This window comes from Oenanthe melanoleuca, chromosome 14, assembly GCF_029582105.1.
Source record: "Oenanthe melanoleuca isolate GR-GAL-2019-014 chromosome 14, OMel1.0, whole genome shotgun sequence".
In the NCBI taxonomy this organism is placed as follows: domain Eukaryota; kingdom Metazoa; phylum Chordata; class Aves; order Passeriformes; family Muscicapidae; genus Oenanthe; species Oenanthe melanoleuca.
In genome coordinates, this window is record NC_079348.1 from 9,504,003 (window position 1) to 9,625,898 (window position 121,896).

The 121,896-nt window shown below is 38.2% G+C and overlaps 3 protein-coding genes, 3 long non-coding RNA genes and 1 other non-coding gene across 14 annotated transcripts in view; 5 read left to right on the forward strand and 2 right to left on the reverse strand.

Annotated features, from left to right (window-relative positions):
- The window catches only part of ERCC4 (ERCC excision repair 4, endonuclease catalytic subunit), a 17,352-nt gene extending 7,015 nt beyond the window's left edge, over positions 1-10,337 (forward strand). The window contains exons 5-11 of the mRNA XM_056503614.1: positions 356-536; positions 888-1,022; positions 1,585-1,695; positions 2,843-3,425; positions 4,044-4,136; positions 4,336-4,448; positions 5,487-10,337. Coding sequence (XP_056359589.1) covers positions 356-536; positions 888-1,022; positions 1,585-1,695; positions 2,843-3,425; positions 4,044-4,136; positions 4,336-4,448; positions 5,487-6,220 — 1,950 coding nt within the window. The 3' untranslated portion in view covers positions 6,221-10,337. The remainder of the gene's footprint in view (positions 1-355; positions 537-887; positions 1,023-1,584; positions 1,696-2,842; positions 3,426-4,043; positions 4,137-4,335; positions 4,449-5,486) is intronic.
- An 11,807-nt stretch (positions 10,338-22,144) lies between these two features.
- Positions 22,145-88,954, forward strand: MRTFB (myocardin related transcription factor B). Of its 7 annotated transcripts, none has more exons than XM_056503618.1 (18): positions 22,164-22,224; positions 25,263-25,307; positions 26,161-26,253; positions 39,143-39,315; positions 62,851-62,916; positions 63,858-63,913; positions 64,477-64,552; positions 65,044-65,205; positions 65,731-65,915; positions 70,473-70,613; positions 71,107-71,354; positions 72,922-73,075; positions 74,953-75,975; positions 77,316-77,471; positions 79,837-79,995; positions 80,279-80,416; positions 81,815-81,875; positions 83,548-88,954. In XM_056503618.1, the coding sequence occupies exons 4-18, from the start codon at positions 39,162-39,164 to the stop codon at positions 84,084-84,086; spliced, it is 3,318 nt and encodes a 1,105-aa protein (XP_056359593.1). In that variant the 5' UTR covers positions 22,164-22,224; positions 25,263-25,307; positions 26,161-26,253; positions 39,143-39,161; the 3' UTR covers positions 84,087-88,954. The 7 variants fall into 7 exon arrangements, with proteins under 7 accessions (XP_056359594.1, XP_056359593.1, XP_056359596.1 ...); XM_056503621.1 differs by lacking the exon at positions 26,161-26,253 and having other exon boundaries at positions 74,953-75,109; positions 75,194-75,975; XM_056503619.1 differs by lacking the exon at positions 26,161-26,253 and having other exon boundaries at positions 22,145-22,224.
- A 2,057-nt stretch (positions 88,955-91,011) lies between these two features.
- LOC130259377 (uncharacterized) lies at positions 91,012-97,683 on the reverse strand. 2 transcript variants are annotated; one of them, XR_008841623.1, is made up of 3 exons: positions 97,594-97,683; positions 94,423-94,505; positions 91,012-94,288 (listed from the first exon to the last, which is right to left on the reverse strand). It is a non-coding gene; the product is annotated as an uncharacterized LOC130259377 (long non-coding RNA). The 2 variants fall into 2 exon arrangements; XR_008841624.1 differs by having other exon boundaries at positions 91,012-93,621; positions 94,181-94,505.
- On the forward strand, positions 93,245-93,316 carry TRNAT-CGU (transfer RNA threonine (anticodon CGU)). Its single transcript has one exon. It is a non-coding gene; the product is annotated as a tRNA-Thr (tRNA).
- LOC130259376 (translation initiation factor IF-2-like) lies at positions 96,520-104,986 on the forward strand. The gene is made up of 2 exons (XM_056503625.1): positions 96,520-98,820; positions 98,915-104,986. The coding sequence occupies exon 1, from the start codon at positions 97,892-97,894 to the stop codon at positions 98,717-98,719; it is 828 nt and encodes a 275-aa protein (XP_056359600.1). The 5' UTR covers positions 96,520-97,891; the 3' UTR covers positions 98,720-98,820; positions 98,915-104,986.
- An 11-nt stretch (positions 104,987-104,997) lies between these two features.
- On the reverse strand, positions 104,998-118,937 carry LOC130259379 (uncharacterized). Its single transcript, XR_008841626.1, has 3 exons — positions 115,319-118,937; positions 111,099-115,286; positions 104,998-106,077 (listed from the first exon to the last, which is right to left on the reverse strand). It is a non-coding gene; the product is annotated as an uncharacterized LOC130259379 (long non-coding RNA).
- Positions 114,843-119,085, forward strand: LOC130259378 (uncharacterized). Its single transcript, XR_008841625.1, has 2 exons — positions 114,843-114,926; positions 118,930-119,085. It is a non-coding gene; the product is annotated as an uncharacterized LOC130259378 (long non-coding RNA).
- The last annotated feature ends 2,811 nt before the right edge of the window (positions 119,086-121,896 follow it).

The window sequence follows — 121,896 nt, forward strand, 5'->3', positions numbered from 1 at the left end:
ACCTAAGTGAAGTGCACTAATTCCTAAATACTATAGGTTAGTACCAGTAAAATAAGGGGTTTTTTATAATTTTACCAGTATTTCATTATCAGATGGGAATGAAAAACAATATTGAAAGCATTAAATTATATATGTCTGCTAATTGCTGAAATGAAAAGCATCTATATTATATTAACTTTGCTAAAATATGGTAACTTATATCAAAATAAATATCACATCTTTATTTTGATATCCATAATAATTTTGAGAAACCAGAGTGTCCTCTGTAAAATTAAAGTGCATTCTCAGCTTGGTTAGAAGCTATAATGCAATACTGTATGTTTGACACTCCAAACTTTCCCATTTTTATTTCCAGACGATACGTCACTATTTAGATCCTCTCTGGCATCAGCTTGGAGCTAAGACAAAGTCTTTGGTCCAGGATTTGAAGGTCCTACGTACTTTGCTACTGTATCTAACCCAGTATGATTGTGTCACTTTCCTTAATCTTCTGGAGTCACTGAAAGCAAGTGAAAAAGCTTTTGGTGAGAATTCAGGTAAACATGGATTAACTATACAAATTAATGCATGAAACAGTGCAATGTTGATGTTTTCAATTGTCATTCCCAAACATATGAAGGTATCTAATTAAGTTTTACACAACCAGCCATAAGGACGTAGGTTTTTATTGACAGATAATTCTTTCATCTTCCCACTTAACTGCTGTTACTTAACGGTGTGAGATTTGCATCACATTTCTGTCTTTTATTAAGCTGGCGATTACACAGCAAGCAGGTAGGGCAGGTATTCCAGGTATATCTGGGGCTTATTACTGCAGACGGTTGGAACATACATACACACATCGCAGATGTCAAACTACTGCTGCTTCCTTCTCATCTCCTTTCCAGGCTGGCTGTTCCTTGACTCCAGTACTTCAATGTTTGTGAATGCTCGAGCTCGAGTTTATCGCATGGCAGATGAGAAACTGAATCAGAAAGGCAAAGGCTCAGGCTCTGAAAAACGTGATGCAAAGAAGGAAACTGGTACTGATGATTCCTAATTTTAAGTTTGAGAGTGTCACACGATTCCAAGTGCTTTGCATATTATTACTTGTGCTCTGGTTCCCTGCATGAACTTCCACAGCTCAGGATAGCTGGGATAAATTGAGACATAATCTTAGTTCCAAAAGCATATAATAAAAACACAAAAGAGTCACGAAATAGGGGATTCTCCTAAGCTTGCTCAGCTGATCACTGGGAGAGCTTTTGTGGAATTATTCTTGCATTACATTGATGTTTAGTTTCATCTTTATTATCTTATGTGAAAGAGTAGGAAGCCATGGTTGCTTTTATTAAAAAAATATATTCAGGAGATTCAGAATTGAAGAATGAGTGAATATTTCAGGGTTCTGCTTCACAAAAGCACTTATCTCCATTTTTAAATTTGAGCGTTCTCCACCTCATTAGCATAACAAGTTGCATATGTAGGCTGTTGAATATCATATGTGCCAAAAACCATCACACTATTGACATCTAACCACTGATTTAAAGTCTGAAGGACATGTTGGCTGAAAGAACTGCTGTATTCAATCTTACTTTGTTTCAGAACTGAAAAAGGAATTGGTTCTAGAAAGTAACCCAAAATGGGAAGCTTTGAGAGAAGTACTGAAAGAGATTGAAAATGAGAATAAGAGCAGTGACAACCTTGGTGGTCCAGGTGAGAGAATACTAAATAATGTAAGTTTTCTGGTACTTCTACTGATCTGTACTTCTACTTGACCTTGGAGAGAAGGAACTAATTCTTCTATGTAGTTTTATCAAAGAGCTGATTTAAATTTAGTAATTTGTGGCCTTAAGATGAGGAATTTATGTGTATTATGTATATAAACTATGTAAAATTAGGTAGTTTTATATAAACTCTTATTAGCTTGCTCTAAAAGAGAAATGCTGTTCATTCCTCAATGCAATACTTTTTAGGAAAGAACCTGTACTATTCTGAAAAAACATCTTAGGTACATTTTAGTAGTGTACTGATACCTTAGTTCCAAGCCGAATACAACTGATGTGGAAATTTATAATTATCAAGGTACCATTCACTCATTTCTGAAGTTTGAGTTCAAAACAAAAATAGGGGTTCTGTCCTACAGCCTTTCTAACTTGCACATTCTATTCATGCACCTGAAAATTTGCTTCTCATGAGTTGCATATAAATGAGGTAGAGATTAGGAGGCAGGGGAAAGAGTCTAACTGCTTTCCTGCCTTTCCTATTTTAGGGCTTTTCATTCCCTTAAAATTTAGCAAGTTTTATTTTAGGAAATAGTAAGGGTAAAAAAGTGCTCTTTTTTCCCACCCACAGTGTTCTGACTCTGGGTAAGAACTGGCTCTCTCACCTAGTGTTGTAGGAGTTTATCTGAGTCAGCTTGTGGAGAATGGTTATTCACAAATGTCAGTAATACTGTGTGAAACGTGTTTTGTAGACTCTCTAACACAGCTGAAAAATTAGAATGGTCTAAATTAAATTCTATCTTACTCCACATCTTGAAAATGAGTGGTTATTTGAGTATGTTTCAGCACACACTATATCTGCTTCATTTCCAATGATCAGAAGGAAAACTTTATGAATTTAGATGTTGTAAGAATAAGGAATGTTGGACTTCCATTAATCTTCTCTGATTTTATTTGGTACAAAAAGCCATGCAGCCTAGATTCTCTCAAAGTCCAGAGCGACTGTGGCAGCCGAATGTCAAGGCATTTGGCAGGCAAAGTGCTTAAATCAGTGCAAGCCATTGGCTCAGGAGGTGCTTGTAACTGGATAAGAAGCAAGTGTTACAGGCTGTAAACATGGTATTGTTTCTTGACTGCAGGGCAAGTGCTCATTTGTGCCAGTGATGACCGAGCCTGTGCACAGCTCAGGGAGTATATTATTACTGGAGCAGAAGCTTTTTTAACAAGACTATATAACAAAACCTTCGGAAAGGACGAGAAAGCTGGAGAATTGTGGATTAAGGACAGAAAAGCCGAAGGAAATGCCAAACCAGACACAGGGCCTCAGGCCAAAAAAGCCAAACTCACAGCTTCTTCAAAACAAAATAAACACAAGAAGCAGCAAGACCGGACTATAATCCAAATGATAGGGAAAACTGAGGAGGAAAAAAGAGAGGACGTCGAGGTGGAAGACAAACCAGAATTAAGTGGTAGCCAAGAAGGCAACACTGAAGAGACCATTCCTGAAGATTTTGATGTGAACTTGCCCTCAGATTGTTACTATGGGATTTTCAAGGACCCACTGACGATTATCCACCCGCTGCAGGGCTGTGGGGATCCCTACGCACTCACTCGGGTGCTGCATGAAGTGGAACCCAGATATGTTGTGTTGTATGATGCAGAACTCACTTTTGTTCGGCAGCTGGAAATCTACAAGGCAAGCAGACCTGGGAAGCCTTTGAGGCAAGTTGACTTGGCTAGGGTAATTCTAGTCTGAAAAGCAAAAACTAAAACTGTACTGTCAGCAGTCAATGCAGAACATGCTGCAGTTCATTTTCATTAGCTACTTTTCAGTTCCTGTTGAGCCCTTAAGTTTAAACAAAAGCATAATTTTTACTTTGCAGAAAGTATTTAAGTCCCTTAACAGCAGAAATGTATCTGTTTAAAAAAAAAAATCCAGGACCTCTGCTTCAATTATTTTAGTGGCAGGAGATCATTTTGAGGTAGTGCAATCTCATTTTAAACCATCTCTGAAGATATGATTTTTATAAAAAAGGATTAATTTTGGGCTTGATTGATTTTCACATTTCCTGATGTTCATCATGTGGAATACCAGTAATTCAGAAACTGTAACAAAGAAGCAAGTAAAAGAAACACAATAAAGAAAATTAGTATTTGCAGTTTTAGCATTTGCTGATAGAAAGATCACCACATTGGGTATATGTATTTAATACACCTGGGAATTTCACACTTAACTTGTCAGGCACTTACTGCTACTAATCTTAAATTTATTTGTTGTAGTTTTTTTTAACTTAATACAAAGTTTTGTGACCTCTTATTTTTTCTCTTCTATACCTGCAGAGTTTATTTCCTCATATATGGGGGCTCCACAGAAGAGCAGCGCTACCTTACAGCTCTGAGAAAAGAGAAGGAGGCCTTCGAAAAACTCATTCGGTAGCACAATTAGTTTGACTGCCTTTATAATTAATGTTTCATGTAATTCCCCAATATGCTTACAATATGCTGATCAGGTTTGCATTTAGTATTAAACTATATATAATTATAACATCTGGATGAAGGGTATTGAAGTATTTCAATCTTCTTTACTCCTACATTTGCAGTTTTTAGTGTGTGTTTGTTTGCGGTTCCTTAGAGAGAAGGCCAGCATGGTTGTTCCTGAAGAAAGAGAAGGAAGAGATGAAACAAACTTAGACCTCCTCAGAGATGCTAGACCTGCCTCTGTGTCTGCTGACACACGCAAAGCAGGTGAGCAACTCCTAGGTCAGGCTTGAAGCCCAGAGCTTTCCAAAAGTCCCATAACTATTGCACTTTAAATCCCCCTCAAAGCATCTGGGCAGAGAAATGTTGTATGTTGGTTATGCAGTCTTCTTGCTAAGAAGAAACATAATTTCCCAGTGAAAATGAGCTGTGGTTTCCTTTGAAAATACAGGTTAATGAAGTATTTGAGACAGATGCCATTTGGATTGTTTCCAGTCAGATTGTTGGTTGTGAGGCTGTCTAGTGCTGCTTGTCGAAAGAGAAATTTAAACATAGAAACTGAAGTCTTCAGATGGTCAAAGGCAGTGTTGTCCTTCAGCTAGTAAACGTTGGGGACTTCTTTTCATTTTAGCAAAACATGCTGCCTTGGTAAACAACTGCACATCATGGGTTTGATCACTTCCTTTACAATAAAGTATCCTTTTATTGCAATTCTAACCATATTTTTGTTCTTTTCCTCTGATATGTATGCTGTGCCTCTGCCTGTTTTTCTTTGCTGTCTTTTCTGTAATCCTGCTCTCCTTTGTCATATGCTCTGTAATCTTTGCTATTACATCTTTTGTGACCTTGGTGCTGCAGTCTGTTTATGTGTCCTGCAGATCTGTAGAGGCCAGTGCATAATTCCTACAGTAAAGTGCTATATTTCTGTGGGAAACAGCTGGAAATAAAAGGGATCTGCTTCATTATCTTGTTTTGCTGGCAGCCTTTTAAAGATTTCCCTGATTAATTTCAATAATTTTCATCTACAGCTTAATGTATTTCATTGTCACCTATACAAAGCTGACAGCAAGTAGCAAGGTAGTTCTATCGAGCCACTCCATAAACTATAGTATATATTTAGGAATGTAATGTTTTTTCTCTAGCAGTTAAAAATCAAATGAAGTCTGGATTTATTGTACTGCTGAATTTGAGATACAACTTAAGATGAGAAGTCCATCCATTGCAGAAGCCATGGCAGCATACAGGAAAACAAGAGGAGTAGGAAGTGCAAAGTATGGGGATAACAGTGTTTATTTTGCTCTTTAGGCGGACAGGAACAGAAGGGTGTCCAGCAAACCATAATCGTGGATATGCGGGAATTCCGTAGTGAGCTTCCATCACTGATCCATCGCCGTGGGATCGACATTGAGCCTGTGACGTTGGAAGTTGGGGATTATATTCTAACCCCTGACATCTGTGTGGAGCGGAAGAGCATCAGCGATCTAATTGGTTCCTTGAACAATGGCAGGCTGTACGCACAGTGCGTGTCCATGTGCCGCTACTACAAGCGGCCAGTTCTCCTCATTGAATTTGATCCCAACAAATCCTTCTCCTTGATCCCTCGAGGCTCTTTACAGCCAGAAATTTCCAGTAATGATGTTACTTCTAAACTAACCCTTCTCACACTGCACTTCCCAAAGTTACGAATCCTGTGGTGTCCTTCTCCCCATGCTACTGCTGAACTGTTTGAAGAATTGAAACAAAACCATCCCCAACCCGACGCAGAAACAGCGATGGCCATCACTGCAGATTCCGAAATTCTTCCTGAGTCAGACAAGTATAACCCTGGGCCTCAGGACTTCTTGCTAAAAATGCCAGGGGTTAATGCAAAGAACTGTCGTGCCTTAATGACCCATGTTAAAAGCATTGCAGAGCTGGTGACACTGTCCAAGGATGAGCTAGCCAAGATTTTGGGTAATGCTACCAATGCCACACAACTCTTCGATTTTATTCACCTGACCTATGCAGAGGCACTAGCCAAAGGAAAAAGCAAAAGATGACTCATGACATTGTTCAACACACAGCACAGATAAGCTTTTCTGGCAGAGTACTTTGACAAATACATGAAATATTTTCATAAATGTCCTTTCTAAGATAACCAGCTGTTTCTTGCTATTGCTGTTCCATCAGTTTTAGCATGTGAGTTAATTATTACTGAAGGTAAGTTTCAAGAGGAAAAGGTATTTTTAAAAGAGAAAGGTGAATTATCTTTCTTCTTCTTAAAGCACTTTAATCAATTCTATAATACCACTGAATTAGCTAAATGAAGTTTTTCACCAAGACCATAAGAATTAAGTGCTAAGACTAACTTATAAAGGCGTTTTGTGAAAGTTATGATGTCTTGTTCCAGCTAAAAATGTGCTGTTTTGATTAGTCTATGTGACCCGCTGCATGATACAACACTGCTTTTGCCATTTTTAATGTCTTTGGCAATTGCCAGTTTTTGATTGACAGTGATGGAGCTATTTGAAACACATTGTGGTCTTTACTCAAGACTTTGTTTAGAATATATTGGGACTGAATCCTGAATTTTAGAACGTGACCGTAAGCCTTTGTCACAGTAAAATCCATTTGTATCCTATGCCCTATATTTTGCTTGCTTACCTTACTACCAGTTACACTTTTTACCATTCCAAAGCCAGTAAAGCTGTCTTGCTGGATTTTGCAAGCTGCTCTCCTTTAGTCACTGGGTAGAGATTCTATGGTGCTGCAGTGTCACTTAATTTCAAGAGTGCCTTACTTATACTTTTAAGAGGCTTTGTTTTTCACTCAGTTTTGATAGCTCTTTCACCTCCTCTTTCACTTGAAAGTGAAAAATCTGGGTGTACCATTGGCACTGTGCCTTTATACCAAAGAATATTTCCTCTTGTAAAACGCAGTTGTTTTCTAAACAAGGTTTTCCAAAAGTGTTGAAAGTTCGTCCAATATTGGCTTCTTTTGTGTCCTATTGCTCTTGTATTTTTATGTCTCAAATCAACTGTGTAATAAACTCAGTAAAGCTATTGTCATGTACAAGATAATACTTTTAGCATTTTGTATAGCATAAAAGAGGGAAAAGTTTGTGAATGTGTGCATTGTGAAATCATATATTCTACATTGAACTTTGATACAACTATGTAACAAACTGCCGTTGCCAAAAGGAGTTGGTCCAGTATTATTCCATGCTAATGTATTTACATTTGCTATTTAAAAAACCTTTATCTATGACTTGCACATGTATTTATACGATTCTAATGGGAACAACGGGCCAGTATGATCTCCTTCATGAAAGGAGAAAATATTTTTTGTGTTCAGGTTCAGTAAAAACTGTACTGTCACTAAAATGTTTATTGTAAATTTTAAGTGTGAATTATGAATTGTTAACTTTAATCTATGGCTGAGCTATGACAAATTTCCAAGGGAACATTTTTCTGCAGATGCAAATTTTATTATTAAATGCACCCATAATAAGATTAAAATTTGTTCATTATCTTGTTTTTCATTTGGCTGTATTGATATTCAGAACATTTTTATTTTTGTGTGTGGATTACAATCCAGATCTTAGAGTTTCTACTGCCCTAGATTCTGATTTATTTAATATGAGAAGAAGTCTTTCCATGAGACTTTTGTGTATTCAAATTAATATTGTCAGATGTGCAGAGGGTTGATAATGCCTGTAAAGCAGTGCTAAGAGAACTGAAAATCAGAGTAAGATCAAACTGTCCTGAGTGCAGGCCTGTAGAGCCTGATTCAGAAAAGGGCAGCTGACCAGCCTTTGAGAACAAGCATTGCTTGTGCAATGGGCTTTAGGGTGCTCCATGAACTGAAGGTTTGGGGTTTTTCCACAGATGCTGCCTCAGCTCTGTCGGTGAGGTTTGGAGTTTTTGCACTGATGTGTATGGGGTGAAAATGAAGGGTATAATAGCAGGTGATAAAGTTGTAGCTTTGTGTTGTATGCTAGGTAAGAATTACATCATGCAATTAAATAATTATTTGCTAAATATTTTAATGAAATTGCCTTTTGCTTATATGTACGGAATTTTTGTAAAGCTGTTTCTTTTTTCTCTCTCTACGCAAGATTTGCCCTTTTTCTCTGGAATAACCACAAGTAGCATTGTTGCATGCTATTATTGCTGCTGTGATTTGGCATTTCACTGTATTAGGTTCGATTGCCAGTTAGAGCTGTGTCCTCCTGGGACAGGTATGGACTATGCTCCCAGGTGGGAGAGGTCCTGTGTCCTGAAACCACTTATCCCTGACATAATGGATCCAAAGGCTCTGCCTGAATGCAGTCATAACACAAGGTTGGGTAAACAATGAAAATCCTCTCTTTGATGAACAATCATGGAAGTTGTACATCTTGTCACAGCTGATGTTTTTAATTTGTGCTTTTTTTTTAAAACTGCCTTCAGTTTGGGAGTGTCTCCACTTCTTCCTTATCCCCTAACTAAGACTTCATGTTCTCAGGTCCCTCAGTAGGTGAAGCCTTCCTGTGTGGGGTTCACATGCTATAGAATGGCCAAGTTGCTCCTTTATGCAGCTTCTCCTGGGCTTTGGTCACTGACAGTTCATCTAGAATAACCACACAACCTCTTAGGAGCAAATGCAGCTTGTATTAGCAAATCTATTTAGCACAGGATAGATGAAGCTGCAGTCCCTGTGTTTAAGTCATCTGGTTACTGTTCCTGCACATGGGGATACTTGCCGTTTCAAGCTACAGCTGCAAAAGGAAACTTTGCTGGCAGTGTTGTCACTGTGCAGCCCCTAATCAAAGCAAACCTTACCTTCAAAATTTCTTCTGCACAAACAGGTAAAGTAGGGCTTTTCTGGAAGTAGCTAGATTGATTGTTTCAAAACTTAAATGTTAATTATTTGGCCAGAACTCCACACAGTTTATAAAATATGTAGCCGTGCTGTTAAAAACAGTGACTCTTTTGGAAAGTGGAAAAAATTAAGTGTGAGGATTGTTGTGATTGTGATTTCACATTTGCAGAGTGATAGTACAATCACAACTTAATTTTTAAGAATTAAAATATCTGTCTCTAAAGCTTTCCTTACTCAGGATTCCAATTCTGACTATAGAATAGAATCCAAAAGCAAATATCTGCCAAAAAATAATTATTAAATGGCTACCTTACATACCAAACACCATAAAGAAATGTAACTGAGTGTCAATAAAGAAACTTGTCCTGTTTCCGGTATTTCAGGCTCCATAAGCTGGGTTTACAATCCTTTCCTAAGGACCATTTAGGATAAAGTTCTCTTTAGCCCTTACTCCAAGATAACCTAAATTAAATTAATATTCTGTTGATCTGTTTTGTAAAATATGTGATTTCAAGAAATGCAAATAGGATCAGAAACCAGAAAGTTCAGAAACCATTGCTCCAGCATTTTGTAATACCGTGTCATTATAACTTATTTCATGTGTTCTTTCTTCATATAATAGCAAGAATTTTGGATATTTGCAGAATCAAACTAAGAATAAGCCCTTTTATGTGCTTCATATGAAGTCTTTAATATATTGTTAACTGTTACATACCTTCTTGCATTGAAAATACATTACCAATCTAGTATGTGCACTTTCTTAATTTGCATATTTTGATAAGATTGTACAAAGAAGTACTCAAGTGTTTTAAAGTTTCAGTGCCATTTTTATTGAGTACATAATGTTAGGAGCTCATCTCCCAGACTTTTCAATACAGATAGGTTGGCCATTTTTATAACTTGAGTTTTGATGTGTATTTTGGAAGCTTCTTCTCAATAAGTTAAAGGGAAGAAATGTCTTCAGTCACAGTCTTAAAAATGGGAACTGCTTAGTAGTTTGGCTGGCCATGACTTAGCTGAGAGATGAATTCTTACTGAAGTTAGTGAGGGTAACCAGGGCTCCTACACTGCTATGGTGATTTGTTCTCTAAACAGATGTTGCTGCAACTTATCAAAATGGGCCTGTGTATGTACTAATTTTAGTATCTTTTTTTAAAAGCATGACAAAATTACTTTAATCCACAACTGCTATGAAGCAGTCTTCCTAGAATATTTAATCAGGGCTAAATAAGATAACCGTTTTCTCAGCTTGCATTTTACCGTAGTTCTGTCTGTGAGAGTTTCCCTCTATAAATAAAAGCATAGTTTTCATTTCTAGGGTTCTCAGTTCCTCGTTATTTCTTTTTTCTTTCACCTTGATCATCTCCTGTCAAAGAGCCTGGAGTTATTAAACACCTGACATTTTTTCCAAGCTGGCATTATTAGTCAGCAGTGCAATCTTGATCTTGTACTCTCAGCTTCTTGCTCTCAGAATGGCACTTATTTTTATTCTTTTTTTTGTTTAAGAAAACACAGCGCCTATGTGGCAAGAGCTTTTGGAACTGACTTGCATTTTTTAATGCAACTTTTCAACTTTTCTCATGTAAGTTCAGATCACAATCAATAGTCAAAGTAAAACCAGACATAAGTCTTCCTGGTTATGAGATGCTAAGGTTTACCATTAGCTAGGCCCAGAGTTTCAGAAACTATTAAGATGGAACTACTGATTAAAGGATTTTAACCAGGACCCAGAGAGTAAATTTATAATTTTGAGGGTAGAATTTTCAGAATCACTGCTAAATCTATCACACTTGTACAATAAATTTATAAAGATTTAATTTTTAAATCACCATTCATATCTTTAGCTTCACTTTGATAAATAGTTCCAAGAATTCAAATTCCTGAAACTCAGAAAACTTGGAATTTTACATAATTGAATTAGCAAGAATAGAAACAAATTCCCACCTGCAAATTCAGTGCAATAGCTCTGGTTTCTGTCTCCTTAGTGACTGTTACCTGTTGTCCACAGAAACATGCTAACCTTCAAATTTTGAGTGTATACAAAACCATCTCCCAAGTGGTTCAAAGCCCAGGAGTTTTCCCAGTGAAATTGGCACATGAAGCCTAAACTCGACAAGGCTGCATTTGAGTTCCCCTAAAAATAGGCAGCATAGTTCTAATTTGAGCTCTTTACATAGAGCCCTGCAGTTCCATGAGGATACACAGTGGGACATGTGCATTATTCCTTCTCTGAACATCCTCTTAGGTGAATGGAATGTCCCAGCAATGTCTCAGCTGTGCATCTGCAGTAGAGATCTGTGTGTCCTGTACTCACAGCATCATTTAGCACTGAACTAAGAAACATTTTACAGTTTCTTCATCATTTTTCCTTCTGAAAATGTAAAATCTTGTGAATTTACATTGTTCTCAGATTCTCTATTCTTTAATATTTTTTCTATTTTTCCTCTGGAATTTTCTAATTTATTTCTTTTTCACATCCTTTATCCTAACCATGACTGTCTGTATTGTTGTCCTTTTGTTTCCCTTCAAGAATGCTGCTTAAATATTGTGGCAATTTGTGATGTCTGTTGAGCAGAAATAACACTCAATTCTTTGCAAGACTGCCTGCACTGGAGCCTTGTCCAGTACTTATTATCCAGGGGCTTACATAAAAAATGTATTGTACTTTGCTTTCATTTTGGCCCCAGACTTGAGGAAAGCTGACACTCAGAAAAAAGAGAGCAGCAGGTTGGCAGTTCTTGCAACATTAAATTCTCGGTTTTGTCTTAGATTTCTTTTGAAACAGATTAAAAGAAGTCTGAGTAGCAGACACAACAAATCACAATCAGTTGATTTTAATTTTTTTTTTCCCACCCTGGCAAATTTTCAAAGTATCTTTTAAAAAGTACCACAAAATTCTTGGAATCTTATGCATAGATAGCAGAAGCTGCAAATTTTCTTGTGGCATTTATATCCCACAGCCATTTTTACATATTGCAGTACTGCAGCAGGTAAGTTCTCAGATCCTGCAAAAACTCTTATTCCATGCTTATACATTTACATTAGGATGTGGGAGATCTGCAACAGCAAAAATATAAGCTGCATGTCTTCTTTTTCTTTATTGAAATCCCCTTCTCTAACTCTTCCCATTGTCAAAATATGCTTTGCTTCTGCATCATCTTAAATCTCTGAATGTTAAGTGTTGGGAAGAACTACGGTCTTTAAAATCAACATATATTTGTGTTAAACTATCACATGATTGTAACTTCTAAAGTCTCTGTAATAGTCTTGTTTCATTAATTACAGAAGCATTTGGAAATCTATCAATTAACTTTCTTTACAGCTCAAACATCTTTCCAACACTTACAGTGTGACAGCAAGGGAAGCACAGACTCCTAACAAAAGCTGGCCAGGATGTAAATGTTAAGATCACCTGCAGCTAGAGCACAACAGCAAAATCTAGAGATCCTTCAAGAAAAGTCCTGCCCATACTAAATATGAAAAAATACCTACAATCTTCAAGACATGTCCTCTGCAAATCTTGGTGCATGAGGTACTGTCTATACAGAAAGTCTTTTAGATAATGAAGGTGTCTCATCCAAGCCTTGAATTGCAGCAATAAATCTGCTGTACTACAGTTCATATAACTATTACAGTAAGTTGCTGTTTTCTTAAATATTTGCATTATACTGCACATCACTAGCTGACACAAGCTTTTCTTTTTCACTTTAATATTTACTTTGACAGAAGGTCTGAATCACATACTAAGTTTCCTGAGTTCTTTTCCACAAAGTGCTATTGGTATAAAAATGTAGAGATTTGGGGTTTTTCGGTCAGCCCCACCAGCTCCTTAGGGATCTCTGACATATTTCTAGTGGCTTAAATAACTCTTGTGTTATTACTCAAACAGAGGAATTTCAACTGTGTCCACCAGGAATGTCTGGCTTTCCTTGGGCCATTACCAGCCTCAGCCTGTTCTGTCCCACATCAGCACCTGCACATGCACACACACACAGAGTAGCTGCAGGGGGGTAACACTAGCCTGCACATCTGCAGTGGCCGCAATGACCCTGAAAAGCCAGCTAAGCCCATCCCTGGTTCTATTTTTAAAACTGTTTGTTTAATTGGTGGAGTGCACCAAGAATAAATAATGAGCTAATTCTGAAGATCATTCCCAGAACAGCCAGCTCAGATGTTTTCTCTGCAAGTCAGAACTCTCTCCTCTCCTTTGTTTGGGTTTTCTGGATTTTGGTGTTTTTAATGGTTTCATTATCTGAAGGTGAACAGCTTTATCTAAATGCAATTGTAGGAGCAATACAATATTTCAAGCAGGAAGCATTCTCCACGTAAGTGAGGTTTTGCAGTATTTGTTTACTGAATATAAAAATAGTTAAAAGTTCAAATTCTAAAACTGGATCAAGGATTCTAACCAGATTAAAGATGAATTTTCTTCCATGCAAAAAAACCCCAAACATAACAAAAAAAACAAGTAAAAAATCAGTTAAGGAATACTACCACCAGAATTTTTCCAATGTATTGTACAGATCTTTGCATTCCTTGATAATAATTATACGGTAATTAATTTTTCAAGTTTTTCATTAACTTTTTAGCTTTAATGGAATATAAAGGTTTGATAATAATTTTTTTAAAACCCTTCTCTTTTATTTGGCTTTGTTCTAATGCACCACTGCATCTACAGGTCTGTGTGTCTTGGTGAGTGCACAGGTAGAGAGATGAGGTAAAAAGTAGCACACAAAGTTCAGAATTCAATGAAATGATTGTCCAGTAACAGAATAGGCTTGCTCATGGACTTGATGATTCATAATATTAATACAGCAATTGTCCTTTTTTATGACTATGGACATAAGTGGATCTCATTTAACTTGACTTACTGTGGTTGAAAGAGTACAAGCTTCAGTCAGATACCAACCAGGCCCTGTGAGAAGAGTATTGTGTCTCTTTACTACATTATACAATAAAGAACATAACTCTGCCATGCACTCAGTCTTGTATTCACTTTATCTCACAAATAGGGAGCCAGAAAACTAAAGGCAAAGGCTTATGCCCAAGCTGATAAAGCAAGTCCATGATGAAGTGTGAAATTGAAGCTCACCACCGACTCATAGGTCTGTTTAAACCTTGAAATCTTATCTTTCATGTATTTCCATATGCTTTTTCAGCTCTCATATGCTGTTGCTTATTATCAGTTTCAGATTAGATCTTTATTTCCATAGGAGTGTAGTGATACTCTGGGCAACTTACACTGAAGTTTCTCTTGATGCCTAGCACTGATGCACCAATTCATCCTGTCACATGCAAAAACATTCTGCCACCTCCAGTATAGCTTTGGGACCAAATATGACACCTATCCCATGGCACGAGCTCACTAAATACCTTTCTAGAAGCCAGCTGAATCTTACCTTCTGGGCTGTGTCCAACCACCCTGTAAGACAGAAAAGCTGGGGGTTAAGTGTCAGCTTGGAGTCAACAACCAAGAAGTTACTGTTTGCTGCTAGACTTTTTCAGTTCAAATCCTTTTTCTAAGAGTGGGTTTTAAATACTCAGGAACACTGAGAAATTGCAGCTGGCAGGCAGGACCCAGTTAGACCTTAAAAAATCTGGATTTCTGAGCAACTGTAATTAGCTTGACCTTCATTTTTGGGGTCACACTTCTTAAACTGGAAGATATCAAAATAGGCTGAGGGCCAAATCAGTTATGATCTGGTTTTATTTACCTAAAAGTCTCATAAGGACCTAATTTGCTATTTTGTGTTAAGAAATAATGAGTAAGTAGAAAGGATTACGAACACATGTTTGGCATAGAGAGGAAGAGAGAATACAGCCGTAACTTCAATTTTGGAATGTCTTACTTCATCATAAGCTTAAGTTTCCAAGCTGACATGGGCATTTTGGTACATAATGCTTCATTTTCAACTAATTGCATCTCAACTGAACATTGAAACCTTCAATTTGGAAGCTCAAATTAGCAGCCATATGATGGTAGTTTTTTCCCCAGTTGTGTGTAGATGCCAACTAGAGGATAGGCATATGACCAAGTCTTTAAACGTGGTTTTATTAAGTAATGAATATAATCAATATATGGTGACAGCTTTTACAAAACAAAACTTCTTATAGTCTGCTGTCTTATCTAGTCAATATTTTGAATAGTTCACCCTGAAGTTTTCTCAGCACTCTATGTGGAGAAAACCAGTACCCTTCCTTGAAAGTGCCTTGCTTTCAGCTAATAAAAAACAAAACAAAACAAAACAAAAAAACCCACAAAAAACAAAACAAACAAAAAAAGGCAATTCCCATGCTACATTTTGTCAGAACTGCATTTGAAAAGCTAAAGTTCCCCCAGGGAAAAGTAAAAACATCCCTGGTGGCATACATCAGTTAAATATGAATGCAAATCACTGCTTCCTTTACTATTTATGCAAATGATTCTTTCAATTGGGCATGAGAGGTTTCTACTTTAAGCCTACCAAGTTGATTAATGACTTGGTCAATGTAAGCCTTGGTTCACAGGGAAGGCATCTGCAGATAAATAAATTAAACACTACTTGCCAATTTATAATGTTGTATTTATACTTCTACCCTGTGCATGCTGAATGATGGCAGTGGCACATGAATCAAATGGGGTCTTTACAGCTTCCCAAATGCCACAGTCTGCCAATTTCATTAGCAATACCATAAAATAAATTTTTAAAGTATGAAAAAGACATATGAAGTAAAACTGTTTGAGAACAAGGTGTGAGAAGAAGCTGCAGAGGAGGAGTAGCAGCAAGGGTTAGTGGTGAATGGTGCTAATAGAGAAGATGTGTGTGCTTAGTGACACAGACACAGTCTGTGGTGCCCATCCTTCCTTCACTCCCAGACACCTCTGGATCCTATTCCCCAGGGATCATGAGGCATTGTGCACAGCACCAGCACAGTGCTGCAGAGAGCTGGAGAAGCCTGAGCCAGAGCTCTGCAGCTGAATCACCACTGCATCAGCGTGAGAATGGAGGATGACAAAACCCAGTTACATGGCTGAGCCACCTCAGTCCTCATCTCAACGAACAAACAGAACAGGGGCATGAAAAGGATCGGACTTAAAAGGTAGAATGAACATGCATAATTAATTTCCAGGTACTGTAAGTTGATGTGATCACCTTCAGATTTTCCCCATCGGTTGCTAAGCAGCATTCTTAAGTCACAAGCTTTGCCTTACAAGGGAACAGCAGTCTCCTCACATTTTGCTATTTTTCCATTTTATACTATTCTTTTGCCAAGCTTGCATTATAACTATAATGCAAAATGCTTTAAAACAAAGATGAGCACTAAGATAGCTGCAATCTTTGTAAAAGGGTTTCAGTTACTGCCTGGGACAAGTAGCCCATGGACTCGCCAGCCCTCAAAAAGGAATTAGAAAAACCTTCATCTTACATGTACCAAAGAAATTGCTTTCTGCCCCTCAGCCCTGAACTTTACATGAGAAATTGAACTTGCACCATGGAAAAGGCAAGCGTATCATACATTTGGGGTTGTATATTCATTATCAGTCTCAGTCTGTATAAACAAAATCCTAGAATTTTTCCTGTGGTGGTAGTAAATTAATTGTATTAATTAATTTGATGTGTGCTAAGGATGTTGTTCCAATTATCAGATACTCATTCAATGCTCTGGGCATTCTGACAAAAATTAAAATTAAATCAAGGAGCTCTCTCTGATAGAAATTCTCTCTTTCATTTAATTAGAAGTAGAGGGCTGGCTGCCAGTGTTCCAAAACTAATACCAAACATGCCCACTGCAAACACCCTCTCCACAAACGCTTTGATTCTCACAGAAATTTGAGAAATCCTTGTTCTTGAAGACCAAGAGAAGCAAGTGACAAGGAGTTCAGGATCTTTCAGCAACTGTGGAGAATTAATTCCTCACACTTAGATCCCAAATGTCTGCAGTTTAATCATTCTACACTGGTAGCTCAGTTAAACAAAATGAGCAATCATTTTAAAGTGCAAAATTACCATCAGCTCCATTTTCAATATTCATGAAATGAACAAATCATAAAGCTGAATAACAGGTGATCCTGTGGAGTATGTGGCCTGAAGCAGAAGATGCCTTCCAATGAGAGAAGACATACTCAATTTTACAGCAGGTTTTCCCCTACATTTCTACAGAAAACACAGAAGGTTCTTGCTAAACAAGCCCCAAGGTGTTAAATTGTACCTTTTCTAGCTAGTCTCTCTACAGGACAGCAGTAAACTAGACTACTGCTACCATCATTCAGGTTTCTTGTTTGTTAAAGTATTTTAGCCATTAGCAAGAGACTGTTTGGAGATTCTGGAGTCCTCTACCAAACCAAAACATGTACCCTCAGCTCTCTAGAAAAACATTTCCCAAAGGGATAGCCCAGAAGTTTCCCAAGACTCCTTGGCTAACTGCAGCAGCCAAGAGATGCCCCACAGCCAACAAATGCTTCTAACTCAGCCACTGGCCCAAATCCACACACATTAGTCTATGACTTTTCATATCCTTCCAGGTGCCTCATCACTCACCAAAGCAACGATTCTACCTAGCCCCACCCCTAGTTATACACCCTAAACTTGAAGAAGCTGCACTGTTCTGCCACTGATTAAGCCATCACTGTTTTGGCAATGAGTATTGCTTATTGAAGATTTTTGTTTCACATAAATTAAAATATTAACAGAACAGCTTTAATAACCTGGACATTTATATTCACCCACTGCCCAGGAGTAGCTGTGGATCTATACTTTACATCTAGAGAAGGATATATCCAAAGCCAAATTTGTTGCGCTAACTCCAGTTGACAGTGCTTTCCTCACTCTTTTTGGTATAACTGGAGTGTTTGGTTTCCCCCCCCACCCCTATGTTCATACCTTTTTGTCTTCACCAGCTGTTAAGTACAAGGACAAGTAGCAGGTAACAAAACCTGTAGCCTAGAGGTAGGTAGGCAGACTCCTGCTGCCAACTCAATCTCCTCCCTTTCAAGTGTCCAATTTCTGCAAAACTTCAAGACTATGGCTGAGCCATGAAAGAGCAGCAGTCTCTGGCATGTGTCCTGTTGCTTAAAGGAAAAGGCAAATAAGGATAAAAGAGGCATGAGGAGACTGTAGAGATGGAATACACAGATATTCAAAGGTGAGGCTGCACCTACATGAGAGGAAAAGCAGGCAGGAAGGTCTAATGCAGGCAAAATGGACTGATAAGAGGCGATACAGGTACTCCATAGGAAAAAATAACAAAAACAACAGCAACAAGAGGCATTATTAGGAGGATTAGAGGAAATAAACTAATGGAAAGACCAAACACAAATGAAAAAATAGAATGTAAATGCCATTAATAAATATCCATTTCTTGTGACAGACTAGTAAAGTTTCAGTGCAAGACTGATTTTACAATTAGTACAAATAACGGCTGTTTGGCGGTGTTAAAACCTAGTGTAATAACAGCCAATGATGATCAGTTACATTATTTCCTCAAATGTAACCTGAAGTGCGATACTGTGTTCCTTTATGAGAAGCCACTGATGACCTTCAGTGAGCTACACTCAGTAAGGTCAGCACGACTACAGTTGGCAATGGAGACCAAATCTGCAGGATCGCTGCCCTCAGACATCGAGTCCCTTCTGTAGAGTCACTTTCAAATCTTTGCAAGTTCCTCTATAGAATAAAAAGACACTGTAGCAGAGATAAGGTCAGTCTAATGTTTCTGTAACATGGCTGTTTCAATATAATAATGATTTCTATTGCTTATTTAACCTACTAATTTAACCTGTAGGCTGGTGAGTAGTTTTCATATTGTTTCGCTTTTCTTTGTAGCTATAATGCTGATAAATGCTATCTTTTCCTCTTTCAATTTCCTTGTCAAATAAGAACTGGTTCTGTGGTTTACACTAAAAGTCCATCTAGTTCAGCAGGTTCCTTTGAAGAGCAGCCACAATAGGATACTTCACAAAGACATTCCTGCCCTTTGATTTCTATTGAACTCAAGGAGTTATTCCCCCTGAGAGAACCACCCCTTGTTAACTGTGCTGCCATTTTGTAACTAGAGTGTTAATAGCTTATACAAATGCAAATAACACTGTATCAACAACTCATCCACTTCTCCCTCACTTTGAGCTCATTGGGGAAAGCTCTGTGGAGAAAGTAGTTCTTTCTTCCTCGCATAAAGATTTTGCCAATCTTTTGATCTCAGGACTTTAAGGAATATATTGAAACATAATAATTACAAATTATATTACTCTAGGAGAAGCTGTAGTAATTCTTGCCCTAGTTTCAAAGTAGCTTGCTCAACTGCACTACTATTCTGTAATCCTGCAAGCTAGGTGGCAAAATTGTGGTCTTTACTCAATTAATTTTCTCCAGAAATTTAATACCCCCATGAATATGATACTATTACAGAATATATTATTGTATGTTGTAAAGAATGAATTGTCTTTATTTACAAATCTAAACATAGTGTTTACATCTCTAGAATAATCAAATTCTTTATATAAAGCCTGTACTAGAACTGAAAAGCATAGGTAATTTCTGAATAATTCCTAAAAGATGTTTGCATTGTTTCATTAAGCAAACAATCCTTCCCTAAAATATACAGCTTACAATTGCATGATTAAATACAAATTCACTATAAATCACAATAAATAATTTTATTTATGCATTAATTGTAATATTAAAATGCTGATATTGTGTCATTTATCTGCTTTTCTTGTTCAGCAGTTTCTAACAACAGAACACTGGTTTGAAAGTGAGAGAGAGTGTTGGGTCATCCTTTTGCTGCACAGCATTGCATTGCTCTGGCAGCTTCAACCACTGTACCACTGCTTCTTATCCTTCTCCTGTTATAAAAAAGGGAATATAGAATCCATTGTTATTCTTGGAGGCATATGCCAATGGCTCTTGTTGAACTACTCTGTAAGAAGAAGGAAGTGTTGTACGTGTCCATACCCAAGACAGGAAAGGTGGTGCTCAAAAGTCAAGAACAATTGTGTGGAGCTGGACAATTTCCATAGATTGATTTTGTGGAAGAAACTGTTTCTAAGTAGTTATTTGCCACTTTAAATGTGTCTTTTTCATTGACTCCTATCACCACTTGGTTTCATAAAGCGCAAATGCCAGCAAGAAATGAGCACCATCTGTGTTTAATGTCAAACCCTTTAACACACTTTTTTCTCAGACATCTCTTTTCCAAGCTTTGTAAGTTCTAAAGTATTCTTTTGCAAGGAATACTCCATGTGTTCTGCAATATGAACCATGTTTATACCCTCTAACCAATGAATGGGCAATGCCCATTAATGCAGCCATTGGAACAACTAGAATGATCTAGGCTGCATTGTAACATTAAAAAGATTTACACCTCTTGCATAATGCTCTTTTACATTGTTGCTCTTAGTTTGTTTCTGGAATTGGATAAAATCTGATTAGTTAACTGTAATCTAGTGAAATATAAGAGATATTTCCCCTGTATTACAAAGCTAAACAAAAAAAATAACCTTTCAATCCATCTAAAACAATTCGAACAAGTAATTCTTTCAATGTCAAAGCATTCATTTGTAGTGAAGTGTATAGAAATGATGTCTTAAAATCATAAGGAATTAAAAACTGACTTTTTTTGTGTGCCTGTGGAATCACTGCTGAACAAGTGCACTGAAAAACTCTTTTGGAGCAGGGAATCTGCTTGTTTTGCTTGGTCTGCATGTAATGTAAGCTCGATGCAGTCTCTTAGCAAGCTCCTGAACATCAGCAAATTGCAAATAATAAAAAAGCTGTATTAGACCATTGCACCAAGTGGCAGCTTAGTCCAGCTTAATCTGTGAACTAAAAGAAAAAATACAACCCAAAGGCAGGGTTGCATAATAGTGGGCCTGATGCAGTACATACTTACAGAACAGGACTGGCTCAGTATTAGTAAAAGTCAATTTGTTAGATATTTGCTGTGAGCATAGTGTTGCACAATATGTGCAATAAATTACTGGGTGCGTGCATGATCATATTCTGATCACAGAACAAATGCCTGCATTCTCTATTACACATTCTCAAGTGTAAATCATCAGGTTTCCAAAACTTCTTTGAAGAATTTTTTCCCCTCGTGATTAGTTTGATGTTGAATCAAGTTCAGTCACCTCATACTCTAAGCCTGAAGGTGAAATACACGAGGTATGAGTCCCATCTTGTCTGTGAATGTTTGCACAGCCAACATCTGAAGCCATACCCAATCCATTGGCTTCGAATTTCAAATTCTCGTGACTGCAGCAGCCCGAGGAGAGCGCTGAGGGACCGAGCGCTGCCCACCCGCCTCAGGCTCCGCCCGCCCCGGGACAAAGCCCGGGCACGGCGCGGTCCGGCCCTCCGGCCACTGCCCGGGGCCCCCAGGGAGCGTCCGTGAGGGACGGGGCCATTTGCCGGGGCCTGGGGAGCGATCCCAGAGAACTTTCAAAAATACCTGCACCAGCAATAGTGTGGCCAGCAGGACTGGGAAATGATTGTCCTGTGCTTGGCACGGGTGAGGGCACAGTACACCTCCAGTACTGGGTCCAGTTCTGGAGCTCTCAATTTAGGAAGGACATTGAGGTGCTGGAGTGTGTCCAGAGAAAGGCAACGAAGCTTGGGGAGGGTCTGAAGCACAACTTCTATGAGTAGCAGATGAGGGGGCTCAGCCTGGAGAAAAGTAGGCTCAGGGGTGATCTTATTGCCCTACAAGTACCTGAAAGGAGATTGCAGGAGTAGGGGTCGAACTCTTCTCCCACGCAGCCAGCAACAGGAAGTGAGTACACAGTCTTAAACCGCGCCAGTGGAGGCTTAGGTTGGACGCAGGAGGAATTTCATTCCAGAAAGGGCGATTAGACATTGGAATGGGCTGCCCAAGGAGGTGGTGGTTACCGTCCCTGGATGTGTTTAACGACAGGCTGGACGTGGCCCTTAGTCCTATGGTCTGGTTGACACAGTGGTGTTCAGTCCTAGGTTGGACTCGATTATCTCAGAGCTCTTTTCCAACCTCAGCGGTTCAGCGACCCCGTACCGGAGGCCGGCGGGACCGGCTCCCCTCCGCCTCGCTCTCTGAAGGCGAGAGTGCCCGGATGTGCCGCCCCGCCTCCCGCACGTGCGCGGCGCCAGCGCGCGCGGCACCCCCGCCCGCGGGCCAACTGCCGGGGCGCGCGCCCGGGGAGGGCGGTCCCGGCGCAGAGCTCGCGAGAGGAACATGGCCGCGGCGGGCCGGGGTGAGCGGGGCAGTGCGGGCGGGGGGCGCGGGGCGAGCGCGGCCGGGCGCCGCCTCACGGGTCCGCGCCTCACGGGGAGACTGCGCTGCCGCGCGCTGGAACGGGCCGGGCCGGGTCGCTGAGCGGGAGCGGCACTGCCGGCAGCCATCGCCGCCCGGCCCCGGGGTGGGCTGCGAGCCGCCCCGCCCGCAGAACCTTCTGAAGGAGCTTGAGGCGGGCGGGAGTGCCGAGAGCGGCGGCCGCCCCCTCTCTGCCGGGGGCGGGCAGGGCTCCCGCGAGGCCGCAGCCGGGCACACGGGAGGGGCGGCCCTGCAGCCCTGCCGGGCCGCTCCGGGCCCCGGGCAGGTGGAGGTGCCGGGTGCCCGCACCGCGCCCTACAACGCGGCTCGCACCGGCCCGAGCGCTGCCGTGCGACCGCTGGTGGATGTGTCCTGTGTTATTATTTGCTAGTGAGGAACATTCGCTCCCGGGGGAGGTGCGGGGCCGTGGGCTGCAGGGCGGCGCTGCGGGCCCGAGCCGAACCTCGCGGGCGTTGAGATGGGAGCGCCTCGCCCGGCAGCCGCGCAGGGGAGACCTCGGCCCTCCCTGACCCCGATCGTGCAGCTGCAGCGGAGGTCGCTGGGCTGTGAGAAGAGCTGTGACCCTTAGACCGGGGGCTGTTAACGAGTTCGGCTCATTTTCTGCGACACGCGTGGATTTAGATGGTTAATCCATTTTAGCGTGGTCAGGCATTGGAATAGGTTGCCTAAGAAGGAGGAGTCACCATCTGCAAGGCGTTTAAAAGACTGGATTTGGAACTGGTTTAGAGGTTTTAGTGGCAGTGCTTGATTGATGGTTGGACTGAACGATATCAAAGGTCTCTTCAAAGCCTGATGATTCCATGATTCCAGAATCAGCTTTGTTTACAAGTCTATCCACAGCACCTGTATGCACAGATCACATTGCGGGTGCAGGTCGCTCGGCTGACACTTGCGGCAGTGACAGTCTTTGGGACGCGGGGAGCCAGGTGGAGAGCTGTGCTGCCGTGCTGTGCTGTTCTGCCAGCAAATACATTTGACTTTGTTCCATTTATGTAGGTTTTGTATAGGTTGCAAGTGTGCAGAAAACTGCTGTTAGTCAATCTCAGAGCAGTAGAGAGGTAGGCCTGCCGCATGCAATTAGCTGAAATAACTATAGGATTTAAAGTGAATAACTTGTTTAGTTATGAGGTAAATATCAGGAAAATTGTCCTTTTATGAATGTTTTGAAAACACCTCCATGAAATCTGGTGTGTCAATATGTCTAAAATACTTAAAACTTAAGCATCACTCACCTTTTAAGAAAAAAAGCCAAGCTTACACTGTCCTGTGAGAACAGCATGTTCTGAAGTTCTTGTTTATAGGAAAGTGTTCACACTTCTTCCTCATGCTCCATCTTTTCCTTTATGATAAAAAAAAAAAAGCCCAGGTTTTGAATTAATTGAGGTTTTAAAGCTCTCAACAAAGGCACAGCTGGCATTTAATAAAATTATTCTCTTAATGTATGACATTTTATCTTGTTCCTTCCTAAAGTTTTCTTTCCTGTGTAATTGCTTAGGGCAGATGTGACTTTGTGGTATAAGTTGCATTTAAAACTTGACAAGATTGCTCTCTGGTAATGAGACGAATTATTAAGCAAATAAAAACATCTGGAAGCTGAAGATCCTTATGGGAGTGCTGAACATCTTTCAGGATTAGGCAGTATTTGGAGAAGTGTAGAAAACTGAACTTAATGATGCAAATGAGTTTTTAGAAACAGTCATAGAATAAAATGGAAATCACTTAATATTTACCTTTTCTATTTGTCATTTTTGTTGAATGAGGTATTATAAAACAGCTGCAATAGTAAGGGTTAGTACTTAGATATTCAGTCAAATTTAGTGGTTTATATGCATAAAATGCTTTAAAAATTGGAACTTTTACTTGTTAGCCTAGCAATGGAATTAGGTAATTGATGACACAATGGATTAATGTAATAATGGATAGCGAATATACTTAGTTGAGGTTTGGGGTTTTTTAAACAGCATTTAGAATACTGATGAAATGATTATTGGAAGGAAGAGGGAATATATTTTATCATAGGCCATTTATTTTTGTGGGCCTTTTTGGCATTTCCGTCTTGTAACCTCTTCCTCTTGTGTGTTTTGGTTTTTTACATATTCAGCTTTTAACCTCTGTTAGTGATATGTACAGAAACCATAACATCAGCTTCAGCCTATAAAAGAATTAAAACCAGGATTATTCTCTGGGATCAAAAGTAAAATTTTGTGGCTGAACAATATCAGGGATGTTTAAGTCTGATACCTGTGGGTTCAAAGCCAAAACTAGAAAGCCCCATTAGTGTTACTGTATGAAACAACATTTGATAAATGCCAGATTTTAAAATGACTGATATTTTAAACTTTTCTAAATAGTGTGCAGTAGGTTTCTATTAACTTAATCATATGTGTATATGTATATATGTACACATATATTCTGAAATATTCTAATAAATGAAATGTTGATGTTGGACCAAGTCCATTTGAGTTGGTGACATAGCAAAAGGACAAAATGTGGATGTGAAGGGTTTTTATTTATTTTTTTGGTAGGCATTCAGTTGTATTGGAATCTATTGAAAAATATAGTTCCATTGTATAATTGGCACTTTCAAGTTTGAAGACTTGAAGGAACTAGGGCTGGGTTTATGTATTGCAATTGAGTTAAAAGAAGCAGATGATGCATCTCTGGTACTGCTGTTCTTGCCAGAGGTAATGGGAAAGACAAATATCGTCTTAGAATTTGAGTAGGAATATGAAAAGTGCTGAAAGATGTACATAGAGTATACTGAAATCACTTTACTCTCAGGATTTTAACCTAATGGCACACTTTAACATCTGAAAACCGCAGAAACTGAGAAATCTGAACTAGTATTCTTAAGGTTTTAATTTCTCAGGTAGAACAAAATATGTAATTTTTAAAATAAAGAATCCTTGAGACATCTTTGTGATTTTTGTTTTTTCTTTTTACTTTCCAACCAATCAGGAATGTGCTGAAACAGACACTTTAGGAGGGTGCTAGAGATACAAGGTAAGTGCTGTATCTTTAAAAATTGAAACTTTTAAAATAAGTTCTTTTTATAAACCTGCTGTGCTATTTTTTTAGTAAGCAGTGTATCCCTTTAAGTTGTGCTGGTTTTATAATCCTGTTAAAATGGAAGATTTTCCAGGAGATCTGTTCCTATACAAACAGAACTTTGGTTATATGTAGTACTTCTATTACATAAACTTAAGAGCAAGTTACTGTGATTTTATGCTTTGACTTTTGATATGAGTAGGTTTTAATCACCTCTTGAGATTGACTTAAGTACTCATGTGCTGATTAAACAATATTTTCTCTTTTTAAAGGACTGCCATGCTTGCAAACCTTTTCAGATGTTAGATGTTTTCCAAATGTGAATAGTTTTGATATTAAAACTTTGGTCTGTAGAGCATTTTGTTTATTTTTAACAGTTTTTCTGCAGTGACTCAGGCTTGTACCAGCACAGTACCTCCAGAGGGACTCTAGACTCCATGTGGTTTGGTTAAATCAATCCAGTTATAGATGAGGAAAATTCTCTCTCAAAGGGAGTAACCAAGGATGTTTAATGGCTGCTGATAGTGCTGTTTCAGGAGGTGTTAGGAAGGGAAGTAAAGCAGCTTAGTAAAACAAGGAAGTTGTGTTGTATTGACTAACACATTCTCGCTTCTGGTGTTTAGCTGGTCCCTAAATGGTGAAAATTCAGATCCTGCCCTTCACTCCTTATCTTCTGTGTGGGAAAAAGAGGGTGGGACAGGTTGCCTGATTTTCAGGATGACCACGACAGAGCATCAAAGTTAAAGCCTCTTGATAGTTTTCACTGAGGTCTCCTAGATGAACCAGAGCATTGGTTCCACCTCTACAGAAAAAGCAGACACTGCACAGGACTGTCATGGCTAAGAGCTGCTCCAGAGACTGGAAGAACAAGATGTTCAGAACTGGATATACACAGAAGGGGGTATGTATCTAGTATTGATGTATTCAAACAAACCCCAGAACTGTATTAGGCAAGAATTCCCAACTAGAAACACTTAAAGGAAGGGGAGCTTCCCCTAACCTGAAGGCAAGGTGTGTTTAGGGTTGTGTGAAGAGCAGGTTTGATTAGACTTGGCAAACCAGTTCACTTTGTGTCCTCCTTTAGTAAATCTGCAACCATTGATTCTTATTGTGAATAAATCTGCTGCTTTTTTAGCTGCATGTCCAGAAAAAGAGAACTGAAATTAAGGCTGTTTGCACTTGACAGCCATGAATGTTTCATGTTTGCTTCTTCAAATGAAATTTTTCCAAGCTATGCTGAGGACAGGGAACCAATATTCCTGGCATTGTTTTTAAATCTTTTTAGCACCTGAAGTTCAAGACCCAAAATTGCCCATATACAACTTTTTTGAAACTTTCCTTCTGTGGCAAAGATTGATGTCTACCAGAAAAATCTTCCATGTCCTGAGATGCACATAATAGAATTTATTCAAGTGTTCAGATTACTGTTATTAAATCCAGATGTTGATGTAACAGTTTTGCACTTGTGCAATAAACTGGATCTCTATGATTGTTGACTCAGGAGAGAGTATTTTAAGATTTCATATTTGGTACTTGGCTTAAGCCATTAATTAAATGTTTGAAAAGTGGCTTTTACCTAGGCATGGTGCCAAAAGCAACAAAGTGAGAGAGAAGTCCTAGTTACACTCAATTTTGATCTTCGCACCAACTAGTGAAACACAAATTAACAAAACAAAAAATAAAGACAAAAAGGAAACCTACTGGTTTTCTACCCTTCTAAGTGAATTTATGAAATAGGTAGTCCTAGTTACATACCTGAGAAGGACATGCAGTTGTGTTCTTATTTGTACATTTTGTGTCTAATGCTAGAAACCTGCTGGAAGGTTAGGGAACAGATGCTGAAAACTTGTTTACAAATTCTAGAGACATTAAAATTGTTTCTTAGTCATTCTTTAAATGTAAAAGAGGTAGCTCATAAAAATTCAGCAGAGAAACTCATTAAAATGAGTTCAAATTGTTACTGTATTCAGTAAAGTCCAGTTAATACCCAAAAATAGTTCTTACATCTCATGTATATGCAAATTTCTCAGTATTTCCTACGCAGAAAAGGTAGAAGAGACAGGATTCCAGCTACTGAAAATCTGTTTAGCTACATTGCTGCAATGCTTCCCCATATGTTTAAAATTGAAAATGTGTAGCTTGGTAAAGTTGCAATCCAGCAAAGCTTTAAACATGTGTTTCTGACACTAAACGGGTTGCACAAAGTTGAACACATGCTTAAAGCTTTTCATGACTTATAACCACATGTTAGTGGGAAGTAATGGGGAAGTAATGTGACACAGGGCAGTGTGTGTGTGAGTGTGTCTGTGGTGGCTGGCTCCTCCTTACAGTGCTACAGGTGCAGTTCTGTGTGCAGGTGCTATTCTCCTACATTGGCAGGAGTTCAGTGTAAATTGGGAATTAGGGGTTTGTACTTAGGTGTTATCTGAGAGAACACCTAATGTCATCCTTAATCTCATGTTGTGTTTTAAAATGCTCCAGTCTTTTTGTACATTGTTACCAATCTTTTTGTACATTGTTCATTGGCCATCTGGGCACATTCCCTTGTACATGAGTGACTGGAAGTGTGAAAACTCTGAATGAGTTAATTATAGTAATACTTCTTTATGTTAATATCCAATAATACAGCAGTACTCTAATACAAAGTACTGAGCAAATACTCTTGGTTTTTGCAAAATATAAACCATCTTTATGGTTATGGCAATTATAAGTCTTCCAATGTAAATCAAGCCCAAAATAATTCTCTCTATATCTGTAGACAATGTTAACCAACTTTCTTTACTTCTATGAATAACAGAGTGTAATATGTGATTTCTTCTGGAATCAGATCCTCTCTCCGCTGCCAGATGTTCCACCCTTCCTCTATTCTGCCAGTTAAACCATTTGATGACTCTTATACCAGGTCCTACATCAGAAGCCTAATTTTAGAAACTTGTTATGCAGAGTTGGTAAAAGAGAAAAGAGTCTCTTGGAAAGGGTGAAATGCAGATGGTGAGAACCTGCTCTGGCCTCTAGTTCATCTTTGCTGTCCTGGGAACGCTGCAGGCAGGAGCACAGGGAATGTGGAGCCATCGCAGCCATTGAACGTGGGGGATGGGTAAATAAAACACTGAGACTGCTTCCCTTTGCTGCAGAGTAAACCACACTCACAGGAGACCCCTGGACACAGTTCTACACCTACTGTTCCTCAAATACTGGGGGCACTTGAGGCCTGGAGGTGGTGCAGAAGAGAATTCCATAGTGTCTGCCTGTGGGCTCTTGACATCAGCACTAGACTTTGGAAAGCTTAGGCCAAGACTTGTGCTGGCTGGCTGAGGAACATGCTCAAGAGAAGGTTATTGAGGAAGGATGGTATACAGATATTTTTGATGGGTAAAGCTGAGTTGAGGTGATTTAGTGATACATGGAGGATAGAAAAAGTAGAGAATTCAGAAATAGAAATTAGGAAAGTGGATATTGAAGTGATCTGGGGAAAAATTACTTTAATCTGAACCTAGAAAAAAACCAATGAAAATAAACCAAGAGAAAAAACTCCTTGGCTATACAGTATTTACATCTGACCAGATTATATTAATAAATATCTTGTTTTCATCAGATAATCAGTATTTTCCAACAGAGTTTCAAATAATGCTTTGTAGTATCTTTTTTTAAATATTTTGAGTGCTGCTCAAACGACAAGAACTATAGAAAGTAGATGTGTGACAGCTTCTAAGTGCAGAAATTTGTAGCCTACTGTAAACAATTTTATGTTGCCATCTATTTCTTATTTATTTTTAAACAAGCAGCTTTGTATGGAATGAAATATTGGAACACAATAGTTTAACAGATAAGACTTCTTTGAAACTGGCCTTAGGCAACATAAACTCTCCTGACCCAGAGTTTCTGCCCTATTAGTCTTTAGCTAATTTCAGTAGGGAAAATGGAATTCAAGTTCATTTTAGCTTTGGAGATCGTGAGAAATTGATTCTTAAAGCACTGAGGGCATGAACTGTGGATTATAGCATTAAAGTGTTTAGAACATCAGAGTTTTCGGAACCATACTGATAACATACTTCTTCCGATTATTTTAGAATATGGGTGTTGATCTGGAGATTAAGCTACATCACTTATTATCTTGGATCTGTATTTATAAAGAAGCAATAAGTGATATTCCTTCCTGTGATCTTAACCCTGTCCATTGTTGGAAGAAATGTGTTTGATTTGAAAAGTAAAAATTTGGGTTTTGATTAGGGAAGAGTGTCATTTTATCTTTAACAATTTATTTATTATGCTGTTAGTCATAATACTGTGTGTGTTGTATATCTTCATGCTTAATTTCCAGTGTTTAGGAGTGTCAGGGCTGGGGTTTTGTTGTGGGATTTTTCTTCCTGGAAGTCTGCTGAACTGCATGGAGTTCAGCATTCTTTCAATCTGCATCCTTGTTTCTGTTTAAAAAAAAGAACCACTTTAATTCTTGGGAAGATGCTGTAAGGTGTAAATCTAGTACAAGTGATATAATTGCATTCAGATTGTGACCTTTTGTCACTGCTGTATAAAAAATGAGGCCATGTAACACACTGTGGAATTAGAGGTAAGAAACAAAAAAAAAAGAGTATTGTAAATGAACTCTAAGCACTTGGTGTAAATCAGTTAAAGAATGTACAGTAGATAGCAGCTCCTTAAGATATACTGCAAGTTGATTTTTATTTTTTTTAAAATTAAACATTGACCTGTCACCTTCTAAGTTTTCCTTTTGTCCATTAGCAGATTAAATATTAGAAGTTTCATTTTCAGAAGTTGGGAGCAACAAGTTGACTGGTCTCCATGGGAGCTAATTCAATTTACTGTTTGCATTGTTAATACTTCAAAGTAGCTGTGTTGGTCCAAGTCAATATGCAGCAAAAAGTTTGTGAGAGAGATTTTCTTAACAGTCCTAATGTTGTGAGTAGGGACTGCTTAACTGAGCACCTTCTGCACATCACTAAATTTCAGCTCAGACATAATCATTCTGATTTTTGCAAGATTGCCTAAACTGAAGTTGCTCATAATCTCTAATTATGCTTACATTATTTTGAATTAATGTCTAATTAGCACTTAGTTTCTTGCTGAATGTAAATAGTATGTTAAATTCTGTCCAATAGAAGTTGATTGTATTTTTTAAGAGAACACTAAATACTTTAATACAAAAACTGCTAATCTCTGTAAAGTGTGTAGATATAAAAAGAAGCAAAGATTTTTCAAGTATAGATTTTTCAAGAGTATAGATTTTTCAAGAAATCTCATCTACTAGAAATAATTGTGCAATGTTCAGTCCCACTTCTGATAGGAGGTAGAAGCAGCACGTTCAACAGGAAGCAGTCCTGCAGTTCCTTCCTCTTTAGTTTGAATCCTTGTGCTTTCCTTGCTTTGTTCAATTCAAGGGCTTGGTTTACAGGCAGTAAAATAAACAGAATAGCACCTGCAGCTTAGTCATAAAGGGGAACATCTCACAGTATCCAAGCAAACAAATGAAATCGTGGAGTCATCTAACCTTTCCTGAAATGCCTTCATAGCTTTACCAACATTCATTTTTATGTTGGACCACTATTTTGGCTATCAAAGGTCTCTGAACACATAGAGGAATTAGAAAAGATTATGATCCAATTAATTGGTAAAAGTTACTAATTATTGTCTGAGCTATCAAGTGCATTTATAGTACCAAAATGAACACTTGAGTTTTGATTTTTTCCTATGTTGGCAAACTTCAATTACAAAAATAGATTCTTCTGGCTACACCTTATGTTTGCTGGCCACAGAAAATCATGGGGCACACAGGATCTTACAAATTCCTTCCACAAAGTTCCATCATAGACCAGAAGAAGTGAACTTGCTTTTGGGCAGCTTAATGAGTTGATCTTACAATTATTCAAACACTACTGCAAAGCACTTCATATTAAAATTGAAATTAAGAACTTTGGAATTTTTGTTAATTAGAATTCAAGTACGTTACTTTTAAAGTCACATGTCACTGTTTCATTGTTAAAAAAAAAAAAAGTAAATTTAAATATGTAGATATTTATGAGGGTGAGAAACTAGAAGCATCATTTGTTTGCACACCACACTAGTGCGGATAGCTTTTTTTTCTTGGTTGGTTGGTTTCTTTGCCTTGCTAAATTTATGTGTAAAATTGACCTTGTGTTGCTTTGTAAACTCAGCCTAGAAGTATTTGTTGCCAATGTTAATGTCAGCTTTTAAAATTTAATTATTAAAGCAAATGTAGAATACTGACAATCAACGTCATCTTCACAGACTAAAAAATAGGAATATCATGTTTAGATATTTCTGACCATTTGCACACAACATATTTACATATACAGTAACATTTAAAGAAGATACTACTTCCTGCTTTGCCTATCTAGTTTTAAGTATTTTTATGAAGTTCTTTATTTTAATAGAACTAGTGAGGATATGTGCTATGACAGCTTTGTATTTATTTAATCGAGTGGAACCAGCTGAACCACTTAACAATGCCTTAAGAGGAGCATTGTTTATTAAGAATATTCACAGAAAAGATAAGATAAATCAAATTATGTCTGCTTATATGATAATTAAAAGTAAAAAATTGTTGAGGACTGTGCCTGAAGTCCTTAATTTACAAGTCATGGAACAACGTTTTCTACACTTCAGGTATTGTGGTCAGAATTATGGTTGCTGCTGAGTGCTCAGGCAGCAGCTGGTAGGGAAGATGGATTTACTTGTAGGTGAGGTAAATGATCATCCTCTCATGATTCAGAGTTTTCAGCACAAATCTTTATCAACTTTGTGCAATCACTGCAAGTTAACACAGCCTAGCTTCTGCTTATAAAGCATTGCATCATTAGAAGGTAATTGAAAGGTAGATTGAGAGCTGTCCTGGGTTATCAGGATGGGTTAATAGATTTTTGTTTCCATGCATGCTCTTCAACAGCTCTCTAGAGGTGAGCATCTCTCTCACAGGGTGGAATAGCAGAGCAGTTCAGACTTCTCCCTAAAGATGGAGGTTGTTGACTGTGTGTTACCTTTAAGAGGCAGCTAATTTTAGACTTTTTGTTTGGTCCCTCACTCAGACTGATTTAATGATTTTGGTGCACACTGCAGAGTTTCACAATTGTTTCTTAAAAGAAGATGACGTATTTGAACAGTTTATATAATCAGCAAACAATTTAAACATCATCCAAAGGTATGGGTTTTATTTCAGTGATGAATATTGTGCATATCAAGCCTTTGCTTGCTTTACTTAAAGTATTTGTAAGAAGTTTAGCATTTTGAATAAATTCTATTATTATATTTTTAAAGCACTTGAAGTGTGAATACAGAAGATAGTTGTAATATTTACAACTACTTAAAATATTTGTATGAGACCTAAAGGTAGTTAAACACTAAGCTTCACAACATTGCTATGAGGTAGATTCTTTCCAATGAAGGTTTATGTGTAACCCAGATTTCACTAACTCTTGTTTGAACAGGTTAGTTTGAGAAGGCAGTAATGTGAGAAAGGAATAGATAAATCATCTCTATGACCCTACACAGTGACAGGGTAGGCTTTAGTTTCCCCACACTTTAATGGAGCTGTGGGAGGCTGCCTTTATTACCCAGCCCCACACTGCTGGGTAATTAATTTGCACTTAGCAGGGCACAGCTCCTGTTACCAATTACTATGATTTTTTTTTTTTTTTCCTGCCTGGAGGTAGCAGTGGAGGGAATGTATCATCAAGGATTCTCCTGACTCATCCCCAGCCTCTGTCCAGATACAAGTAATTCTCTATACATTACCTCATTGACAATGTGCATTTTCCATGTAGCTTATTCATTTTTAATTTTTTGATCAGAAAAAGACTTAAGATTTAAAGATTTCCTGTGAAGAATTAGTAAAGAAAACCTCAATGTAGCATTTTTATCAAAATATGTAGAAGTGTTAAATGAGTTTCTGGAGGTCTTTTGGTGTCTATTCAGTGGTATTAATTTAGCTAGAGCAGACAGTTACAAAAATTTAATCTCAGTTATTTATAAAAGTGGACATTTTTCTGCAGTATCGACCAGTCCAGTCCAGGAGGACTCTGCTCCTGGAACAAACACATTATTCCAAGTACTGGAACAGTGAGAAGTGTGACAGGACCTCAGTTTTATTCAGATACTTCTGCACACTGTTTTTATAAAACGTGAATAGTAATAGTGAGTTTTAAATAATGCATAATCTAAGGTGATTACTCATGGTTAGTCAGCTGCTGATATTTCTCATCCTTTTCTGCTTTTGTATAATTGCCTTCATAAAAATAGCTGTATGATTTAAGTCCATGTTGCCCTGTATTTGACCATAAAACTTAATTAATTAAGTTTATCCACACTGTGTTTTAACTGTAAGATTGCAGTTTCAATATGGTAATTAAATGCCAGTTTTCATGTCAGAGTTCACCTGCTGCAGTAGGATGGTGTCTGTATGAAAGGTGTCAGCATGGCAGAGGTGAGGCTGTACCTGTCCCATTGGGCTTGTGCCCTCACAGCCCCTGCTGCGTTTCTGAGCTCCAGCATCTGCTGTGGCTGGGCTGAGGAACATCACCCCCTTTGCAGCACATCCTCTCTTTGGTGTTGCTCCAGGAGCTGATGGAGATGGAGACTGCAGCCAAGCCCATGATTTGTTTCTGTATTTTCTCTTTGCTCCTTGCTGATAGGCCGCATGCTGAGAGGAGCCATCCTTTAAACCCTGTGTCTCTTCCTCTCCTCAGAGTGGGTGTTCCAGCTCTTGTCTCCGGGAAGTGACTCCTGTAGCTTCCAGTTCCCGGACTGTTCAGTGAGCTGAATGTTCCCAACTACTTTGCTTATGTTCAAGCCTGACGTGTGTTGATCCTTGGAAGAAAGGACAGACTGAGCATTCCAAGGGTCTGACCACTGGACTGGATAAATGTGTAGCCTAGGAGGGAAGTTTGCTGTAGGCCTGTCTAGGCACCAGTAGGATCTGCTGCATTCTGAAAGCAGTTCTTGCTCTTCTTCATGAAAGGGGAAGGGAAATTGCCAAGTCAGTCTCACATTGTGACTTCTCACATTCTCTCAGGTACAAATCATTGATGCCTACTGCTCAAATAGAAGGAATATTAAAAACTGTAACAGCCCCCAAAGGGCTTATTGGCCTCAGTGTCAGAAATCACTGTTCCCACTGCCCAGATCTCCAAGTCTTGCCAGGCACTGAGAGGGAGACTAAAAAGCTTAATGCAACAGCCTGCCTTGGCAACTGTTAGTTAACCTGCTGGATCTCACACTGTTTAGGATCATTTTTAGTGTTTACTGACACCTTGAAGAAAAAGGTAAGAAAACCAAAACAAAGTCAACATTTTACATTTTGAGTATTCTCCCCACTAAAGATTCTGGTGTATTACAAACTGCCAGTTTTAAATTTTACTGAGTTTTATAAAAGGACAAATTGAGTGCTCATGTTCACACTATGATTCTGTAAATCCTGGAGATAGTGCTAATATCTGATGACTGTTAATTCAATTCAGTACTGTACTGGGTACAGTGACCCAGGTTCGTTGCAGGTGTGAGCGAGTGAGCAGTGTTCATGTCAGCCAGTTAACTTGGCCAAAGCATGAATGCATTGTGATTCTTGAACTGTTATTTTCCAGCAGATCGCTAAAATAAAAGCTGATTTACTACCGAAGTGTCATCCAGATTTCAGAGCTTGTGCCAAATAAAATACCAGTTCTGGTGTCTCAAGTAGCAGGGAAGTATAAGATTATAATATTTTTTCAAGGAAATACATTTTGTCTTTTGAAGATAAAATGTTTAAAAATAAAGGGAACGTTTGTCTTCAGCAGTTAAGAAGATAGCAACCACCTACAATCTGTGAGAACACTTACATAAGGCTCATACATTGTACAGGATTCTGGTTTGCCTGTGCTGGAACACTGTTCCTATGTACTTGTCAGGGAAATGTGAACTGAAGCCTCGTAGCAGTGCTGGTGCAGATTCTATTTTGATAATGTATTCTAAAGATTAAGTAGGAAAATTATTTTTTTCTAGTTTTCACTTTACTACTCTTAAACATTTTGCTGAATTCTCTGTTCAAACAACAACAAAAAAACCAACAAAAACCAGCCAACTGGAATAATTTAGGACTAAATTTTATTTTTAGTTTCTGGAAATAAATTGGTGTTATGCTTTCCAACAGTTCGTAAGCAGAAATTGTTTTCATACCTAGCAGAGTGATGGCTCACACAGCTTTAACTTCAGGTGTCTTAGTTTCATGGAAGGGAGCAGAAACTCCTGGAGTGAAAACTGCTTTTTGTCAGATCAGCGTGGTATAAAAGGTGCTTTCTTGGATTGTGCTAAGTAGAATATTGAAACTTTAATAGAATGGATTTTTTAAAACTGTGTTTTAAAAAAAATTGTGTATAGGTCTGCTTCAGGGGTTACACAGATAAAGGTTACCATCTGTAAATGCAGATGGCAAATCTGAAATTAATTCTTCAGGATTGAGGAGACTTCGAACAAATGAGAAAGGAGGCAAATTGTTGTCTTTAATATAAAATAGGAGAGTATCATGGGCTTTACATTCTAAATGAGAGGCTTCTCAGTTTTGCACATGGTTGTTGGATAAAGTGTTTATTGTACAGGGTTTGATTTTAAACAAAGTGAACAAATGTCTTCTACTACGCATTTGCATGTTTGAATTGTTGATGTACAAACAATTTGTTATATTAGAAACATCAGAATGAAGTAGACATTCTGCATATCTTTAGTTGAGCTTTATGTGCAGTAAATGCTGCTGGCTGTAGTCTGCATCTGATGCTAAAGCAATTGTATTCATCTGGAGTAGTTAAAATGAGAGTGCTAGAAAATGGTAATTGTTATCATACATGCAGCAGTGTAAAAAGATGTTTACAGATGACTTTTTTCTAATTTATTTCCTTTGTTTGTTTGTTTGGAAAGATATTTTTAGAAGTTATTTTTAAGTTTCTAAATTAGTTTGTCAATCGATAAGGAAAACCTTATACTAAAGACAAAGTAGTAACTTAATGGATGCCAAGTTCAGGAGTTGTCTTCAGAAAGTTGAACAGCTGAATGAATTCTTTGTTAGATTATAATAGAACAGGAGATAAAAAAAATCAAATTAATTGTTTATATTTTATTATTGCAAATCTTCAATTTGTCATCTTTATAGTATTTTTAAGAAGTTCTGTTCGTTGATTCAATAAGGAGCTGTAAGGATGTTAGTGTATCTAAACCAGATGTTCATTATGTAGGTCACTGACTTTTTTTCTCCCTACAAAAAAGCCCCTGTAAATGGGTGGGGATATATATTTTCCTTTTTGGGGAAGGTTAAGAGAATTTGTTGTTCTTAGCTCAGAAGTATTACTGTAGTCTGATACAGCAGCAGTTCATAAGTAATAATGAAAAGAAATGAGAATAAAATGTGATACAAGATATGAGTAAAGAATTTGAGGAATTTAGACTTTCTGGGAATTCTAGAGTGTCTTTTGTTCAAAGATTATGTAGCAACCTAACAATAGGGTTGTTCTAGTGTTAAAGGATCATTTGAGAATATACCTGGATTTTTAGCAGCCTATCTAAAAGATTTAGGAAAAGCGAAGTGCAATATCTGGGATTTTACTGTGAACTGGAAAGTTTAAAATTAAGGTTAGAGTTCTGGACTAGAGAACTTTGGATTTAGAGGTTTCCTGATGGTGACATTCATTAAATGTATTGAATGAAACCACAATGAAAATGGGGACCTGAGAGTCAAGATCAGCAGGAAAAGAAATTCTGTGTAAAAAGGGTGGGCAAAGCATTCATAGTGAGGTTACCCAGAGGTGGTGAAATCACCTGCTTCGGAGATTTTCAGAAGCTGACAAGGCAAATTCCTGAGAGCTGGTAATCCCACGGGACAGGGGGATGGACTAGATGATCTCCAGAAGATCCCTTTAAGCCTGATCTATTTATTAACGTTCAAACCACAGATCAGGCACGTTTTATGTGGGAAGTCAAACTTGTTTTGAGTTGTGCTGCTGTACTGCAATCAACATCATTTAATTGCATGCTGTGTTCTCAGTTGGATCTGGATAAGAAACCCACATTTCTGTACATTCCTGAAACAAAAATTAAGAGATGGACATGTTACCAATTCCGCAGTGCATTGTAGAAGTGGTGAAAGTCAAGCTGTTTTCATTCAAAGCATGATGTTTACTTATCATGGGGAAAAATTAGTCAAAGCTAACCTGCATCATAACAAATGCTAAACCTTTAGTACAAGAAGGTGTTTCTATTAATTTTGTCTGGTTTGAAAGCATGAATACAGCTCACGTGGCTTAATCTCTTTGAAAAGTGACTCCAAGGCAACTCATAACTAGTAAATTCTGGATAAAATGCTGTGAACATGAACAGATAAGCAGCAACATTTTCACTTAAATTCTGCTCTGAAGAGACCTGCTTGGTTAATAATGTACTTAATTTGTATGAGTGAGTGGGAGTTTGAGGAGAGTGTAATGTCAGGAAATCGAGTGAGAGCTGAGTAAATTATGCTTCTAAAAGCTAAGAACAAAGAAAAAAAATCTTGCATAACAGTAAGTTAATGTGTCTTCATTTAATGTGAAAGCACCAGTTGGTAACTAGGGAAAATAATGAAAAATATGCACTTAACCATGATAATTGTTCTATTTATTTGTATATCAAGCAGTAGTTGCTTAAATTTCTTATTTTTCAATTCACACTTTCAGAACATGATTTTACCCTTTTGTAGTGTAGGCCATTCTTTGGTGGTCATGATAATTTTTTGTCTTCTTGGTTTTTTAAGTAGCATGTTAGCACTTGAAATATTTTGATGTTGATCATTGAGACAAATATTGCATTTTAAAATTCTGAATACAAATCCCAACACATGTGGTGTTTATATTCAGAATATTTGAAGTCTGAAGTCTGAGTATGGCAAGCAGCTGTGTTTCTTAAGAAAAATAATTAAAAATTTACAAAAAATCTCACAATAATAAGGCATTTCTTCATTTTTGTGGATCTTTCTGAGTCGTTAATATTTCATACCATTCAAGTTTCCAAGAATCCAGTGATAGGACTTACTGAAGTCCATATTGATTTATTGAGATTTTAATGACTTGATAGTGCTGTGAGGTATAAAAAGCCTATGCCAGTAATTCATACTTCTCTCTCTCCTTACTATAGTTTAAGTACTACAGTAACGATAGAAAGGAAGGAAATAGTAAATGGGATTTTTATTCAACTATTCAATAAGTAGCTAGTGTGAGTAAAACTAATTTTAAAATATTCATGGCCAGAAGTCTTCCTTGGTGGAGCAATCTGAGGATTAACTAGTTCTAATACACTCCTTTGGTGGTGCTAAGTCCTGTATCAATAATGACGTTGATTTGGGATCTGAAAGAGAGTTGATCTTCAAAATATTAAAAGCCATTTGTATGTTAGCACAATATATTAATTCAGCACTCTCTAATAGAAGCTGTTGGAAAAAGGGGATGTTGGGTTGATACGCGGGTGGGGGCCTGGGGTGGGGCACGGGAGCTTCTGGACATCCACAGTGAGGGCTGACACTGGGTGATGTTTCTGTCAGTGAGCGGAGAAACCGTGCTGCTTCTGTTCAATTGCCTCTGAATCCAGTCATTCCCTGAGTGCATTTTTGCCAACCCGTAACATTTGTGGGAAGTCAGCAGGTAATGTCCATAGTTCGAAAGGTGAGTTTTGCGTGCGAAGGAAGTGCCCCCAGCGCAGAGCAGTGTCCGAGGCGGCTGTGGGTGCTGGCGGAGCAGAGAGTGACCAGAGGCGCGTTGTTTCCGCAGAGCGCCAGACGTGCCCAGGATGGAGCCCGCGGGGCCGGCGGACGGCGAGGACGAGCTCGGGCCCCCGGCGCGGCTGGCGCCCAGCCCGCACAGCGAGGCCGTGGCGCACGAACTGCGGGGCCTGTCGCTGCAGCCCAGCCCCTGCCTGCCGCCCCTCACCGAGCGCAAGAATGGTGAGTGCGGGCCGGGGGCGCGGGGAGGGGCCGGGCAGTGGCCGCCAGGGCATCTCCTGGCTCGGCCGCGCCTTGCCCGGGAGCTGCGGGATTTTGGCGGGGCTGTGCCGGGAGCTTCACCCGCCGGGGCAGCTCCTGGAGCAGCGCGGCCACTCTGCGACCCACCGTGGAGTTGAGACTTTTAAAACTCCAGCTGGTGTGTACTACAAGTAGTGATGAAATATTCTTGAGAGTTGTATTATTATCAGACAAAAAGGGATAGTTTTCAAGAATGGTGGGAGAGTTTATTGCATAAATAATATGTAATTAATGTTTTGCATTCTATCCCACAAAGTTTAATTCAATATTAGTGTATTTCTGGAAATTTTGTTTTTTCTTAATTTCCTGTAAAACCAAAATGGATGAGGTGGGTATCTGTGTCCTGTCAAACCTCCACAGCAGCCAAACTATTGTTAATCTATAAGTTCAGATTTAGTAATTTTGGTTAATTTGGTTAAAAACAATTTTTTGTGGAAATGATGAAAGTCAGAAGAAAATTTGTAAAAGTGAACTTTGAACTTGATTAATTCAAACTAAAAGTAGTTTTAATAATTGGATATTTGCAAGGGCATTTTAATATGTCACTACTTTATATTAAGTCTATAAGTGTAAGAGATTGCAGTTCACAGAAATACAGTGGCACTTAAAAAATTCTGAAATATTTAAGGGTATTTTTTGGTAGGATATTTTTATGCAGGAAGCATTATGCTTACTGTGAGCTTTGGTAGTGATCCTTTAAACCTTTTGTTTACTTCAATGAGTCCTTTGGCAGTAGTCCAGAAGGAGGCTGAACTGTTCTAGTGTTTTTCTGCCGCGTTGTTAAGCTGACTTGCACAAGTTAGTACAGAAACTGTGTTTCCAGCTTTTCCAATGTCACTGCAAGGGTAGGAGGCTTCTGCTCCGGTTTGGTTTTTTTTTTTACCATGGAGGTAATCACAGCATGCCTGGTGAGCCAACAGTCACTGGAGCTGTTACTCCCTTCTCCTTTTTCACATTTTCCTCCTCTCCCCTGCCCTCTGTCCCAGAGATGCCAGTCACAGAGCAAAGCAGGCATAAGAGTTCGGGTGGGCAGAGCTCAGTGGGTTTGCTGCAAATTCCCATGGTTAGCTTAAGCTCCAGTGGAATTATTGTCCCTTGATTTTATAAAGGAACATTTATATGCTGTGCCAACTATGTCAAAGAGGTTTTAACTTCCAGCAGAGGATCAATAACAAAACAGTTGGAGTGCATTAGGAGCTTAAGATTTTCTAGTCACTAATTACATGCAGGTATTTACTCCCTGAACAAAGACAAATGGATAATTTTGGGAGGTGGATGTTGCATGTTGGTCTCCTGGACTGTCACAATTTTAAGGTTCTCTCCTATTTCATTTGAGCTGTTTTCAAGTTCATGCCTGTGGGCAATACTGTATTGCTAATGAAACTAGTTTTGGGTTCTCATTAATCTGCCTCTTTCTAGATAATTAGGCAGTACATATAGTGCATTGATCATGTAAGCCTGTGCCCTGTGTATTGCAATGGTTTATCGTGCCTGTTCTCTGGATGCCAACTCTTGTTCCACTTGCTGAAAAGCAGCACAAGTTTCTATTTCATTGCTTCTGCTCTTCACACTTGCCACTCCTGAATGCTTACAGAGATGTCTGTGATTCTGGCAGTCTCATGACAGCCATGGGTGTACAGTCCCTCTCATGAGCAGTGGGGCTGCTCACACACATGGAGTTTGGGAAGCAGGCTCTGCATTTGCATCCCTGCCTGACATCCCTACAACCAACTCCCAGGCTGGGTCCAGTGTGCTTTGTAGGCAAGATGCTGTGTCCTTAGCAGGGCCAGCCTGCGGGGAAAGTGACATGGATGAGGCTCTTGGGAAGCAGGAGGGAGAAGACTGACACATGGGTGTTGAGTTGGGCTGCTGTGGAGGAAGGCTGACAGCAGTAGCAGCAGCATGGCACAGCCCAAGTACCAGTCAGAACAATGTGCTGCCCACACGCTGTACCACAGTTTCACGAGCTTCTGTCTGAGAGGTAGGAAGGGAGGGAAGGATAGGCTGTCTGCTGCTGACAGCAGGAGGGTGGATGGGAATGATGCTGCCTGCAGCTTTCCAACCTGCTGTTTCAGAACCAAATGACGGGAAGGGATAGCACATGTAGATACCATCAAAAAAAGGAACCAGTGCATGACCAGAGCTTTTTGCATGCTGATTTACTACTTTTCCAGAACTGGTGAGCATGCCACTTTGGCTGGAAGAGGGAGCTGTGAAGGGCTGAGTGTGAGGAGCCATGCAATCATTATTTCAAGGTACATGTTAAATAGGAAGCTCCTAGCTTGTGTTTTACAGCAACCTCTCTTGGCTGTGCAGTGCCTTCCTTGACTATCTCATTGTGCCAAACTCTTCTTGTGATGAGTTTAGTTTCTACTAATTTCTGAAAAAGAGACATGTGAGTTGCTCTTGTGCAGTTGTCATCCACAGGTGGGAGCCTGATTATATTCTTGTAAAATGGGTGGATAAGTGGCTGGTACCTGTCCAGGCCATTGTCTGCCCTTCAGCTCTGCATTTTGGCCATAAATCCTGTCAGAAGCGGAGTGTGCCTGTTCCCTACCCTTTGTGTGGTATGGTGAAGCAGTTCTGTTCCAGGCAGTGGGGGCTGTGAGGTGTCTGCTCCTCCAGACTCACAGCCAGCATAGGAATGAGATTGCTTCTGCTTCTCTTTGGGTTTGTGCATCATGAACTGGAGGAGGGTAGAGAAGGTGGTGCTGTGCCTCCCATGGCTGACAGCAACTGTTCTCCAGCAGAATTGGGCTAATTGAGAGAAGAACCAAGAGTCTTGGACGTTTTGCACCAAAAAAAGCCTTGGGACTTTTGGGTAAATATCTTAAAGTAAAAGCAAGACTGGTAAAATCTCAATCAGGAGAAAGCAGCCCAAAGAAAGCAGCCCTGGCTGTGTGAGAACAGGGACACTCAGAAACAGAGACCCTGAGGCACTGAAGGTCAGGTGAGAATTGCAGCTTCCTGTGGGGCTGGAGAGCCTGTGGGGAGCTGTGGGGAATTCAGGGGAAGATGGAACACACACACAACCCAACACAAACCCAAACAAAAACAAATACTCCAAATGGTGTATATTGAGTCCTCCTAAGGGACCAGTCGAGTCATCTGGGAGACACAGTTCTTAAAATAACTGAATGAAATCCACATCCCGCTTAACCTAATGGTATTACTTAAATAAATTTGATGATCCAAGGGATTTTTTTCTGGCATCTAAAAAAGTTGTGGTATATTAGTTTGCCTGTTATCTCTTATCTTCCACTCCCTCAGTATGTAGCACTGGTAACGTGCATTCTTGGCATAGTTTTATGGCTTCTGAACAAATTCTCAATCCTCTGTGCAATTAATAGATTTGAACTGCAAATTTGATATTAGGGAATCGGGGGAGATTTGGGACATTGTCCTTGCATCTCTGTATGACAGGTTTCCCCCACTCCTCTAAGATCAGTGATTAGATGTGGTTTTTCTTCTTGTAATGATATATAGATAGGTCACTGTGCTTAGAATTTATTTTCTTGAGAGAGTTGGGAGAAACACAGTGTAGAAAAGATGGCTAGTAGAAAGACTAGAAAACTTAGTTCTGATTAAGGTAATAGCTTGGCAGGGAATATAATTGAAAATGTAATCTTAAATTCAGCAATTTACTAATCACTAAGCCGCAAGCATCTGGAAAACAGCATGCAGGTATTCTGATTAAAAGCACCACCAACTATAACATCAGCAAACCAAACCTAAAAATCCCCCACAAACCAGATCTCAAAGGAAGTATATCCTGAAAGACCTATTTAGATAAAGAAGTGCACAATTTTTCTACGTTTACAGTAGAAATGTGTGTGTGCATAAATATATTTTTATTTTATATATTTATAGTGTAGTGCATAAATAATGTGTGTGTGTACACTGGTGACCCAGAGAGGCCATGGAATCTCCACCCGTGGAAATACTAAAAATCAGTCTGGGCACTGTCCCAGGCAAGCCTATTCCAGCTGACCCTGCTCCAGCAGGGCTTGGGCCACAGGATCTCAAGAGGCCGCCAGCCTCAGTGATTCTGGGGTTTGTCTTTTAGATTTTAATAGTCCATGGAACATCCAGTGCAAATATTCTACTAAATAATCTTTGCTAAGAACACACAGCATGTTGTAATTGATATATATTTGTCTCTATACTTTGGTTTTTTTGGGAGTGCTCTGTTTTTTGGGGGAGTTTGTTTTTGGGATTTTGTTTGGTTTTTTAACATGTCAGTAGAATAAACAAATGTCTCTTGGTCTCCCTGTAAATATTTGAATGTCATCTTATCTCTTCCGAGAGGAGAGCACAAACTGAGTAGGTACTGATTTCCCAGTAAGTCTGTCTTTGTCATTGGTACTGCCAGTTCCCACAATCCTAGCATTCCCAGGCCATCAGTCAGTGTCTACAAGGAACAATTTTCAAATATTAAAGCATGTGAAAAGACATACAAGCCAAAACTCAGAGACCTCTAGGGACTGTGACCTCTTAAATGGAATATATTCTGACATTTTCACAGGCTACATGAAAGAATTCCAGCAGGGTCATTCCATTTGGTAAACTTCTAAACAAACATTCCATCATTTTAGTTTGATTTATAGATATTATTTTTTTAATTATCTGCTTATTGTGAAGAGATTAACACAGGAGACATGACCTGTGACTGACTCAATTCGAGGCATCTGGTACATATGAAATCCTGTTTGAGGGCCTGGCATTTGAGTGATTATAGGAGATACTCTTTTTTTTTTTTTTAAAGAGATCACTTGATCAAACTGTCTTATTCTGACCTTTTTTCTTGAACTTCCTTATGCATAACTAAATGCATAGCTGGAAAAGAATGTTGAGTTAATTTTAAATTCCATTGTGTAATTGTTATAAGTTGTTAGAAGTAAGTCCTAACTGCAGATGTTGTCATTGAAGTGTCAGTTTGTGACAGAGCCACTCCAAGAAGGTAATACGGAGCAAACAGAACTGGTCATTGGGGTGCAGCACTTACTACAGGCACCTTTTCCAAATCAGAGGTAGCACAGTGGATTACTAAATGTTATCCTCTACAGGATATATATATATGCAGTTAAGCATAGATCTGTATAGTTAAACATATACAAAAATATATATTTTTATGTACTTTAGATACACATTTTAAAATATTTATTAATTTAGATACGTATATGGGCAAGACCAAATGGAAGGTAGTTTTCATTTAAGCAGTGAACACTGCTAACATATGTCCTTCCTTAAAAGGAATTTGTGTGGGTTTTAGTGGGAGAAGAGAAGTAGAACATGCAGACTTATAAATTTGACATCACCGTAAGTATTTGGTATTTTTCTGGGAAGGGTGACTGAGGTAGATGTTGGCCATTATTTGTGTTGTTTGGGTCTTTGTTGCCACGATGGTGGAGAACATAGGCAGAACAGAACTCCAAAACAAATCCCCTAAATTAATAATTTGGAGGAATGTCCTTAATGTTTATAGAAGTAATAGAATAAATTATAATAGGGGTTATATAATGGTGCTTTAGTTTGTGTAGTCAGAGCACTATTTTCCTATGTGAAGAAATTATTGCACCACGATCAAGAACTAGATTATCCTAACACAATATAAAGCACCAAGATATTCATCAAGGTGTATGTAAAGCCAAGGTGAAATAGATACTTGAGTAATTAGGCTTTTTTCCCATTTGAAAATGTTTTTGTGGTAGTAGGGAGTTTAAACACCCGAGGGCGTTTGGTTTTGTTTTTGATGGGATTGCAAAGGAATGAGTTCCATATGATGTGAAGAGTTGGAATGTACTATTAAAGCAATTGTTGCTTAGCTACTTGATGTTTAATAAGGTTGTGAAGCGGCTCCCAGTCAGTGATGTCACTCAGTAGATCTCTGATCTTCACCCAGATAAGGGCTCTGCTGAGAGGGGCAGACAGGCACGCACTGGGGAGGTAGCGTGGGGCTGCAGTGCTTCCTCCTGCACTTTGGAATTTTGGTTAGACACTTTACTAGACACTTCCACTTTTTAAATAACACTTCTGCTGTAGGCTGAAGGTTGGCAGAACACTTGGAAGTCTGCAGTTGCAGAATGGGAGGAACAAGCGCTGATGACCTTAGATGTAAAGCGAATGTTTATGAAAAGCTTCTGCAATACACTGCTATTAAATGAGATTCTACTGGATTCTGGTTTATGGAACTGACAGAGATGTTCCATTCTGAGGCCCTTTTTCTTCATTTCACCCACTGTTATGTCATATATTCAACTTAAATTGAAATTCAAATGAGAGGTACTTCTGCCCACTGAAAATAATGCAAATTCTAACAGATTCAATTTCCACAAAAACCAAGAACTTGTGTGTCTTTTACTTCAGCCTCTGGTTTGGATACAGTGATGCAATTTGTAATGGGGTTTAAATCTGTAATTGAAAAATGCAACATTCAGGACTCAAGATTTTCTTTCAGCTGAAAGAGATACTTTGCTTTTATTGTTTGATAGAAACTGGTCTCTCAGCCACAGTTTTGTTTCTAGGTCATTATAGGTTTCTCTGTGATCCTCAGTGTCATTTTGCTATTTGTAATGTTAAAAACAGCTCTTCTGAAACAGGTACATGCTCAAATTGCAGAGGTTTTATGTCCAATGTTTTGTTTGGAAATGAGTAGAAATAAGTTGGAAATGAGTCTCTATTACAAAACATTCTCTGTTTAAATAGTTAGCACCAGAAAGAGAAGATGAAAAATTTGCAATTTGAAAAAAAATTTTGTTTGTTTTTAACAATGCCATCAATTTCAAGTGACAATCCAAATTCCAGCTGCTTTTAGACACTGAATACAAGAAAGGGGAATTGAAAGATCCAAAGCTTTTTCTGCACCTAATTTCTGTTGCGTAATTCATGGGTTCTACTAATTGTATTACTGCTAAAATAAGGAGTAATCAAAGAACAAACAAGTTGCTATTCTTTCACTAATACTTACTCTAGAGGATTTTTTGTGGTAGACCAAAAAGGGTGATTTGGATGGGAAAGTGCTAAGTTCCCACCTGTAAAGTCACCACTTCTTTTAAGATAAATGTAGAATTTATCTGAACTGCTCCCACCCAGCTGCTGTTATTGTGATCAGCTTTCACCTGAGCACTGGGCACTCTCGATTTATAAAAAGCACTATCAACGGATAGGAATGGATAGAACTTCCTTTAGAAATATGGTGTTTGAAGGAAAATGTCTTCCTCTGGGTTCTTTAATTACACACTTCCTCTTAGAGCACTGAATTTTTTAAATTTCAAAATACTCTGTTTTCTGAATCATTGGGAAATCAGTTCAAAGTGTGTGAAGTGCACTGTACCCTTTTCATAAAACAATTTCTGCTGTTGTATTTTGTTGTACTGTTAGAATATAATTCATCCATCCAAACAATTGGTACTCTTGGTACAAGAAAAATGTGGAGTTATAAACTGTTACATTAGTAAGTGTGTAAGATTCTGCTTATTAACTGTGTCAGAGTTTAATGTGTTTAAGCAGAATGTGTTTGTATTCTGCTTGTCTGAGTTTTTATTTTCTGAATGTGTGGAGTTTCTTAACAGTAATTTTGTTTCTTATGCACTGTAAATGTTCAGCTGCAGGCAGTGAGGAAGCAATTTGATTTATGAAGGAGCTTTTCCACAGTATTTTTTTTCTTGTGTTGAGTAAAAATCACTGCAAAAGCAAATGTATTGGAATAGTCTGTAACTTGTATTTAAGCAGAACATAATTTAAGCTGATAATTTTTATATAAATTATGTGCAGACAACTGATTTTTAGGCTGGGAGAGTGGCCTCAAATCATTCATGCTGCAAAGAGTTTTTTGCCTGTATTGTCAGCGCCTTACATGTCAAGACGTTGCTAAAGCCTGGTGAGCTCAAGCCTCCTTCGAGTGTGCAGTTCTGAGCAGATCTCCCTTCTCCTAGCAGCTGGCAAACAGGGAGAAGCTTCCAAATCCTGCTGGCTGGCTCAGGCAGCTTCACACCCTGTGCTGTCACTTGCCCCAGGAGTGCACTGGCAAGGTGAAGAGTCAGTACTCAGTGACTCTTGTAGAAAGATCCAAGGAGGAAAATATGTGTTGCTTTTTTTCTAGTTTCCACTTTTAAAAACTCTGTATCTGAATATATATAGATATTTTCAAATATGATTCTATGGAATGAAACATTTTATCTGAATGGAGATGTCCTTTATAATTTCAGGTTGAAAGCAGAGGTGTGGAAAATGCAATGATAGCATTTTTAGGCAAAAGAGAAAGGAAAATACACCTGCTAGAGTTCCTAGTTGACATATAGAGAGACTGTTTAGCATTATATATAGTTTATTTTCTCTAAGTACAGGAAATTAAACGCAGACTTGTCTGCTGCTCCCTCATGGCCAATGCCAGGTAATTAGAGGGGATCCATTTCCCTGAAATGTTCCAGGTTGACACTGAAGTTGATGACTCATGTAAAATAAATGGGATATACTGCAGAGAATGGCAGATCAGAAGCTGTGGGAGGAAATACTCCTGAAACTGCTGGGAATAATGAGATGTGTAACTAATGCGAAAAGAAAATAATAAAATACTCAGGGCTTAGATATTTACAAGGAACAGAGTCTCTCATACTGCAGGGAAAGGCATGGAAATAATCACTGGTTTTCCCAGCTACTTCTGCTAGATAAATGTCTCTGGAACCAGACCTGGGCTTGGGTGGGTGGGAAGGTTCCTTAACATAACTTTTTCAAATGCCACGGTGCAGCTTTGTTTAATGGTGAAACTTAATGGGTAATGAATGTGCCGGTCAGGCAAAGATGAAGGATTTCTGCTGCCTGCAGCAATGTTCCGGGGCAGGGACAAGGAAGGGGGGAAGGCCCTCAGCAGTAGTTTGTCTTAGGTATCAGCGAATGCTGCTCCAGCAACTGCTGGATTTATTTTTAACCGCTTGACTCATTCTTTGTCAGATGATTGACCACCGAGCTGCATATCGAAACACCAATGTGCGGAGGAAGCGAGCGTAACTAAAGGAACAGGGGGAGTGTCTGTCTGGGAGAGAGGCGGGCTTTGGGAGTTGTGCTTCACATGCTCGGTACCCGCCGGGAGAGCGGGCTGCGGGCTCGGAGCGGGCACAGCGAGCGGAGCTGAGCCAGGCCGGGCTGAGCCGGGCCGGGCTGAACCGGGCCGGGCCGATCCGAGCCGCAGCGGCAGCGCCATGGGCGGCGCGGCGGCGCCGGGGCTGCTGCCGTAGGACCCCGCGCCGGGCCCCGTGCGGAGCGCGCTGCACCGCTGCCCACCGCGGCCTGCGTTTTTTCGGTGCTGGATGTTGCCATTCTAAAGGATTCCCACCATGATCGACAGCTCCAAGAAACAGCAGCAGGACTTTTCCGAGATCTTACCTGCAGGAGATATTAAGCCGCTGAAGGAGAAGGAATGCCTTGAGGTGAACAGCCAGAAAAGTCTCAAGGAAGGTCAGTCATTTGCTGGTTGGGGGACAGAGAATGCAGAAGTGGCCCATTCCATTCACCAGCATGTCTCATGTAATGCTGTGGGTCAGGAAGAGATTTTGTACATTAAATGTCGTATTGTTTTCCCTCTGAAAAAAACCCCAAAAAAACCCACCAAACCAAAAAACCTCTAAAAGCTGAATTTAAATTTCACCTGAGACTAGAAAAATAACAATGATGTTACATACTTGATAGGAATTCTATGAAGAAAAATGAGCTATCAAGTAGTCTTTTCAGAGTATCATTTAGTGCTGAATTAATAAAGAGCTCTGAAATTGTCCTGTAAATATTGCACAAAGTGCTTATGCCACTGTTGAAATAAATACAATGAAATAAACATCGCTAAATATGGTATGTCAAAATAAAACCCCACAAACCTTTAGTATTAGACATATTGCTACCTCGTTTTCAACATTGCTTTTCTCAGCTCTTTTCTTTCTTTGGAATTTACTTCTCCCTTCATACTTTAAATTTAGATTTGAATCTGGTTTTGAGATGTATGCTTTACAAACCACATTATATCTTTTTAAATTATTGGATTTCGACTGGGCATTAAATTGATAAGATGCACAGGTATTCGTTTCTACAACAGCAATAGTCTGAGAATATTTGGAACATCATTTAAAGCTGACAAATAGAACTCTACGAGATGCATTTAAAGTAATCCTTGTTAGGCTGAGGCAACGATGCTGCTGAGACAGGGAAATGGTTTCACTCCTGGCAGGCAGGATTCTTCAGCTGGCCTGGGTGGAAGAGGAGAAGGAAGAGACCTCTGGAGATCTGCTGCAGGCCCTGCTCAGAGCCTCTGACCAGTACTGGTGGGAGTTAACACCAGGCTCTTGCAGCTCTGGGCTCAACTCCAGCTTCTTAATCAATAGGACACAAACTGTGTTTGTAGTAGACAAAATTCCTGCTTTCCTGTTACAGCACTCTGCCTTGGCTTTTCCTCCAGATATCTCTGGTTTGTCTGATGATTCAGAGATTTATCCCTTGGTGTGGTGGAAAGAGTTCTACATGAGATCCTGCCTTTCTCAGAATTTAAATGCTGGGTTTCTTTGGAGGTTTTGTTAATCTATTTTTAAAATTTGGACCTTAGAAATATTTAAAATAATAAAAAGCCCGTATTCAGTACCTGACAGGTTAGTTTAAAAACCCCATTACTTAGCTTTAAGTTAGAGCTAGAGGAAACACTGATTTTTATGCAGTGTACTGATACCAAGGGTCTGCTATTGATAGGTAGTAAGAGGTTGAGTATTGCTGCATTGGCAACATGAGAGCAGGGCAGTTCTGCGTCCTTTGTGGCAGGAAAGTACTGACTGGCAGACAGTGACTGGAAGAAAGGGCCAGCAGTGGCCTCTTGCTCGGGCTGCTTTTGCCTCACAGCTCGGAACAGGCCCAGTTAAAGCCCTGCTGAGGCTCTGGGGACAGCAGCGGAGAGAAGGAGGTGAGGAGGGTCAGAGGAGTGGGCAGTTCTGTAGGAAACAAAAGAAACAAAACCCATCTGGGGTAAGTTACCAAGAAATAAAGGGCAGAAAAACATGGCAAAACCCAGCACGGTGGGTAGTGTAGGTGGGCTAATGAGTAACCATGGTAATGATTATCCTCAGGCTTCTTCAAGCATGTCAGTTATGGAGAAAGTGGATGAAAGAATATAATGATGGTCTGTCAGAGTAGTAAAAAACCTGCAATTATGGGACCCTCTGCCAGTCTAAATTCGTGAATATTTTAGAGCTTAAATTATTCAGTGCATAAAAGAAGATATAATTGTTTTCCATAATCACTATCTTTGCTTCCTTTTCTGTGTTTTAGTACCTGTTTTCCATTTTCACTTTCCTCAGTGAATATTGCTTATCCTTTTATCTCTCCCAGGTTTGGCAATGTAATGATTAAAATAATGAACCTTTTCTTGAGAGTTTGATTGACTACAGGATCTCCTCTTCCAGCCGTTCCTCCTTCTAAAGCTTAGGAAAACAATAATTTTCTTTCTTGTGGTGTATATAGAATGAATTACTGAAAACACTCCAAATCTGCTTGATTTACATCCAGAGAGACTAAAACAGACCTTCACATTTCCAGTTTATAATGTTACGAAATATGTAGTTCACATGTTCTATAGATTTTTAAAAATTCAGTTGCAGTTGTTAGTTTAATCCTATTTAAATAATACTACAGGCGACATTTTACTTTGTTAAAAACATAAATTGTAAGACAACTTATTTTACAGAACAGTATCTTCTAAATTAACCTATGGCATTCTGTCTCTCTTTTTTTTGCCCTCCTCTTTTCTTCTCCTTTTTTTTCCTTAAAATGATGTGGCTGGTTTTACCATGTGAATTCTCAAGCGTTTCTTCCTTAGGACACAAAAATACTTAAGAATATGATATATGAATTGTAAATCCCGCAAAAATTAAAAATGTAATTGTATTGGCAAACCCAGATGAAGTATGTAGAGATCCAGCAATTCAAAAGGTGCCTTTGTTTCATAAGCTACTTGGCACAGGTTTGATAAATCTAAAAATCCTGAGATAGTACAGTGCTTATTTCAGCAGTGAGTACCTCAAGAGAACTGTGAGGTGCGATTCTTTTTTTACTTAGTATTTCTTTAAAAGGAAAGAGATTTTTGATGGAAACAAAAACCCCAACCCTATCTTCAGCAAATTAGTATTTATTAAGGACATTAGCAGTTTAGATTGCAAAGCTGAATTTTTTTCTTTGCTTAGGCTATTGATGCTCATTATAGCATCCTGTAGCATGGGGGGAAAATCCTCTTAATTACCCTACTTTCTTGTGAACAGCTCAGATACTATTGTGCATATTGCCGTTTTTGTGAAAGCAGTTCTTACTTTTATCTGTCTGATCAAAATTACCTTTTGTATGAGCAAGGAACAAAGATATTTTCTGTCTCTGAGGTCAACCACACCGTGCTAACTAAACAGCTTTTTCAGAAATTCCTGTACCATTAACTGTACCTCCTGCAGCATCTTGTAGCACTGTCAAGTAAGCAACCAAAACATTTGGAAAATTCAAGTGAAAAGTCTTAAGTGTGCATGCTGTTACTAAGGAATATTCAGTGTCATCAAACAGTGCATGTATTAGGAACTGGGAATATACGTGACTGCAGATTGAAAGGTTTCTAACAGCACTGGAGAGAGTTTAGGAAGCCTTGTTTTATACCCTAAATTGTTTCAATATAAAGATGGATGAGCTGTATGACCATGCAGAACTCTTGAAGACACAGTATTAAATTGGTGAAACAGATCAATCTGGTGCATAGGTAGGATTTAAAAGGAAGTTGGATCCCAGTTATTTGCACCATATTTTTCATATGATAATTGGAGTTTCAAAGTTACCAATTGCCTGCAGGCTACTCTTAATAATAATAATAATTTAAAAAACCTCAAAAAACTAGCCAGGAAGGAAATTTCATTTCCTCCTTGAAACATAATTTCTTTCCGGGATTTGTTTTGCATTTTAAATTTACTGGTTTGTGAGGAACTGGAGACTAGCAAATGCTGGAAACAGGATACATGGTGCAATGAGTGGATTTCTCAGGTGTGCACTGGAATTGTCTTCGTGCTGCCTGAGTAACAGATTACCAGGTGCAGTCAGGAAGGATTTCTTCCTCTCATCCCTTTGCAATCAAATCCATGTTGCATGAGAATTGTTTATTGAACAGACTTCCTGCTATTGCTGGCATGTTGAATATTGATGATACTCTTGACCTCTTCTGTTCTCCTGCCCTGGCATGATAAAGATTCTGCTCTTGGTTTCTTGGGGTTGGTTGGCTGGGTTGAGGTTTTTTATAAAGAAAAAGCTCTAAGTTGTATTATCTGGTTTTTAGAGGTGTTTTTATGACCCCTCATCAGTGGTAGTCCATCAGGTATGTTTCTTGAGACACATAATGAGAAAAATACTGTTGAAAAAAGTGTTATTCCTTCGTTAATAAAGGAAGCACTGTAAATTCTGTGTACTGATCCTGTGGGCCTGTGCTAAACTCTACCATAAACACTCTTTAATGTCAGTGGGATAATTGTATGTCGTAAAAGTAAATCAGCACTTACTCCACAGAATTTTCTTCTTCAGTGTAGCACTTAAATGAATAATAAATATGTTGTAATACCATTATAATAAACACATGCTTAACTACTTCAATAAACCAAGACTACGATGTACTAATTTAATTTTGTATGTAATCTGTATATAATTAGAAGATGATGGTGGCTAACCAAGAGCTTTTAAAAATCTTGCTATGGCAATTATAAGATTTCTTGAAGTTTTTGTAAAAGGTTATGATTAAGCTGCCAAGAGCCAAGTGTATTCCCATGCAGCCCCACCCTGCTTACTGCCAGCCTCTTTCTCGTGTTGGCATTAGGAGTTATGCAGCCCCAGGTGAGTGGGGTCAGTGACCAGGTACTGCTGAAGAGCACTTATTTCATGGTGCTGCCAGGCCAGAGCACAGACCTGGCAGGAGGCACCTCAGCCACTGTGAAAGCAGCAGAAGCAGCTGGGGTTGGAGGGAGGCACGGACCATTGGCTTTTCATTGGTAATCCTGGGTTAGATCATATTGTTATGAAACCACAATATGAAATCACTGTCTGCTTTGCTGCTCTGCTGGGGGATTCATCTCTCCTGTCACATCCAACACAACACATGTGAGCCTCAGCCTCTAGTGCAGGGTCCTCCCTAATGCAGCAACTTCCATCCCTGTGATCAGCTGCACTCACCCACTGAGCATCTGCAGAGTCTGGAGCTGTCTGTAGCAGAGTTGACTCAGTACCATTGCTCACATCCCTGTTTGCAGTCAGGCAGCTCAGTGGCAATCCACCTTCCTCAGTTTTGAATTAATGTGTAGTCTCCTGAGTTGGAGAATCTACTTGGGTGTGCATTTTGTTTGCTGTGCTTAGGAATAGCATGGACAATGGAGGGGGCTTGGCTGGAAATCATCTGTCATCATTCAATGTAATACACTCCAAACTGTCACAAAGGAAGTTGTAATAGATGTAGAGTTTAAACTGAAGTTTCATGAGTCCCTTGACAGTACACTTTTTGTCTAATAGTGGTATTTGAGGAAATGCACATTATTTTTTTTTGAAAAATCAGAGGTCTGCACTAAGCAGAGTAATACTTGCAGATTTAGAAAATGTTATTGTTAATATAGTTAAGTTATGCAGTTTTATAGAAAATGGAAATATAAGCTTTAGTTTATTGAGACTTCTCACCCAAGATGGTCATGATTTTTCTCATTTTAAAGATGTAAACAAAATCATGAAAAGTATAGATTTTGCTTTTTACATATCCATACATATATATTTTTATATATATTCATCCCAGCAGACATCCCAGTAATTAATTTGGAGGCTTGTGTATGTTCTGGCTTGTTTCTAAGCAACATGTTCCATAGCAGTAGGATACAATACAGATTGTTCTATATCCTAGTCATTTAAGCCTCTCAGCTAATGATATTGTTATAGTTCATATGTTTGTTTGAAATGTTGAGTTTCCATGTAGCTCTCTTTGACATCTAGGTTTTCATTTTCTGCTTTCAGTAGATGCTGTTACTGCTGGAAGCACTGAGCATCAGCACTGACTATAGAGAAAAGCTTTAAATCACAGTGGTATCATTTAAGACATTTGGATGTCCTGCAGGGCTTCCCTCCAGAAATCTGGAGAGATTATCTGAAATGGCCCTCAGTAGTCTCCTCTCACATACTTTACACTTATACAGTATGTTTCTAAGCTGAAATGGAAGTATGACTGAATAATTGCTTAAAATGAATATGCAAAAGAGCTACTTCAACTTTTCTTAATTATTGTGGATGTAAAAATTGCTTCTACAGTAATGGAAAAAAGAACATTAAAATTATATACAAGTAAGTAAGGTTTGTGTTTTGGTTTTTTTTTTAACAATAGCAAGTTTAAGTAAAATAGTTCCTTTTTTTAAATGATATCCTGGCATAAATGGAAGTTTTGAAGGCATTCACCCATGATTAGATGATGTCTGATATTTTTTGCAAGATGAATTGGTGATGAATTATTTTTCTTTTAAAACTGAGAGTGTTTAACATGCTGTATTGCCATCTTCAGGCTGATGGAGAGTGAGTACCACAACTTTAAATGCAATTTATCTTTAAAATTCTGGACAACTTAGAATCATTTCTAGCTAATTAAAGGTAGCTATTTTCATGGTTTTCCTTCCTCTCCTTCTTTGACATGCCATATAAATGAAGTGAACATTATATTAACATATTTCTGACTTTGGACTGGTGGTATGTGTAACACCATGTGCAAACTACCATATTCCATAACCTTCCTGAATTATGTACCTTGCATATCACCTTCTCTTACTATAAAAAATATACTTTCTACTGTTTTTTTTATTTTTTATTCACAGAACAAATATTAGTGGGAAAAAATTACCTGTTTTTTAATAAATAGAGTACAATATCTCATCATAGAGTTGAGGGAGAAACAATCTCAACTCAAGAGAAAGCAAAACCTATCTCTGGAAGATGAACATAGCAAAAAGTTACAATGTTTAGAAAATACAAACTTCTAGGTGCGAGCAGACGGGGTTTGGGGTGTAGGGTGGCAATGCAGAATGCACAGAGAGCACTCAGTGCTCAGTTCTGCAGTTCTGGACCTGCTGCTGTGTAGGGTTGGCCACAATTCCAGGACAACGCAGATGCTCGGATCACTGCTGGAGTTCACCTGCACCTGATGGAACTGTGTGCTGTGTTTAGTGCCAGGTGCTGTGACACACTCGTTAAAGGTGCAGCTGCTTCAGCTGCGGGCACAGGGACAGTGCCCAGTGCTGCTGCTCTGTGCCTGTCCTCAGTGCCTGGTGCCACTTCTCTGTGCCCATCGCAGTGCCCAGTGCCGCTGCTCTGTGCCCATCGCAGTGCCCAGTGCCGCTGCTCTGTGCCTGTCCTCAGTGCCCAGTGCCGCTGCTCTGTGCCTGTCCTCAGTGCCCAGTGCTGCTGCTCTGTGCCTGTCCTCAGTGCCCGGTGCTGCTGCTCTGTGCCTGTCCTCAGTGCCCAGTGCCGCTGCTCTGTGCCTGTCCTCAGTGCCCAGTGCCGCTGCTCTGTGCCTGTCCTCAGTGCCTGGTGCTGCTGCTCTGTGCCTGTCCTCAGTGCCCAGTGCCGCTGCTCTGTGCCTGTCCTCAGTGCCTGGTGCTGCTGCTCTGTGCCTGTCCTCAGTGCCCGGTGCTGCTGCTCTGTGCCCATCGCAGTGCCCAGTGCCGCTGCTCTGTGCCTGTCCTCAGTGCCCGGTGCCGCTGCTCTGTGCCTGTCCTCAGTGCCCGGTGCTGCTGCTCTGTGCCTGTACTCAGTGCCCGGTGCCGCTGCTCTGTGCCTGTCCTCAGTGCCCAGTGCCGCTGCTCTGTGCCTGTCCTCAGTGCCCGGTGCTGCTGCTCTGTGCCTGTCCTCAGTGCCCGGTGCCGCTGCTCTGTGCCTGTCCTCAGTGCCCAGTGCTGCTGCTCTGTGCCTGTCCTCAGTGCCCAGTGCCACTGTGGCCCTGCTGGCAGCCTCAGCGCCCAAGGGGCACCGGCTGCAGCAAAGCTGTTGGCAACTGGCAGAAAGCAAAGGAGCCTTCCAGTGGAACAGCTTTTCATTTAAAGGAAACGGCCCTGTTTCCAGCACTGTCTGTTTCCATGGCAGCCAGCCTAGCAGCCTGCGCTGAAGTTTCTGCTGCTCTTGGAAATTTCCAAGGGGCTATGCAGGAATGTTGGACATCACATTTTCTCATTTTTCTTTGCACTTTTAAGGGTTTAAATAGGTAATGCCCACTGGATTTTAACTTTGAGAGAATAATGAGATGATTACATATAGAATATTTAAAAAAATCTTGGTTTTTTTGATGCATTGTTTTTCTTCTTGCTGCCATTTGAAAGGACTGTGTGATGTCTGCTGGCCCCCTTGTCCATAGTGAAATGTTTGTTTCAGCTGTGTAACTGGGACATGGCAACAACTATTTGCTATTTTGTAGTACCTTCTATAAAAAATATTCAAATTTGATCTTAAATTAATGGGCTGTGTCATGAACTATGTTAGATGTGGAATTATGAGTGCTGGAACTGTGCACAGGATGTGTTCTGTTTCTTTTTCAAGGCAAGAAGCAGTGGTGAAAGCTTGTCAATCAGTGTAGATAGCATTGTTCCTGCAGGACAACTATCAATTTATTTTTGGCCTCTTTACATTCCAGTGCTTGTGATTATGTAGTACTACTTTGAGACTGCTCTTCTATAGGATACATGTTAGAGAGTCATAACAGGAATCGCTTGCTCAGCTCTGATAAAAGCTGTTTGTTGTAGATGATTTAATAATGCACTTTATTTCACTCCTTCTGCCACTCACAGCAAATAAGATGTGCCCAGACCGCTCTGTTTTCTGCCTTTCCAAGGGTTGATACAGAACGTGCTGTGTCTCCTCAAGTGCCTGTTTGTGGCACTTCTCCTGCTCTCACCCCTGAAGCGCTTCAGCAGGAGATGGAGGAACTGCTGGTTCTGGTTATCCTCAATCTCTGCCCCTTTGGGGCACAGTGTGTGTGAACCTGAGCAGGACTCCTGGTGTGAGAACAGGGCATTGGCTTTATAAAGGTTACTGCTTTACAGAAATACACTTCCACATAACCAAGTGCATTGGTTAAATGATGAGCTCCCCTTTCTGTACCGTCATCTCCATTCCCTGGCTCAGAGAAGTGTTGATTCCCTGGTGTGCTAACACTGGAAGGAGCTGCAATAATGGGAGCACCAGCCTCTGGCACTCAGCTTTTGTGCTGGCGAAAAGCTCTACCTCCAGTGCAGTCACAAGACTTCTGCTGACTCTGAGAGTCAGATAACCAGATGTTCTTACTACGAGGAGGGATTATGCTTTTTTGTTTTGTCAGTAAGTATTAAGTAAGCTATCCAAGCTTTAATGATCATTTTATTGACTTAAGAAAACACATGGAAATTTTGGAATCTCTCCACCTGGTGTTCAAGTGTTAAAATGGTATGCTTAGTTGAAAACAAAAAAGAATATCCTTCTTTCTCCCTCAGTCAAAGCAGGAATTTGAATGACCTCTCGGTGCTTATTCAGAAACACTTCACAGACAATTTTTAGAGTTGCAGTGGTGTGAAGGAGGATTCCTGCCAGATAATGTGAAGTGCAAAATATTTGTACTGTCTTTTAGCAACTACATTTGCTCAGTGGTGTTAACACTGCCCTTTTGTACATGTACTTTAAATAAGAGGAACAGTATTAACAACATTAATATCAACATATGTAAATATTACATATTAATTTTTTGCCTTCATTTTGGAGATCACTTACAATTTTGGATGTTATATAGGTAAATGCCTGATTTTAAAAGTGTAAAAGTGAAAGGCAACTATCTGGCAACATGCTGAATGGATTTACCCTGATAGGAACCATCTGTAAAACATGATGTTTGAGTACTATTCCAAGGAGAATTTTGTTTTGTAGTACCTCCACCTCCTGCCTTTCAAATTCTCCCTTCCCCATGTTCCATGATGCTTGTCTGTAAATTATTCTTTAAAATAAAGAGGAGGGGGAAAAACAAAAGAAGGAAAAAAGGTCTAAACCCCAACCCACAACAGAACAAGTAGTAATATATATGTTGTATTTGGGTAATGCTTCAGTGGTTATTAGAATTTTTTTAGGATTTTTTTTTTTTTAGGTTTATCTTATTCAGCTTTACTAGATTTACTACTTTGTCTGTTCTAGAAATCTTGCTCTATGGATTTCCATATATATGATAAGCAAAGTCTGTATTAACTTTAATTACATTAGATTTCAACCAATCTGCATTCTATTCTAGATAGTTTCTCACAGAAATAAATGAGCAATTCTTTGCTATAAGTGCAATTCTCAGATGGCTCATCCTTGTCTTCGAAGATAATTTCATCATATTTTCCTTATTGAAAACATGTGGTTTAGTTTCCATGACTCCCATCCTCCTGTTGGGCTGGCTGCTCTTTGAGCTGCATCTCGTGAGTCCCCATTTCCCTCTGAGCTTTTCACAGACCTCACTGCTCTTCTTTTCCTTCTTACCCCCTTCAGGTTCCTCTCCTGTAACTGTAACTACAGAGGCCAGGGAAGGGTCACTCCTGATTTTAGTATGGCCACCTGCTCTGACACCCTGACCCGTAATCCAGGTGTGCTGTGACTGTGAAATTATGCAACTCACAGACAGGTCTTACTATTTCTTCCTTAGGGAACAGCTCTGCTTTTTACTTTGTGTCACTGTAGGGGCTGAAAGTATTTAGATTCTCTAGATCCTTCTATCTCTTTTATTAGAGATATCAATATTGACTTTTTTCCTGATGGATTTGCTTTGGAATAGCAAAACCTTTTTAGCTTTCCAACTTTAAAAAATTAATATATTTAGTGATTTTTTTTCACTATTTCTTTCTATGTGAAAATTACCTCTTCTTTAATAATGCATTCAACTATTCAATATTTATCTTTTTAAAAAGTGTAGATATGAAAAACTTTTTCAAGTTTTAGTTTTGGAGTTGATTGCAAAAGCAAACATTTGGTTTTCATCCAGATTGGTTTCTGTTTAACCTCCTTGCTCTGGTCAAGTAAAAATCTTCAGCTATTATCTTATATCATCTTTCTAACTATGAGTCATCTCTTCTTTAGCATTCCCCCTGCAGTGCTTCCCTATTAGTCATGCTACAGGCTGTCCTTTCCTTATTATGTAATATATAAGTTCATGATATTTATTTAGTAAGTGAATAACTATATGTTCTTTGTCTTCTATATCTCTCATTTTCTCAATTTTCTCACTGTTTTTATGACTTGTCCAGATACAGATGGGACAATTTAAAATACTTCCCTTATTGCTTTGTAATGCCCAGTGTAGATGAACAGGTAGATGATGGGCAGACAAGTAATCTAATGAGAGACAAGAACAGTTTATTACATGTTTTTCTTAAAAAATGCTAACGCTTCACACCTGAGCACATAAGGTTTATGTGCAGGTACATTCTTAGTGTTCTTCTCTTCCTTTTACTCTAGTCCACTGCATATTCTCATTACACTGTACATTGTTTAAGACATGGCTCAGTTTTAAATCTTTCTGCAAAGCTTAAGCCAAATATCGGACCATAATTGAAGCCACAAATCATAAATACATTCCTAAACTACACAGCAGGTCTTCCCATCATTTATATTTAGAAATAATGTTCAGTATAATATATTCAGTAATAATATTCTTTCCCACTTGTGATTACTGCTATTGAAAGCACAACCCTAGCAATGCTTAGGTAGTTACAGCTGAACCAGCTAAACCTACAAAATGGGTTTTATGAGTAAGCTTAGTGAAAAAGAAAGTCTGAATAAAACACGTATTAGAAATCTTGAATATCACCATAAATGCATTGTTTCTTAATAGATTACCTACCTATGATATGTTGGTATATGAGTCACAGCAGTACTTACATTCCTGCACCTGCTGTGGTATTTCCAGCATTCACTTGTTGACCCATTGTGTTTCAGGTAATGGAACTGAAAAAGAAATACTAACTCTGGTTTATTTACTTTGTCTGATGTATATCAGCTCTACTGTGGACATCTTGGAGCAGATCATTTTCCTTGAAGACCTTGGGCCTGAAATAAAGTTGAAAACTGACCTGTAACTAGGTGAAGATTTGGTAGGAACATCTGTAATTTGCTTAGTGTTCCAAGAAAGGCAGATTTAAGTGTGGTGTCAATTTGGATCAAATAGAGCTGTAAGCATGGATAAGATTGCTGCCCAGAGCAGGATATGATTTCCTAGCCTTGTGACAGTATCCTAGTGATGTAAAATAAAGCACAGTTCAAGCAAAGAACAGAAGAAAGATAAGTTTTATCTACTCAGGACTAAAAACAGTGGAATATGGTAGTCTTGCCATCCTGCTTATCAATTGTCTGTCACATCATTTGGATGGGTAAAACTTAGTTAAGATTTTGTAAAAGGTTTGTATATAGAGTTTTAAGGCTGACTCTGAGCATTCTTACCTTAGTAATTGTAAACAAGGAACCTCAAACCAAGAACATATCAGTTCTCTTGCTTTCTGTAAACACTGCAGTCAGTGAGCTTCTTTGTGCTTTGTGCTCGTGACCTACCCCAGGGTTAGAAGCTTTAACATCACAACATTATACTGTGTGCTTGAAATGCATTTCCATTGAATTTTTTTTTTTAATGAACACTTGTCTGTGTGAAAACTGGTGCAGGACTCCAGGCAGCACAAGTTTGCACCTATTGGTGAGAGATACCATAAGAAGAGGTCATGGCTTACCTGGAGCTACAGGAAATTAAGGAACACAAAAACAAACTATTATAAAGTTATTCTTCTGTTAACTTGTCACAGTTAATATTACTTGAAAATACAATGCCCTATTTAAAGCAGGTATTTTCAAGTTGCCAGAGGAACTCAATACCTTTTGAATGACTTTTCATGAGTGTACATGTTAGTGTTGTTCTTTTACATTCTCGTATCTCTGTCCTTTGTGGTTCTTATGTCAAAATATTGTAAATTCTGAACAGATCTGCAGTGCCACAGCCCTGAAGTGTTTGTATTTGAACTCTCAGTGTTTGTGTGACACAAGAAAATAATGTCCTTGTTTTCAGGACTTGCTATTCCCGGTCTTAATGCTTTAGCCAGAGGAATATCCTTCCTGTACTGCAGAACAGGAAATAAGCTGGTTCCTTTTAAATTCTGGAAACAATGAACTTTGTCCTTAGCTTAATTTTTTAGAAATTACATTCATTTTGATGTTTTGGACAATGCATTAGCTTGTTTTGCTGCCTTGTGAAATACAATAGGAACAGCATACCATAATCATACACCCATAATAAGCTCTCAAGTCTTAATTTCAGCATGTAAATATTACATCTTTAATATATTTTGTCTCTTGACTGTCCCTTGTTCAGAAGATGAAATTTCTCTTTGGGGTAATAACTATATATGTCAAAGAGATAATGAAGCACCATGATAAATTGATATAGAAACAAGAGGAAGGGAGGAGTAGAAGAAAAAACCAATCTTTTCTCTTTTCCTTCTCCCCACACCCCCGGCAACAAAAAGCCATAGTATTTGAAAGTATAAAATTTTTATGTCTACATCTTCCCCCAGGCTTTGTGGTTTCTGGTGTAGTATTTAATATGTGTCACATGGGTTACTTACACAAGAACGATGAGAAACTTTTTATTTCATGTAGTGAAATGTAAGAAGTTACCTCTGAAGCTTTATAAACTATTTTTGCACATTTGACAGTATTGGATTTATTTTGTCCTTTAAATAACTATGATAACACATATTTCAATTACAAAACCAACATTTTCTAATGTTCAGAGAGAGAATAAGGTGTCTTCCTGATTGTAACACTTTTTTGTTTTTAAATAAGGCAGATAAAATTCCACTTCTCTTCAGTTTCTTGTGTTTCATTCAGCAAGGTTTATTTAAATGTACAATCAGGCTTTATATAAAAAAAAGCCTTCAGAAAAAACAATCAACAAGACACACAGAGCTTTTCTTCTAAAATGCTCTGCAAACATGATTTCTATTTCAGCTCAGTGAAGTCATGTAAGATCGGCTTAGAACATGCAATAAGGGTCTGTAATCATTATGGGCTCCAGTTTATGGTTTAAACTCTTTTTACCTCACTGTTTTCTTGATGTAAGCTCAACATTCCTCATGAAGCCTGGCTGATAGGAAAAGTAGATGCACGTGGGAAATAGAGTGCTGGCATCAAATTAGATTGAGAAGCAGCAAAGACCAATGAAAGTGGGGATAGAAGTAGTCCCTGGGAACTGTGTTAATGGCAGCTGTTCCTAGGATGGCTCTTGGGGGGTTACTGTTGGATCTGAATGCACAGCAAAAAGTATTTCTAACGTTGCAGTACTTGGTATCATTGGAATGGGGGTTTTGCACTTTATGAGGAGACTGTGCTTACACAGGAATGAATGTTTTGTTTTGTCAGTACTTCAGCTGAGGCTGCAACAGAGACGGACACGAGAACAGCTGGTGGACCAGGGCATCATGCCACGTAAGGCTTGCTTCTAGTAATTTGTATTTCTATAGTGTTAATTATGAATTGACTATATAAAATAATGAAGATAAGCATTTCTGTGAGATCATTAAAAATAACTTTAGCATTTGAAAATACTTGTGGGATCCTTTTGATAATGTAAGGGAGCGTAGTAAATTCATCATGCTTACATCATGCTTCAGTTAAAATGGCCATTGTGATGAAAATGCAAGGATTTGTAGACATAGTCTGACTCTGCTTTTACTTTCTCTATTTAAATAATTATGACTAATTTACTAAATAAACTGAATTCCTTAAGTGAGTGGGCATGAATAACAAAAAAGCAGTTTTTAAAGAGTAGAATGGCAAAGGTTGCCAAACAAATGAGGGGTGCAGAGAAAACATGGATCTACATTTTATGTTATTTCAAGGTGAACAGTGATTTTTTAAACTCTTTTTAGTTATTTAGTAGCTAACCATCATTCTGTTTTATAAGATTAAATTTAAGGCCTCTACATTTTTCTGTTTTGTTTTTAAATCAACACATAGTTCTTAATGGAAGGTCCAGTTCTCTCTAATAACAGCAAGTATGAGGTATGGACAGCCAGAAAATTCAGTGGAATACATTAAATTATATTGGCATTTTGGCATTCTAAACCTTACCTCATGAAATTTCCACTGTGGGACAGTTTTGATAAATAAGCATCTTTGTACATAGCAGAAAAGTTAACCATTACATGGTAGTAGTCTGTTAATAGCAGATATTCCAATATTCCTATATAGGAGTATTGCTTATCTCTGCTAAATATAGGTGGATACAACTAGCATGAATCCAGTGTAAGCCTGTCAGATGCAAATACAACTGTGAGGTGGTGTTAAACTCCCATACACACATTCTGGTTAGCATATTTCTTTGAAAATCACTTCCTGTCAGTTTAACTCTTACTCTCCCTTCACAGCTTTGAAAAGTCCAGCTGCATTCCATGAGCAGATAAAGAGCCTGGAGCGAGCCAGGGTAAACCACTTTGTGTAAACTTTTGATTAACATCTGGAAAAGGAGTCAGTTTTTTGTGATACAAAATTCTCTGAGTACATGGAAAGAGTCTTACCATTACAGTAATAATGTGTGCTTTTATTTTGGGAGAATTCATTAAAACAAAATATGTGTATCAAATCTGAGAAGAACCTCTCTGAGCCTTTCCAGATCAGTGTGGGGGATTAAACTTAAAGGAGTTAACACATAGCTACCTCCAGTTAAGGGTTGGATACTTGGGGAAATTATGCTTGTACAGCTTTTCTATAGCAAATCTATACAATTGTGATTGTGTGGTGGTGTGGGATTAAATCCAGAACCATTCCCATCTTGCTTGGGGAAGCTGAAAATCCATCAGCTCTACTTAACTGCTACGAAAACAGAAAAAAGCAATAGGATCCCCTCTACTGCCTGTGTTCTGATGGTGCTACCCACCCATCTGAATGAAACTGCAACTATTCATTGACTGGATGCAGGTGATTTATCAAACTGCTTTGAGTTTTTAAGTGAACAGTAGTTAATGGTGTTCTCTCCTTTCTTTTAAGACTGAAAATTTCTTGAAGCACAAGATCCGGAGCAGGCCGGACCGCTCGGAGCTGGTCAGAATGCACATCCTGGAAGGTACATGCCAGCTCTGGGCTCTGGGAGCTGCTCACAGCAGGGACTTGGTTGTGCTCTCAGTTGTCTCACTGAATTATACTTTGATTTGAATTTTTTCTAAAGGTTTATCTGCAGTATTTCTCTACTTCTGCAGTGTCTGTGGTAGTCTGTATTGTAAATCTGTATAGTAATACATATATCTATGGCAGTGAAAGTATTCTCAGCAGTGTATTTGTTTGCTATTGCATATTGTTCTTAATCTATAATGGTAATTATATCATGGGGTGTTTCTATTGCTTCAGTTTCTACTTATGCCCTAAAATGACCTGACAAAGCCTTGTGCTCTCCCCTGGCCCTAAGGAACCTTTAAATGTGACTGTTACCCCGTTACCTGTTATACTTGACTGCTTTTGATCTAAGTGGAATGGTTATTGCAAAGACAAGACAATGTTGTTTGTCGTGAAATTGGGGAATAATTGGAACAGAATATTTAAATCAATATATCCTTTTAGAGACCTTTGCAGAGCCTTCACTACAGGCCACTCAGATGAAACTGAAGAGAGCTCGGTTGGCAGATGATCTGAATGAGAAGATTGCTCAGAGACCTGGCCCTATGGAACTGGTAGAAAAAAATATTCTTCCTGTAGACTCCAGCGTTAAAGAAGCCATTATAGGCAAGTAGAAGTCCCACAGCTTCTGTTTGTGATCTACATGACATTGTGGAAAATAAATAATTTAACTCTTGAGAATAAAGTTCACTAGAAGATAGCATATGCTAAGTTTATTACTACTTATTTGTTCAGCTTCTGAGACCTAAACTTTGTTATCACTTAAATAAAGTAATCCTGTTTTTAAATGAAAACATTTGTTTTTTTAATAAAAACTATTACAAAGTAATCTAACATCTGTGGCCATTCCTCAGCCTGTCGTAGGTGTCTTTGTGTACTCCACATCTGTTGAATGTACTTTTTAATCTCTTACTAAAATCACTTCTGCTCCACACTTGGCTTTATTGATTCCTTGAACATAATTTAATATGGCTCTCATTAAAAACTCGGTAAATACTTAGGTACCATATGTTTAGACTATTGCTGAAAACTGATCATTTTCCAGCAATAAGCTAATTCTGCCATAAATGTCTAAATTCAATTTGTGCAATTTAAAAAAAACACATTGTTTCTTTCTATGTAAACATTTAGCGGTTGGACAAGAGAATTACCCTCAAGCTTTGGATGATTTCTCATTTGATGAAGACAGCAGTGATGCTTTATCACCTGATCAACCAGCCAGCCAAGAATCACAGGGTTCAGCAGCTTCCCCTGGTGAACCAAAACCAAGTGACTCACCCTCACCTGTAACCCCAAATGCTGCTACATCAACACAGGTACAGTTTTTAAACGTTAAAATCTTCACAGTATGGTTTTTGGTCTGCCACTGTAGAAATAGGGCATGGTTTCACATGGAATGAAAACATCTGCTGCTACAAAGGGGTATCTGAGACTATTTTCTGGTTGGGAGTGCACAGAGTAGAACCCTGGCTTAGGTGGTGGCAGTGATGAAATTCCCATAGGCTGCAGTGAAGCCATAAATTCCCTGAAATTCATTATGACCCACAGAAGATCTGTAGCTTTCCCAGAAGTTGTTTAAAAGTTCATGGCCATGGTTTACTCCAGCTGTTATTGATTACTTAATGTCTGTCTTCCTTCTGAGCAAGGTCTTGAACTCATTTAGAATTAAACTTAGCTGAAACAACAACAGTTGATGTCAGTTCCATTATCTTCAGAAAAGTCCATTAAAAAAAAGGTTTCCCACATAATATAAATATTCTTTCCTATAGTTCTAAAATGCTGCCTAAGGAATTTACTATTTAAGAAATCAAAATAACAGTTATGTTGATTTTTCTATGAGATTTTTAGTTTTTTCTCAAGGTACTTACAAAGAAAGGAAAGTAACTGTGTCACAGCAGATGAAATGCTATCTTTATAGCAGCACATTTAAATATGTGAGGATTTAAGAGCTGTAGGTTTGCTCCTTACTGCCGAAAGTAATATAAAAGTCAACTGTTAAATAGTAAAAAAAAGATAGCTCTTGTTAATGCTCTAAAGACTATATTGTCTTTAGGACCATGGACACTTGACAGCTGAGTGGTTCAGGATCTGGTATTACTCTCCTTGGTTTTATTACCACAGTAGATAGAAAAAGTATTGCAAAGTTCATATTCAAAAACAATGCTGGACACAAAGTACAGCACATCCATTTTATTTCATTGTTCCCTAACATACAGATTGATGTGCGTTGGGTTTCACGTTGAGAGAACATAATTTGTGTTGAATAAATTGAAAACAAACCACGTGAAATTAAGATTCCTGAGTAAGGAATTAGGTTCCTAATGGAGAGTTCAATAAAAATACTCAAAGCAATACATGCCAAAAGCTTTCCAAGTAGGAAGCAGAAGAGAGATATGTGATTGCAGAAACAAAAAGTAAGGCACTTGAACTTGATTGAAAAACTGCTTCAGATCTTCAAGCCTTTGCTTATGGATTTCATATTATATTACAGCCACTTCTGTGCACACATCTAAAACAAGAAGTTGCTCTTCTGCAGAATAAAACAGATACTCACCTTGTTGTTCCTTTTGAATTAAAGAATAACAGCACAGCAGGTCTCTACAGGAGACGTGTCTGGGAATGGCTCCTTTATTATTTTAATTTCCTCTGTTAAATTTTAAATTTTATTACAACGAAAAAATACAAAGAATGTTTTGAATAAAGCAGAGTGCAGCCAGAGTTCTTTTCAAGGCTTCCTCCTCCGCACATTTCCAGACTTCAGAGGATGTAACATAATTTTGAGAACCTTCAGCTCTTGTTGACTGATGACCTAAAACTTGCTTTAACCCAGTGTACTTGCATCTGGTAAGGATTAGGCATTTTAGTCATACTCTAAACACATAAAATTGGGGTATTCACAGTTTAGAATATATAAAACAGTACTTTCAAAACAGCTGAAGAATTTTGCTTGATGGCACAAGAAAGACTTTTCTTACTATATTCTCTGTAGCTTGTTGACCTGCTAGATTTTTGTTGGTATCTAGCAGAAAAAGTGCAGAATTTATATTATTTGGAAATAGAGATCTGTTAAAATTAAATAATTACTAGTGTATGAAGTAATCAAGTTAAGAAGTCAAGACCTGTTAAATCTATTTTTTTTTTAATTTAAAAAAATATAAATTAAAAGATGTGCAGGCTTTATTGCCTCATCTAACACTTGCAGGTAAAATTGGGAAGTCTGTAAAAAGCTTTGTATGTGGGTTGGGATAATGACTACTGTAAGGAAAAATAATTTATACTCTGGCAAGAGGAAAATGTTTAACACCAAAATTTTCACACAATGTGAAAAGAGGCAATTTGGGATTTTGGTGGCACTTTTTTGTTGTTGTTTTGGTTTTGTTTGGGCTTTTTAAAAAATTTATTGACTTTCCTCTTTTGAAGAGTTTTTCTATGCTGTCATCATGGATTTATTTTCCTAGCCTATAATGGGTAACTAAATAGTATGTTTGAAGTCAAGTTGTTTGGGTTCAAAAAGGATAAGAATAGTACAAGATGGTTCAATGAGTGAGTGAAGTACCAAACATTTCAAATGGTGTTTAGTTAAGAAATAGTGAAAATCATGAGGTCATTTTAATTCCACTGTGCCTTATGGTAACATGGTACTTGACACTTTGAGTCTAAGACAAACTAAGTGCTTTTTAAAGTTTTACGTGTGTAACTCAAATAAGCCTTTTAAACTCGATAGCAACAGGGATGCAATATGTTGGAATACAGCATCCAGAACTCTTTCCGAAAAGTCCCTCTAACCTCCTCTCTCAATTCTTTTGCAAGTCCAGCAAATAACAGACACTGTGTAGATACCAGATGCTTTCCAGAGCAAAAACTCTGAAATTTTGATGTAAAAACAGAGGCATTTATATCTTTAGCCTGTAGCCATAAACTGTCAGGAGCCCAGGACAGGCATGTGCAGCGTTTCAGTGACTAGGGAGGGCATGGTAAATCTGCCATCATCAGGAGCTCTTCCTGTTCAGTTGCAAGACAGAGGGATCAAACCCGCTATTCAGTTCTGCTGGGTTATGGGAAGGCAGCTGTAGCTGCCTCTTGGCAGCTGATGGTTGGGAACACAGCGGGATGTCTAAATGAAACACCAAGATAAAATGGAAACTTATTACAGATTAATTAAGCAAAAGTCAGAGAGCTTTGTTCATGCAGACTGGCAGCTTGGGAACTGCTATCCCAGAAATAAAAAAGAAGAAGGACACAGAGTTGCAAAATGTGTACCAAGTCAAGTCCTTTGTGGTACAATCTCATAGAAAAACACAGGAAAGGTACGGGAAGAAATGAAACAGAAAGTACCTGTCGAACTTAATTAGAATGCAAGTCTGGGAATTAATTTGGAAGAAAAAGGATGTTTACTGATAGGAATATAAAGAAGGGACTTTTATAAAAGGAACATTGTACTAGGTTATCTAATTGCTTTCTTGAACAGTGGAAGTGCAACTGATGTCATCTGGCTAGATTTATTACTGAATGATATTAAACACTAGGAAAATGAGGATGGAGATTACCAGAAATGAGACAGAAAGAGGGAAGTCCTGGGCTAAAAGGAAGTTGGTACCAGTGTTCTGTGGGAGTTGATTTGGGACATTCTGGTTTCATGTTGCCATTAACAACCTTGATGTAAGAATGGGTCACCTAACAAAAGTAGGAAGCATAGTCAGCACACAGTTGGATTGTTATTATGCAAAAAGAACTGGTTGACTTGGCTTTTAGGAGAGAAATGTAATTCTAATAGAATGAATAGTTCTTGTAAAGAATAATGCATAATGCCCCTCCTTCCCATGACAAAGAAATATGGAAACCTGGGGACTATTGACTCAAGATAAAACTGAGGAGAAAGAGAACTGGGGTGCAGTGTTCAGCACTGAAGTCAGGAGCTACTGTGGACATCCTCTGTAAAACTGCAAGTCTGTCAGAAGAGATGATTCCAGTAGAAGTGCTAATGCCACTGTAAGGATGGCATTAGCCATTAGCAAGTGAGACCCTGCATGGAACGTCCTGTACTTTTTCAGTTTCTTATATCCAAGAAAGACTAATGAAAACTGTTAGCACAGTTACCTGTAACAGGTAAAGATAATCAGAGAATGAAAAATCTGTTTGTGAGAAAAGAGTAAAAATTTCTTTGGGTATCTAGGAACACAAGGACTGAGATCTCTTTATGTAGAGTCTATAGTCCATCAGAGGGATATTCACCACAGAAGGAAATCATAAGGTTTCTTTAAGACTTAAAGTCACAACCAATTTCAGCACAATAAAAACTGGTATGACAAATTCAAGATGAGCAAAGCTTGGGTTTACACTTCTCCTAGCATAAGATACAGAAGAAATGCACCTCCTGGCAGAGTCAGAGGTGGGTTCTGTGAAAATACCATAGGAAGGGTGAAAATACACCTGCTGTCCTGCTGTGTTGTGTGATCATTCTGAAACAAGAAGTTTTTTTGCCTGTGTTGAAGTTTGACTTTTATGAAAGCAATGTTTTTCTTGTGCTTGTTTGGGTGGCAAGATTCTCCTTGTATACACAAAAATCTGACTCCACAGACAAAAAATACTGAAGGCCTCAATTTTATTGTAATAAAGCAGTGTCTTCTTAGCTAACTAAGAAGTCAAAGTAAGGAACTATTTTATTTTATTTGCTATATTTAAAGTGTGCCAAAATGTGCCCTTACAGAATACTTGTACACTGTACAGGAGTTCTGCTTTCACCATTCCTCCGAAAAATATTTTGTGAATTTGACATGATAGTAAATTATCTTAACTTTTTCACATTTTTTCCAGCTACTCAGGTGGTCGATGTTTTTAATGTTTCTTTTTTCCTTATCTTTTTTTAATACTAGTATCCACCTTTGACCTCTCCAGTTCCTGAATTCCTCAAAACTCCTTCTACAATCGAACAGCATGTGACTCGTTCCACTGCTGCAACCACCTTGACCACAACCACTGTATCAGCAGCAAAGCCTGGGCCAACGTTAGTGAAGGTGGGTACCTGGAACTGTGGCCCCTGAGGACAACATTCTTCATCTGTGGCCTACACACAGTTCTGTGTTTAATGGAAAACTACACAAGTAACCTTACAAGTGCCTGTAGCTAAGAACAACTTCTGCTGGTGTTGAGGAGAGCATTCTAGGCTGGTGACTCAAAGCTTTTGGTCAGGCAGAAACCCTTGTAGGGACCACCTCATTGTTCTAAGAGGTGCTTACGGTACAGTTGACAAAAGTTTTCAGGCAGAATTGTGCATTACATATGCTATGGAAGCTTTTAAGAAATAAGGACAATAGGTTTTTGCAATAAAGAGTTTCTACTTTCTATATGCCTTCTAATATAGAATATAATTTGGGGATGGATCAAGTGCAATTGTTTTCAGCAGCTCTCTACAGTAAAAGTGCTCTGGTATGCTGCGTCTCTAAGCCATGCGTAACTTTAAATGACATCTGTTGTGGTTTTGTTTCTGTCTTTTCCATCCATAAACAGCAAAGCCACCCAAAGAACCCAAATGATAAACATCGGAGCAAGAAATGTAAAGAACCTAAGCCAAGGGTGAAAAAATTGAAGTATCATCAATATATTCCACCTGATCAGAAAGGTGAGAAAAATGAGCCACAGATGGACTCCAACTATGCTCGTCTGCTACAACAGCAGCAACTGTTTTTGCAGCTGCAGATCCTGAGCCAACAGCAACAACACTACAACTACCAGACAATTCTTCCTGCACCACTGAAGTATGTGAAGCATTGTTTGTGTCCTTTAAAGAAAAAACATATACATTAGTGATAGGCTTAGGGCTTTGGAAGTAAACATGGTTTGCAAATGTTAAAGAGACAGTTGGAACCCAGGAAAACCTGAAATGGTGTTGTGCATGACTATGGGTATGATTTGCCTTATTTAACAAGGTGGTGAGGTTGTTCTCTTGTTAAAATAATCCTGAAGTCTGATAAGCCTTGAAGTGGTCCTAGTTATTTTTTTGACGTGGAAACAGAACATCTTATCTGTCAGATGCTTTTTTTTGACCAAATGCATATTTGAAACTCAAAAGCGTTTGTGCAAAATCAAGAAAGTTTTGACGCCATTTTCATTGAAATGTGACATAGGGAGACAGAGCAGGAGAGAAGCTTGCAGACCATGTCTTTAACAAAGACATACACTATTCTTGTGGGTTTATTTTTTTACATTAAATTCACAAACCACATTTTTGCAGTTTACAAATAAGACATAACAGTCATTTAAAATTTGGTAAGATCTGTCGTTTATAGCTTCATCTCTGTTGCTTATATGAGTTACTCATTAGTACTGATCTTTAGCACTTTTAACAGTGAGAAGTATACTCGCTGATATATAGGTAGAAGCAGTCAAAAAATAAATGCTTAAAGAATTGCCAGCAGTCTATAACAAAACAAGAAGTTGACTATCTGCAGAGTTTCATTCTCATCATCTAAGACCAGTCTTTTCCTAGAAGTGCTAAAGTGTAACATGCCAGTCACACAACCCTAAATTCAAATTGACTTTCAGCTTTTTCTTTAAAATAAGTTTTCACTGAGTTCTTTTTCTTCAGCAAGTGAGGCTAGAAAAGTTAGAGCTACCATCTGTGGTTGTATTTATAATTACCATGTATCCTAACATTTGGACTGGTGGTGTTTCTGCCTGCTTGCCCACGCTTCTTATGTTCCATTTACTGACATTTCAGAAACATTTCTTCATAAATGAGCTGAACGAAATAAAAGAGCTGATTTATGGTACTTAGTGTAAATGGTGGCATTTTTAATTTTTTATGATTACTTAGAATTCTTACATGAGATTTTTGAGTACAGCTGATAAAAGTGTATCATCTTCAAAGTGAACTGCTTTATGTCAGTCCATGCTGTGGACATTGTACATCTATGGAAGGGTTGATACACAGAGTTCAGTACTGGGAGGGGGGGGTTTGATTGATGCCAGACAAAAGAAACTAACTAGTTGCCCTGGCTGGTGATTAATTTGTATAAACTGAGTTTGCAGTCCATAGTGTTCTTCAGGGATACCATGACAATAATCAAAACTATGAAGCATATATTGGTATGCTTAATTGCAAAACTAAACCAAAATAGCAACATACTACTCTTTGTTTTGTTGTCTGTTTTGTTTTACTGAAAATATTTAACAGTAATGTTTTAGGTTAAGCATGGACTTGTAAAAAAGTTAATTTGTTCATTAGCTTCATAGACATGATATTCAGAATCACAGCCTTTTGACTGGAAAACATAATATATTTAGCACTGACATTCTTGTCCCTCTTTTTCCTATTATTTGAAGGCCACTGAATGACAAACAGAGCAACAATGGGAATTCACCACTGAATACTTTGAACAACAGTACACCAACATCAGCTGCCAGCTCACCAAGACAGAACAGTAATGTTCCTAGCAGGAAGCCAGGTCCTCTACCTTCAAGCTTGGATGACTTGAAGGTAAAAAATAAGAGGAATTTGTCTATTCCTGTGCATTACTTAATTCATAACTTGTTAACTGTTACTGTTGGAAATATATGACTGGTAATTTGTACCAATGAAAACTTTCCTCCTAATTGGTTAGAATAAGATTATCAAAGTTTTCATACACAGCCCTCCTGGATTGAAATATATGATTCCTCATATGCATATATTCCAGAAATGACATTTCTTTCCCAAAGAATTAGAAGAGGAGGAATTTCAGTTACATTGTTTAGGTCCCTCACTATGACTGGGTAGACTGTTCAGGTTGCACTATGAGGGCATTGCATAGGATCTTCTTCCTTCTGAAATACATTAGCAGGAATAAAGACTGTGAGGGACAAATCTGAAGCAGCTTGTGGGAATTTAGGATTCAGCAGCTGCAGGAATGTGCCAAACCTCAGCGGCAGGGTAGGGACATCTAGTGGGCAATTAATTTCTTTCTCTCTGCATTTACCAAGGTTTGTGAGGGGTGGGAGGGAGGATTTTTTTAGATTTGAAGGGATAAAAAGAAGAAATTTTGGAAGATCGGATTCTCAAGACAGTAATGTATTGTCCTAAGTTAAAGCCAGTCTTTTAATATGAAATAAATCTATAAAATGCAATTCAAACAACAACAGTGTTTGAAATAAGATTTCCAGTCTTTAAATTTTTAACTAAAAACTGGTAAAGATAGTTAAGTTAGTGCCTGAAATTATGCTTTACAGTGATTAAAGCTGTTCACTTACTATTTCTGCACAATTTATTGGAATTCCTGCTGATGTGGTAACACTAATATAAGCCTTCCTTGTGGACCTGCTGGTGGTCGTTTTACCACTGAATCAGCTATATCAGTTCTGATTAAAAGTTCAGAAATTAATTGCTGATAAAGAGAAAAATTAGAATGCACTCTGAAGAGTAGAGGGTACCAGACTGGGGGAAACAGCTCATAGTCATTGGCTAGGGAGTTATTTAATGTAAAAGCGCTGTGGGTTTTGGAGATGTAAAATGTATTGCTGTGACTTTTCATCATTTCCAAATCAAAAATACCTCCAAAGTAAATTCCAGGCTGGTTGAATACTGAAATACTACCTTTTGTTCTATTAGAGGTAGCTCTAACATGCAGAGAGCCCCAACTCTGCAGTTAGCTGTGGTGCATGTTTATAATAAACAGAAGCCATTCTTTGTGACTGCTTTTCTTTAACTGATATTTTGAAGCACAGAATTAATTTACACTCAACACATTTGCACTTTACTTTGTCTGTAAGCTTACTGGAAACAACTGAGAACATTTTTCTGTCAGAAAGTAATTCTGACTGCTTATACTGTCTGTGTAAAAGAAACCTAGATGGCACATAGGGTAACTGTTAGGTTGCTAATTAGTAAGAGAGCCTTTTGTGTTTGATGGGTCTATCGAATCATCAACTGACCTGATAAAGTTTCTCAGAAACAGATCTGTCTGTCCTGATGGTGTAACAAAGAGGCTCAGCATGCTGCTGTTCACTGCTTTTATCTGTACTGCTGCCATTGTCTGCTGGTTTGCTTCAGAGATTTTTAGCTCAGAATTGGAGCTGTAGGTGCATTTTTTCCATGTTGATTATTTATGAAAAAACATGATCAGTTTGCTACTATTCACTGTACAACTGAACACTGCTAAGATTTTGGCCACTTAAAAACTGAAGTCATGGAAAAAAACTGGACGTCATGGAAATGCATTCATAGATAATGCATACTGTCAGAACCCAGAGGTGTAATAACTGGCAAATACACTAATGAAAATAATATTTATTATTAAGATGGAGTAGGAATGCATATCAGTAAGTTTTAATAGTTTCTTTTTTTATTATAGTGTTTTATTTTATTTTATTTTATTTCAGGTAGCAGAGCTTAAAATGGAATTGAAACTGAGGGGATTACCAGTGTCTGGAACAAAAACAGATCTTATTGAGCGTCTGAAAACCTATCAAGATCTTAACAACAATGGGGTTGCTACAAGTACCTCTGTAACAGTGACCACTTCTAGTGGGGCCACAGGTAACACTGGGGAAGTGACTGTGGCATTTCCTGTTGCAGCACTAAACAAACCAGTGGCTAATACGATATCCACCTTCCCTCCAGAAAAAACACCTACTGGACCTGGCAGCAAAGCAGTAAATACTGAAAGCATCAGTTCTCCCTTGCCCATATCTCCCTCTCCTTCCGAACAGTCAAGTCTAAGCACAGATGATACGAGTATGACAGACACTTTCCCAGAAATGACCATGATGTCACCGTCCCAGTTCCTAAGCACTTCACCTCTGAGAGCAAGTACAAACGAGGATAATCAGAATCGCAGCAGTGGAAGCATCTCAACCATGGAGTTTGATGTAGCAGAAAAAGATCGCAAGCTTCAAGAAAAAGAAAAACAGATTGAAGAGCTCAAAAGAAAACTGGAACAAGAACAAAAACTTGTGGAAGTGTTGAAAATGCAACTTGAAGTTGAAAAAAGGGGACAACAGCAACAGTCTCAGACTTTTGGTAACTCAGCTGCTTTGGAACAGAAGCAGTTCAGTGCTGCTGTCAAAGAGGAAACTGCTCCTGCTGACTGCTCAAGTACAAGTCAATCTGTACCTGTAGCCAGCCATTCCTTAGGACAGTCAGTGTACACTGCTGGCCAGAATCCAGTTGCCAAAAAGGCGGTTGTTATCAAGCAGGAGATACCTGTGGCCAAAGCAGAATCTCAGAATGCCATTTCTCAGTTTTATGTTAGTCCACAGAGGCAGCCACAAACTGCAGTTGTTGCCCAGCCTCAAGCTTTATTAACTACCCAAGGAACTGCCCAGCTGCTGCTCCCATTGTCCATCCAGGCACCGAATGCTGCTACTGCAGTGCAGTTACCAGTTGGAAATATCAAGCTGCAGGTGAGGGTGTTTCTATTTATTTATCATGTAACCAGCATGGCAGTATTTCATAACTCAGTGTAAATAGGTAAATGTGCTGCTTGTAAGATTAACTTAAAAATCAGGCTTAACCTGTTCCTACTTAAGGGAAATGGTAGAAAAGCTTGAGCCAATCTTATAATACCTGCTTCTAATACTTGTTTCTTTGCAACTTTTGTTCTCAGATACTCTTTCCTGAAAAGTAATTGTCTTGGCATGTACTGCCTCCATGCACAATTTGATTTATAGTAGCAGTATCATTTTGTTAACTGCAAATTGTAATAGAGAGCTACAGTCTCAGTACTTTGAGATAGCCCTATTTAGCAAAACATAGGTGAACTACCTTGTGTGGTGGTGCTTCAATATATTTAAAAATGTGAATGCCAGGTTGTAGAACTCTCCTGTGGACTTAGAAAAAGAAACCATGGTTATGCAAATATTATTTCTAGGCTGATTATAGGTAGTGAATAAATACACCATAAACCAAGACAGGCTATAAATTCAGAGGTATAAGAGTCATCTGACCAAGCTGAATCAGTGTAACCTGTTGGTCTGAGGTAGAATTAAGCAGTAATGCATTTCCCAGTGGCATTGTTGGCATCAACAACCCATCATGGCAGCAAACTATTCTTCCAGCTGCAGTGTGTCCCTGGCTGTTTTGCATGCTGTGGGCCCAGGCTTGCTGCAAGCCTGTGCAGCAGCACATCCAGCAATCTTTATGAGGAATGGAAAATTTTGGTGAGGATGGGCCCCAGTCTACAGTGCAAGAACTGTAGGAGCTGTACACCCAGATCTCCACCTGAATTGTTCTAAAACCCTGCTAGAATTCTGTAACAACCTTAAGCAGCTTGTCCTGGTATTACACTTCACCGACACTCCAGAAAGTTTTCCACTGCCAATTAAAATTGTTTTCCATGAGGTTGGACACACTTCTTGCCTTTCATTGGCCATTAAAAATTACCATGGTCTTAAAAGCAACCTTTTCCTTGCATCATCAGTTTTATCTTCTGGTTACCCATGGCAATTCTTACAGTCCTTTCTTACTGATTTATGCTCTCTGTCCCTTGTTATTTTCATCAGTGTCTGCTAGGCTATCTCCAATTTGTCTTTGTCTTAAACTCTGCTGGCAGAATAAACTTTACCTTTTAGCTGGGAACTCCCCAGTACCAACAAAGTAACAGTTTGGTTTCCTGTACAGTTCACACTTATCCCTCCCAGAATACATGTTCCTGCTATTTTGCATAAGGTGTGCAATAGATTTCTACATGATGCAATTTACCGTGAGATACAAATAATTCAATTATTTTATCTTCATCCTTTAGGCTCAATCACAAGCTGGAATACAGACCCCATCACAAATACCTGCTCCTATTTCTTCTTCTGGCCTGGTGCAGACAGCACCTCAGATGCATACTCCACAATCAAAACAAAATACCATCACGCAGCATGCACTTGGTCAGACTCAACAAATCAGAAAGGTTTGTGGATAGCAATAAAAATTAAGATAAATAGTTCTATAGTCTAGTTCTAGACAGTGCTTTTAGAATCTTTTATGTGTCATCTGTGTTATATACAAATGATCAAGTCACCTAACATCTGTACCATGTTTTTCTGTGTGATACAACAGACTTCTAACTCCTTCTCTTTCCAAAATTTTAGTCCATGCAGGACTTTATTTTTCAGTTCCAAATAAATACACTGTCTAAAGACTTTTTATCTTAATGGTACACTTAGGGCATGACTCTTACTACATCCTTCCTCACGCTTGGCACAAATGGCGTGTACCAGGTATATTCCAGTCAATTTCTCTTATTTGCCACTGGCTCTAAATGGGAGATTCTCATAGGCAGTACTTTAAGAGAAAGCTTTTACCTATGACTTCAGAGATTCATTCTTTTATAGAAGTTAATTTTGGTTTTCTTATTTTCCTTGTTGACTTCATCCCTCCTTATGAAGAAAGCTATGGACTCAGATCCTGGATAGTAATTCCAGTGAGTCAAAATCCTACCATACCTCTTCCTAAAGAATGCAGGGTATGATTCAGAGGGATCCTTCTCTTCCTCTCTACCAAAAACAATCAGCTCTGTAATGTCCCATTCCAACAGATGTTCCTCAGCACTGGATGTACAGTTGTGACTGCCACTCCAGTCATATTCATATGGGAACTGATATCAACCCATCAGCACCAGTCATCACAAAAGAAAAGGTTTTCTTTTCTGGGCCTCTTCCAGACTTACCTCTATTATTAAGAATGTGGAGATTAGTTTTGGACCTTTATTGCATCCTTATCAGTATTGCTATTGCTATTGACTGTAGGGCTTCTATTATTTAGGACAACAAGGTTTTTCAGCCTGCTCCTAGGGACAGATAATTCAGAAACAACTTAAAGTCTAAGATGAAGAGAGTAATTTTTATAGTATATTAAGTAACTGTTATATCTCAGCCTTCAAAGTTCTTATTTCAGTTTACAAAAGTGTGCATCATGAACCCCATGTTCTGCTGTGATTTGGGGATTGTACCTGAGCAGTGTCACCTTATCTGCCTCTGTTTGGGCTCTGTTCCAGATAAGAACTTACATTAGAAGTTGTATGACTGTGCTTTGCCATTCTCTAGAGAGCTGGCTAATAAAGGGGAACACTGCTAAAGGAATATCAATACTCTTCAGACTGCTTGTTAATTTGTTTTAATTTCATGGACATTGAGGTTATCCTCCAGAAGTCAAAACTGACATGTATCCTAAAAGTAGATTTCATGCAGGTTCTCTGTGATTTGGTGAGGGACTGATCTTACCTTGTTAATTCAACAGGTCCTCTAGAGAAAATTTCCAGTCATTCTGAGGCATGTACTTGTGCCACAGACTGGCAGCTTGCTGCCATTGCTGCCTCCAAGTTCATTGAAATGTTTGCAGGACATAACCAAGATCTGTACCTGACCTTCTGGTCCTCCCCACTATTTAGATCAGTTGTCATGAAGGCCACACTTCCCAGCAGAGTTTGCAGCCTGCTATTGCACTGGTTTTTACATCAGAAAGAAAATATTGATGTGATACAACAGATCAGGACACCCCTCACGTATTCAGCATTAGACCTCTCTCCATACATGATCTAAGATCTGTCACCTTTGTCATAAAAGTATTTGGAAGTAATACTGAATTTAAAACAGCCTTATGTGCTGATGCACTCATAGCTTCTCTTCATCTCCTTTAACTCAAAAGCATGAGAAGCAAAATACTGCTGGGAATCATTTGCAATGATTATGTGGACTACCAGTTGAAGAAATAAAAAGTTTAATACACTAGTAACCAAACTTATAGTTGATACCTGTGTTCATCAGTTTTTTCTTTTGCCTCTCCCTCAGTCCTCATAGATACCTGTAGTTACTTTCCAAAACAATTAGAATTATATGGCACAGACAAACCATTCTGTCTTAAATCCAGCAAGAGAGCACAAGTGTGGATATGTGTACAGTTTGTATCAGGTCAGAAATAAGCTCATATTATTGACTGTCCACTAGGTGGGGAAATAATGGATATGCTATTGAACAGGTCCATACACTTTCTTCATGCTTCCTGGAAAATTGCAGGAAAATGTTTTTAGTAATTAGTGATGAATGAAAGTATGTCAGAGCACAGAGTTTCTTTCAGAAACTTAACTATTCTGTATTTGGAAATTATTCCACTGAAATGAAAAATCAGTATAAATAACAGTCACTTAGTAGGGAATTTAAGCAAGGAAATACTTTAGGAAAAAAGGTCTTATATTTCATTAATGTAATTTATCCAGTGCAACCTTTTTTAAAAGTAAAAACCCCACAATCTAAGACTGATCTGTTAATCCTTTTCAGGTTTTTCCACCTGCCACATCAAATGCAGTATTTTCCTATCAGACTGCACCAGTTTCAACACCTTCACAATCTTTTATTAATAAAACATCAAATTCTAACATTCACCCTGGTGGTAATCAGGTCCCCTCTGTCCAGAATGGACCTGCTGCTCTCAACAAGGTAAGGATATGCCAACAATCTTCCATAAAGTTCAGGTTTGTATTATTATTCTTATAAAATGTGACTATTTACATATGGCAGTACACTTCAGGAAGAATGTTTTGTAGATTTTAATAATGCTTATATGTGCATATGTGTGAGAAAGGGAGAAAGAAACTTTTTATCCCTCTGATTACACTAATACATAGATTGATGTGACAAAAATAGAATCATCTGTAGAGCTTGATACATCCTGAATTCACTAAATCACATTGTCAAGTCATTATTTTGTTATTTCATGCAGCCTGGGTCCCCGTCTCAAGCCCAGCCTTACATTGTTCAGCAACCTCTCTTCAACAGCACAATGTCCAAGACAAAAGATCCTCCTCGCTACGAAGAGGCCATAAAACAGACCCGCAATATTCAGCCATCACAGCGTGAGGTACTTGCTTTCTTTAGTCTGTTAAAAACAGAGCTTTTCTCTATAATTACCAAAACTATTGCTTGTTTTAGGTTTTTTGTTTCATTTTGTGTCAAGTTTTTCTAACATACCCTGCTACTAGTTTCATAACTGTGTTTAACTACAGGACTCCTGTTTCATTATTCCTTTATTAAAGCAGCATATATGTAAATAAGTCTTACAGTTCCCAGTTGGTGATACATCTAATTGGGATAATGCTGCTATTGCTACTAACAGTAACTAGCCTTCAAATTACTTGTTTTGAGAATGTGTGATACCAAAAGCACACACTTAAGAGGGGAAAGGTGTTTGTATTTTCCAAAGTGAGTACACTTGAGGAGAATGTGTGTGAATGTGTTTGCACACAGGCAAACATGACCATAGGTGCTTGCTTGAAAAGTCTGTATTGAGTGATCTTGGTGAATAATCCTGTGCAGTGCTTTGCCAGTTTACCTTGATAAGGGTAAAAGTTCCTTTGTATCCAGAGGAAACAAAAACCAATGAGTATTCCTAATTTCGTGCGTTGCAGAACTATCCCAAAAGATAAAACCTTGTAGCCCCGAGTGCTGGTTGAGTTTTTGTGGTGACACATCTCAGGCACAGCTACTGGTGTCTAAAGCCCTTTCCTGTGTCCTTGGCATGTGCAGGACATCCCCACAGTGAGGGCACACAGGTTGTCTTAGGTCACTCCATCACTACCAGTCAGCCAAGGCCTCCCCATTAGACCTCCTGAGGACAAATCACTTCCCATCCCTGGAGTATAAGCAATGGTTTAAAACACTTCTTCAGACCTTCATGAAAGTCTCCACTTTTTCTAAAATTGTTTTTGAATGAGTGGGTTTGTGAGGATTTTGTTACCTTTTGCTTAAGGTTCAGTTATTTAGGGGATGGCTGTTTGAAACGGAGATAAACAGCTCCTGAAAGCTCACCCCCTCTTTAAGAAATAAAAACATAAATCTACAAATTGGGAAGAAAACCCAAAGATACCTGATAAAATGCATCTTACACAATGGCCATTCACAGGTGATCTCTGAGAGACAGTAGAGCAGGGTTTGCAACCCCAAAGTGCTGCAGTTATTATTACCCTGGTATAAAATGGGGTCAGTAACTCTCCTGATCCCTGGTTTCCTGCACCTCTCTCCTAGGTTGCCTTCATGAAGTCTTTGTCATGCTTTTTCCCTATTCCTTTGTACTGAAACCAACCACAGAGACTGCAAATGTCTCTCCAAAGCATCTGTTTTCTAGACAGACAATTTCATAGGAAGCTTTTAAGTCTTTATCATAGGTTAGTACTTGCATACTCTTGAGAGAAACTAGGAACAATAAGCATAGGAAGAAATACCACATGAAAGAGAATGACCCCGTTTTCCTGCATTACAGATTTCCAGTGCACACAGTCAGCAGATGGACGATCTTTTTGATATTCTCATCAAGAGTGGAGGTAAGCTCATTGACAGCTCTGTCATGTAGAAATTTAAAACTTGGTAATAAAAACTCATTGCTGTAATCAAATGAGAATTCTTTTAGGAACAGAAGTTAGAAGCTATCCAGCCTGAATGAAGGTAAATTTCTGAAAGTTTGCTTAATTCCTTATTAAAGAAAACATTCACCAAAACACATACAGTCAGCCTGCTGCAGAACTGCAATGCTTGCAGATTAGGTCAGGGAGACCTTTACAATAATCTCTATAGCATTCGAATGATTAAAATAACACCTTAGGTTAGCACAGACAAACTTTATCAAAATTGGAAGAGTTGAGCAAGTCCATAACATGTTTATTGAAATTACACAAAGAATAGAATAAGGTAAGAGTTAAAGCATGTTGATAGTAAAATTTCATTATATATAAGCATGTGTTACCAACTATAAACATCAAGATACATACTGGGAAATGTGTGCATGAACTACATAGAGACATTAATGAATAATAACTTTTTGTCAGTTAAAATAATGGAGCTATCAGAAAGGCACTGAAATAACTAAAGTAATAAACAGAGTAGCTGAGCAATAAAAGAAAGGCTTTCAGCCATAATTAGGCTTAGTAGACTAAGAAGCTGTTACAATATTGGGAAATGTTGTGGTGCCAAGTAATTAATGGAATAGTTTGTAACTGTTGTCGTGTAAGGATCTTGACAGGAGTGAACGCCAGGGCAGAGGGACTGGTTCTAGGCTGATGAAATACTTCAGCCATACTCCAAACATTGGAGTACTTTTTTTTCTTTTTCAAAGCAAATTGCAAGGTTACCTGCAGAAAATGTGAGTAGACTGAGATAAGCAAATTGTGTAATCAACAGCTCAAGCTACATTAATAATCATCTTTATGAAAAAAACAAAGCATTCAGGGCTGTTGCACTTAATGTAAGTAAGCTCTGCACTGAAAAATGTTTAGTTTAGTAATGTACTTCAGGAGGGTGAGAAGGATGTGGGTTTTTGCTTGGAAAACCAGCACAAAATATATTTTCAGATATAATTTTGCTTCTAGGAACATCACTTATGCTAGAGGATTTATTTGCATATTTTTTTGTCTTATTTTTGGACTTCATTCATGTCTAAGAATAAATTGGAACTTATGCTTTGTTTCCCTTTATTGTTACTGCCACTATCTTACATGGAATTTCTTGACAGAAGTGTAGTTTTAGATTCTAGAATTGGGAATAAATGCTTCTTAATCACATCAGTTCATCTCATGGACTCTTAATTGACCAATGTGGACAGTACTAAATGGATGAAATGGAAAACTGGTTTGGGTATTCTTCTGTAGACAAGGAAATGTGTTGGTTTCATTATTATTCCAGTTAATGAGAAGAACTGTAAACATGAAGGAGGTTAATCTAGAAATAGGTTCTTTTTTTCATCAAGACTCATACTAACTAATTGGCTGAGCTATCACTGAAAGCAGAATTCTGGGACTTTTTAAAAATACTCTGTTATTTATGGAGGCCTTGCCAGAGTCTGATGTATGTTAGTGTGAGTGGAGCAGCAAAGTAACTGTTACTGCACTTAATTCACTGTGGATACATCCTGAAGTGGGCAAAAAACAGTTGGAAGTTATAAGCATGAGGATATTACGTCATTATCTTTTTTAATTCAATAGTGGGGTTTTTTTATTACAGAGATTTCCCTTCCAATAAAAGAAGAACCATCTCCCATATCTAAAATGAGACCAGTAACAGCCAACATCACTACAATGCCAGTGAACACAGTGATATCCCGTCCACCTCCGCAGATCCAAATGGCCCCTCCTCCTGTGTCTTTAGAACCAACAACCAGCTTGTCTATAAGTTTGGAAAACCAACTTGAAGCCCTCTTGGATGGAACTTTACCATCAGGTAATGAAATTCCTCAACTGACAAGCAGTAATGAGGACAGAGAGTCATTTTCTTTAATTGAAGACCTCCAGAATGATCTGCTTAATCACTCCAGCATTTTAGATCACTCTCATTCACCCATGGAAACATCTGATCCACAGTTTACTACTAATAATTCTTGTCTGTCTCTTGACCTTCCCGATACAAATTTGGACAATATGGAATGGCTGGACATTACAATGCCCAGCTCCTCATCTGGACTCACCCCTCTCAGTTCTGCTGCCCCCAGCGTGTTTTCCACTGACTTTCTAGATCCACAGGATCTACAGTTGCACTGGGATTAAACTATAGCCAATAAGAACACAACTTGCAAGTCTCATTACAGCAGAGGTCCATTATTATACCATTCTGATTGCAGTTAACATAAATTAAGACAGTAATGTTTGGAAGAACATATGCTTGAAGCTAATTCCTTATAGATTTTCAAGTTTACAAGAGTGAATCACTTTATGCATCTATCAGTAATGCAGATCAGGGCCCTCTGAAAGCTGTATTTCACAAGTCAAGAAAGGATGATTGTACTTCGTGATTAAAAGTACCCCAAGGAAAATGTATCACAGATATTTAAGAAAGAAGTTATGTCTTTGACTTTGTAATGCTAAACGAGCAACACAACATGACTAAACTTAGAGTGAAATGTCAGTTCTCTGTATTGACCCAGTGAGCAAATGTCTGGGGGAGGGGAGGTATCACTGCACTTCATTGTTCCTGTGGAAAGCCTGAGCCAGGTTCAGAACTAAATTGTGAGGGCAAAGGCAAGTAGAAGCACTGGCTGGTTCAGTGAAATTTCATATATCTAGTTTCTTAATTTGTTCAAGTTGTTTTTATATTTTGCTTTTGTGAATTTTAAAACACTTCCCCCATTATTTAATCATGAGGGAGGAATTTAACTGCATCCAAAGGGATATTAAGTGTAACTGCAAGAAATCCACTGTAGCTATGCCAGGTAATATTGAGAACACTGAATTTTCTATAGCAATGCTCTGGATTTAATAGCTAAGTTTTAATGTGTATATGAGACAGTTATTTGTATACTCTTTTAACTTTATATAGCTTATTTTTGTGAACAGAGGGGAACACAGTGGTCTTCAAACAAGAGATTACTATAATGGAAGTAAATATCCTATTTTACTTTGTGTTTGAGGATATTTGTTAGATCATTGAATCCAGTATCTCAGCATATTAAAGTTCGAGGAAGTAGAAAAGTTTAATTAATAGTGTTGTACACTACAATCCTGCAAGCATCTATGCAAGAATAGTCCCAATGCCCTCAATAAAAGATGTTTGTAGGATGAGATAAAGTTGCAGAGGACAGTGCTGACAGGACAAGCATCATTTCTTAATGAATACTTAGTCTGTTGAACAGCTTTGTCTGCCACTACATAACATCAGGAAAGCTGCTCAGTGAGAATCCTAAACACCAGATCAGAATGTACTGTTTGTGATAAGAAGGCATATTGCATATCTGAAACAGAGAATAGCAAAAATTAAGCTCTTACCTCACAGCACAGCACGTGAATATTATTTTTTGTTTTAAAGCCCTTGGTTTTGTTTTCAGAGTCTATTATGAAAGCAGTTAGAAAAAAATTCAAGTAGAACTAATATACTTTTACATTCTATGGTTGTCTCTCAGGTAATAGCTGTTAAATGTTAAAGAGATGACAGAGGCTGATGATTAAACACAAAATTGGAATTTCCTATTAGGGAGTTCCTAAATTAAGATAAAAGGAAACACTCCCTGTTTCCTGAACTAGCAAAATATTGTACGTTTTCTAATCTGAAAACGGATCTCATTTCATGGTTCTTTCCTCACCAACAAGTTTCGAAAATAAAGTTTTGTTAGATTGAATGAAAAAATGCCCCGAAGCTTTGACCTTCTTAGAATAATTGTATGTATCAAAGAAATACTGAAAACAGTAAGTAGCTGTTATCCACTTGGCAACCTTAATCACATTTTTCAAGAAGAAAAAACAACACAATCATGTTAACATCAAACAAATACTTTTGTCAGACAATGTTATGGAATTAACTAAAAATTTGCATCTCCAGATATAATGCAAATGTTTACTGATACAACAGAATTCCATTCACTTCAAATAAAATAATGGATTATATCATTGATTCAGGGTTTGAACTGATACCATATGTTTGCATCATATCAATTACAGCACTTTAAATCATTACATATCTTCACTGGTTTTACTGGCCAAGAATTACTGTAATATGAAACAAAGTGCAAGAAAACAATCTTTGGAGATTTTTACTACACACAGTTGAAAAGACATAATTCCTTATTCCTTCTTGCTGTGCCTACAATACTTGAGTACAATATTATATGTGGACTGTCTGCCTTAAGCTTTGATGGTATAGGATTTTTCAGTAACAGTGAACACTTATCATTCAACTTTTTGCATTCCTGTTTATCATCCTGTTTTGGGAGCTAATACTCAGATATGAAGTGCCCTCGGCTGTTAGGAGAATAAGAATTAAGGACTCTTGGTCTGATAGGAACAACTCTGAATGAAATTTAGTGTTCTGCAGTACTGTCAGTTTATTATGTGTGATACACCAGACATCATACAATATATGTGTGGTTAGAGTTATCCCTTTTTGACCCTGCCTCCTGATTAAATGAGAGGCAAGTAAATTAATTTTTAGAGGACAAATTAACCTAGAGCAACTGTACTGTCATTTTTTGATGTGCATGTAAATAGAGCTTGAAACTAGCAACGTCATCTTGCTACAAAATTACCCTTATTGGCAGTGTAGAATGTTAATTGATCCATAGGAATCTTTGTGCAGAAATAAACCCAAACAGTTGAGATGTCTTATTATCAGTACGGTATAGCTTTCTGCTCTGAACGTCTGTTTGAAAAAAAAAATAAATTAAGGGATCATTTTAGTTTCTGAAGTACAAATATTCTAGTGTAGGGAATGTGTGATTACTTTTCTGTACATTTCAGAATTGTGTATTAAACCTTATATAAAATGGTTTGCTTTAGACTTTGTTCTGAAATGTGATATGTTTGCCATAGTTGTATATGCCTGTTTATGGCAGAAATAGGTTTTGCTTAGATTTTTGTGTGTGCATGTTTTACACGAAAATTTTTGTAGCACAAATACAATACATCTTAGAAATTGAATCATGACTGCAGTTTGACTGCATGGAACTGAATCTTTCTCATTTAAGAGAACAGTTGCAAAGGAATGCACTGGCACTAAATTTGCCTTTTAAATGGCTGCAGTATACTAAGAGAATGCATCCTATCAAATGTGGTGTTAGTGGGTCCTTCAAAGTAATTAAGAATACGTTTTAATCAGTGTGAAAATCAAAAGTTGCTTGTTTACACATCTAGACAGAGAGAGCTCAGACTAGTTTTACAAGGCTCAAGTTACTCAAGAGGAGTCATATCCTGTGTTCAGTAGAGAAATGGAATTTGTTAGGCATTTTTAGTGCCACTCAGCATCAGTAACAGCAAGGAGGTTTACAGGCAAAATTTTGTTTAATATTAGAAATAGTTAAAAAGCATTGTCATACTCTCTGTGACAATAAAATTAATTTATGGCAGTTGTTCTCTACAGAAATTTGAAGTGTAATTCGGAAATGTGGGCTTGCAGATCTCCAAAATCAGGTCAGCTTTAAAAAGCTGAGGCCACAGCATTTAGAAATAATTACTACTTAATACTGACATTTATTTCCCAGGTATTTCTAAATTCCACCAACAGGAGTCGTGTTCAGAGAAGAAGGTGATCCAAACAGAAGTGTCAATATTAAACTTTTCTGTAACATAATCTCAAACATTCAGGTGCCTCAAAAGTGTAGGCACTAGAACCAGAACCCAAGTACAAGCTGCTGAACTATTTTCAAGGCAGAGAAACTGCAATTACAGGATACATTGAACTGGAAGGGCATTATGTAATCAAAACACAGGAAAGCTCACCGATGTAAACAATTATTATTTGGATGGCATCTTAAGTGTATTATAAACTTAAAGCAAACTATTAAAACTGGAAAAAAAAATCTTCCACTTATCTCTAGTAAATGTTCTGTTGAAACTCTTCGTATTGTGGTCTATTAAATCAATTTTCAGTGACTTCTAGACCATACCCCAGAAGGTATTTCATGTGAGATCCGTGGAATTGAGTTACATGAAGTATATACATGGCCAATAAAGAGTATCCATTAAAACCTGAAATAATCTCAAATATTCCTTTTATACTAGTTTGTTAGGAATAAAGTGCAAAAAAGAGACACCTACATCATTTTGTAGTGTCCAATACTGAATATAAAGTGTTTTTAAGTTAAAAGTTCATAAATGTATTTGTAGAAATCTAGCCAAAAAAAAGCCATTCTAGCTATGAGAGCAAATTCTCAAAGAAAAAAGCAGGGAATGGTTAATAACTATATAATCATACTATTTTTATAAAAATATACAGCTCAGATATTCAAAAGACAGCCTAAAATAAATTATAATAATATAAAAGTTTAAATAGGAACCAAAGCATTGCCATTTATATTGCCAAAGGAGGCACTTTGTATTTTAAAACATAGGAAAGTAAGTCCCCCAAAATGTTCCCCATACTTTTTTAAAATTACGGATGTAGATATTTTCAAAGCTGTTTTTGATGTTTAACAGTACAGATTTGTTTTTGTTGTTTGAGAAGTTTGTAGTAAGTAATAGCACAGGCTTTTTTTCCAGCTAGGATTTTCTTCACAGTACTGCTTGCAGTAGAAATAACGCTAACCCTAGTAGGTGTTTCTCTTCTTACTTTCCTAGTCATAATTATGTCTTAGCATCTCATTTTGTGAAAATAAGAAGATGAACACCTGTCTCTGGGGCCCTCTTCATTTAAGCACTACTTTACTAAATGCAAATTATGGCAATCAGGGCGTCAGTTTATGTATTTGCCTTTCTAGAAGAAACCATGATGCCTTTGTATTTGCTGTTTGCACCCCTGAAATCAATTCCATATGTTTGAATGCCATATGTTTTGCACATTGTACTGTATATATGTAATGCATACTGTATTTTTATATGTGTACTACATTTATCAAATATTTTGTACATAGTGGCAATATTGTAGCTACTGAGGAAATGTTTGATATTTCAGCATTTTTGCTAAGTGTCTCAAATAAAAAAGGAAAACTGTTCATTTGTCCATGGTTACTACTTAAAAGTGAAAATATTATTCTGACTTCTATGAGTCTGAAACATGTGCCTTATGTTCCAAGTACCTTTCTGACAAAAAGGAGTAAGAATGAACTCTGCATTTAGACAAACTCCAAAAGAACTACGTTTTGTCTTCAAAATCAGAGCCAAAATCTGTAAGAACAGAGACTTCCTGAACCCTCAGAGTTTAGGTTTGGACTTTCGGGTTTTTTAACAATTTTTTTTTATAGAGTCATTTACTCACAGAATGGCCTGGGTGGAAGGGATCTTAAAGCTCATCTTGTTCCTTGCCATGGGCAGACACCTTCCACTGTCCCAGGCTGCTCCAAGCCCTGTCCAACCTAGCCTTGGACACTGCCAGGGATGGGGCAGCCAGAGCTTCTCTGGGTTACTCATTACAGTATCTCAGCACCCTCACAGTAAAGAACTTCTAATACTCTACATAAACCTACTCTCTTCCAGTTTGCAGCTAATCCCCTTTGTCCTCTCACTATAAACCTCTTGTAATGCATTTTAATACATGACTTTCCCAAATTCCTCCAAGGCTTTCAAGATGTGTTGGGTTGTGAGATTTTGTATTTTCAGTTTGCATTCTGCTCTGCTTCTAGAACACCTGAATGCATTTCTTCAGGAGAATAAGCTATAAGCTGTTTTTGCAAGCTTCTTACATCTGTTTCATTTAAGTATTTACTGTTATACTTCCCCCTGTGAAGGCAGTCCTGTACTAACCCATCCTTTCCTCATTAAAGTCTGTTCTACATTGATGACATCAGAACTTGGCCAAATATTAAAAACCCTATAAAGTACTAATTAAGTAAAACTGAACAAAATACAAAATTACTAATTAACACTGTAAATTTAATGAAATACCTTTTCTCTGTGAACTTTAACCATTGTAAAATTTTGTAGGCTCTATGTGTCACAAACTTACCTTAGATATCACGCAACAAACACAAGGATTGCAAAACAAGTGCAGCACTTTTTGACCATGTATTTGTGCATTATAGCTAGAGTATACCAGAGATAAAGCACTTGTTTTGATGCCAGCTGATAGTCTGGGGGTTTGATTGTTTTGCAGTGACAAAGAATATGAACACATAACCTTCCTTCACAAGCTGTGTTCATATTACTATTTGATGTAAACACAAAACAAGGCTTGATAAAACTTAGGATTATGCTGAGTGAACTTTTTCCGCAGGCTAAACCTTGATTTTCAATATTCACTCAATTTATTCATACATGCTCTACAGATGGCCATCAGCACATTTGTCTTTACCACATTCAATGCCATTTTCTCCTGCCTATTAGCTTGTTTTTTATTGCACAGATGTTGCTACAGGGACATATTTCTTAGAGTTCTTACTGTCTCAAGTAGGAGATGTTTCTTTGGTGGCAAAGAAGTCACACGGATTTCCCCACACCTTCAAAGTATAGTCTGCAACCTAACCAAGACATTCCTAACACAAAATCAAAGTAATAAATTAGAGCTTCTGAGAGCCAGCAGCCAGGACTTGGGTTTTTTTCATTCAAATGTTTATCCATATATGTTATGAGAAACTCTAAGATAAATACTTCTCTTCATGTAAAAAAATTACCTGAAGTTGAGTCTCCAGTCTTCTCTGCAGAAAAAGGACAGCAAGGCCACTTCCATCTACTGCGCCATTCTAGAACCTCTCCAAGACAAGTGCCGTGGATTAGAAGCTAAAATAGTGAAGAGAAACATTCTTTCATACAGCTAAGACAAAGTCAAAGCTCAAGTAACTGCAACTGAGGAGCATTCCAGCTCCTCAGCATCCCATAGCAAGTCTTTATAAAACGCTATTGCACCAAATCTACAGAAATAGGATTGTTCCCCTGTATCTTAGAAGAGTTGGGGAATGTGTTGAAAGGCCTGATTTTGCACATGAAAACAGACATCAAAGCCTCTCCTAAAGCAACACCTCCATCTCATATGTGTGAGGCTAAGGAAAGAAAGAAAAAAAACAACTGGTGATTATTTCTCCATCCAACAAAATCTCTGACAGTATCTTTTCAGCAATAGAGTCCTCTCAGACTTCCCTTTTGAGAAGCCATGTTGTGTTTAAAAGAAGCTCGTGTGTCAGAAGAGAACAGCCCTTAAAGCACGAGGAGGATTCAGCATGGAGGAAGGGCTTTCACATTCACACTGAGCTCAAACAAGGGTGAGGGCCAGCATAAAAGACATTTCCAAACAAAAGTATCCGGACATTGAATGGGCAATTACACTTCTTAAAATGAAGTTAACTTCTTTAATTATAAAAACTATTGCAATAAATCAGCTCACCATTAAACAGCACTTTGTTTAGACAGAAACAGTTTCTCCAGACACACTAAGGAAGTTAGGCTCAGAGAGTTGACAAATTTTTTAAACCAAATCAAGTATTTCCTCTTAATCTAGTTAGAAGATCTTTATGAATTAAAACTGAAGTTTCCGTTTCTCCATAAGGAAGAACTTGATAAATAGAAGTTGATTTACCATTAAATACTATTCCCATTGTCAAGCAAATACATTTATTAAATTAATGTATTTGAAGACATAAAATCTATAAGAATTCCACCAACAAATCAAACAGCCGTCGCACTCACCTCAGAATTGCCTCTCAGCTCACAAGGATCCAAAAACATCAGTAAACACAGATGTGAGCTGCACAGAAACTGTGATGGCAAATTACAATTAGCAAGTATGGCACATAAAAGAGCGTATTTTGTAATAAGCAAGTAGGCCAGAAATGGCATATCATCAATCAAACATGATTGATTAAAACTGAACTTCTTCCTGCTGCCAGCTTGGTAATACTAAGAGTAACTCCTTCAGCCAGGGGCTCGCTGAGGTCAACCTGCTCACAAACATTACAGGTATGAGAGCTGAGGGAGGCAGCATCCACTCCTACACACCATCACACTTGGAAATGCTGCAGTGATTATACTGACAAGACAAAAGCAGAACACAACAGTGCTATTCTCACTTCCTTGCTTTCCATAGTGCTGAAGAGGGCATTTGATGAACAAGACTAGCAGATAAATTCCAGTAAGCATTAGGATTGGCCAGGCCATCAGTTATGCCCCTAGGGACTGGAAAATTATGTCACTTTTGGGGCAGCTTTTCCAAGGTAGAGGCGAACACGCTTAACAAGGGCTGACTATCCAGTAAGGTAATTTAAATTAAAAACTTTTCACTGCAGGTCAAGGTAATTCCAATCACTCTGTTTAAATACGAGCAGGCATAGAGTTTTACAGACAAATTAACAAATTATGAACTTTTAAAGAACTAATTTTTTTTCACACATTCAAGGCATCAAGCATGACTTTCCATGACGAGAGTTCAAAGAACATCCCAAAAGGATATGTAATTATTTCCCTGCTCACTGCAGGGTGGTTCAACTAGAGGACCTTTGGAGGTCTCTTCCAAGCCAAACTATTTTGGTTCTGTATCAACCTTTTAATGCACCTGCATTACAGCACTACCGAATCAGTAACTCTGATCTTAAACTTTACAAAGTTTTTACTTTCACATGCTTCTTCCACAAGGAAACCAAAACCACACCAAAAGGAAAATAAAACTTGGACGTCAAGTAACAGTTTCATGGAGAATTGAAACAGACCTCCACAATGAAGATTAAATTAAAACTAAAAGCTTTGTTTTCAGGTCCCACTTGTTTTCAGGACAAAAAATCTAGGAGACCCAGTCTCAAAAATACCTAGAAAGTATCTTTTCTGCGTTTCACAACACTGAGTTTTTTCAGGGAACAGCTACCAGGCAGCAAGTGTGTTTAATTTAGTATTTACCATTTAATTATCCCAACGTTTTGCACTCCTGCTTCTCTTCTCGGAGGAGGAAAGTTTTAATCCCGCTTTTTTCCCCCCTCTCTAAACTGTTGTGGCCCCTCGAGTGCCATCTCCGGGCACCGCATCCTCACAGCCCCGGGGCCCACACGGGCAGAGGGCACTGCCCTCAGAACGCCTCCGCAGCCGGAGGGGAGGCTCCTGTCAGCTCCGAGAGCAGGAGGGTGCGTGAGAGACAGGGAGATAAAAGGAAAGCCGGGTCCCGGAGCGGAGCCAGAAGAAGCCCGGGAGCAGCGGCAGTTCCGGTCCCTCCCTCCCGCTCCTCCCCTCAGCCCCCGCCGCGCCCTCAACGCCTCAGGGCCGCGCGCCCCCGGCAGGTGGCGGCGCAGGCGCGCGCGAGGGCGGGCTGTGGGCGGGTGCGCGGGAGTGGCGCCAGCGATAGAAAGGCGTTGGGAGGACTCCTTAACGCAGGCGCGGTGGCCAAGTGGTAAGGCGTCGGTCTCGTAAACCGAAGATCACGGGTTCGAACCCCGTCCGTGCCTGGGTTGGAACCGCGCTGGGGGAAGCTCTCCCCTTAATTTTTAGGGGAAGGCGGAGCCCCGGCCCGGCGGCTGCAGCCGGGTCCCTCTGCGGAGCGCCGGGTCCTGTACCCCCGCTCCGCAGGGCTCCGGCCGCCTAGCGCACCCCGTAACGGCGGAGCCGCTGGCCCCAGGCAGGTACCCGGCCGAGGGTGTCTCAACGGCGGCGGCGTCTTCTCTGCCGCAGCAAACGGTTCTGGCCGATACCGTGCTTTCACCTCGGTTACCTGCTCCGTGCCTCAGCAGCTGCACCACCGCCCTCCTCGCATCTGCAGCAACAGAAACGATTTTCTTCGTTTTTTTGGATCCTAATCCTGTTTTCAAGAGACCCTCAGCTCAGCCTGAAGAAACAAAAAGTAGTTTGAAACGTGAAAGGCCAAGGTGACTGCTGAGGTCGATTTGAAGTCGTGTCACACACCTTTTCTACACAGCACCCTTTAAGCAAGTGCTGGTGTTCACTTTAACATGGAGTCATTCCAGGGAGGAGCACGAGGAGCCTCTGCAGGGTCTTGTTTAAAGAGATTCTCCAGTTCCTTCAAACTCTTGTTTGAAGAGAGCCTTCTACAGAGACTGCAGCCATCAAGATCATTCCCCACATCCCTTTCACTGGATCACCCCCACCCTGCCACCACGTAATTAAGTATTTATTAATTTGGTTCTGTCTTTTGATTAGTAAACCATGAGGTTTCTTCATCTGTATCACTAAGCGCTTAAAAGGATTATTTGCAATCTGATTAGTGTGTAATTTACATTTTCTAATTTTTAATAGAAAAAAACTCCCTGTAACACCGGAAATGGGTAAGGAAAGGGTGCAGTGGTTATGCTCACATCAGCCCAGCAGTGCTGCTCTTCTCCAGGTGAAACAAAGGCACTGTGTGCCTCAGACACAGCTGATCCAGCAGGACTGCATTGGCCAGGAGCTCCAACTCGATGACACTGATGGGATCAGGCACCAGACACACACACACAGTTAAGGGTTGATAGCACTTAAACCCATCCTAACAGTGTAAATAGGAACAGAATTACTAACTGAAGAAATCTTTATTGATTCATGTTTGATATTTACTTACCATTTGAAATTTTACTGACCACTGTGTCCACACAATCGATTTTGTTCTCTTCCTGTCACATCTTCCTCTCATATTCTGCACCACTGTTGTCAGGAATATAAACTGTACATTTGTTGTATGAACAGAAATAAATGTCCTTAACTATTTACACTGGATTTTGTAAATATTCTTAGATATTTTTACTATGGATACAAAGGACAGTGAGGCACATCCATGTCCCTGAAACTACTTTCATAGGAGGATTGTAAAAACTAAATGCAAAAATCAAACTCGAGGACAAAACACATATCTGATGGATACTGCTTTCTATTTACTCAGACTCAGGGATAAGCCTCTCAGGGAGGGTGGAAATAAGGCACCTTGCCACTGATGAGTAAAGTTTTCATAAATTTTTGCCTGTTTTTTAGAAATAGTATATTTATAGGACAAAGCCAGGTATGCACAAGAGCTATGGCTGTGTCTCACCCACTTAAAGATGGTTTGAGGCCTGTGAGTCTGTGTTAGATGACACAGAAATCAGGTAACTCAGAGTCTGGTTTTCCACAGTTTGCAGACAGAACTTACATTTTGTTGGATAATATTGCTAAACTATTAGTGTGATAACAATGTTCCTAAGTAATATTTTAAGACATGTCTTGCGGCTATTTACTTGAAATTAATTTTGTAATTAGAAAACTATCTGTGCAGTCACAGCCTAGGAGAAACTTGTATAGCCCAGAAACAGTAAGTCCAGCAGCAGTTAATAGGTAGAAATAACTGACATATCACATGGGTCTACTGCCACAGTGGATTCATTTATCTGATGTTAAACTTTTTTTGAAAATGTTGCTCTATTTGCCTTCAGCTTTCTTCTTTTTAGACAACACAATGCCCAAATTTAAAAATCTCCCCTTTCAGGCCAGGTTTTCTACACCTCTAATTATCCTTGCTACAATTGCCCCAAACCTCTGCAGATGCTACATATTCTTCTAGAACTGAGCAGCTGGTGAGGCTTAGCAGCAGTGCTCAGAGCAGGGCATTTCCACACAGCAGGGCTCACGGGGACCTGGCAGAGGCCAAGCAGGAATGTGCATCACACACCCAAGCAAAGGCCAGGCTGCCATTGCCACTGTGCCCCGAGAGGCTGCCCAGCTGCCATGGCACCACACCACACAGGTCACCACACTGAGCACGGACTGGCACACACGGCCCTGCACCCAGAGCAGCCCATGGGATGTGAAATTGAAACCCCAAACTGGCTCTCTCGCCCCGCACCTGGCAGTGCTGCAGCCGCTGCAGCCCTGGCGCCTGCAGCTCCCTGCGGCACCCACACACCGGGCACAGAGGGTGAACCAGAAGCTGGGGGCCAGGGAATCCCAGGGCAGAATCTGTACTACAGTCACATGAAATGAGTTCTCTCCATATAATCCGTTTCTATCACTGCATAATTAAAAACAAAATAAAAAAATCCCTTACACTGTGCAGTGTTATTGGCGAAGCAGAAGGTGAAGCAAATTTAATTTAGTTTTGTATTCTTTTTTTGTCACTCTAACAGCGTCTTGCTGCCTTTTTAATTGAATTTTACTTGTGACAACCAGTATGACCAACAGAGGACAGCACATCCATTTATTTTCATCATTAAAAGATCGTAAGCTTGAAGCTGCCATTCACTTTTTCACTCAGGAAATGAGAGTGACAGGCAGAGTGGAGCAGTGTGCCGTAAGTAAGCCAGCCAGATTAAAAAGGCCTTTTGCAATTAACTAGAGCTGTTTTGAATTCCTGGAGATTACTTAAAGTAAATCTATGTCTAACCAGGCACTGTGGGTGCATGCTGGTGAAACCTGGGTCTGTATTTTGACACAATTGTTTACTGAGCACTGCAATAACAGTTAGAACATACTCAGGAGTCAAAGCACACTCTGGAGCGTCAGGAGAACTCTGCTAATTCCCCTTCAAAACTGCAGACTGACAAGGTGTCTGTAACCAAGTTTTGATTAAATGTGAGTGTTCATAAAACACTGAAGTGAAGCCAACTCCAATGTTTTTATTGCATCTGATTTGGGGGCAGAGAAGACTCTGCAAGTCATAATGAAATTCAAAGAACAAACCCAAGGCTGACAGGAATTTCATTAAGGAAATCCAATTAACCTGCAAGAGTTGCATACATTGAAATCTAATATCTTCCACCAAAAGCTGGCTTTGTGGTTTTTATAGCAACCTTTGCTATTCCTGGATAAATAATGCTTCTTTATAACATATGCACTGACATCTTTATATAATTAACAGCATATAATAACATCTTCATTCATCTCTGCTTTGCAAACATTCAATTCTGCTTCCCATGAAACGTATCAAATGGTGTTTTTGAAGAAGATATGAGTCAGGACGGATTGGATGTTAGACACTAGCACAAAGCAAACACAGATATAGGAGACACATGATGAAAAATGTGGCTCCTGACAGCGTGCGAGTCTGCGTGCGTTGGTTAGGGCCTGATCCTGTGAATTGCTGAACTGAATTAATTAAGAGCCTAAGATACCATTAAGTCCATGGGGACTGATAGTGCTCAGCAGTACTCAGTGTTGAAGCCCTTAAATAAAAGCCAACCTACAATCCCAATTCATGCGAGTAACAATATTGCACACATCTACTGTGGGGCCATGAATTATTCACATCAGTGTAGCATGAAAGAGGCAAACAGCAAAGCCTGTTTAAAATAACACACAAACACTCAGTGTTTCTGTGATGTGGGAGGGTCATCATTTGGCCCATTTTTCACTCGTATGCATATTCCTTTTATTTGCTGCGTGCATAGGTCTGATATGAGGATGTGGAGAAAATAAATACAGGAGATAGACATCTAATAAACATTAGTAGAAAATGAGGAAAGGAGGTTACTGATTAGCATTCTTCCCATATGAAACTACTAGATTTTATCAGAGAAATGTGAGTTAAGTGTTTTACCATTCTTTTTTTTTTAACCATTATCTGATCAGAGAAGCATAAAAAGCACTTTATTGCCTTTTTTTTTTTTTATCCCTGTGCTAGGAGCCCTCTGCAGGAAGTGAAGCTGAATTTCACAAATCTTCCCTTTCTGACGTCTCCCGAATTTCTAGGAATACCCCTTCCCTGTTACTATATTTGGTGGTAGTTTCTAGGAAAAAAATAATTTTCGGACGGTCTTGGACTCACCACACCTCCTCTCCGAGGACTGTGCGCCCCGAGTCTCCTGGCACGGCCCCCGCGGAGTTGAGGAGCTCACAGCTCGGGCTCACAACTCCCGGAGCAGACTGCACGTCTTTGTAGCACTGTTGGAGGAATGAGCATGGAGAAGGAGTGGGAAGGGGAGAGGTGTCTTTGTGGCAACGAGTGAATCTTCTCTAGTTGTTTTTTTTTCTTGACGGCTGCTCTTTTTTTTTTTTTTTTTTTTTTTTCCTTTTTGCCGCCCTGCACTTTTCTTCCCCCCCTTTTTTCAAGGAAGAAGATCTAAATGAAAGAGAAAAAAAAAACCCTCTGGATTTTTTTTTCCCCCTCCGCTTCCCCCTCTCCCCCTCCCCTTGATGTGGCCTCTTGTTTAGCTTGTGGCGTGACCGTGATGAAGAAATGTTTCAGGGCGCCTGGCAGGGTGATCTTTTTATGTAATGAGTCAGGATTTTGCCAACGGAAGGAGCCGGCTCGGAGCGAGGACCGGAGGGCTGTCTCCTTTCAAGAACGGGGACCTGCCCGGCGAGAAGCTCCCTGTGCTCGGGATCCCCGCTCCCTGCGGGCGCTGATCCGTTCGCATTCCCGGCTCGCGGGGGCACCGCCGCGGGCACTGACAAGTGGTGAGTTGCGCTCTCCCTCCGCGCCCCCGCTCCGCGCCGCCCGCCCGCGGGGAGCAGCGCGGCCCCGCGACGTCCCCGCCGAGGCCGCAGGTGCGGCCGCCGCCCCGCGCCCCCTTCCGCGGGCAGCCGGGGCCGCGCCCTGCGCGGGGATGGGGCGGCTGCGCGGCGGGCGGGCACCGGGGCGTGCGGGCGCGGCCGCGGAAAGGCGCCCCGGGAGCGGCGGCGCCGCGGGGCCGCGCATCGCCGGGAGCGCGGCCCCGGGCAGCTCCCGGCGCGGCCCCGCGCCCACCTGCCGCAGGCCGCGGAGGGGGCGCGCCGGGCGGGGCGCGGGGCCCGCCGCGCCCCGTTGGGAAGGGGCGGTTCGCGGCCGTGCCGGCACCCTCGGGAGCCACAGGTGCCGCTCCCCGCGGAGCCGCTCCCCGCGATGCCCGCCACAGCTCCCGTCCCGCTGCCTCCGCGTGCCTTCTGCGGCGACTTTCGCCAGGCACAAATAACTACAAATGCGCGTGCGGAGGGGTGTCGATGCGCACCGTCTGATCAGCTCGTGTGAAAGCATGGCCAGAAAAATCTCCTAAATCATCACAGCCATAAATAAGTCAGTTAAATTGTACGGTCTGTAGAAAGAGAAATTATTTAAACATTTCTACTCAGCGAGAATTTCCATCAGCTTCTCTACGTTTTCCTTTCAGGATGTATTTGGTGATTATAAAGCAGTTCAGCTAGGACAGCATTCTTCGGCTCCGCGTTTTGATTATCAAAAGCAGAATGAATGTAATAGTGGCTTTTCAAGGACAATAATTAGTTTCTTTTAAAGTAACTGACAGCATTAACCTACTTCAGCCATCCAAGTGTAAACTATAATTATTTTAACATGGATATTATTTAGAAGCTCTATTGGAATTATAAAGTGAAGATTTAAAATATATGTTCCTTTTGTCCGTGAATTTATGATTTTCCTCTCATCTTTGAAACAAGATCTTATGAAACATAATATTGAAGGTAGTAAGATGATGATGTAGATCTGAATACTTGAAACTATCATTGTTAGTATGAAGAGACCTGTTTTCAAATGAAAGTAATTTCTAGTTAATTGTACAAATAACAAATTTAGAATAATGACAGATATTCGTCTATAATGTGTCAACTTTAGTCTGAAATACAGCGAAACAGATAAATAATAACTTACATACTTTGAGAAGAAATCTTAATAGATATTTTGGGTGCTGGGTCTAATAACTGTTACTCTGTGTCATTTTATAGGCACTTAGAAAAGGTACTTCTTACCTGCTTGATAAATAGATCATAAAGTTTTAGTAAAGTCAACCTGTAAGCAATTCCTGCTGTCGAGAAAGTGAAGGAGGGTGTATTGCAACTGGGCTACAACGTTCTCTTTTGATTAGTCTGAAAGTTACCCACTCTAGAAGCAATGACTGTTGATTTGGCATATCTTACAAAGATACTTTACTTACAAATTGAATCTTGGAAGGCTGTGGTTCCAGAGTCGGGGTTTTGGGGGCGAGATGAGCTTATGTTTTATCCAACTGGCCCACAAAGTCCCGCTTTTGGTGGTCACTTTGTTCTGCAAAAGAAAACAGCACATTATGGCTCTTACACTGGACAGTAAACTTAGTAGTAAACTACTGTTGCACTTAGTAAAGGGCTATTATACACTTTAAATAAATAGTTACGCTCTAACTTTAATGTTGTCTTCAGCAATAAAAAGTGGATAAAAAATATAATAATTCTGAAAGTTAAACATAAAAGCTTTTTAACTGTTGGTGGTGTTTTTCTCATAAAAAGCCAGCAAAAGCTGAAGAAAAAGTCACCTTTCAAAGGGTGGTCATGCAATACAGGTGAATTGGGAGAAAAGACCGTCCTTAAAAAAGAGAGTTTTTTTAAACATTGATAAAATCTTTTAAACACTGGTAGCATTTGTCTTGTCAATCTCCGCCTCATTAATTTTTTGCTCACAAAGCATTCAGTGGTAATGTATCTCTTGAACGAGCTGTTTCTTTATGTGTGTCTGTGTGTGTCTCCATGTGTATGGTCTTTATCTATGATTCAGTTTAAAGACTGCTAATTTTTGTACTGGTAAAAGCTGTGGAATATATTATTGTAAGGCAGTGTAAACCTGAGCTTGGTAGAGCTGTTTAAGTTCACGTTACTATTTACATTTTGGTATCAATATCCTAAAGAATTGAAGTATTATTTTTACTTAAAAGTTACATAGCTGTACTTTCCTCATGGAATTATAGAAAGTGTTCCAAATAATATACTGCACAGATATTTAACACTGAATGAACACATGACACTCACAAAATATAATTTATACATTGTTTCACATATATAGCATATTCACAAAACATACATGCAGGAGCATCCTTTCAGTTGGTGTAAACATGTCTGTCATAGTTTTGACGTTTAAGGCCAGCTAATCTACTTAAGCTACTCATAAACATCCAGACATTTGCATTGTGGTCACATTGTCATTGCAGTCAAGTTAATTTTAAGTGTTGACCTACACAGACTGAATCAATTTGAGTATTTCAAAAAGGCCTGGAAATTCAGCTGAAGTGAGACAGTGACACACTCTTAAAGCAAAGTTGTTGGCATGTGATTTATCATATGACTGTATGCAGGATCTGTACATTTATGCAAATTAATTTCAGGATGAATTATCAAGATTTTTCTATAGAATTCTCACATTTTATATTTTATAGCAATATAATTGCAACACAAGTGAAATAGGATGCATCTAAACCTCAGTGCAACAAATTCATCACTTATTTAAGACAGAAATCTGATTTGGAGGAGCTTAGGTCAGAACTCTGGTGCAAATATGCTCTTTTAGCTACTATTTTTCATTAAATAATACTGTTCAGAAGCAGCATTTATGAAAAGTTAAATTTTCATAAGCCCATTAATTGAAAAATTAACTATAGAAATATTTTATTTTTGACTATAATACAGTATATTAGTACTTTGTTTGTGAATATGTTCCAGACCTGTCCAGTCTTCCTAGCTGTCAGATTTGGATTGGTTTATTTCCTGTCATTTCTTCTCTAGTATTCTGAGAATGTAAGAGCAGTGAATCAGACATGAGAAAGTGGATCAGTGTGACGATCTTGCTTTAAGGGAAAAGAGAAACACTTCTATCCAAACATCAGCAAAGATCAGCTCTGCTCTGCTGAAATACCACAGTTGCTTCTTAGCAGCTGTTACTTTAAAGCTCTTAAATTAAAATATAATTTTGTACAGCTACTTCCAGTAAGATGTGCTTTATGTATCACACTTTGTTAATCAGCTATTTTTAGATTATTTTTTAAAATAGTATCTAGCTGGCTCTCTACTGAGGATATATAAAATTCACTTGCATTCCTTCTAGCACCAATAACCTAGCTATATAATTAATACACTATTTAAATTATTAATGAGCAGTGTTAAAGAACACAGTTATGCTTCTGTAGGCCTTCCTCATCCAATATTTTTATTCACATTTTTCCCATCAATAAGCTTAGAGAAAGAGCTCCTGTTTGCCTTTGGAGTGCAGTAGAATAGACAATTTTCTGCTGCTATAGGTATCATGCATATATTTTAAACTTTAAATGTATGTTCATTTTGTATGTATTATTTAAATTAATGATGATTAGACAAAACAGTGATATATTTCCTAAACATCTGTGTTATAAAAATTTGGTTTCTTTCCCTCACACTGATTTTCCCAGCAGTTTTGCGTGCAGCTTGGGGTGCTGGCCTCAGAGCTGAGGCTCCTGAAGTGCACTGTGTATCCAGAGCATTAATAATTAAATACCTGGGATCAGTCTGTCTTGCTATTTGAGATGAAAAAAGAAATTTACAGAAGATAAAAAGTAGGTGGTATGTTTGTAATAAAAATTAATTTTTTTCAGATAAAGAGTGTCATTAATTATAGAAAGAATAATATTTAGAAACATCAACCCCAACTATATATTGCATTTATAATTGATAAAATTGAAAGTGCTACTAGCTATCTTTCTATTTAGAATAAATTTAAAACTACATTTTAGAAATATTTTTCTGCGTTTTTAACCAAACCTTTAAAAAACCAGCTTATGAACACAGCGAATCAGCAGAGGATTACCAAATGGCCTAATCTGTTTATTTTTGAAATTTTATTGAAAGCAATGAAAAGATCAGGATCTCCCCCAGAATCCTGTGGCATGGTTTGGAGACTGGTCTGGGGCCTGCATTTTCTGAAGCAAGGCCTCAACCTTTGACACCTCCTGACCCTGTGTTTTGCAACAGAAAAGTTTTGTGACTCCCCTCTGATCCAGCCACAGAAAAAGAGAGAGAGAGGTAACCACCCCGAGTTTGGAAACTCATGACCTGGAACAGCTAAACATTTTGCCTTATTAAAGGCTGCAGAATCAGTTGTCCTTTCTTAGGAAGTTATCCAGAGTTTTTCCAGGGCACACAGACACCCGTGGTCTGATTTTTAAACTCTGCCTTGTTCTTTGCTCCCTACTGCAGTGTCACACACCAGCACTGCTTCCCTGTGGCAAACCTGGACCTCATGCCACAAGGAAAGTCTATGCAAACACAAACCAGTATGTTCAGGCATATTTTCCAAAGACATCACTCTAAAGATCGTTTTACCTGCCTTGGAAATTGTATTTAGAAGCCTATGAAGCAAAAACAAAACAAAGAAGTTCATTTTTTAAAATATGTTTAAAAGATTAGGGGAGAAACCCTGCTATCACCTGGAAGCTGCACCTGTAGTCCAAGATGTGGTAGAAAAGTGGTTCAGACCATGTGGCTTGAGACTATGAAGCTTCTGGTGAAATCGAAGAATTTAAAGCATCATTTGCTCAGTTCACAGTGCACATCAGTTAATAACTGCAGTAATCCCTTACTGCAATGCCATGTGCTATTCTCAGTCAAACAGTGCAAACGTGTAAAATTTGGTAAAGGTATAAACATGGGAAAAAGATACAAAGAATCAGGGGGTTTTGCCTGTTGTCAAAATGCCCAAATAGTTCCTTTTTACAATGTTTGGGGGCAAGGGCAACAATTCTGTATTCAGGTATGAATGGATAGGCCTTAATCAGCTTGGGAAATTTTTTCAGGACTTTTCTTACAACACCTATGGAGTAAATAAAGATAACACCAAGAGAAATAAAAGCTCACACATTACTGAGATAACTGGCTTAGTGAGGTAGCTGATGGGACTACACATTAGCAGTTGGTTCCAGAAAGTTACCCCTGATCTCTGATTCCCTGTTGGATATAAGGCTCTTTAATTACCAACTTTTTTTTTAATATTGGAATCATAATTCTCTACAGACAGACTCCAGAGGTTTTTTTTTTCTTCTCTTGTTTGAAGCATATCTGCTTCTAGCTGAGCTTAAAAGAAGTCTTAAAAATTGAATCCTATGTGATTTTCTAGTATGCTGAATATTTGTATAGTTGATATATATGAAAAACTTTTAAACAAAACTATTTTGATCTTTTCAGTTAATACTGTTAGTTCTAATTTAGCTGTTAATGAGGGAGACTACAATTCAACAGTATAAAGTAGTATTGATGCGTTTTTGCTATTTGAAGTTTCTCAGCTTCAGTCAGAGAGTCCAAATCCTTTTACTGCAATCATGGCCTTTCTATATGAACCAATATAAAATAGTATCTAGAGAATAATTTTTTAAGTAAAGCTTTTAATTTGTAGGTCAGGGCAAGAATTAAAACAGAACAGACACACTCCTCCAAAAATATAAAATGCGTTCTATCATCTACAACAAGGCATGTATAAAGGGTTGCAGGACAAGGTGAGAAAAATAACTTCAGGATGTTTCAGGACTGGCCCACATGCATCAGGAAAAATAATGCAGTAATTGTACTGAAAGAGCATTTCTATTTGTTACACATTGCTGCTGTTAAAAATTTCTGGTTTATGGTCAGCAAAATCTTGATTTTTGCTTTGATGCTGCTGCTGTTTATATTAAAGCTTTCTTTTGTAATTAAAGGCCTATTTCAAATCACACAAAGCACACACACCACTGTCAGTAGGTGCCTGGATGCTGTTGTAAGCCAGAAGTATCTCCACTGAATTCACTGCATCTACATCCATAAAAAATGCAGGGGAGATCATGTTAAAATTTCTGGAACCTGGGAAAATAATTTAGTTAATTTTTCAAATTTTAGCATGAAGAAAGGGCAAAAGTATTACACAGAACATCATATTAATTAATGTGAGGAATTGAGCATTGCTTTTTTCAACAATATTGTTATATTTTATGCTTTGTGCTACAAGAATCTGTGAAGAATATGCCTGTTAGGTGCTATTCAGTGTGGATTGTTTTAAAATAGTTTCTTTTCATTTGGCATGCCAATTGAATGGGCATAACTTAAAGTTCAAATGTGCTACCTGTTTTACTAAGGATATTTATAAATATGGATATACATATTTAGCCTACTAAATTGGAATTCCGCTTTGTATTTTTACTCTGAATGGTCCTTCTTTATGTATGGAAAACTGCCCAGACAGTTCACTGGAAAATATTTTTAATTTCTTTAAAATGAAAGATGTTCTATTCTAATTCTATTATGTATAATTTTCTTCTATAAACTAATGTTCATTCTGTCACTGAAGAATCCTTAAAAATAAGAAATGCAAGTCAACAGTTGATGCTGATTATCTTGGTTTTTTTTTTTTTTTTTTTTTTTTTTTTGATGAGTTGAAAGAAGAAAAACTGTCCTGTTTTGTCTGGGCTTCATGCAAAATGTTTTTCACTAGTATTTCTAATGTAGCTGCCTCAAAATTCACTTAATTGCATGGACAGAACTATTTTATACATCCAGAGCTAATAAATTAGAGGATTCTTGAAAAACTACAGTTTTTCTATCCAGTGGACTAACAGAAAATTATGAAATCCTGAGATGTTGTTGGAAGGTTGTTCTAACTTAAAAATCTTTTCTTTATAGTTTCATTCTTGATGTTCCACAGCATTCACCACTTCCTGCATGGCTTTTAACCGCAGGGAAAATGAGGGACTTTTGGGGGCAGATGTGTTTCCATTACACTATCATAATGCCCCTAAAAATCCTTATTGCTCTTGCAGTATTCTTCTGTATTGCTGGGCCTGGTGAGAACTACTTGAAGACCTAGCTTATAAATACAGCTTTTCTCTAAAAACACTTTAAAAAACACCACTGAGTTTTATTTTGTTTGTCTTATATTATTTTTAGTTGTGTTTACTGTTGCTTAAAATATAAATGGCAAGATACGCAACCACCTGTTGGTAAATAAATGTCATAAGTCATAAATCCAAGGGACATGCTGATAACTGCATTGGATTAAGAAGAGAGATCTGTTTTGGCTTAAGAATGAGAGCTTCATTTTTTTGGTACAACTAACTTGTTTTTTACATAAGAATTTAGCATTTATGTCTCTGAAAATATGACAGATGTTTTGCAAGCTAACTTGAATGACTTCTGTAAGTGCTGTAAGTGACCCTCACTTAGAATATTTACTGCTTTTGGAAACACACATCAGGCCATTTATCAAATGCATAGATCTATTTATTTAAATTAAATGCACCAAAATATTCAAATCATGTTTTTATACAGTCTCAAAACGAAATTATGTTAAAACCTGAAGAAGACATTGTGGGTTGCCAAGTATTCTATGCTTTCTCAACTCAAAAGGTCTTTGTGTGGCTGTACCTCTTACAGAGGCTTCTGAGGAAGGCACAGTCCATTGGGAATGCAGTCATGGCCTATGGCTCCTCCTATGAAGGGAGACATGGCCAGGGATCTCCCAGGCTGAGTTTATTCCTGCTAGGTGGCAGGTTCTCCTGGAGCCTGCAGTCTTCCAGATCTGGAAGGAGAAGGCAGAACGTACACATGTAAACATGGTTTGTTGTTGTCTTGGTCTTTCAGAGCCATACACCATCAGTTTGTGCAGTGCTGGTAACATTTATTTCAGTAGCTGAGTATGGGGCACACACAGTACTATCACTGCTTTGTGTTAAATGTACTCTTGACTTCACTGACTTGCTTTACAGAAATTATAGATGATGTCACATGGTCCCTCTGACAGTATCTGCTAATATCCTTAAATACCCTTCAAAATATTTGGTGACATAGGAAAGAAACTAACTGGGTGGATTTACCAGACCACTTTTACATTAAAATTTAATCTCCAGGGAGATGCTCTTCATTGTCCTGTAGGAATGTGTCTCATTTTTCATGCAGCAAAATCTTACAGGTCAAGTCACATCCTACAGGCCACAAAGCAGGCTTGCTGACATGACTGAGGCTCAAAACTTTTGCTGCCCAGAGAAATAATACAGTAACAAGAAAATTCCTTTCTAGAAGGATGGAATGAGCACTGTTGAACAATTTTGTATTCACAGGTCAAAACACGCTGGAATATATCCTTCAACATTAAACACTGCAAGATGCAACAGCATTTCAATTTAATGTATAACAGAGAATAGAATACACAGTCATTACATTAATTTGAAATTTTTGTATCAATATTGCAGAGTTCCTATTTGGATTACTGATCACAAGATGATCCCTAGTACCTTCTGACATGAATGGAAGGTATAACACAGATTGGCTTGAGGCTTACTCAGCCTTTATAATTACAGCTACTTACAAAGTTTGAAACGAATTGAACTATTAATATTAGTTATAGAGGTTTTTTGCTATTCTAAACGTGCCAAAGTGTATGTTCAGCATTCTTTTTATTTCCATGTGACACTCGTAGGTAGACTCTGCATCTAATTGAAAATGTCTTTTAAGAAAAGCATGCAGCACCAAATATTCTGTGGTGTTCTCCAGTATTAAGGATCAGTGAAGGGAGCACTCCCTGAACTACAAATGGTATCACCTTTATACAGAAGACTTAATATGAACAGAGTGGAGATTTTTGTAAAAGTCTCTTGGAGGCTATGCTAGTCACAACCCTATGTAAAGAATTCTGTTATAGATTTGAGCATTAAAACTGATCTAATTTTATATTTTTCCTATGTTATCACCTTATCTTTACATGTAATCTTTCAAGGATATCCAAATTACTTTTTTCCAAGCATATGCAATCATTCGTATAATTTATTGCATGAATAACTTGTTGATTGAACAGATGATTCTTGCATATATACCTATTTATATATATAGGTTGTAGGAAAAGTTATATTCCTTCTGAATGTGTGCTCTGTAAATTTGTAAAAATATATTTCTCATATGACACTAATTTCAAGAAAAATAAATGCTTAGACCAAGCAATCCTGAGATTAAATTCAAGGAATAGGATCAAAACAAGTAAGATGATATTCCAGTCCCTTTTACATCAATTAGGAATCACCTGGCATATAACGATAATTTTGTTTTACCCATTTTTATCACTGAAGAATAAGCATTAGAAAATGAGAGTCAAGCACATAGTTTGAGATGTATACTTAAAGTTCTGAATTTAAATACTTGTTTCATTCTTTTTAAGTATTTAAATCATTTTGGTATGAAATAGTATGTCACAAAAATCTTTGGATCTGATATAGCCTCAGAGGAAGGACTGCAAAACTCATCTGTAAAACTGTCCACTCAGCTAACAGCACATTGGGAATAGGCTGCAAGTAGGTTTCAGTATCATACATTTTGTAAAAGATATTATTCTCTGCTTGCTTTCTTAAATATTTGCAAAGCACAGATTTCTATTAGCCTCTTCTTAGGGCTAACTTATAATTATAGGGCCAAGAGACATTAACAGGAACAAACAAATTGCTCAAAAAGTTAGAACAGTAGCAAGTAGGTAATTTTTCAAGTAGGATTTCCACAGTGGAAAAGATATTAAGTATTTGTTATGTGCCAAGAAATGAGTAATATGAGAATACTTTGATTCTTTTACAAAATGGAAGAGCATTAACAGCATTTTGGTTTTTTTTTATTATATATAAAATTCTTGATTACCAATAGTGTCATAATAGATAAACAAAAATAGAACAAATAGCATGCTGTTATTAAATAGGCTGAATAAGAGACACATTTATATATTGAATAAGCCCATTTTTATCTCAAGTTTTGAACACTTTCTCAACTGTATGCACAGTATTTAAAACACGATTCAGAATACAGAACTTTGCTGATCCATTTTAATAGTGTTTCTTTATTTCTTTATTTGCTATATTATTTCACATCCAGTGTGTTAGATCCAGTTTGTTACCAAATTTAGAGAGTGTCAGTTCCACTCCAGGCCATGCTGAGGGGTCCCTGTGCAGCTCCTGTGCTGTCACCTGTTGGAGCTGACTCCAGAGCCCGGCTTTGAGCACAGGCAGCAGCTCCAGGTTGTGGCACAAGGAGGCTGCTCAGAAAAGCTCAGATAAAGCCTAATTCCACAGTGGGCTAGAGAAAGAGGTGGGAAAGGGAAGAGCTATAGCAAAGGAAGTAGAAACTCCAAGAGAGAAACCACTAATCAGGTGCTGTAAATAAGTCTATAGAATAAAGCAGCAGAATGTGGCCAGAAGTAAAGAGGAAGGAAGGATTCATCACACCCTGCAATAGAGCTTTTCACTGAATGCTTAGTTATGGGAGCAGAAGTGCATACAGAAATAAATTCCATCAATAAATGGTCACTACTACATTTCTCAATTATATTAAACTGTTTCAGACTTTGTTAATTTGTTGCCATTTATGGTTCATTAAAGATGTGTAAATGGTTTTATTTTCCCTTAACTTTTGAATGTATACAAACAATTTTATTCCCATATTTAAATCATTGGTATTCTAACTAAAGTGGACCTTTATCACTGTATTACCATCAAGTGCAAATATCAGTTATGAAGTCCATGGCTGACGTAATTTCAACTATACCTGGAAGAAAACTGTGTACATACACTGTAGCAACACAAGAAATCAATGAAAGGGAATAAAAATCATTAAAAGAAACCACATGCTTTATAATCAGACTTTTACCAAAATATGACCTATTTTATACTTAAGAAATTAAAATAGAAGCTGAAATGTTTGGAGATGATTAATTTATCCAGTAGTTAGACTTAACAAGTGAGATTACCCAATAAATAATCGACCGAGAAACTGGAATTCTTAACCAAAATTACTTTTTTGTTGACTACTGGGGCTTGGGTTGTTTTTGTTTTTTTTAAGGAAAAGCCATTTCAAAGTTTTCATTACTTTTCCAATGACAGATTGTTTTTTGTATATTCCTTTAAAAAGAAAATCTACAGTCTTGCAATGACTGCTGTCTGAGGCTTTTGGACAGCTCGGCTGTGAGAAAAGTGTAAGTACCAAACAAGATTGCAGCAGGTTAATTTTTAATTCAGAGGAGGCAATAAGATATTCCTATATGAAGCCAGGGAATTTGTGCTAGTCATTTTTGGAGTATTGAACTAATCCATAACAAAATTATCCTATGACTGCAGTTGGCAATATGAAGAACTGAGTGAGCCCACAAGATCCCAGACTGTAGTCTGAATCAAACATAGACTTTGTGATACAATCTGGGCTCATATTCAAATAATCTAGATTTAGTATTTTGATAATTCATCTGATTTTGATAAATCATCTTAAATCATCTTATCTTATAGATTTATTCTAACTTGTACCAGAATGTCACAATTTTATTCTTTAAAGACTCTTAGTGTGTCTAAAGCAAAAAAGGAAACAAATCCCTTCTTAGAACATATCTGAAATGAAAACTCTAGAATTTTGGTTCCAGTCTGAGCAACAGGAGGTTCTGGATTCAAGGTCTAGGCCCTGATTTGCCCTCTGGCCAGTTACAGGGAGGTGCCAAATACCCTGACTGGAAGCCAGGTGAGGTCAGGTGGTGCATGTGCCAGCACTTCACCTGTCAGAGGGAGCAATACAGCAATATCTGATTCCAGAATGTGTTTTGATCTGGAATAGTCAGCTCTGGCCTTAAACACCCTATCTTTCTGTACCAGCTCCATTCCTATCTCCTCCTTTCCAGATTATCCAGTTAATAAACAGAAAGTTCCAAGAAGTCAAAAAACCCACCCAAAACCAGAGGTAACTCCTCCTGCCAGGAAATAAAGACCGAGCCACAGCTGTAATTTCCTGATAACACCCCTTGCAATCATACCGGAGGGGGCTATCTACCCCATTAGGTAGCTCAAGCCTCTGGATTTTCCTGTAAAGCAGGACCCGGCCCTGCCTGGCAGGGTCCCCAAGGCCACCTTTGCCGGGCTGTCACACCACATCCCGAGGGACGGCAGCAGGGCCTGGGGACCCTGGTCCCTCCCTGTGCCTCTGTCCTTTGTGCTGCAGCTGCCACTGCTCAGCAGGCACAGCACACTGCACTTTCCTTATTGCTATTTTATGTTTTCACTGACTTTTTCTCAGATGTCACCCACAAGATAGCAAGACATGGTGAACTGCTGCATCTTGAGTTTCATCACACCCAACTCCCAAAGAGTATTTTCTTTATCACTGTTAATAATGGAATTCAAAAACTGCCTACAACTCTGGTTGGCAAACAGAAGTCATGCTTTAATGGCACAGTTTTAACTGATTTCATTAGGAATTAATACAAGCAGAGTATTAGATATTATATATACCCTTGAACAGGAAATCTGCAGAATATATTGCAATTCCTGTAAGAGCAAGCTTATCTTATTGCACAAAAAAAGTAACATTTTTAATGAAGTACAGTATCAGGTGGTATTACATTATTATATATTTTCATCTTTTTATGGAGAACAGAAAAATATATTTTCCTATTCTGCCTACAGAACACTTGAAAATAATTAAGCATTTTATGCTAAGGCACCAGAATATAGCAGTATTACAGCAGAAACATGGAGTTTTAAACGTATTTGGGAGACAAGGTACTGTAAAGGTAAATTCAAGGTACCGTACCTGATTTTGAAGTAACTTTTAGGCTGTAAATAATTATTGCCAATCTTTATAATGAGAAATACAGAAAAATTTAGGCTGAGAAAAGGCATGGGAACAAAAAACTAGAGGAGTAAAGCTAAGTTCTAGACTTCAGGGCACTTGCCAGCTGCTTCTTACATCAACTTTCAGTTCTGCTGCTTGCTTTGACTGTAGCAAAAAGATAAACATTTTCTTGTTGTAAGTTAGCAAACACTGCCGTGCGTGACAAGTTGATAAGGGGTATTAAGAGTTGTATCAGGAGTTTATTAGTTCATTTGAGCAAGAGATAAACATGGTAGAAAGTTCTGATGTGCTGCTGAAAAATGAAAAATAACTGGTCAATGCCAAAAACAGTTCTGCTGAATAAAAGGTTTCTATTTTTAGTGACTGAAGCTTTCATTGCTACAGACAATTTTTCTCTCTGTCTGTAGTAAATTACTCAATATGTCTGCCTCCTTTGTAGACTTACACCACTGCTCTGTGGGTCTGTATTTTCAGGTGGTACAGATTGTAGCAGTCTGAATTCTACACTCATAAGGAACTTGTTAAAGTCGTGGCACAACAGGCAGATTTTGGTTTAGTGACTTAGTCACTTCTGCTTAGTTCTTTTCACACTAACTGTAGATGTTGAGATCTTGTCTCCATGTTTTTGTCTGTTGTAGTTATTGAAAACTACATACAGTGTATTTAAGTGTCATTTGATTTAGCACTTGCCTAATTAAATTCTTGCCTGATTATTTTTCTGAAGTAGGCCTACATGCCTTACAACAAATTGATAATGTTTGACTCTTGATATTGTCACCAAATCTGTATTTGAACTAAGATTTCAAACAAATATTAAAAATCCTACCATACATCCCAAATGTCACTTTTAGTTTCCTTCATGTAAGGTAATGCAGTATAATATAAACAAGGAGAAACAAAGAGACAAAGCAGCGATGTAGGATCAGAGTTTACTGACAAAACCTGGATGTGGGTATATTAATCACAGATTATAAAAACATAAGCAAAAATGCCTTCCTAGTTCGCAGGAAGAGATCTATATCCTACACTATATTGACTTTTTTGTATAATTTATTTTATTGAAGAATTATTTTAGAAAATTTTTAATTTTTTTCCCCCTAAAAAAGTAACCATACTATTCTATAGTCCCTTTCCCCTACTCAGACTTTAAGGCACCATTGACATTTCTGATATGACAATTTTTATAGTTCTAGAGAAATAATAATAACACATTTAGAAGAAAATTCTGACATTTTGTCTAGCAATTGTTCTTGCACTATGTCAAAGGCATAAGAAGTTATTTTAATATCCTGCCTCACAATATGGGGTAAAAGGGACAAGAAAATTAGGATAAGATCAAATGTACACTTTAGGAAGATGTGATCAGTGATCAGTCAGGTAATATCTTCAGTTATTTGTAAGATTTCAATGATTCCCAGATGCCTGAAGTAGGGCAAGGGTAAGGACTAGGAACTTCTGGATTTTATGGTTGTTTGGCACTGTGGAATGTAGGTACCTTTGCCCACTGTATAAGAATTTTGTCCTTTGCCTTGGCTTCCCACTGGGAGCTTACGACTGAACACACTGACAGCCTTTCAAGACTTCCTGCTTTACTGAGGGCACAGTCACAGGAGATGCATGTGCAGGATGTTTATGGAAAAGAATAAAAAGTTTTACAGCAACTGAATGCTCCACAAGATTGTCACACATGTGGATATTTGGTGAAAGTAAACACACTCCTGTCTGTTTTGAAGAAGAAAGAGCTTTTTTTCCTCTGTATTCTTAGACACTGAATCACATTCTGCTACAGGGCAGAAATTGTTTATGTGCAGATGCTTAGCTTTCTTGAAAATATTTTCTTGGTAACATATTTATTCACCTATTAATATTAATCAACTATTTTTGAAATTGAACTACTCTGAGGCTGATAACAGTGAAATATTGCTATTGGCATGTTAGATATTATCAATTAACTAATAAGTTTAATAATTTTATAAATTATTTTTCACTCAGTTATTTATGAAATTCACATGTTTAATTGCTTACTCTGGCTTCTTCTGATTCTCCAATCTAGAATATTAAAATTTAGACAACAGACCAGACAGTGACATGTACATGTATATTCAGGTGAGGGATATGGCCTTCATAAAACAGGACACTAAAATTAAAGGTCTCTTGATACAGGAGACAGTTCCACTATTAAGCAACTGGTGCTAAGAGCTGTTCTGAGATTCAGAATGTGAGCAGTCTGGGAAGATGGTCTGTAAGATGCACATTTCAATTTATCTTTTGTGACGTTAAAAGCTTCTTGCAGTACCATGAAATTCCTCCAAAGTGTGTGTTATTTAACAGCAGCAGACCTTTGTGTTGTGACAATCAGCAAATATCTGTTTTGTCAATGTCTGTATTGTGATAATCAGCATGTAAAACCTTACGAAATTACTGTACCCTGACTGTGGTATGAAGCAAGCAGGATACCAATGGATCATTATGGGAATTTATGCAGGCCTGTATCATAAGTAGTAACCTGTGAGAATGCAGGAACAAGAAGAGATGTCCCAAATGAACTGACTGGCTTCTTACAGGAGCATCACACTGCTTAAAGAATCAACTGTCTTTCAATTTTGCACCAACAACTCAGCTGAGGGTATTTCCTAAGATGAATAGATCACATATGTCAAGCACAGAAAACAGACAGATAGCATTTGTCTTCTGAGGTTTAAGAGTATTTTGCTTAGTCTGTGCTGCCAGGAGCTAATAAAATGAAGATTAAATGGAAGAGAATATTATTTGGTAACATTTGTCTTATATTGGGTCTGACAGATTTAATGTTTAGGGTAGGATAAAGCTCATATATCATAAAAGATCACTTATATAGCACTTTAGACTCATTTTCCTGCCTAAAGCAGATTTTTTCTTACTTTTTAAATCAGGTTCTATTAGGTTAGATTGGGTCTCACACATCATTGCAAAATTAATCTACAAATGCACTTCAAGGACCATTTCAAACAATAGGTCAGTGGTAACTTTTTTTTTTTGGAGGATGGATATTGGGAGCAGGCCCTGATTCTGAAACTCCTCATTTCAGAATGTGTTGTAGGGAATTATGTTTATTTGGAGGTGGAGAAACTGTTCTGAAGTAATGGCTCTGAGGTGGTATACCAGGAGCACTGCACAGGAATTCATCCCAACAAACTCTGTGTTTATCTCTGCTCAGATAATGCACCTAGTACAGATATAAATCTTGCAATATATAAATTGCAAGAAATAAATAGCGCCTTTGATGCAAAGGTGCTGTTTAGTTGTACTTGTAGCCTTAATCACCTTGTACAACCCCAAATATAATTTGATCCTCTACATTCAAAACTGTACATTTCCATATTGAAATTGTTTTGGTAAGAGATGTGTTAGTTAGGCATTGCTAAATGCATATTATGTTCCTGAGTAATAATTCAGTCTTTATTACTGGAGTAAGAGCTCCAAGACACAAGAATGGGGTAGGAAAGAGAGGATCTTCCCAAATCCATGCAACCCAAGTACTGTCAGAATAATTCTCTAAGTATGTGCTGCCTCAGTATGTGGTTTTTAATCATTAAAAGTGCAGTCTTTTGTAACTTGCAGATAAGGACTTTAATGAGAATTTTTGTGAATGTATTACTTTCCTTTTACAATACTTGGAACGCTTTGTTAATCCTATGTGCTCTAAACCAGGACATCCTAGTAAAGCAGCAAATGGAATGTTAAGATGAATGGAACTGAAAGAACATAGTCCTCCTCTGTGGAAAAAAGTTCCTACAGAGATGAATGGTAAGTTCTTTACAGAGGAATATAAACCGAGGAGAGTATTAGAAAGAATTCCTAAGAGCATGACTAGTTTAGTTCTTAGTGAAATAACAAATTTTTAAAAATTTAATAAATCTTTATTAAGTGATTTTTGATAATATGGAAAGTACATTATTTGTACTCCTATAAATGAAATATCTGTTTCTACTTAATTTTTAGATTTACAACCATTTAGATTGTTAGCCAAAGTCTAAAGGTAAGTGATTAAAATAATAAACAAACATTTCAGAATGCAGGTAATGTATTGTACCTGGTTCTTCCTCATGGCAACAAATGATCATTTAAGGAGCAAGACCTAACCAGTACCTATTTAGTTATATATACCTATGTATATATATGTGTATCGTTATATATACCTATGTGTATACCTACACTTATGGTTTGCTTTAGTAGATGCAAAGGAAATACCCTTTTTCTATAAAACCCACATTTTAATGTTTGTAGGGTGACTTAACAGCTTAACCCTCTTAAAGATGGTGTCTGGTTTTGTAGGTAAATCCAGATTCAGAGTAAAATCCCTCAAAACTCAGCAAATTCCTCTCTGAGTCCTACCTACCTTAGATGCTTGTCATATGAGAGGGTGAATAACTCTTTGACAGAACCTCTTGTTCATCATGGTGCCTAGATTTTAGACACCCAAAATAAAGAGGGATTAATTATCCTTAAAGCCACTATGTTCTTTAGAGGATTAAAAAATGAAAAGTCAGCATATTATTTTTCTTACATACAAGATCAGAAGAAATCCTGAAAAAAAGGAGTATTCTAATATTGTATCATTGTGGCTGCCTATTCTATTTATGACACCACTTTATAAACTGCAAAATCTATTCCTGCAGCCTACAGATACTCTAAATGATAAAATAAAATTGAGCATGAATATAGAAAACATAATGCATTTATCATTAGAAATAATTTTCTCATATAAATACATTTTAAATTGAACCAGACAAGGCTAATATCACATAAAAAATAAAGCAAATAGACATTTAACTCACAGGAAGTAACATGATCAAAGATAAAGTCTAAATGACTAAACAGTCAGTAATTGTCTCTAAAATTACTGGCATTAAGATTTTTATGTCATTATTATCATATTGGTAAAACTTTATACAGTATAAAAGTATATACTAAATACTGTGTTGTAAAAATTCCTGTGGTATAAGTAATAAAAAACCCATCAGAAACATGTGTTTCTATTACCTGACATCTCTACAAGGCTTTGAAATCAGAAACTGATCTACACAATCATAAATTTAGCATGCCTTCAAATAAGTAGATTTGTGAGACCATTTTGCATCTAATCAAATATGGGAAAATATTCTTTTGACAGAACATTTTATTCTTAGTCCCTATTTCTATATTTCACCCTAAAAATCACTTTTATAAATTACAAGTGTCACATAGATCAGTGGGAATAAAAAACCAAATCTCAATCTATGAAAAGAGTCTTGATTTGAATAGGTTGTTTTGCTTTTAAATCAACTGGAAATCCAGACCAAATTCCCTTTAACACATTCAGTGTGCCTAAGCTGATTTTGGTTGCATTTAAACACAGCAAATAGTACTGGTGACAGGCAAAAACATGAAACTCGAGAGATTTTGGCTGTGATTCTTGCAGAATCTGGAGAATTAGTAAGTCTAAAGTATGTGAAACCAGTACAAAAGTGAAGGAATTATCCATGCCAACCTTTTCATGCCTAATTATTTACCAAAGTGAAACATTTTTCCTATATTCATAAAACTAAAATCCAAATTCGTACAACTGTGCAGAACATGAAGGGCCTCTCTCCTATTAAATGCAGAGTGATTAAACATTGGAGACTGTAAATGCTAGTTGATGAAAATGGCTGGTGCCTGTCTCAGAGGAGGCTCTCTCTGGAACACAGACTCTGATAGCTGGATTAACACACTGAATAAATAAGGATGATGACCTTCTAGGTATTACTACTGGCAATTTCTTTGTACTCATTACTCTGGAATACTCCTGTTGGTTTAGGAGGAGAGGACACAACAAATTAACCATAAATCCTACACTTAATTCCTCATTGAAGCAGGCTCCTTTGCTGCAGCGGGAGCTGGCACTGTAATGAGACTGCGTGTGAGAGCGGCGTCCCAAGGCTGGGTGTCTGTACATCCCTCCACACCAACACTGCCTGTGCTGGGCTGTGCTCTCAGGAAAGGAGATTGCTTGACTTTCTTATAAAAAAACACGTTGCCTGATAACTGGAAAATTATTTTTGCATTATTCCAGTAGCTGGACCAAATAAACAGTTGTTGTGATGTAATCCCAGAGACACATCTCAGGTGCTTGCTTTGAACTGCAGAACATTGTCAAATGAGTAGCATAATGCAGAAATCCTCTAGGAAAACTATATTTTGTCCTTAAAACTTATGTTCAGCAGTATTGCTTGTAGGTGTTATTTCATACTTTGCACAACAAATAATTGATTTCATATTTCAATTATACAAAGATACTTTTTCACTCAATATTTACACTCTTCATACACACCATTATTAATGTCACTCTTACTCCCTATCGTAGAATGGATTTTTACCTGTAGCATAAGATTTATCCATGAGCAACTGCTTGACTAGAATGAATAATGTAAAAAGCACATTTTCAGTGCAGCCACCTTAAACAATGACCTACATGAATCACTAGTGGTTACTGACAGAAAACAATGTGGTTATAGTTTTCTGTAAGGCCTTTCAATTATTGGATTTAAATTTTCTGGCAAAATCTTCACTAGCTTGAATTAATTGTGATAACCACTTATTCAGCAAAACAAAGAAGTACACATACACAATTCCATCAGAAGTCTTTACTAGTAGGCACAAATGGAAAAAAATCTTTTAAGGATATACTTGAAAATGCAAACTCAGTTGTTAGCCTAAGAGTCTGTCCTAAAATGCAATAGTTAATAATTTTAAACTACTAAAATACATAGGTGCTCCCTGCACTCGACTTGACTGCAGCCAATACTATTAATCCTCTAATGTCATAAATACTGTAGGAAAGACATGCTAATAAAAAAGACAGCACTGACACCATTTATCATGTATAGGAGTATATAAATACTGCAGAAATCTCTATCACTTCTACAAGAAAATCAGCTTGACAACAATTTTCTGAGATAATTGATTATAATTTCACTGAAAAAAATATTTATACTCTGAAAATAAAAGTATTTTTAAATAACCACATGACTTTAGTTATAATTGTTACGTCAGCTTTTAATGAAAGGCTTATGAATGTGTTATTAGTGTTCCTGCTATCTGTTCTGTTTGTGGGAATGTTTGATTTAGTAATGAAATCTGCTTCATTTGAAAAATGCATTTCAGCCTAATGTCAGAGCTCTGTAAACCTGGATTGTTCAATATCTAAAATGGCTTATAGTTGGGAAAAAATGGGTGTCTCCTAATTAAGACACATTACAATGAGATTTTTCAAATTAACTACTGCTAACAGAAAATGCTCAAGTTACTTATATTTAGAAAAGATTTAGCAAATAGCGGTTCTCTGATACAAGTCTGCTGCAAAGCACTCTGTAGGGAACCCCACTCTGTGGAATTTATGGGCGCTGGTGGAATTTACAGAGTCCATACACCACATTCCTAAAATGTTGATAAAGACTGAGTTTCAGTTACTTACATCAGATTTTTAAAGGTTGTCAAAATACATACTGCAAGGTAAAACTCAGCAAAATGCAGCATTGTTTTTACCATAATCTCTGTTTTTCAGGAATTTGTAAAATTGAGTTGTTCTGCCCATTTCCTATTATGAAGAAATCCTTTATTATTTTGAGTTATGGATAGTGGCAATACTCATAAAGAAGCAGACAATAAGTATAGCAGTGGCTTTGGCTCTAAAATCTAAATCCTATACCTGTATAAAATTGTAGAAGTAGTTTTTATTTATGATATATAAATATGTTATTATTCTCTGTGCAAACTGTCCTTTTGCAAGAAGCCCTGCAATCTTCATGGAACATAATTCAGTGATGGAACTCCACAGAGGAACAGGACTGCCTGGATACAATGCCATGTGGAACAGAGGAATTTTTATTCTTTTTACTCAACAGAAAATAAATAAAAGTATATTTTGCTATTGTTTTACAATGCATATGGGAAAACTGAAATATCTAAATTTTGTCATAATTTTCATTTTGCTTATTCCTTTCTTATGGGTAAAATATTATATTCTGTTATTTAAAGCTGTTTTGAAAAGTGAGGTAATTCGTGTCCGTACAAGTGTCAGGATTATGTATATTCTGTATATTTTGATATTCACAATGAGCATAACTTTGGAATAAGAGTCAAATATGAACAAAATACTTTTCCCAATACAAACTGTACAGAGAGATTTTTGAAATAATATATATAATCCTCTTTAAACCTTCTAGGGCCCACTTTTGTCTGGGGCAGACACATACACAGATAAAAGAAATAGATGCTAGTAAATAAAACATCTCTAGATAATAGTACCAAAGATATAATTAATAGTAGTAATTGAATTTGCTGTATGTACTGATATGGATTATCTTTTCCATTGCATGACTTTTTTATTTTAACCACAACTCAACAGGATCACAAAGGAATATGTGAATACACATAAATGCGAGATGTTGTGACTAACTACGGGAGTATAATGACGGGAAATTTTTCCTACAAATCATCTCTTTAAATGTATTTCCTCCCCAGAACTCAAACCAACCCCCTGATGTAATATTTAAGTGAGCCTGTCTGTGTATGTCCCTTGCATCACCATTCCTTATAACTGCTTTGTACAATACAAGACTGCACAGAAAAGAGTTTGCTGTGACCCCACCTCTGCAGATCCCACAAAAGCTACCACTCAAGCCCTCAAATGCCTCCCAGAATCTCAGCATTGGGAAGGCTAAGGAATTTGCCAGCATGGTTTTTAAAGAAGCAAAGAGCACCATCAGTTACATACAATGACTAATTTTTGCCAACTGATATTCATCCATTCTTTAAAAGAAATGAAAGTAATACATGTTTTACTTTTCTCATGCTTATAACTGCAGATTCCAGTTAAAAAGTGATGATGGTCACAGCTTTTGTTCTTTCATTTTTCCCTTCAGTTTGTCAAATGCAGTGAGATGGAGCACTAAAAAAAGGAAAGAAGAATAGAGGTGGCAAGTCATCTAAATATAACCAAGAGTGTTTATGTCAATGAGCTCTGCAAAAGGATAGTGTGTTTATGTGACTGCCTCAGGGAGGTGGTTTGCAATGCTCACTTATACTGTGCATCCCTTATTGTTCATAGTTTGAAGGCCTTTTTTTTTTCAAGGCTCTAAATATACAGATCAAAAGTTAAATTATTAACTCAGTTGTGGAAATTGAAGTATTGAAGCTGACTAACTCTGTCAAGTCAATATTTACTATTAGAGGAAGGATTAGATTTCATGTCATCCCTCCAAATCTTACATCCAGAATTGTCCACCTACCACACTGTGACAAATGTTCATGTGTTTGGGTTTAAGCACTTAGTATCCAGGGAAGAGCAATCAGGCAAATGACTAAAAATTTCATAAGGATAACTCAGACGTTGAACATAAAAACTCCTCACATTTCATGTTACAATTCTCCTCACTACCATTTCTCAGGAATGTTCTGATTCATCCCTGTGGAAGACTTTGTGTGCTGCAGTCTCAGTCTGTATTTCTATCATGGCATCAGCAATGTGCCAAAGCAGCGATTTCCCCACCACCCGTGTGCTGCTCACTCCTAAACAAAACGTGTCCTGTCTGCTCCCATCTCTGCTGTCTGTCACAATTATGATTTTTTCTAAGATAAGAAAATCCCATTTTTACCACTGGAGAGCCAGGCTGCTTAGGTCACAAGATTTTCTTGGCTTAATCCTTATGTATGAATCATGAACTTTCCCTAATAAGTACCGGCATTCTTCAGATGATCAAGCTAGCTTATGAAGGTTTCCAGAGATTTCCACATTAATTATCACCATGTTTAAAGCATCCAAAGCAGCAGCTAATTAAGAATTATTACAATTATAAGTTGTTTATTCTTACTTTTCCTTTCTGTCCTCTATTACCCAGTCTTATGTGGATTGATATTGTGAATGGCAATAATACAACTCAGTTAAAAGAAAACAACATATGAAAAGGATAATGAAAAATATAAATTGAACTGAAAACTAGCTACGTGAAAAATTTGCTTGCTTTCTACAATAGAATGGGTCAAAAGTAAGCTATACATGACCATAATTTCAGTTCAGAAAAAGCTTTTCTCTCACATTAATTATCAGAAAATTATAAGATAACCAGACTAATAGTAAGCCTCTACTCTGCAAATAATGACTTACAACATCTGCAGAAGTTGCAGAAGCACACACACTATTGAGAAGTCATAATAAGTACCATGTAATTAAGCAAATATTGTTAGAAATAAATAAGATAAATACTTTTAAAAGAAAAAATAACCTATTTCCTAACATTTGAAAGTGGAAACAGAATATTCACTCTAGATTCAGAGTACAGAAAATTACTGAAATAAGTCTGGACTTCTAAATACTTTCAATATGGAAATGTGATGATCCTGGGCACTTCAGGAAAAAATTTATATTCTTGCTCCAAATTCAGATACTAAGTCTAGTAAGAGTAGAACAATTAAAAGCCTATTACATTTAGCTACCAAAAATATTTTTTTCTGTCTTTTACCAGTATGAGCATATCTAAATAAAGATTGGGTAAATTCCTCAAACAGTATTTTAAGTGTGGCACAGCATGATAGGAAAAAAGTGTATTTTATATTTTGAAAAAAAAAAAAAGAGATTTGGACTTAACTGGCAGTTAATTAACTTAACAAAGGGTATAGGTGAATAAATAATATATGTATGAATAACAGGACATGCCCAAATCATAGTCAAAAATCCTTTGGGAGCTTCTGTGAAGAC

What these genes read in the sequence shown, in the direction of transcription:
- LOC130259376 (XM_056503625.1), top strand. Translation starts at nt 97,892, where the DNA reads ATGAAAGAGAAAAAAAAAACCCTCTGGATTTTTTTTTCCCCCTCCGCT.
- MRTFB (XM_056503619.1), top strand. Translation starts at nt 39,162, where the DNA reads ATGGAGCCCGCGGGGCCGGCGGACGGCGAGGACGAGCTCGGGCCCCCG. An exon ending in CTGGGCCAACGTTAGTGAAG is followed by an intron (nt 70,614 to 71,106) that starts GTGGGTACCTGG and finishes ATCCATAAACAG; the next exon opens with CAAAGCCACCCAAAGAACCC. An exon ending in ATTCTTCCTGCACCACTGAA is followed by an intron (nt 71,355 to 72,921) that starts GTATGTGAAGCA and finishes TATTATTTGAAG; the next exon opens with GCCACTGAATGACAAACAGA.